We start from the raw sequence: 139,972 nt of genomic DNA on the forward strand, positions 1-139,972 counted from the left end.
TACCTAAAACGGCAGCCGGGAGACAAAGACAGACAAAGATGGAACGCAAAACGGAAGAGCGATAAGCAAGTATGATGGATGCGGAACGCGAACGGGAGGGGACGCCGCGCACGCTGGCGGATCGGACAGGCGTCAAGGTCGCGCGAGGGTGGAGACCGAAGACGCTCGGCAGATGGGAACAATGACAGGGAGATAATTTCAACATCTCATGAGTGCCTTGTCCCACTTTCTACTTTTGGATGCTTTATCAATACCAAGCATGTGTGTGCGTGTGCATGTGTGTGTGTGTGTGTGCATGTGTGTGTGTTCTGCGGGACTTTTCCTAACAGTTTTCCTTTCTTCTGTGTCACTTTTGGATAACAATAGTCTATTCTTTCCTCCAACACATGCACCACGCCCATGTCTGACCACATGCTACCCCCTCAAAAAACACAACTCTTTTGTTAGGTGTATTTAATAACATTGTAATGTATAAAAACAATAAGATCAAAGATGACAGACTCCTGAACAAATGACGACACAATCCGTAAGTAATCCTGCTCGCTTGAATGTTTACACTGCGCAACACCTCTGCAACCTGCAATACTTGAATAGTCAAATTTGTATAAGTGGAGGGAGACTAGCAAAGTAAGAATTTCATTGCTCAGTGCTAGGGTTGTTTTTTTTTTTTTTTAATGTACATATGACAAACATCTTCAATCTTAAACAGAATGCAAAGAACAAAACGGGTTTCATCAAGGTTCACACAGTACACTTTCCAGCCTTAAAGCAGATCATTCGGGCGGAGAAAAGACACTGCGCGTAATAACGCGTCAATCACTTATGTGTCTTTCATCGCTAAGCTGTTTTCATGTAAATCCCCACGACAAACTACACAATGAAGTCACTCTAATCTCAGCACATACACAGAAAAAAACAACAAAGTATTTGTCCACTTTACAGTAATCCCCACAAACTGATTTTTAGGACTTTGAATCTCCTTTAGTCCAAAGGACCCAGTGCCGATTTGGACTAAGAGTAAAAGAGCAAATCACACACACACAGACACACAGTCCCGAGTGTATCCTCACACGGACGTCTCAGGTCAAGCAGGAGACGACAGACTGCCGGCGGTCTGTGCCTCCTCCACATCTTCAGAACTGACCGTTATCGAGTGTGTGTGTGTGTGTTCTTGACATCTCAGCAAGAACCCTAATGGTTCTAGTTTATCCAACCAAAATAGACTACTCTGTCACACTGTTGGACTTGAATCCCAAAAAGGTTGTCATGAAGTCTGGTTGAGATGATGCTATTAGTGGTGATAATGGTCCGGATGCTGATGACATTCATGAGAATGTCATGGGGGGAGCCTAAGTCAACAGAGACAAAGCCCTATAGGGTTATGTATATTACATCAAATAATATTATATATGACCTATTATTTCAAAACACTACTTAGTGACTAGTTTAATGTGAAAATCAAAAGTTATTCAATATGGAATCTGGACAATCAAACTAATGAGCGCATTTGAAAAGTGGTTCAACAGCTCCCTCCTTTGTTCAGTATGCTAAAGTACAAAGCAAGCCTATAATGGGGATTTAGTCAGAAAAAATGTGCTTATTTAAAGTGGGTACTTGAGTTTTCTGACCCTGTGAGTCTATTCTTGCGTATTTTATTTATTTAATTTACTTAATTTTCAGAGTTTATTTTGAAAAAACATTTCCACATTTATCTTGTTTTTTTTTTTTTAAATAAAATCAGGCAAATTAAAATTGGACCGCTTTAAATAAAGAGGGTATAATTTAATGCTTTAAATCTACTAATTTATTTATTTTTTTTAATTTTACATTTTACAATTGTATTCATTTTAGGTTAAGTGTAATTTGCCTAAAAGTCTAATATGGCAACGTAATAATGGAAAAATGTGCATATTCAAAATGAGTACCGGTATTAGATTTTTGTGAGCTTATCAATATTCTTATTTTATTTGTTTATTTTTACAGTACGCTAAAGTATTTGTTGAATTTTTCAAATTCAAGCATGCAAGCCTAATTCTTATTTTTTTAAATAAGCATATTTAAAATTTGAGTTCTTTAAAAATGTTTCTGCTTCTATTTTTCTTGTTTGTTGTTTTTGCTTTTATTTTCTGTTTTCTAATTTTATTTAATATTTTATTTCGGATCATAAGGGGATCCGCCGAGTCCAAAACAGTATGCAAGGCCACCACTCACAAAATAATGGGCCCGAATAAGAAGAAGTTAGACTACTTGATCCAAAGTTAACCTAAAGTTAACAAAATACAATGCTCATGCTTTTAAATTGGGAATAATTTCCCGAATTTCCCGAAGTCAAATTTTGGGAAAAATATGCCTATTTAAAATAACTGTTTGATATCATTAAAATTAAGGTGGTATTTTTCCAGACTAGTGTGAATCAAATTGTAATTATTTCTTAAATGTCTTTACTAAAATGTGTGTATTTGTTTTTATTTTATATTTAATTTGAATTTCTTTTTCATTTTCAAAATAATCTTAACATAGGAATTTCTATTATAAAATATACTGTACATATTAAAAAGTATTATCAGACTTCATTGAAATGATTTCTGACACTATCGCTTTTTTTATGTTTTGATTTTGGATTTAATTTTGTATTTCATTGATTTTTAAAAAAATTATTATTCCATTTCAGTTTCTAATTTAGACAAAAAAAAAACGCACATCTTGCAAAAACCTAAAGTCCTAAAAATTAAATAAGCAATATTTCTTATAGGTTAATATTGACTTCACAGGGCTGCAAATGTTTATTGTGTTTCTTATGAAAAAGGGCTGAACGTTCTAGTCATAAACTGCATTTATATAATATATATATATATATAATATATTGGGATTGACCTTTCTCACAATGCCTCACAATCCCCTTCTGCTTCCAGAAGCAATTTTGAATGCGGTCGTAATGCAATTTGGAGAGAGAATGCAATCTGCAGTGGCGCCACTTAAAGGTGTGCTGTTAGCACACGTTTAGTCTGCTTCTCAGCGAGCGAGGGCGGAATTTTATTCGGCGAGCACTGCCAAAAGAGCCAGAGAAAAGTGGGAGGGAGAAGGCGGCGAGGTTAAAGGAGGGCCAGGGTGGAAAAGAAGAGGATGTGAAGACAGGAGAGATCCATCCAGGCACGTGTTGCGTTGATTTTATCCAGCTTCGTTGTTTAGGGGGGATTTAACACAACAGCGCCCCTGCTGGTGTCCTCAAAAACAACCCTTTACCGTAAGGTGAATTTCGCAAGTAATGGACACAATTCTAAAAATACTATTCATGCTTTTTTGAAAGGATTTTAAAGGATCCACACAAAACATTGGGGTTGGCTCAAAATTCAAAAAACAAAAAAAATTGACAATATGAAAAAAAAAAAAAGAAATCTGCGAATTGCTGGATTTACAGGTGCCGGACTGCGAGAATGTGCCGGTCCAATGTATTCCCAATTTTTTGCTATTTGTCACCAATGATGTTGTTCCAATGATACAGTAAATAGTGTAAATTGCGTAATATTTGTTGAAGACATCAATTTAAATATCAGGAATTAAGTAACTATTATTTTTTTTTTAATGGGTAAACCAATTCCACTGAATCTGAATCGCTTCAACCCCAAACCAGGAATGTAACATGTCAAAGGTTGTATAAAACATCCTAATTATGGTCCCACTAAGATACTTCTGCATTGGAGACACGTTTCACAGGTGCTTGAAGGTAAATAAGTAACTTGGGAGGTCACAAGTACGCATGACTTGAGCCCTTATGACATTCATTAGCAGCTTCATTACCTCGAAGGGCAAAGCTCATTGTCATTAAGGAGGAGTGATAACAGACAAGTGTGAAAGTGACATTGTGTCACTAATTTTAATGTACAGTTGACGCAGTTACCTCGGAAAATGACAACAACAAAAGAACGCCCCATTTTCGCCTCAATTTCCTTGCCAATAGTTAAGGCAAACAAGATCCACATTCATTTTTTGAAGGACAATGTACCAACGCGCTCCCACAGATAAGAATAAAGAATTTTGTCTTACTTTTCGATGACTTCAGTCTCCATGCCACTTTTTTTCCCCAAAGTTCGTTAGTTGTGTTTAAGTGTGTCCATGTATATGATATGTCATTGTGTTAATCGTGTATGTTCTCCGTGCACAGATTTGTCTATTCTATAGTTAATAATCTAAATAGACTGCTGTCATAAATCAAAAAAAAAAAACTAGCCTGCAGGCACGGTTGACAAAGTTTCCAGAACAAACTTTCCTCCTAACAAGCGCACCTGTTCCAATCAACTAGGCGTGTTCACAAGCCTGTGTGCACACTATAATGCCTACCGGTTTGAACACAATTTGGCCAGTCGGTGACACAATTACTCACCCTAATTGAGTTTAAAGCAAAATTATACTCAAACAAATATTGGTTCCAACATGACACATTTATCCCTTTATACACAAGAGTAGCTACGGTACTTTAGCCAAATATTACATTGCTAGCTTACCTAAAAACAATGTTTTATTTGTACAGTATAGTGCTTTTCAAAGTACTCAATTTTAAATTCAAACAAGCAGCAACAAACCATAAGCACCGCAAAGACAGATCTTTAAAACGCTATGGCTATTTAAAGGAAAGTTTGAAGGATTTTATCATATTTCAGTAAGGCACTTTGCCAGTGTGTAGCATGTTGCTGCGGTCATCGATTTGGAATTCAAATCCGGTGACAATTCCGACCATGTAGACGAATGAATGATGTTACGTGTGGGAGAATGTGAAAAGGGTGAAAAGGAGAAGACCGAGCGCCGAACCCTGGGGGATACCTTAGGGAAGAGGGTCAGAGAGGAGTCTAGTTGTACACCACTGCAAACTTGGAAGATAAAAAAAACAACTAAATTTAAGTGAATGGCTTTCAAAAATGTGCATTATTATCTTTGTCGAAGCTGAATTTTGATTAATGACAAACAGTACATAAGCAACAGGCCAACATTGTGTTCATGACTGGTTTCTGCCACTTCCCCCTCCGTGTATTTCAAGTGTGTGAACAGGCAGGGTCGTGCAAACTCCTTCTTCCTGTTGCCGCGTAGCTTGCCAATGTGTTCACGCTTCTTAAACGAGGACCCAATTTTCGCTCCTTTTCGCATTAATCGTAGCGACGGTAAACAGCGGCGCATCCACGTGTGCTGCACACACACATCGCTTCACCGTGGCCGCAAAGATGAAAACCATTAACACGCGACAAAGCATCCATTTACGCCTCCATACACCCAGGGACCTTGTTTTGGGACTTTTTTGACATAATAGCAAGAAGAATATCGGAATGCAACTAGACTGAATATGAAAGAACATTAAGGACATTTTCACAATTGATCATTTGGAAGAATAACAATTGGTCATTTTATTGGCAATTACATAATTTTTCAAAATCATTCAGCCCTAGTGGACAGCTTTTCAAAATGTGTTTCCTCTTGAGTCATGGATGTCAAAGTTGTGCGTCAGACATTACAATGGATGCTAGTGTGTCATGCACCTCACATCAGTGAACATTTATCCAAAACTTGTTTATGTGCAGAATTTTGGAACAATTTTAATGGTATGGACGAGTACTGATACCAGGTATCATATCAGGCCAATATCGGCCTTTTTTCAAGGAATCGAGTATTCATGAAGGTTGCCGATACCAGTCACATAAACTTATGGTGCCCTCTTGTGGCCGTTCTAATATCAGTAAGAAAATGGCACGTGTGGCTAACAGAACGTTTATCTGAACTACATCCATATCAATACTCTCATACGCCCATTAAGAAGCTATTTCTTTGAGTTTACGTGTTTGTAAGGTTTATATTAATGCTTAGAGTGCATTATTCGTGTGCTGCTCGTTTATTTGAAAACTCAATTTGGATTGTATGCCGACTTAATTATTAATTAATTATTAACTTTTGTTAATTCATTACAAATTAATCCTAAATCAGACTGAGTTGTTTGTGTTTTATTTTGAAACTAAATTATCTATTGAACAGTGACTGTTCTGCCTTTGGTCAGATACATATATGAAAGGTCTTTCTTTAAAATTATCAGTCGTTGGTTTAAGTGAAAAGTTACGTATCAAAAGTACTAGTGGTATCGGTTACTTGGTCTCGGTATCGGTGAATACTCAAGACTAGTATCGAACACCCCTAATTATGATTAGCATCAGCTATCACTGACGTGTAATGTTTTGCTACGTAGTTTGAGACTGTCACATCCTGCTTTGAGTCCGCTGATAGTGTAGTGGTACACACGCCTGAGTTGTGTGCGGGCAGCGTGGGATCGATTCCCGCTCAGTGACAGTGTCTATGTGTGCCCTGCGACTGGCTGGCGACCAGTTCGGGGTGTAGTCTGCCTTCGCCCATTGACGGCTGGGATAGGCTCCAGTAACTCCCCGCGACCCTATATAGGATAAGCGGTTTGGAAGATGACATGACATCCTGCTTTGCAGTAGCAACAGAGCATTTGTGGTGCAGGATAGCTGTGTTCACTGTAGTGCGGTTCATGACTAAAAAGCATCCACCGTAGTGACTAATACGCTATTGTGACGTCAATACTCATGCAAGCTTTTGAAAAGCTGTCCAGTGGTGTGACCACTATGTGTCAAAGTGTTACTCTAAATTACCTGCACTGTATGCACACCTCGGTCTACAAAATACTGCTGAGCAAAATTTAAACAGTCAAAAATATGAGTGAGTTTGGTTTACCATTTTAACTTAAGAATTGTTAAAAAAAAAAAAAAAAAAAAAAAAATGAGTCACCCCTCTACATGGTATACGGAGAGGTCAGAGGCCATGGTGATGAGCAGTTCCCATGGAAACTGATTGACAGGCCTCTGGACTGCCCCCTTTTCCTGACCTCGGCTCTCCTTGATCATCAGCAGCACGTCCTCGTCGTCCAGCACGCGGATGAGGTCGCCTTCGTAGTCGCGGTAGTTCAGTGCAATGTCATCCACCTTGAACACGTCCCTGATAAGACACACACACACGAGCGCAAGCACAGAGCACACATACTTCAATGTGGAGGTTGCCATGGAGATGAAAACAATGAACTGATCTCACATTGGATTAATGATGCTCTGTAACACATTACTTTCCTTGTTCTCTTTTTTTTTAGCCTGGAGATACATTTTTTATGAGGAGAAAAGGAAGTTTTTTTGGTAACATCCTTTTACTTTTGATACACTATTGCAAATATATCAGAAATATAATATATTTATCTGTTTACCACATTTGGGTGGTGATAAAAGTAATTATTTTTGTTTTGTAGCTTTGATTTGTTTACATTCGTTAACTCATAAATAAATCAGTATTTAAAATCTGTATTGTAAAAGAAAAAAATATAATACAATACAAAAAAATAAAATACAAAAAATTATTATTCAGGGAACTATGTTATGATTAAAGGGGAAGTCAACCCCCAAATTTTCTTGACAAGAAAATGTTCAATGCAGCCCCACTAGTTTAAACGCGGCATTCGGATTAATATTGCGTTTGTGGAATATGAAATCCACCTGTTTTGCCCATCTCAAGGAGCGGCCATTTTGCCACTTTCTGTCGACTGAAAATGAAAATTGCTCAGGGCTCAGTTAACGACCAATCATGCCTCATCTTCAGAAAACACGTGAGCTGTCTCATCTTCAGAAAACACGTGAGCTGTGACTTTCAGCTTGTCCCATCAGGCCCACCAGAATGTTAAGCCAAGTAGGCTACGATTATTAGCCTAGCATTATTTCTTGAAATTCGATGCTGTGCCATGCTGTAAATTACGCACGGTGAGCTTACCTATTTGTTCCATATGTTGATTCCATATCATCAACAAAGTCATGCCAGCTCATGCGTAGAGCGTTGGCTCCTCTTTTTTTTTTTTTTCATTTTTCCCCCAATTGTGTCACAGGTTGAAATACCGCTTTCTACCTTAATATTTTTATTTTTTACTATATTTACAATTTCTTGCAACCAGTCGGGAGTTGTAAACGAGATGATTTGTTTATTGCAGAATTGAACAGGTATGCAGTTGAACAGTTTCGATGTTGCTTCTGACGAATCTGCCGGGCAGGAAAAACAAAATTACTGGAATGGCATTGCCCGAATATCCACAGCTGGAATCGGAAGCCAGTTAATGTGGAAGCCAGTTGAACTGTAACACAAACTGGTCCAATTCCATCTCTCCTAACGACGTCACTCGCCGAAGATTTTAGCCGTCAAAAGATGGTTGGCCAAGTTTACTTCACACTTAGTCTTTAAATTCATATAATGTAACAAATTGCATGGTGTTAAAATCGTTGTCATGACTGCCGACTGTGTTATGCTATAAACAAACAAAATCAAGTGTTGTGTACACATATAAACACATTCGACATGTTTTTGTGAAGAAAACATTCAATTCTAATAACTGAAATATATTTTAAATTTATATAGTCTTCTGCTTATGATGGTACTATCGTGGCTAATTTCTGATGGGATTTGGGGCTGCTAAAATCGTAAATCGTAATAACGTGACTTTATACTGTATGTTCATTTGTATCAGCAAATAAAACAAACAATCACATGGTTTTACAGTACTTCAGGAACTAATTGTATTCACCTGTCTTCACTTACACTTTCTTACTTTATTTCCTAAATAGACCTCATCTGACAAGCACAAACTATGCATTTTAAACCGCAAAAACATTGCAGCATTAGTCAAAATTGTCCGACCGAGGGCACTCACACAATAGAGGACAGTAGAAATGAAGTGATTACGGAACAGCTCGGGCTAATCACGTTAGTGCGGTCGAGCAGCTAACGAGCAGATACGCTGCTGTAATAAGCACATTGCGCGCGGGCATGTTGCTATGTTGCTCCGTGATGAGGGCACCGAGGGGCTTGCGGGTGGAAGGTCCCCGGGGAGCTCATTTGATGGGCGCTGGTGATTGGCAGGCGCCAATTTAGAAGCTCAAGGTGAGCGTGTGTGTGGCACTATGGAGAATGAAGGAAGGGCCTTCTATACATATTTTTCTGTTGTTGTTTTCAAGCCTCTTACAGCTGTTGTAATATACATATTTACTCAAATCTAGTGAGGATAAGCGGTTCGGAAAATGGATGGATGGATGTACAGACTTTGAAAAATGATTTATTTGAGATGAGTTTTTTTCCTCAATATTGCGATTGAGATTTAATATGCGATTATTGTTTTCAAGGTCCTCTTCCAATGGGTTTTTTAACAATAAATGTATCTGTATTAAAATAACATGATCAGATTTATTATACATACGTTTTTTGGTCTTGTGATTAGTTTCAGCTAAAACAAAGGCAAATGAACCATGAACTAAGACCATCTTCCATTCCAATCGTTCGTTTCCACCAGATAGCTATGCTGCGGACCAAGGGGGTTGTTTTAAAAAATATAATAAATATAATGATATGTTCATCATCATTGTCATATTTATGAATGAAATACAATGCATATATCATCGGAGCGCAGAATCTCCCTGCCTGTACCTCGATCAAATTCACCAAAATTGTGTTACACCACCTGCGCCACAACTTAGACCTGCTCCGAGATGGTCTAAAGTTAAGTCTACTTGCAGTCACGAAATTGTCAGGTGTGCCGGGGGCGGGTAAAAGAAAATGCCCATGGTCCGCCGAACGCCCAGCATGGCGCAGCGCTCTCTGCCAAATTCCCAAACAAGGTAACTTAGACTTGCCCCAGCACGAAAATGAAGATGTGCCCATTTTTATGCCATACGCATGTGTGCTGTCTACGAAAATAGAGCCCATCTTCTTGGAATTTCAAGCAACCATCAAAGCTTTGAAAGTCAGCTGGAATAGTTCTCTATGAATGTTTACATGGTTTAAATGTCGATGGACTGCGATTATTGTCGGGATGTTAGCAGGACATCTGAACCCTCATCACAGGCATCCTCCATTATCTGTCATTTTGCTCTTCACAGTCCGCCCCAAAATGCAATCATCTCATTTCTGTTAATTTTCCCCATGATGACACCACTAATGGAACTCACACTTTATTTTTTAAATGTCCCTTTAAAAAAGGGACAAGTGCGGAGAATGACAATTACCTCATACGAGACATCAGCTCCTTATGTGTTGGCTGGATGTTGAGGTCCTCTTGAACGCAAATGTCTCTGCAAGCGCACGCACGCACGCACACACACATTACATTACATGCTGAGGACAATTAGGCCATTTAAAGTATGCAGAATAATGGGTACATTTCCACAGCATAAGCCTTAACACACGCACACACACACACACACCCCCACACACACCTACACGCACCCCCACCCACACACACATTTACACACACATATATATATATGTATATATACTGTGTATATACTGGCTTTTATATATATATATATATATATATATATATATATATATATATATATATATATATATATATATATATATATATATATATATAAAAAATCTGTGTATAATGTATACCTGGTTTGGACTCCAGAGGGGGTGAGCAGGTAGCATCGCAGGCAGCTGTAGGTGTGGCTTTCTCCTTCGCCCTCCAATTCACTCTCCGGAAGGGGCTTGATGATCTTCACAAACGATTGTGGAAAAATACCCGTCTGGTTGTTGACTGTGCCCTGTGGGAAATAATAACAATAAAAGAAAAGTGTGAGGGATTTGCACTCTGAGGCATGTTAGTCTGACTAATTAGCTTGCGCGCGATATATGATAATAAGCATGTAAGCCTTGTTACTACAGTGTGTGTGTGTGGGGGGGGGGGGGGGTGCGTGTGTGTGACCTGAATGGGAAACATAAAGTAGTAGTAAATAATTAAATAAAAGTAAATACACCAATTATCACTTTTAAAGACACTGCTTGCTCTCCAAATTGAACGGAAATGGAGACATTTTTCCCATCGGAAATAACATAAATAGGAAAAAAAAAAATACTGTTTCCAAATAAAGCCTTTGTTAACTGTATGGCCATTGTTTTAGTAACATTTAAACTTTATTGACAAGTGAAAAATTGAGTTAACCGTCATTAATATAAAAATGTAAAAACAATAAAGCGCACATTTCTCATTCTCTTTAAGTGTGGCTCATTCACATCTGACTTGGAGAAAAGGACGATCTGTCCGATTTTGCTTTTCGGCCAGTTTGGCAACAGGCAACATAAATATAGGATGAGCTGGTGATAACCGCTGGCGATTTGTATGGCTACAGACTTCATGTTTGTGTTAAGTTACTCACTACTTTATTAGCTTGTTCACTCAAAAAAATACAATGTAATTTGGAAGACTTTTTATTTTCCTTGAGTCAAGTTAAAGTAACACCACTCTTGAGTACAATTTTTGTCTACCTTTGCCATTTCCTATTCAACCCTGCTTAAAAACAGTTAAGCTCGTCTGCACACAACCGCTGCATTCTGTTTTTGAAATGTATTTTTACATGGCGCTTAAGCAGCGCTGCGTGACGATAAAAAGATTACTGCACGTTTCCATTAGCATTATTGGATCTGTGAGCAGAGAAGCCAGAAGGTAAAAATAAGACAGAGATAAGTGCATCCTCCACGTTCGCTTTGTCTCCCCCTCACTGCGGTCCCTCCATCGCACCCACCTCCTGTTACTTCATCTTTTTAGCACTGGTGTCTACACACTACACACTATTTCTTTGATTCATTTGTAACACGGGATAATGGCGGTTTATATTTTAATATTTTAGTATTACGTTAGTATTGCAGCATTTAAGACATTGCCTCCGTAAAGTATTCACCAAGGCTTCGTATGTTATCTATTTCTGGCTTGAACATGATTTAGTACTAGCTACTAAGGGTCCGATTTATTAAAGGTTTGCGCTGCAAAAATGGGTGCATACTGTACCTGATTGCTCACACAAATACATGTGGAAGCTGATCTACTAACTGATCGGTGAAATAAAAACAAAATGGGGCACATTGCATCTGTGGGACCAAAAGGTATACAACACTGTTTTATTTTTTCTTTGTTTGGCTATGTGTCAGGAGTGAGGCAACTGAGTGTAAAGTCCATTTTCGACACCGTTTGGCTGACTCGGACCGACCGCGGAGGTCTGAAATATAGACGGGAACACAGAGACGGACTAAAGCAGGGGTCACCAACTCGGTTCAATCTCTCCCTGCTGTGACACACCTGATTCAAATGATCAGCTCATCGGCAAGCTCTTGAGAAGCCTGATATAACTATCCTGATCATTTTAACAGGTGTGTTACAGCAGGGAGAGATTGAAAACCTGCAGGACAGGTGCCCTCGAGGACCGGGGTTGGTGACCCCTGGACTAAAGCACAGACGAATGCCCAGATCTCCTAGCAACCTACTGCATTAATAAATGTTCCAACTGCATAATATTTCAATGGTTTAAAAACATATTTTAAAGAAAAAAAAAAATGTTTGCAGTACATTTATTAACTACTGTTTGGTTATATTTAATTTTGAATTTACATTTAATGTTTTGGAACTGTGAAAATTTTTTTTTTATTTTGAGATAATTCAAATTTTATTTTATTAAATGTAATTATAATTGCTTAAATTATTCAATTCTATCAATTTTAATTTGCATTTTGTTTATCAATTTGTTTTAATTTAATTAAAAAATATGTATTTTAATTAAAAAATATGTATTTAATTAAAAAATATGTATTAAAGTTGTAAATTATTACATTTTTTTAATTTTATTTTTCAATTTTTTAAAATTAAAATTAAAAAATATTTTTTAATTTTAATTGACACATTGCACATCTTATATATCTTATTTTATACACATTTAATTATTTTTAAACATTTATTCAGGTATAATTTTATCTAACGTGTAAGCATTTAGTTGAGTTTGTTCCTTTTCCTTTATTTAAGCACAGTGTTAATATTCAAACTATGTTACTAAAGTGGCAACTGCTGCCTCATTTTTTTATCAACACCACAAGCCTACAATGCTACTGTACTTTAATATTTTTGGTAAAGGAGAGCTACATATTTTTTGAGGTGGTACTTGGTGCAAAAGGTTTGAGAACCTCTGATCTGAGGGCTTACTTCAGGCCAGTCACAAGAAGGAGTCATGCCACACCGGCAAGTACAAAACTCTCCAAGTCAGCATTTCCTTGCGACAGGGTCATTTCAGACCACGGTGAAAATTGGTGCAAACACATCCAATTGCAACACACAGTTCTTTTGGGATTTGACAGAAGTAAATCAGGCCTAAGAGCTTTAATTTAAACTGTAGTACAGTGGACAAATGTTTGATCCTTGGTGGATGTTTGTAGCCTATTTGTATTTATTTTGCTGTCATAAAAGAACACCTTCCTTTCCAGCAGACCTAATGGGTTGGAATGACCGTCGCTACCTCCCAAACAATCAGTCCCCTTAACTCACCAGCTCCTCTTCTCCTCCTAATCTATTTTAGTTTACCTCCAGCCAGTCTGTGTTGACTCGATGCAACAGGAAGATCAAGTCTCCTCTCTTCAGGTTCAACTCCGCCTTGCTACTGCCACAAAAGTCGAACATGGCCTGGCGCAAGAGAAGAAACAGTTTTAGTCCAATTTGGTCTTGTAACTAGTACCTTTTAGTGTTTTAGTGTGCTTGATCAGTCGAGTTCAAGAGTATCAGTGTGTGTGGGTCTGTGGGGGTGTGTGTGTGTGTGGGTGTGTGTGTATGTGTTTTATGGCCTTTTTGCAAAGCTTCACTTCAATTCACATCCTAATGACAGCCAGTCATATCAGTCAAATCAGTCAGTATTAGACAAAATAACACAAATATTAAACAAACAAACATAAGAATACAATGACAACAATCAAACATTGAAAACATGTTTAAAATAATACAAAATATTAGACAAATAATACAAAAACATTTGAATACAAATATATAAATATTATATACTATATATAAAATGCCAAATGAGTTAGAAAATAAACACAAAATATGACTTGATTTGGATGAACATTTTCCCATTTAAATACATAATGTTTGATTCTACTTTGTTTTATGTAACAGTTTTACGGTCAACTTCAACTGGGAGTGACAAATACACAGCTTGGAGCAAGCACGCTTGGCCTCTTATTTGGAGAATTGTTCTAGCGAGAGTCTTTTCATTTCCTCAAAGTGATGTTATACAGCAGTGTCCCATTTCTTGACAGAAGTGAGTTATACGTTCACATAAGATTCAATTTGTTTAAAGCACATTGGCAGGGTAAAAATATTTTTAAGAATGATGTGGTCGCTCTATATTGTGGATTTTCAATTCATTTTCTCTCCATTGCAATAAATGGATTTCACTACTATTTACACTAGCAAAAGTAGTTTACATCATCCTGGAGCATCAATGTCCCTGCTTTATAGCTTTTTAGCAACCCAACAGGCATGTTTCGACGGAAAATCATCCATGTGAGCATCTTCTCCCACACCCTTAAAACTGCTGGGTCAAAAGTAACCCAAATTAGGTGAAATTGCGAACTCAGGGCTGGATCCAAAAGGGACTGAGCCAATACTGGGTTATTATACCTAGCACATTGGGTTGAGAATTTGACCCAACATATGTTGGGTTAAGATTTTGATCCAACAGGGGGTAAAAGTAACCCAAATTAGGTGAAATTGCGAACTCAGGGCTGGATCCAAAAGGGACTGAGCCAATACTGGGTTATTATACCTAGCACATTGGGTTGAGAATTTGACCCAACATATGTTGGGTTAAGATTTTGATCCAACAGGGGGTAAAAACTACCCATACTGATGAGGTAAAGCTACCATGAAATGGGTTTCTAGGTGAGCAGTATAGCTGTGGTTAAAGAGACTACGTGTTTTATTACTGACATTTTCAAAGAATAAGAAGCAATTTTCCATGTTTGCCACCGTTTGCTACCAGTGGGCCATCCACCTTGACCAGGATTTCAAACCTCAATCCCAGTGCCCAAAGACTCCTAGCCACCACCAAAATATCTTGAGAATGTCACATTCAATTTATTTCAACTTCAATTAAATGTCAAAATTGCCAACCAGCGTCAGCTCTCCAGCCCTCCCAAATCCAGTCTTTAACCCAATCTGCTGGATCAAAATAATTCACCCAGCCTTGGGTAAAAGTGATTCAATTAGTTCAAAATCTACAGCTAGTCAGCAAGTGTGTTCGGAAAAAAAAGCCAGCATTTTTAAGTGTGCATTGTCGGGCCAAACATTAAAAGATGAACAGCAAGCGCAGAGGGAGCCGCGACGAGATGAGGCGCACATTGGGGCGCGTGAGACGACGCGCTGGGTGGCGAAGCAGCAGCAGCAGCAGCAGCAGCAGCAGAGCGCGGCTGGCCAAAAAAAGAACGCGGAGCGGCGAGAGCAGTAGGAGGGAGGTGAAGAAGAAGAAGAGGAGGAGGAGGAAGAGGAGGAGGTAGGAATAGTGAAATTTAAACAGAGGTGCAGGGCTGACAGATCACTGCTGCCTTTGCTGTCCGCTTGGCTCGCAGCGAGTGAGGAAGATCGGGATCAACTTCACGGGACGATGTGTGGTGAGCCACTTTGTCTTTTATTCATTTCAACTATCTAACTATTATGAAATGCTATTTTTTGTGTGTGCTGAGTGTGTGTGTGTGTGTGTGGCCGGATCTGATTTTGACAGACACTTATTATTTGATTTATGTTATTATTTGATTTATCTCTCTCATTCTCAATTAGTGATGAAAATTCTGATAACCACAAACGCAGCATGTTAGTCTGAAAAAGTGATGTGGCAAAAAAAAAAAAAAAAAAAAGAATTAGTACATTATTCAACAGGTGGGAACTCATGAATACTTCATGTATATCTGTACTCGCTGAGGAGAAAATGGGCAACATGTGACGCATATATCAGCAGCAACAAGTTGTAAAGTTGATGTAATATCAGAAATTTTGTTGCATAAGGGTGGCCGGGGAAAACACATGCAATTGTCTGCCTTAACAACAGCTTACAGTAATAAATTGTGTGGGATTTTCTAAAAAAAAAAATATTACCAAACAGCAACACATTAACTGATTATTCTTTGTGTATTTGAAAAGGTAAAAAAACACTCTGCACCATTTATTCTGTCTTTAAATTGTCATCTAATGTAGTGCTACAGTATGTGGCCTAATGGCCTATAGGACGGGTCAAAAAGACATGAGTGTGTGTGCGTGTGCTTTTATTCCCTGCGTGAACATAAAGAAACATTAGCGATCAGACACAGATTAATTCGACCGTGTTGACACCAACATTCTCACACACAAAATAAGTAAAAGGTATATTGAACTTTTTCGCTTAAGAATCTATGACTTGGCACACAACTTTTGTTGTGGTGCTGGAGTTGTTTTTGGCTAATTTGCAAATTTTGACAGCGATAAACTACCACTGTCAACACCAACTCATTTAATTGCCTTTTCTACTCTCTATCTATACTTTGACTAGCTTGGTTTAGAAGCATACAACGTCACAAGTTGGCATGTAAATGCTTCTCCACAAGCAGAGAAAAGAGTGTATTTTGTGGGAGGATAATTCATATTCACTTCTGTATTTTTTCACGTTACGGGTGCTACTTTAGCAAGTGAAAAGCGTGTATTATTCAAATTTTATTTAGATCTATTTTATTTTCGCATATTTTAGAAATACGTACTGCTAAACAAGCATATAAGTAGAATTTTGAAATAACTCATATTAATTTTGTTTTTTTATCTAATGATTTAGACAGTCACTTTTCTAAATTTGTTTTTAAAATGTTTAACTTTATTTTTGTTTGAAAATGCTGTTACACAAGTAAAAACATCGACTTTTTAAAATACATTTTTATAGGAATTTGTTTTTAAATAATAAAATCAAATTATTTTATTTACTACTACAAAAATGCAAACACACATTTTTGAGTGTATTTTAATTCAAATTATTTTAAACAATTAGTCGCATTGAATTCTCTTTTTACTTAGTACTGTCTGTCCAACATTTTTTCCGTGACTTATATTTATTTATTTATTTAAATCTGTGTTAATACCCGTAAATGTTCTACTTTTTTTTGTCAAAACGCTGACACACAAGCACAAAAGTACACATTTTTACATTCTTTTAAATTTTGTTTAATTATTTTTTTTAATTTGTCAAAATCATTTTTTTTCATTTGTTAACTTACTACTACAATAATCTTGGTAAAAAAAATAATTAAAAAAAAAAAGTTTGGGCTTTTTCTGTTATTATTAATTAATCAATTTATTTATATTATTATTATTATTATTATTTTTATTTGTTAATTTTCAATTTGTTTCTGTGTGATAATTCTGATACACGGGTAAAAAAAATATTACACGTATTTCATGTAAGTATTTTTATTCTTTGAAATATTATTTTTTCAAAGAAAAGATGAAGTAACAAAAGCCACTAGAGTCTAGAAAGAAGCATGGTATATATGGGATTGCTATGATCTGCTCGGAGTTTATTACAGGATGTGGTAGGAAAAACTAGGCATGGAACGTTAGCAAGATGTTTAAATAGAATGGAGCAGTTCAGTATTGTTGTGCAGGTGTCATTCGCTTGCACAGGGAACAACTGGAAATGACGCCTGGGTTGAGCCCGGCACAGGAGCAATCATCCTGCGCAATTAGACGTGCGCCCACCCGCCCTAACAAGCTTGTAAAAAGCTTTAGCTCCTTGATTAGTAGCAGTGAGGAGGGAGCTGGTGTTCCCTAGGTGAAAAGCCACAAGAGGAATACTTTATGAAGCCTGTACTGTAGGTCTCTACTGGAGGGAGATTTGACTCGCCGGATTGTCAGGCCTAACTACTCTACCTGCAGGCCAATTCGGAACTGCCAGCCATGTTTCCATGGTTACAGCTGCACCGTGTCAAGTGAAAAGAATCCTCACCATTTCTGGCACGCTGAAAGGGATGTGAGGAATGAGCAAGCTTAAAGTTTTGAGAGAAGCAAGGAGCTGCTGAAAATGAACAGCAATGAATGATCCAATCAAAGAAGCCAATCACAAATGAGGCAGGAGGAAGTAGTGATGCCGCTGAGACTCAAAACAACTTTCTGACTTCTGCTTCCTGTACAGTGAGTGTTTTTCCTGTTTGTCCCATTTAATAAATGAAAGTGAATCAGTGGCCGTGGTTCTCCTTGCCTATCTGCGAGGGCATTTCAGTACCTGGGGACGGATACACACATATGCAATCGGGCAGTTTTTGCCCTGATGTTGCCCCTTCCCGTGCCAGGTCGTCAAATGCCCGATAATCGTATGTTTTACAAGATTGTTTTAGAAGATTATCATTCTATCTGAAGTGTGTTAATAGTGGATTTGTCCCAGTAATAGAGTCCACAACAGGTCAGTCTGACAATCTTAAATATTAAATGTGTTCAATATTAACGGCCAAAAGTCTTCATGTGTGGGGAAAGCCGACTACTCTCTAGTCAGTTGACTCTGTGGACTGTGACGTGAACGGAATATAGCTAATCAAAGAAGCGCCCGGATTGACTAACAAGGAAGCGGTGGTAAATAAAACCAAATGTTGTTTTTTGGGGACCCTCCCCAGACAGGAGAAAGCAATTTCCAAAGCTTTTCTTGACAGCATCCTGTCTCGGCTCCTCTTTGGGACCATTCAGCAAACGTCGGCACATTTCCGGAAGTGTCTGTTCTCATTCGTTTTTGTGAGATTATGTATGGTTACGCGAGATTTCTGCCTTGGAGGATTCATTGCACTAGCCAAGAGAAGGCTCAACAAGACCTTGGGTTGTTATTGTGACTTTCTGCTTGTCCCGCCAAGGGCCAATAGAGCGAGTCACTGGTATGATGTTTGCCACAGTATTTACTACCTGGTACAACCTACCTGTTTTGATTTAGGTGTGGAATTTGGGGCACTGACCGGCAATCGAACATGCACCGTCGGCATGAACGGCAGCATTATGTTATACTATCAGAGCTGGGCATTTTACTACAAATTGAGCGTCCATTATTTGTCATCCGTCAGCAGCGTGGGTACCCTTCTGTCATCCACCATTCGTCTTTTTTTCCGGCGGGAAAAAAATAGTAACAACTATAGGCCGGATTGTTCCTAATTATAAACGGGCGTCCGTCTGCGATTCCGACTAAACTTTCACTAGCTGGACTCAATTCCAAACATCAATGAGGCAACCCAGGACCCTGAGCTGAACTATTGGGCCATATCAATGATAAAACAATGACAGTGCTTAGGACACAGCAATGAGATCATATCGGGAATTCCCTGCATAGGGTTCTTACAAGCTCTTGCTGTCTGGTGACTGGTAGAAGACCCCGAGAGAAACCTGACACAACTGTAAACCCCAATAAATACTGCAATGACACATCAGGTTTCTGGAATCTCCCTACTTGGGGCCAATCACAAATGATTGGCCCCAAGTAGGGAGATGTCAGGCCTGTTGTCAATACACTGACAACAAAATAACCCCCCCCCCAAAAAAAGAGAAAAACTGCGTTAGTGGTAGATACGTTATTCGATAACCATTTCATGCCAATTATTTGCATCCATTGTCCAGGTTTTTGCTTGTGCTCCATGGTCTTCCATGCCCCTCACCTGAGGTACGAGGGCCATGCACCAAGTCCAAACGCAACACCCCTTTAAGACTGTGAATCTATAAGCCCTTCCAGATCACCTAGCGTCTGAAATTTCTTAACAAAGTGCTATCACAAATTTAAATCACAAACTTGGTATATTTTGTTCCCCAGACTTTGACCTGAAATTTTGTTGGTTTCTACACACCAGAGTTATATTTCAAGAGATGCTTATGGTTGGCATTTGCAAATTATCATTCAGAATGGTACTCATTAACGACAATTGAGGGACCGGTTGCGGTATTGCCGTATTGGTACATCAGAGTAGGGTGGAACTTAACGGCCGGCTCGCCGACGAGAATTGTCACTTAGCGACTGTTATCAATAATTGAGAGAACACGACTCAGGACGAGCGCGAGCACCAAGAAGCACACCAAGGGGGCACTCGCTTCTCCGAGAGAGAACGAGCTAAAATAAAATGTTGAGTAGGATGGCGGCATTGTGGGTAGATTTTACCAGTCTTTCACTGCTGTGTGGGAGAGAGAGTGAGGGAGCGAGTGAGAGCAAGAGGCAAGTAAACTAGAGAGGCTGTGCTCGGTTTGCCAATAAAAGACCGCTGGAGTGTGCAGACAGTGTGTATTGCTCCTGTTCTGCGCAGTAGCAGTTTTCAGAGAAGTTAAGTGTTTCTGCAAGGGCACAAGGTGCGCGTAGAACAAAAGCGATACCAACACGTGAAGTCAGCTTGTGCACTGACATACTTTCATACACCCTGAAAAATTCACGGATCATAACATTAGGTACACCTGCACAAACTATTCATTCACTGCAAGACATTTTCAGACTCTCTTTTACCCTAACGTTTGAAAAATGTTTTAAAAAAATATAAGTAAATTGCTGGGATTGAATGGCTGGACTGTGAAAAGACAAGTAAATTTGGCAATGGCGGTGAGTAAGTTGAAGCGGTCCTGAAACTTCTTCCTTTGATTTTGAGCGACACTGATTTGTTAAAAAAGATGTTTATGATTGTGCTTGTAGTCTGCAGTGGTTGAGATCTTCACTGATTCATACTGAGAATGGCAGAAGGTCAAATTAACCTGTGCATCCACCTGTAGCCATCCATACAACAGAAGAGCTGCGTTTTTAATGAAACAGTCCTAGAAGTCAATTTGTGAATAAATGAGATCATCGTTGTTTCTGTACATACAGTATATTTTTTGAAACATTTTTGTTCAGTGGTTTGCTGTGATATTTTTCCGATGTGAAATATGTGCCTTGGCGCAGTCAAAGTCAGGAAACATTGCTCTAAGTTGTACAAAAATCTTCACTGGAATCAGTGGAAATAGGGTGCACTCAAGCTCAGTTGAGAGTAGCATTGAAAAGGTCGTGAAAAGTGTGCAATTTCCGTTTAATGTTTTTTTTTTCATTTTTAATACATTTGCACAATTTCCAAAACAACATTTCTCGTTGACATTATGGATTATCGTGTGTTGAATTTTGAGGGGAAAATAATTTAACCTACTTTTTAACATGGCTGAAATGTACCAAAATGTGGAATAAGTGAAGAGGTATGACTGATTTCAGGATTCTATGTAGCGAAATTAAGTAGCTAATAATCAACATTGCTCATGTAATACCTATATGTGTGGCGTAAACATTTTGATTATACGCTATGCCAGTACAAATATTTTCACCGCAAATGGCTGACCAACTAGATGTCGATGCATTCAATCCAATCATGGAGTCAATTGTGTTACATGCCTCTTCAACTTCACAAGCAAACTCAGTATTGACTTCCTCACATGTTTTCATGTATTGATTTTTAGTTGGAATGTGTTACTCTGCGGGTGGCTATGGAGATGGTAACCACAGCAACAATGATAAATAAATACAATTAAATAAGCGCGCATGTACCTCAGCCCTGGGTGATGAGAAGAGGTCCGTCTTGGGTTTGACTGTCTTCCTAAAAGATCAAAAAACAATGCAAAGTAACTTGCAATTAACTCAAGAACATTTTGTCTAATATGGAGTGTGATTTCAAAAAAATGGAACAAACACAATTTCTAGTGATATCGCCCCTAGAACAACCGTGTGGGGTTGGGGAAAAAGGGCATGCATGCAAAGGGGAAGTAATGAGAGTCAAATTTTGCATCATTTCCTCTTGACAGAGTCTTCCCTTACCACATTCTCGTTCTCCTGGTGAAACACGCCATGCGCTAACTATCCGATGGCTGGATGGTCATCACAAATAAGGAAGTAAGCTTAACTCCTAACGCCTCTGTGGCTTATACATGAACGACTTGTTGACCTGACTCATGTCTCTCACGATACGTTCATGATTTATTACTTTTCAGCGCTGAACCTTATGATAAGACACAAAATCAGCAAACAAACAAATTCACGAATGCTGAACAACAACTGACAGTGAGTTATAGTTTAAGACTAAGGGCTCTCATTTCGTTACTGGCGCAAGTCCGACGCAACGCGCGGTCTTTGTCTGTGTGGAGGCAGGTTAGACTGGGTGTTGGTAATTTTACAGAGGCATGCAAGTCAATGTATTCAAAACAGGGTGGTTTGCGCCTTTGTGGGCGTGAACAAGGGTGACTCCATTTGCCAAAAATCAAAGCGGATCAGAGGTTTTGATGCCCACTGATGTCATATTTATGAATGAAATATGATGACATACACACACGTCTGCGGAGCTCAGAATCTGAAAATTACGATATGACAGAATTTCCGTATGCTCATCTATGAAAATAGAACCCTGAGTGTTTCATTGTGTTTCAGGGAGACACTGTGTCCCTGTGTATATTCGGAAAGCCAAGCAAACTGCAGGTTATCGAGGTTCCGCTGCAAATTAGATTAATAAAGGTTTCAAACTTTTGCTATGCATTCGCACAGTGAAGACCCTTCAACTTATCCACTGCCAGACATTTTCAGACCCTCTTTTGCCCTAACGGTTGAAAAAAAATAGAAAAAAAATAGAAATAAGTTTCTGCGATTGAATGGCTGGACTGTGAAAAGACGAATAAATACGTCAGTGGCAGTGAATGAGTTAAAAGGCCTAAGGAGCGGAATGTAACTTTGCTGGTCATTTAGAGAATGGTTCTTGGACTCTTAACCAGTTCTACCAGTGGTGCTTAACGAGATACATGGACAAAGGGGCTTACACTTTGCGAGTAGGCGGCCGCAGACGCCTGAGAGCTCGAGGCTGGTGTTGGCTGTCCTGCTCCGTCTGATAGAAGAACATCCTGAGATCCTCGTCCAGCAGCAACCACGTTGGCAGACCCAACAGCCTCTGCAGGAGAGAGGAGAGGAAGAATCTGATGGGAACGGTGGTGGTAAAGAAGGGTTGTGGGAGTCTAACGAGGTGGAAGGTGTGAAGCAGGAAAAGATGGGAGAATAAAACCACGTAGGTTGTGGCCAAACAGGCAAAGCAAGTGAGTGGGAGAAGACGACGTGGTGTGTGCGTTTGTGTGTTGTTGTTTTTCGGGCTGCACGCAACGTGTCAAAAGTCCCACAACTGCTGTCAGTCAGGTGTGATGTGGGCACAGGGCACAAGGAGAGAGAAGAGAAAGAGAGAGAGAGAGACGCCTACGTGCGCAGCTTCATCTGCAAACTGATGCTCCAGTAAACGCTCAAGTCAGCACGGCATCCACCTACAGCATCACTCAGCCCACTTATAGGTGAAGGCGCACAAGTTGGAGTGAGCGCAACAAGACGGCGCGATTACCTTCATGTACGTGTTCAGCTCGGGGATTCGGCTTTCCGCGATCTCTCGCTTGTTGCCGATGAACACTTTACCTGGAGACACAGGAAATGCACTCTAGTATTGTATTTGAAAAAAATCAATAATTTACTGTACAGTAATAACATAATTAAAAATAGAATGCACAGAATTAAACAGTTAGTGCATCATGATTTCATGCTTTTAATTAATTGTGCAGGAAGTATATTTCTTTAAACAAAGTCAAAACTGGTCCGTAAGCTGCAGTAATATGAGCCATTTTTCGCAGAGCTTGTGAGTAATGTTATGTCTGTCTACATGTTTTGCTGCATTATTTGTGTTCCAATATCAACTGCGGCGGCACGGTGGCTGACTGGTTAGCACGTCCGCCTCACAGTTCAGAGGTCGTGGGTTTGATCCCGGCTCCGGCCTCCCTGTGTGGAGTTTGCATGTTCTCCCCGTGCCCACGTGGGTTTTCTTCCTCACACATTCCAAAAACATGCATCGTAAATTGATTGGACATTCTAAATTGCCCCTAGGTGTGAGTGTGAGTGCGGATGTTTGTTTGTCTCTGTGTGCCCTGCGATTGGCTGGCAATCAATTCAGGGTGTCCCCCGTCTTTATGTCAACACAGTCCTTACTGGGATGGTCAAAGTCGAAATAATGCGGAGATACTGAGATGCTAACTTTGCTAGCCTGTGTTAGCTCATTGATGTTCCATCAGTCTTTATGGAAGTGTTTCCATATTCTCTGCATGATGTACTTGGGCCTCGGAAGACAGTCGTGTTGGATTTATTTTGACCGCAAACTAGTTGAGAGTGAATCAACAGCACCTCTGCTGGTTGCAGACAAGTACTGAATGCAATTTGGACTCCCTTATCAGTGGTTCTCAAAGTTTTAAAAATACCTAGCTCTCCAAGTACCACCGTCATTAAAATATATACAGTATTTACTCAACAGTTTCTCAAATGAGACGCAGATTAAAATAAAGACGAAAATGTAAAGCTGATACAACCCTTCTAAGTCCAGAAAAAATGAGGCGGCGCCGCCTAAATCACTCCCAAGGCCATCCAGTGCTGTTATTAAATCCCATTTAGCCCACTCCTAATGACCCTCAGCTTTAATGTTCAGCTCACACTCAATCAATTCCTCCTCCTCCTCCTCCTCCTCCTCCTCCTCCTCCTCCTCCTCCTCCTCCTCTCATTCACACTAAAGCAGTAAATGACTCAGCCACTCTGTGACACGACTTCGTTTGAATCGAATCAAATTGTCTTTTCTAACCTCCATATTTGTAACGGCAGTGATTTGTTCCATAAAATCCACATGGCTGGAAAACCCTGGATTACATCAAAATGACAAGCCAAAAGAGAGTCATTCGGCTGTCTAATGACTTGTTTCAAAGTGCCCAAGTAGCTCATGTGTTTTTTTTTCCTGCCGTCTGACATCCTATCATCCCATGTCTCTCCTTCGCTTTCCCTTTCCATCTTGATGAGCTCCGCAATTAAATCCATCAGCTCTAATATTATCCTGCAGATTCCTCCCGTGGCAGATGCAAAAGTTTTTAGAAAAGTTCAACGCCCCCCCAGTCTTCCCATTCAGTATTCAGTGAGAGACTGATTGAAATCATAATATATTCCATTTCCGCAAAAGATAAATCATGATTGGGTAGCATATATTCAAAGCAGCACACGTTTAAAGGTTTTGCTACTTTTGAGTTCCCAAAAAGGTACAATCACATCCTGAATGTAAAAATCAATAATGCAATACTGGGATGAAATGAGGAATATGAGTCATGTTCCATTCAAACTCACGCTGCTGAATAAACCAGCAAGTTGAAACACGGCATTCTGATTAATTTTGAGTTTGTGGAATATAAATTAAGCAGCAAAATGCACTCGCTTTTAGCCATCTCTGGGGGCGGCCATTTTGTCTTCCGTCGACCGAAAATTACAACACAACTGCTCACAATGACCAGTCACGGCTCACAATGACCAGTCACGGCTGACCTGTTTTCTGAATCTGAGCCGTGATTGGTCGTTGTGAGCAGTTCTGATGTCATTTTCAGTCGACAGAGGACAAAATGGCCGCCCCCAAAGATGTCTAAAAATGAGTGCATTTTGCTTAATTTATATTCCACAAATGCAAAATTAATCTGAATGCCGTGTTTCAACTAGTGGGCCTACTGGGAACATATTCTTGAAAAAAATATGTTTGGGTTGACTTCCCTTTAATGAGCCGCTGGTCCCATCTTGTGAGTGTAACATTTTGGCAACAGATATTCCGCTTTAAGGACAGTAACATAGTACTTTATTACTTTCCACCACTGACTGCTCTTACTATACAATACCACAAGACTTCTATACAGTCATTTTATGGGCTAACCATAAGTCAGTTATTGCAAAAACACAAACACGATTGAATTGAGTCACCACAACTGCTGATGAAATACAAATGTATCACACACCATCACTCTCATGTTTGTCTCCACTCTAAGCGCTTTTATTGCTGTCTCTGTACTTTTTGTACAAAGCATTTAAAGGCCTCCTGTGGCGCAATCAACTGCCACACCGATTTTGCAAACAGGTGCAGCGCATCTCCAGCAGCCCGCAATCAAAGGCCAAATTGTTTTCGAAGCTACTTTCTGCACACAGCAGGCACAGAAACCTAAAACTTTCTGGATGCCAGAATGAATACATCGTCTATAGCTAGCTACAGCCATGACTGAGATGGGATTTTTAAACAGATACCTGGAAGTATGGGCAGCACGCAGGTGTTGGGACCAGGTCTGTCCGGGTCCTCTGGAGAGTATCTGGACTCCAGAATCTGGTGAAGGCTGAAAAACTCGCGGTAGCGCCTGTAGATCAGATATTTGCTCCATCCTTTGGTTTTCACCTCAACAACAAACATCTGCCATAGTGGATGAAAGACAAAGACGGTTTGTTGGTCGCTGTGAAATGTTAACAACCTGCTTGTTTTTTTTGTTTTTTTCCAAACTTACAAAATAGTCAATGAAGCCTTTTTTTTCCTCGATATCCGCAATGGTGGCACTGATGGGGACGTTATTAGGCAGCTGGTCAAAGTCACTAGGTAACAGGAAACACTTCAAGTTACAATCAGTTTATATTTAAATAAATTACTCAAGACATGATATTTGTTTACCCATATTTAGTATCTTCTCTATTTTAATAATAAATGTATATTTTGTTACAGAGAACTATACATTGCTATGGTTTCACCATTCAAAAATATAATTAAACTCAATTCATATATTATTTGTAGTAATATTTGTTTATAACTACCGAATGTACATTTTAATTTGGCGTGGTTTCTCCTTTCTATGTGGAGAAAAAAAAAACATACACGCATAGTAAATGTGGCCCCACACTGGACCTCAACTGGTGAAAAGGTCACATTTGTAAACTCACCTTTCGTAGCGTAGCTGCTGCAGTAGCGACATGGCTGAAGGTGTCAGATGGTGTAGAAAGAAAACAAAATGGTTTCAAACGTGTGAATGACTGTGCAGTGGAAAGACGTATCAGGAAGTGAGAGTTCCCTCTGATGATGTTCCGCACATACAACCAGGGGCAGACCAGTGAGAGGCTTGCAACCAGGAAGTGGTATGCGTTGCTAGTCTTTCCAGGCAAACCCCCAAAAAGGAAACTTTTAGTACACTAATTCAACAACTAATAGCACATTATTATGTTTAAAGTAACTTTTTATATGCTTAATTATTGATTAAAAATATATTACACTATGCAGCTCAACCCCCCCCCCCAAAAAAAAATAAAATAAATAAAAAACATTAAATATTTGGACTCATTTGATGGAGATCTGCATACTTTGAGTAGAAGAAGCCCATTTTAAATAGTGTGCCATTATGCGATGATTTTATCGTCCCAACACGGGCGTAGTTTTTTAAATTTAATGTTTTCTACACTTGTTAATATTATGAAGAGAAAATTTGGCTAATGAAATGACCCAAAAGGTCTTTAAATGGTACATGTGCAGGATACCATAGGTAAGTGGTCCCTAAAAATTTTAAACTTTTTACTGCCTCAACTGTACTTAGTTAAATTGTAGTGCAGTTAATTTGGGGGGGGGATGTACTTATATAAATGTGAGCAAAAATGCAGTTCTAAAAAATCAAATGCCAATTTATAACTGTACTGCGCACAACAAATGTGCTAAAGAAAAGTTGCACACATAAAAACATAACACAATGCACAGTTTGAACATTTAAGTGATTTTCACGTACCACTGGAGCACAAGTGTCAAACATTTTATGTGGCTTGCTAAAACAAATTGTGTATCCAATTCATGTTTTGTGTCGAAAATCTGCACCCAAATTGCAAATTCTTTTCACATTCATATCACTGAGATATTAGTTTTTTTGTTACCCAAACGTTTTTAAAAATAAATTAATCAATAGTTGAACATTCTATTTTCCTTGACTTCTGATTTCAAAACGAGTTATTCGTTAGTTAGGCGTGCACAGTGGCCGAGCCCTGCTGTGAACAATGAAAAACCGCAAAGACCTGACGCCATTAAATGGTTTGTAATCAAATCACATATAGATGACAAAAAATGGCGTCGAAGCACTTCAAACAGAGAGTATCATAAAGCATCAACACAATCATGAACTTAAATTACCTAAACAACTGTATTCATGACTTAAATTAATAACCACAAATGAACCACCTTCAATGAGGTTCATCAATAGTATGCTAGCATACAGCTAGCATAGGGGTGTGTGGTGTGGCCGGATTTACCCTGATAAAAAAAAAATCCTGATTATCGGGATGTTCGTACCAAGCTAAAATGCACCACAAAGGCTTTGTTGTCGTGACTGACAATCAAATTATTGGCGTTGAATCAGATGTGAAGTGTGAGGCATAGTGAAGGACAGATGATTGTTTGGCTGCGTTGTGTGACATTGCAGTGAAAATATATGCATAAATACACATAAGTACACAACACATACAACAAGTTGAGTTCCTTTGGGCTGACAGACGCCGCTCGCTGTGGATAGCGAAAATGAGTTTTCAAGTGTCTATTCAATGTCAAGGACGGGAGGGATCTCTGCAGCTTGTTTGTGCAAGTGAACACACTAAGAAATTCTGGGTTTTCAAGCCCACTCACTGGGTAGCTGTGGATTTTGAGCAGGTTGGGTTACTGTGGTTGGGTTAATTATTTTGACCCAGCAGACTGGGTTGAAGATTGGATTTGGGCTTCCATTTTGGACCCCAACAGTATTAGTTATTTCATCCAATTTGGGTTAAGTTTGAGTAAAAAAAAAAAAACTCTGGAAAAATAAATCTCCCCCCAAAATACTTTGTTTCTTAAAATATAATACTGTGCTTAAATATAAGGACATCTATACAATGTTTGCCCCCTTGATATCACATTTCATCATTCATGCTCCCGCTACATTATTGATTTTTTGTCGATCTATCGTCGATTTATAGAGTATACCTACTTACAGTAATGTCCTCACATGCGGCAATGGAAAGCCACGGTCGCTGATGCACCTTTCAGCCGTTAATTGAATGCCACATGTGGGACCTACATTAAGTACAGATTTTCTTTTTGAGTCTGAATACGTTTACATGTTTCAACTGTGTTTGAGAGGTAAAAAAAAATTTAAAAAAAAAATTTTTTATGGACAATTCCGAATATCCGGGCATTTCTGGTAATACCCACAATGCAACGCGCCTTAGTCGGTGAAAACAACCCACCGTATTGTATTGCTTTTGCCAGTGACAGCATATAAAGCTTGCAAAAAATCATGCCTCAAAATTGTTGTGTGGTTGGATACCCACATAGGCACTTCCTATTAGACTTTTCACAATAAAACGGGTTGTACTTAAAACCACAATTACTGTGTGGGTAAAAGGACTGAAGAGAGTGGGACTGGAAGCTAACCAAGACCGCAGTGCTTTGTGGTGAGAGCTTCTTACGCAGTAAGACTCGTTCTCAAGTGTGATAAAAAATTCTTTTAAAAATTGAAAAAAAACACTTTGGCCAATCAGGAGTCTTTCACATTACATACACGTGAGACACTTTTGTACGTTGTATTTCACATTACATACATGCGAAACACGTTTTTGTACGCTGTACTTGACATTACGCTTACGTAACTGTGGCATCGATCTAGCGCCATACGCAGGCAGATTGTTATACAGTAGTAATCAAATCACATTTCATCACATTTTAAAATCAAAATAATCCTCACAAATCAAATGACAACAACCCAAAGTTCAATGATTTTCAATGAGTGGAGAGTTGAGAGTTTGGTTTCACCAACTTGGCCGCCATCTTGACTTGTGATGTCAACTGAGTCAATTGAAATGCTCACAATTGTCCATATGGTCTTGCTAGATTCACTTATTGTGGGTGGGTCTGGAACTTATTCTTTGCGATGAACTGGACATGTGTATCTGCAGTAGTTGTTTGCAATAGTTTGTCACTTCTCACTGAATACGACAGTATAGATGTGAAATTTACTATTTACTGTGTCATTACATAATAAGAGGCTGGCTGCATAACAGGCCAAACAGCCAACAACTTGGTGGATTCCTTTTTAAAAACGCGCCCACGGCCGCCCTCACATGCAAAAGCCTTAGCGTGCATGCTAAATATACCGTTGTTAGCGCTTGTGCATATTTGGCAAACAGTGGGGGCCTTCCGTCTCCCACTCAAGCTGCTTACAGTAGTTAGCGTCAGCTGCTAATGAGTCAATTACAGCAAATGCTTCTTTTTGGTTTGTTGCTGCTGCAATAGCAGCATCTACGTCTGAAATCATGGATTTGCCTCCTCATGGTTTGCTCTGTGATACTGTATTTACAGTATTGTCTTATTTAAAAGAATACAATTAAATTAATTTTTTAAAGAATTATTACTTATATGTTTGTAATTATATTTTTGAAGCTTTAGTGGAGACGGTATCCTAAAGTCTGGAGACATGAGCAAAAATGCATGAGTTTAAGAAATGACATTTTCAACATATTCTGTTAAATTAGAATGTTAATAAATAACATCTTCAAAATGGTTACCGAACTTGATGCAATAAGATTGATTGATTGATTGATTGATTGATTGATTGATTGATTGATTGATTGATTGATTGATTGATTGATTGATTGATTGATTGATTGATTGATTAATCCCACATTAGCTTCAATGGAATGATATACTGATAAACTTTTTTTATTTCAAAACAATGCAACCAACAGCCCAATGAGTGAAAAGTGCCACAGTTCGGCCTGGAGATTTTTAGATTGGCACTTAGAATTTGAAAATTGAATGGGGCACAACTCTACAAAGTTTAATGCAGGGCTCTTCAATCCTGTTCCTCAAGCGCCGCTGTCCTGTTTTCCCTCTCTCCCTGCTGCAACACACATGATCCAAATGATCAGATAATCAGCAAGGTCTGCAGACACTGGATTACAATACCGATCATTTGAATCAGGTGTGTTGCAGCAGGGAGAGATGGAAAACAGGCAGGACAGCGGACCTTGAGAAACAGAATTGAATACCCCGTGTTTAATGCATATTGGTTAGGTACTGACATATTGAGCAACTAACAAATGGTGACCAAAACTTAAGATGAAATAAAGCTTGTGCTTTGCACTGTATGTTGCCATGGCAATGTGTCCTATCCTCACAACTTACTCTGTACCTTATGTTTCTTCTGCGTGTGCATTCATCTAGCTGACAGGATGGTGATGACGGACCTGTTGAAAGCGGAGGAGATCAAGAAAGCTCTTGATGCCTTTGCAGGTTGGATTGGTGTACAGTACTGTGAAAAAATATTTGGCCTCTTCTTTATTTTAGAAATTTTAGAGCTTATAGAAAGCGCTTGGAAAAAGTCAGCACTAAAGCCAGCTACACACACATACAGATTGCTAACACCACAGATATCTCAGCCAAGAATCGCAAATCTACCCGCAATACAGATTTCTGGTATAGTACCAAGACTAACCCGTGAGGCAGCAAGGTGCCACAATGAATGCATCCAGACTGCCGGAAAATACAAAACCGAAAATCTACAAGGAATTGACGCCGCCACAACCCCACCAAACCTTTATAACTGCCTATTCACACCACAAGATGGTGGCAAAGCACTACATCTGTCTAAATGAAGCATGTCAAATCACGTCAACATAGTTATTACTAGGTACCAGGTTGGCCCGGACTGTTTTTGTTTCATTTGGAAAGAAATATCATTCTGAACATGTGCAACATAATCAGCAGGTGAATCTTTTCGAGACGCCCAATAATCAGGCCTTTACTGAATTTGATCAGCAAAGATGAAACATGCTCAAATTCTGCCCAATTACCGGTATGTGTGTAGCTCGCTTAATGCTGAAAAGCCACTGGATGAATATTAATGGATTCTGTGGCCTACTGTGTTTGTTTTGCTGAGTAGCAGAGACGTTTGACCCCAAAAAGTTCTTCGACCTGGTGGGAATGACGGCAATGTCGGCCGAGAGCGTCAAGCAGGTTTTCCGGGTTCTGGATGTGGACGGAAGTGGCTTCATAGAAGAAGAAGAACTCAAGTGAGGCAAAAACGAGAACATTTCTGCCAAGTGTTCTTATATAAACTACAGAGAAACATTACATCTTCCTCAGGTTCGTGCTGAAGGGCTTCTCCAAGGACGGCAGAGACTTGACAGACGATGAGACAAGAGTGTTCCTCAAAGCCGCGGACAAAGACGGCGACGGCAAGATCGGCATTGATGGTGAGCGAAGAGGGGAAGCGTTGTATGTCAACCTTTACTGTCAGAATGAGAATGTACAGAGGGAGAAGCGCAAAGTTAATAACATGAAACATAACCTAGTCAGTCTTAAGAACAGAAACAATGCCATGTCAACTTGGCAAAATCGAATCCAGCTCAAACGATAAATCTACTAAGAAACTAAAATGTAATTAATGTAAAGCTGAAAAAAGATTATGAGTTGTAGTGGTTAGTATTTCCAGAGCAGGTTGGCCATTAGACTAAATGTAAAGCAATGTACAGGGAATATTTCTTCCTCCGACATTCCAAAAACATGTGTGCTAAGTTTAGGATAGGAGCGGTCAGTCCCTGGTGGGAGGGATGAAGGGAATGAAGTTAAAATGTGAAAAATTGTAGTGACACAGTAATTCATTCTTATTCTTAAAATTGTACAGTTATATTTATTTTTTAACTTTTTTTTACTATAGTTAATATGGTGGTGATAGTTTGAATTGTTTCACGCTGCATAATTTCCACTGGAGGGGCGGGGTTCAAATAAAACAACCTGGAAGTTCATCATAGAAGACTACAACGCAATAACTCCATTTTTGTCAGTTTGAAGTTAAGTGCAGGCAGGAAGGAAGGAAGAAAATGCTTATCTTTCCCCCCAAAAAAATGCTGGTCTAAATCAAGGTTTAGTTCAAATTTTGACATATTTGGGGCAGTCCATTTTTGCACTTAACACTTTCTTTTGAAATATTGATAGCTTTGATGGATGTTTGGACTTATTATTACTAAACATATAGTGGAAGTTAATGGGTGGCAGCCATGAACCTTTAAATCACTCTCCTGCAAAGTAACAAAATTGGAGCTAGCCCACTATCGTTCTCAGCGTCTCCATTGTGCTCCACTTTGGAGATTCGCCTGTATTTTCCCCACAGTGGTATATTGTACACATTCACGAATTTGTGTCATTCATTTTCTTCCTCACCAGAGTTCGAAGCGATGGTGCATGAGTAGGAGACAGCAGGACGTCCTCCTCCTCCTCCACCACCTCCCTGAATTCATAGTTTGTACCTGCCACCATCAAACTTCTCTCACCTCCCCGGGGGAACCCACGCATGGAGTGGGACCGGCCTGACCGCTCACCCGTGACAACAGGCAGCGTCCTACAGGAGGTGTTACCAGATCTGGGTTTAATGTTTTTGTTCGGTATCAAATGTATTTCTGTATCGGGTAACAATCATTCTTGATGAGCTCATAAAGATAGCTTGGTGCTAGTGCTGTTGTATTTCAAATGATTATTTTTCACATCTGTTAATTTTATGGTTTCTTCACATCCCAGTGCACCTCCATCCACCTCCTCCTCTTCACCACGCACCCTCACCCATCCACTTCTAAATGACACAATAAACACAACCAAGAAGTGAGAGAAGTCAGTAAGAAATGATAATAAAACAGTTATTGAGTAATTGGTATTTCTTTTACTTGTTGTTACATTCAGAACAAACCTGTTGAATATTAAAATATACAATCGACATTGAAATAACAAAGGAGTATCAACACTGTCCAAATCAGCATTGAATTACGGTAATCAAATTTAATGTCTTACAGAAAATGAAATAAAATGTGGACTTCTCATGTTTACAACATAGAAAAAAACAGTAAGAAATTAGTTAGAGAATTAAGAGTTTTAATCACAAAACAAAATGTGTTTCATGAGGGTGCTTTCACAAATGTCCAGTTTTGTCACTCTGATTTAAAAATTGGTGCCTTTGAACTGTGAAATAAGACTTTGTCTCTCCCACACGTTTTCTTACAATCAAACAACACATGATAATTTACCTTTTTTTTTTTTCCTTGGCTATCATTTTTATCCGTTCAAACACTCAATAAGCACTGGAACAAAACAATGCGTCAACCTCAAACATGGCGGCGTGTCCATCTATAGGCAATCATATATATTTACATAATTGATGAAAATGAAATGAAACAATACGCGTAAATATTCAACAAAATGTGTTATAGTTTCGTCCAAACACTGCCGCCTCACGTACAAACCCCAAGCCTGGCCTGGTGCAATCAATGGATGCGAGGGGCGGATCGGTCATCAGTCTTGGTGGGGCGAAGCTTCACGGTGGCGAACGGGTTTGTGCCTCTGAAGAGAGAGGATGATGGAAAATGTCAAACAATCCCTCGCAGCATTTGCCATTGTCTAATTACACGTGTACACACACGCGCACGCACGCACACACACACTTAGTTGCCAACTCCCGAGGTCTATTTTGTTTCAGAATGCACCTGGCATTGTGTGTGTGAACATGGTCTTAAATATTGCCATTCTAGAAACACCAAATAAAAATGTTTTTTTTTTTTAATAATCCTTATAGGAATGTGCACATCCTCTAATTCTGACATACTCATGCCAGGCCATTAAACCAACACGATGTGAAGATATATGACCTATTTCTGTGGACCAGAAAAAAACCTTCCCCAAACTGGTCCCATGAAGCATTCAATTATCCAAGATGACTTAATGACATGTTGGGAGGGAGACTGAAGATTCAGTGAGACCTAAGATGACTAGGAGCCCTGATCAATTATTTAATTGATTAAGAGGTGTGTCCCAAGACTTCTTTTTACATACAGTGTGTTGCTTAAGCGAGGTTCACACATAACGACAATAGGGGCTGATTTGACCCCAACTTTACTTGATCGATTATCCTGCGGTGTGGGATATGTCAAGTGGTTTTGTTCTCCGATCAGATCAGAAAAAAAGTCGGGCAGAAGATTGTAAATGTTAAACCTGTTCAATATTTAAAATCCCAAATCCTTATTTTGTGTGTTCAACACCAAGTACAGATTTTTTTTCTCGTCTTGTGGGGTCTCTCCAGAGGTGGGGGACTCAAGTCACATAACTAGAGCTTAACTTAATTCACCAATTTTAGGACTTGGAACTTGCTTAGCTAAAACTTACTGTTTGTGTGTAGTGCATGCAAACTTGGCTACCCACCAGGAGAGTGCAGAGACCATCTCATGAAGCAAGTATCATAAAGGGAGGTTTGAAGATTACATTTGGGATTCAATGAATATAGTTTGACCAACTCGGCGGAAGCAAGAATGGCAACAGGCTTGCGACTTAAAGTCAAGAGGCGCAGCAACTGGCACCCAACCATCAATTTTAAACCAGACCAGGTAAGCCACATTAACTTCACAGTCGATTTTACTACTCTGCATCAACATTAACTTTTGATTCGCCCGTTTGATGCCGTCGCCTGGCAGCAGTGAAATGCTAAGCCAACAAGGGAACACAGTCTGCATGGGTTCAAGGGTTTCGAAAATACCTTGTGGAAGTGAGTAGCAGTTAGCCCGGCTAACTTTGCTTACATTAGTAGTAGTTTTAATTATTTATACCAGTGAGACCACAGGATTGGCAGCGGTGTGAAGCGAAGCTCATGTCTGTCGCCAAAATGTTACACTCACAAGATGTCACAAGGGAAGTCAAACCAAACACATTTTTTTCCAGAATATGTTCAACGCAGGCCCACTAGTTGAAACACGGCGTTCTGATAAATATTGCGTTTGTGGAAAAAGAGTTAATCCACCCATTTTTAAACATTTCTGGGGGCGGCCATTTTGTCACTTCTGTCAACTGAAAATGACATCACAGATGCTCAGGGCTCAGGTAACGACCAATCACAGCTCACCTGTTTTCTGAAGCTGAGCCGTGATTGGTCGTTACCTGAGCCATGAGCAATTGTGATGTCATTATCAGTAGACAGAAATTACAAAATGGATGCACCCTGAGATGGTGAGATGGCTAAAAATGGGTGGATTTTGCTGCTTAACTCATATTCTACAAACACAATATTCATCATTATGTAGAATTTCAACTAGTGGGCCTGCATAAAACATATTCTTGAAAAAAATATGTTTGTGTTGACTTCCACTTTAAAGACAAACATGTGCAGGGCTCCCACATAATACAAGCTAAAGGTAAGGATGAACTGTATTTTTTAGCATTTGTTTTTATTTGTTTCTGTGCCCGTCTTTAAAAATACATGATTACGTGGGACCGGTATGGTATTTTGTTTTTACAGAAAAGCGAGTACAGATATTGTCATGATTTGACTTGCTTGAAAGTTAGTGGAAATTCAGTTTGATTTACATGGTTTATGCCACAGTAATCTGGGGCTTGCTTGAAACTTGAAGGTTAGTTAACATTGAGACCTACTTTTGACTTGCACATATGCGACTTCCTCCCACCTTAGCGCATTTCATATTTTAAAACTCTACTAAGATGTTAAAAATCTGTGTTTACAATGATAGCACACTAGTGGGAGTCAAATTGAAACAATGCATTGTCAATTGAATTACCTCGGAAATAGAGGGTTCTCAGGTGGGCCGTTGGGTGATAAAGCCTAGAAAAAGGATTAAATCAAATTTTCTTTTTTTTTTGGAAGATGATATTCAGCATTGATGATTTCAACGTCCTCTAGTACCTGTGTGTCAAGGGCGTGCGAAACCGGTCGTAAATCCACAGAGCCTCGTCGGGGATTCGGGCTCTTAGGGGGAGGAGGTGGAGGAGGTAGTACCTCAGCTACGATCTTTGTCTGAATAGGTATCATCTCCACCACCTGTTCCGCCTTCTTCTCAGGGAGCGGAGAGACGGGCCGGAAGTCTACAGACACTCTGCGGCTGGGCGTTGCCGGCGGAGGCACATCGCCATAACTCCTGCTCTCTGATTGGTCATTTTGGGTGTCGCCGGGGTCCAGCAGGTTGTTCATACTGCTACTCCGGAGAGAATCACCGCTGAGAAGTTAGAAGAATATCAGATGTGTGGACGGCAGAGAGTGAGGGAAAAATGTGAACAAAAGATGTCACCTGTCAAAATCATCTATAGGGCCCACATAAGCAGCAGGAAACCAGCCCTGTCTGGAGAAGGTCAAATGACTGAATGAGACAATTCCTTCAAAACTGACACATTCCCATCCAGGAAAACGCACCTCAAGCTGCTGTCGGTGCGACCGTACAACCAGCCGTTGCGCGGTTCCTGGACCAGCACGGTCACCGTCTCCCCCCGGTTGAAAGGCAGCAGCTTGGGGTTGGATGAGGCAGGGTGAGACACCAGGGCCTTCATGGGAAGCCCTCCACCCAGACCCAGAGATTCTCCCACCGAGCTGGAGCGAGAGCGGCTGGGGAGGGGTGATGGTGCTGAGTTTTAGGGAGAGGACAGAGAGATTATTACACAGGACCTGTAAATTGTTCCCATGGCAGTACCAGGTACGCCTGCTTGTAAATAACGAGATCTCTGCATGAAAAGCTTTGCACACACTTTTAACCAGAAGGGGGCAGCAATGCACTTACTGTGTCAGCAAAGATAGAAATAACAGGATTGTACTCTGAAAACTTTTTGCATGAATTATCACCGAAAAAAAGATTCGTTTTTTATAAGCATTGCCAAACGGAGCAAATTAAAAATACATTACAGTAGTAAGCCCCTAGTAGGAAGTGTTCATCAAATGCAAGGTAGAGGTTGTATTCCTAAAACCTTTATCTACTGTAGGCCACTGTGACATTGAGCAGAGTGGACATTAACAGTGTGGCTTATTACATGAAAATAAAATAGTGTACTGTACTTAAATAATGACTCAATTATTGGAGATACATTTAAGGAAAATTGTACCCAAATAAATGTTTGAAAATAGTTCTAAAATATTGAATGCAAACGTATGGTATTTAAAAGGTAAAGACAACTCACGCTACTTAACATGATTCTACAAGATTAAAAGAATAAACACTTGATGAAGTGACACTTTCGCGTACCACTAGAAGGAGTCTACATACCACTCGTGGTACTTGTACCACACTTTGACCATGACTGGACTATTTAATACCGGGAACAAACACACTGCTGAAAATGACTCAATGGGCAGGGTGGTAAAGCTGAGAGTTAGCAAGGTTGGCATATAGTATTGTAGTATCGTAAAAATGATAGATTCTGAAAGTAAATTCAAGGTTTTTGAGCCAATATTCTATCTATTCTTTCTGCACTCACTAAGCATTGTAAAACAATGGATTGTTGCTTTTCACCAGTCAATTAAGAATTTTTTGTCGATGCAAGGCCTCGGGCAAAACACATACACAATCCAAGTGTTCACTGGCTACAAAAAGGGCTGGATGCCCACCTCGTGAGGGCACCTTGCCCAGCGCCTGCTGTTCCCGCCTGGCCCAGGACATGTCATCGTCTCTGGCTACCGTCTGGAGCAGGGAGCTCACGGAGCCTCGCAGCTGCAGGGACGCAAAAGCAGATACCACAGGGTTGTACTTTTAAGACCTAACTTGACCATAATGTACCATAATTATAATGTACTTTACAGGACATTGAAAGGGAAATAATTATTTCAATGAATTGGTGTTAAAATTAATATTCATATTCATTTGCTATAAATAATGTTCATCTATCTATGCCAGCGACATATATAGTGACAGGCGGAGACGCTTTGCGCTACATGGCAGAAGGTACAATAACCTGTTATCCACCTTTTGCCATTCATACAACAGAATAAGACACAGACTATGTACATTTATACAGTAGGTAAACTGAAACAAGATCATTATTTCTGTTAGGATATGTTTTGTGACATTTTTGTTTGGTGGTGTCTAATAACAGGTTGGGCAACATTGGTCTAAAGAAATCAGTAGCTAAATAGGGACAGTAAGGTTTCTAGTTCAGTTTTTGTTATATACATCATAGTTGCTCATTTAGAGTACTGTATGTCCAACAAGATACAGCGTTATCCTAATCTGTCATCTCCAATCGTCGAAGAAAAGGCACCTGCAAGTGTCACTGTGACTGAACGGAGAATAACTAGTACCTGTGCCTCTTGGTCCAAATTCGTGGGAGTTTGAGATCCAGAACTTCTGGTCTCGTTGACTTTCTCCTTCCATCCCTCTGTTTTATGCTGGAGAGCCATGCCTGTCTGAATACAGATGAGAAAGGTGATCACCTCATTAAATTCAGGCCTGATCAAACAGCAATAAGCAGAAAAAGGCCTGCAGCTGTTTTCTTATTAATGCCATGCCCTTGCTTGTTTGTGACTTTGACAAATAGTTTCTTGAGACGCATTAGATTAGCTCTGCATCGCTTCTAAGAACATTACAACTTCTGCTTACTAGAAAGTTGCTTGTGTGTGTATGTGTGCTCATACCTTGTTAACCAGGAAGAGAAGGGACTGGGTCAAACCGCAGTGTTTCTCTGCCAAGAAACGATATCTCCTCTCCTCCTCCTTCAGGATCTCCTGCTGGCTCTGTTTCAAGTACTGCATGTAGTCGCTGCTCTCCTAGTAACACAAAGTACACACAAAATGTGTTTCAACATCTCTTCTTTTAATGCACAAAATGCAGCGCCACAAAAATTTGTGTCGAGATGTTACCAAAGAGTCCCTGAAGGCTCCCCGTCTTAGCTGTTTCTCCAAAGCCTCTGCCTGGTTCCTCACCTCCAGTTCATACACTCGCCGGCTTCCCTGCGGCAACACAAAACACAATGTGACCCTCAGCGAAATACATTTCCAGTGTTACACAAAGACATTTAACGAGCCTCACGTCGATGTACTCTTCATCCAACTTGACGTTCTTCTCCATGGCTTGTAAGACCTCCACCTGGAACCATCGGAACTACAGCAGGGAGAACGATGGAATCAGTAGTCTGTTGTTTCCATCATCAGGTTTAGTGGATTTTCATCCGTGTATGTGGCATTAGGACCCAAGTGTGGATTGAAGAATGTGAGCGTGTATTATGCGTACTGACCACTCCTTCCATCTCAGCAGTGAGTCTTCGTTGCGTCTCTGATATCTGGATCAGGACATCCCCTGAAACAGGACCAATTGTAACTGCAGTTACTATTATGACATCAGATTGGACCATTTTCCATTGGGCTTGCCTTCATTATGTTCACAGGTGAGCTGGAGCATATCACAGCTGATTTAGGGCAAGAAATCGCGTACGCTCTGCACTGGTCAACAGCCAATCACAGGGCATGAATAGACGAATAACCTTTCACTCTCACAGTCTTCAGTGAATCTAACTAGCGTGGAGGAAAGACCCAAACTCTTTTATGACTCTTAATTAGACACAGATGAAAAATATGGTTGTAAGGGAAATTATTGTTTTTTAAATAGTAATACTTACTTATTAAAGTCATTAAATCACAAAAAATAGCTGCGCTGCTGCGGACACAAGTAGATTGGGACTGACTGAGAGAGCATGTCTATTAAGAAAAAAAAAAAAAAAAAAAGGCTCCCCTCATCAATAATTGAGCATGCGTCACTCAATAGGATCACTCATCAAGCTGCGGTGCGCTGACCTTCTCAAATGATCTAAAGTAGCAGAAGTACGTGCGCTCTCATCAACGGAACCAACCACATGGGACTGAGTACGACAGGTCCCGGTGGTCATAGTGAAAGTGACACTAGTGGAAAATACTGGAAGGCACTCATGCGCTCACAGAAGTGTACAGTCACTACAGGATAAAGTGGGTCAAAAACGGTTACCATACTGACAAAAGCTTTTTTGTTGTTGTTGTCTACGATCAGGATAACTTACCAAGAGAGCGGGAAGATAGTGTGTGAATCGCCTGGTCGCCCATCTTGGCTACAGCACTAAAGTAGGCCTCACTACAAACAGCTAATGCTATAAAAAAGAAAAACACAGAAAACGTCTTGTTAACACCATGTTGGAAAGAGTTCATTACTACAAAGTCTGAGATCATTACTACAAAATACAAATGTATCACTTACGAAGAATACATGTGCAGGTGTGCTAACCGCTACTGCACCATTACACATATTACACTCTTGAAACTGCTGTGTTAAGTCACCCAAATTGGGTGAAATAGCTAACTCAGCGCTCGGTCCAAAAAGAACCGAGCTAATGCTGGGTTATCTATATTGAACGCATTGGGTTGAGAATTTGACCCATCACGTTGGGTCAAGATTTTGAAGAAGCAGCAACTTTGCCCTCGTGTGATGTTTGGCATTAGTTTTTAGAACTTTTTGACACAACTTTGCCAATTCTACCTAAGTATAGGACCAGCAGTGGCTGGAAATCTACACGTCATAAAGTTATAAGGTCCATGTAATATCTGTCCTACCATGAATATTGTGGGACCACTGGCATAAGGGGTTAGTTACCCTTTATGTTATCATTCACCCTGACCAGGATTTTAACCTCAATGGCAATGTTCAAAGTCAGTAGCGTTACCACCTGAGCCATCCAGCCAGCACTGTTTTCCGAGAATCTTGGATTAAAATTACTTCAAGTTCAGTTTTAAGTACAAAAATGATGCCCAAATCCAATCATCAAAACCAGTCTGCTGTGTCACAAAAATTTACCCTTAACAATGCTCAAACAATGCTTTATACTGTGTATAAAAACACAACCGAAGCGTTGTGAGATAAATGCATAGAATAATATGTATTGATTAGAATAGATTTTAAAATGTTATTCTCTGTTACACTCATTTGTTCATACTCACACACATACCCTGGAAAGCTTTGACATAGCTGTTACCCAATGCAACGAGCTTCTGAAGACCAGGGTTGAAACGCTCCATCAGGTTCTGCAGTAACAAAAACAAGCATGAACGTATGCGAGTTGTGCTCTTAAGTCGTAAGCCAAAATGTGTTGGAGACAGAATACAAAGTTGGTACTCACGGAATAGACAGATAAGGTTGATCTGTGCAGCTGGTCACTGCTGGTTCCTGACATGGTGCCCGACGGGAGAGCAAATATGAAATTCAAATACGTAACAGCTTCAAGAGTGGATGGCAGGGACAGAAAAAGTTTGATGAGTCTGTACGCCCACTCAAATTTGCACAATTCCTTGGGGTGTCAGCGTCCTCAAGCAGTAAAAGTCACCTTTTCTTCAATTCTACTCGCCACCGAATTGTCCAAAAAGTGAGAACACCTGTCCTGCACCGCACACACATAAAAATCTTTTTTATGCCCTTGACCAGATCCTCTTGCGATGAAAATTCAGCTCAGCCTGTGGATTAGAGCGGGCAAGCGGTCGAGGGCGAGAAAAAAGGGAGCAGCTGCCACCGATATGAGCTGCCAGGTGAATTATTGATTTGCATGCCTGAAAGGAAAGGAGGCAGAGGACAGCCAGCGGGCCAACGAGCTGTGACGCAGACTCATTAAGTTTTGTGATGAAAACAACTGGTTTTATTGTACCGATAAAATTGGTGGTAACCCTGTTTAAAGAGCAACTAAGAGCCTTCAAATCAACTTTTCAACCATTAAAAGACAAGGTAAAAGTATTAAACCCCAGAAAATGTTTGCTGTACATTACTCTTCATTTGCCCTGCAGTAGAGGCGGCAGGGGAGCATTTGTATGAGACAGGCCCCTCAAACAGGGTAATTACATCCAACCATCCATTTTCTATAGTGCGTGTCTGTGTGCGTGAAACCTTTGCTACTCTCAATTAGATGCAGATGCTAATATGTAAGGACGATTTTTTTAAAAAATGGGAAAAATGCACAACACTGTACATCTGCTTTAAGAAAAATCCATACACTATTAATCGATTTGTGTGCATCAAACATGTGAATATATCCTAACTGTTATCAGCCTAAATACAGAGCTATACCCTAATGACATCAAATCCAAAACGCAGTACACTATATTGACAAGATGCACACTTTTATTCAACTGACTGTGAAAACAACTGTGATTGACTGTGCCCCAGTGCACAAAGCAAGGCGACGAAGGAATGGTTTTGGAAGAACTGGAAATCCTCGAGCAAATACTTTTTGAGTGAAGTACAGTGACCCAATATTTTACTGTGTGTGACAATATAAAAAAACATATAAAAAAAATAGCAGGCTTTAAACTTTAAGCTCTGAATATCTACATGACAAGAAAATTATGTCCTGTTAAATGAATATAATTACAGTTTTCCGAACGCAAAGTAATGTGGTTGTTTTAAAGGCACGTTTGTTTAGTATGACAGTAATCTTGAATTGGGAGAAGCAGTAAACATCTTGAAGCCTCTTTGTTCGCAATCTGACAAATTTCTGCAAACTGCATAAACTTAGCAGAACATTAGTGTGTGACGGCCGGACACAACAGGAGTTTACATGTCCTTCAGTTGGCCGACGTCATCGTATATGACCTCGTCACCCCCACCCTCACTCTGCTTCTCCATGCAACGACTTACGGCATCCAGCACGGTTTTCAAACGCCGATCGAGGGCGGCAAGGTGTGGCTCTGTCAGCAGCGGGGCCACGCCGTGCAGGGGGTCGTGGGAAAGTGAGCCCCGCATGACGTCGCTGAGACGATATTGTGGCAGGGACAGGAGGCGCAGGCGTAGCCAGGTGGAACGACGGATCCTACAAGAAGAGCAAGGGGATGAGAGCGAAGTGGAAACTGGGGTCAGATTTGTGGTTAAACCATTTACTGGAACTTCTAAAAAAAAGATGGACAACTGCCAGGCCGCATGCAACCGCACTCTGAGTGACCCCTTGATTAATTAGAAATAATAATAATCATATTTTGTTTTTGAAAATAAAATGTTTTTTAACGTTTTATTTTATTTTATTTGTATTTTTTTTACAAACCCATAAAATTCTTCAAAAACGCTGATAAACATTTAATATACGTTTTCCGCAAAAAACGTGAAAAAAAACCACATACAATTTTGGAAAAAAAGAGTGAAAACAATCCACGAATATGCAAATTAACAAAATGCATATGTAGTTTGAAGTTGTAATATCATCAGTCACCACTAGATAACAGATGTGTCTTAGTTATACTTACACTGGGTCTTACAGTTTATTGCCATATACTGCAATATGATAAGGTATAATATTTTTTTTTTGCTGAATTGGGATGATGTGCAGGACGAACAGTACCGCAATAATATTACAATTTTGAGTGAGTGATGTTTGTGAAAATTCACAAAATGAGCCCTTAATAATGCTGTTCAACAGGTTTATGCCGTCCTATGAATGTTAATTTTCATGCAAGAGAGCCTATTACACTGAAAAAAATAATAATCACAGCACGTGGTTATTTTGTTGTTTCAAACTCCTTGTTGTTGGGTTAGGATAGTTGATACCTTATACATGCATTGAGAAATGTATTATGAAAAATGAAATATACAAAGAGCGCATATTTTGTATATACTGTTTGCACATATTTTGTCCATATCTAAAATGGAAATTTTGTCATACATCTGGTTAGGCCCCCGAGGAGCACTGACGAAAAAATGTGGCCCATCTATAGCATTCCCAAACATAAGAGATCATTGGGTTTGCTGTGGGCATAATATTTCTTTTCTCATGTCATTTTGAGCAACAATGATTTATTAGTTACTTCAAGTTACTTCACCTATACCAACAACGTATAGTGACAGGCAGAACAATTTACCTGTCTTACTCTGCAAAGTAATGCATACGCAAGCACGTTGCAACAAAGATTCAAACCCAGATCATCTGGACCAATTATTAGGAAACTTGAAAACATTAAGGTCTAACCAGCGTCTCTCAGCAGATGTTGATAAACATTTAGAGAGTCAACTGTAATTCAAAAAAGTCTGTTGCTAAGCAGAGGTGAAAAGGGACAATTACAGCAAAAAAATACATAAATAAATAAATCATAATATATTGCATATTTGTACCTGCAACACTGCTCTAATGGCACCAAGATGGAGGGCTCATCTCTGGAGTGGCGCCCGAATCTGCATCAACATAGTAACGGCTTAAAATCACTTGGACAAAGTACAATGTTAGAAATGTACTCACGCCCGGCCGTTGTCGAGGTGCAGCAGGAAAGTGTCATTGCCGAACTTCTCGAAGGTTTCGTAGTGGTGTCTGTCCATGTTGCCTAGCGGACGAGTCAGAAGAGCAAGACTTAACAAGGCCCACTAGCCATTGTTTAAAACAAATCATTCAACATACCGAACAAGTATCCCAGTTCCGCCACATTACTAACAAACAGTGGACTTTTGAAAAGACAGATTTATTAAGGTTAGTGAACTCATGGAGACAACTGAAATATGGAAGAGGAGGAATAGGTCCAGGTAGATGGCAAAAACACAGTTAACAGAAGGTTTCCAGTTTACCTGCAACTTGTAAAGTTGCAAAGGTCTGATACTCCAGTTTCAGATGATGAATGGTGCGACAAAGGGAGCTATATGTTATCAATCATTATTTGAATGAGTAATAGCATGACATTCAGATTTAAATATATGACAGTCTGGTAAGTAGTTTGGTGTTGTCCCTGCCGGTTCGTAATAAATCAAACAAAATGGTCATCAGTTATCATTGTGACAAGACAACCTTTTTAATGACAAAGCAACATGGATGAATGTATTGTAAAGAGCAACTACGCCATCACCACATAATACACTTAAAGTATGTCTGAATACGTGATATTGTAAAAATAATAAGGATTTCAGTTGGACAATTCAATGTTTTATTACTAACCACTGTAAAAGCCCGCAGTTTTCCGTTTTGTTCTGTATAAATGGCTCCAACGCGGAACGAGAGTTGAACTCTCGATTTGGTGGGATCATTGAAGCAGTAACACACTGCACACAGTTTACCACCTGAAACTCACTTCTCCTGTTCACTCGAAAAATAGTTGGTTCAAAAATAACCCAACTATGGGTCAAAAAGGGTCTGATCCCAATTGGGTCAATTTGACCTAACTTTTTGGGTTCTTTATTTAACCCAAATAGTTGGGTCAAATTCACTCAAGTGGTGGTTGGTCCCTTTTTGCCCCATAATTGGCTTATTTTTGACCCAATTGTTTTTAGAGTGTTGGGCTGAAATAGGTATTGGGATAAATGCTTCTGTCTACTGTTCCTGCTCAGACGCAGCGCTTTTACAGGATCTCTGTGTAAAAGGTTTGTAACAAACCTATGCATCACAAAGCCTACTCACGAGCCGAACCTTCCGTAAACTACACAAGGAAGGCTCTAACTCGCTCGGAAGTGGAACTGTTGTGACAATGCTAAAGTCATCTCGCCCCTCCTCTCCAGTGTCCAAGTCCTCCAGATGAATCGGACAATGAAAAACTTGATCGGCTTTTGGGGGACGTGGGAAGTGTGCATCTTTCACTTGAGCCCTGATGCAAATGAGAGGCATGAAGCAGGGCTGTGGAGAGAGTGAGTTTTGTAAGGCTGCCCTCTGCACATCCCATGATGCTCCTCTTAGTTCCAGGTCACACAAGTCCACTATATCTTTTGGACGTGGGGTGAATAATGGATCGTCACGAACCTGGAAGGATGAGAAGACTGTTATCCTCTCAGTTGTGAAAAGTAATAGTGATGATGTAGTTAGGCCATAAGAGGGATATAAGAGCTAAGATGGTCAAGGTAGCTGTGTTTGTTGTCATTTCTTATCTATCTTCAAATGTATTCCTTATTTTTCTCTTGAAATAAAATTATACAGGTTGTTAAGCATTACCTCAATTTGGAGAGCAATATCACTGATGTACTTATGATGCACTTGAGCGGCCTTTCTCCTCAGTGCCACCAGAAAGCCCTTGGCGTTGGCGAAAGCAGACAGTCGGTAGGCGGCGCGAGGTGCCAAATTGTTGTCCCGCCACAGATAAGCGCTGAGCAGCTCCGCCCGTCTCTGCAAACGCGACAATGCGGTGAGCGTGGGGAGGGACAGGAAGGTTGCCGTTATGTATCGGAGCGGCTGTCGGAGCCGAGAGAGCAGCGAGCACACCGAGCCGCTCAGCTCAAGCCACTCCTCCAGGAGGAAGTCATAAAGTGGACTTTGGAAAACAGCTCCGGCGTTTCTTGATCTGATTTCGTTTTGGTGTGTGAGGTAATCCTGCAGTGCGAGCAGACGCTCTCTAGCCTGGCTAAGTTCGGGCAGCATTGCCAACCCACTGCGAGAACTTGAGGCAAGCCCATGAGGAGTCTGTGAATCCTGGAGCATCTTGTTGAGATTCTGACTGTTGAGTTTTACTAGATCTGCTTCCACATCAGCACTGAAACCCAACAGAAGAGACTCGCTGATGTCTACGGCACGCAGCAGCTGTCGATCCAGCATTCGTTGGAGTTTATCAAAATCTGAGGGCATGAAAAAGAAAGACTTCTTTTGAATCATGTCTTTGTCATTTTCTTTTTCCATGGGAGAAAAGCAGAAACTGGATTATTGTGAAAATATTCAAATGCTTTATTTTCAGGCCATATTGCCAAGCCCTAGTTGACTGACAGACACACTGTGGATGCTTGCGCATAATGCTATCATGCAAAACATTCTTCGACTTGACTTAACAGAAAAATTGCAAACTGTGTCACGTTACCACGGTGCTCAGTGCTGACGATGATATTGGCGAGCATGTGTGGTCCGCTGGCCAGAGGTGGCGCTGTGCTGAAGCAGGTTTCTGCAGTGTTTTGCACCACCTCTAAATCCGCAGACTCCAGAACATGGCCGCCATGCACAAGGTTGACTAGAAATTGAAAAAATTAAAATAAACATCAGTGTGCAAATTTGAGCAAAGCTTGGAACGGGCGGTCGCGGGGGACATATTTCATAATTCATACACTCAACTGAAATGCTCTCACAGGCACACTCCAGATTTTTTTCACTTACATACACTACTGTAACGCTCAGACACACATTTCATTTTTTTTTTCTTTTTTTCATATACACTTCTGAAACTCCCTCACACAATAGTAAATGCTCTCACTCTTACTAATGAGATTTATTGCATCCACATTCACAACTGAAACACTATCACACACAACTAATGACTTCTCATGTTTAATTACCTGCAATGTATTGTAAAGCTTTAGTCTTGTTGTGGCACAGACTGGCAGAGGAAATAAGTGCATCCACCAAAGCCAGAAGATCTGATTGGCCCCTTCATGTAGAAACCAAGTGAGAAAAAAAAAATTCTCAAATGCAATGTAATGTTATTATCAGCTACTTAGTCACAGCGCGTTTTGAGTTCTCACCAGCTATAGATTTTGGCCAGGCCCAGGTATTTGTAGGTTTCTCTCTGTAGCAACACAGAGTGGAAGGTAGCACAGCGCAGAAGCAGCTCTGTGTTGTCAGCCACACTTTCCGAGTGACGCTGAGCGACGGATGACAAATATTGCAAGGAGCACCTCAACTCTTCCTTCATGTTCCAGGAAGAGTCACAAACCAGAGGCAGGCCATGCATTCGCACTGATGCTGGATTAAATTGACATCAGGAATTTAATCATTTTTGCAACATGGGCAAGTATCTTTTTAAATGTGCCTATACACCGAGGAGATACAATCCATCCACAATTTATGTTATGAGTGGCAGAGGCATTCGTTAATCAGCATCAAAGGCGTGGTGATCCGATGTCTTTGAAAATGTATCCTAGCAATTAATCTGTGATGTAGTGTGTTAAAAATGATTTTTTTCATCCCTTATCTAATGGGAAAACAGTCAGGCTGACAATCGTAAATGTTATACCTGTTCAATATTTATGATTGCAAATCTTCAAGGTCACAGCGAATTCCATTACATGTAATTGAACAAAAATTAGCACCTGAGTGTTTGTATAACAAGTCACTTATCACAATCGAAATGAGAAGAAGCGCTTACAACTTCAAACCTTTACCAGATAAAATAAGAGTCATCTTAGCTGTTATCTGTATTGAATTTCTTCTTCTACTATTATTTTGGGTGCTCTGTGGTACCATGCTGCCTCTCACAGGTCAGTCTTGGTACTATGACAGATATCTGGTTCAATGGAGATGTGTGATTGTTGACAATACCGTTATGCATGTGGCGTGCTGTGATAGTCATCTCGGTACATCACACTGGATAAGCAGCGAGCATACTGTACATTTGTTGGTTTAAGATCACCACAAGAGGAGAAGAGATAAATTGAAAAACCTACCAGGAAGGAAGCACTGAGTAGTTTCTTCAGTTAGAAACCACACTCGGAAGTCTGGGTGAGGACTATTTATGTGCTCTGTTGCTGTGGGGCAATTAAGAGGCACAGTTAAATTGGATGTAGAGGGGGTCCCAAAAGTCGTTTTGTTTAAGGTAGCATTCAGACAGACATGAGGCCATCAGCGTTTGGCAGCCAGATGGTTGCAATTTTTTTGGAAGCACATCATTTCCTTGGTCACGGCTTCCCTATTGACATGGCAGCGTTGCGAAATGACCATCTGGCAAGATGTTTTTCTGTCATTGACACTACTCCAACACGTTTCAATTTACATGACAAGTTTCTCAAAACAGGATCTGTTCTTTTGACAAACCACACAGCAGAAGGCCTGCTAATTCTACTACTGATGAAAATACCAAAACTCCTAGAGTAGGCGTCTGCACAAAACCAGGGAAAGTTTATCTGGAGGGCTGCACTGGAACTCACCATCAACATAAGGTTGACTCAGCAGATGCTTTGGAGATAAAACTGATAAAGCTTGATAAAGCTTTACTTGTAGTAACTCCCATGAGCAAGTCAATAATGTGTTTACAAAAAACGCAAATCCTATGCTGTCAAATGTTGATGACCTCACATTGATCCGAATTATACCTAAAAGGTATCGACAATTCATAGATTTTTTTTTTTTAAATCACCTCTTACTTGAAATTTTTGTTTGAACTTGTTCAAACAACTTATTTAAACTATTGTCACAAAAGACACTTTTACCTCTAAAAGGGGAAAACAGCTGATTGAAACGTGCCACTAGTTTAGCATCCCAATGCTCCAGCAGGTGACAGTTATTAAAAACCAACCAGTGACCGTCTCTGACTGCTTTTTCCAGCGTAAAGGTGGTGAAGTCACTGTCACAAAGTCTTCCAACAGAAATTACTTTCACCTGGACGATAAATATTCATTATTAAAAAAACAACAACAACATCAGCTGTATATATCAAAAAGAAGCCAGTTAGCCTTACCTCCTTTGTGTCTGCGGCCTTGGAGGCCAAAAGCTTCACTAAGTGGAGAGGCTGAATGCTTGTCCACTTATCTTTGGATGGACAAGGACATGTTAGGATGATCGGTCCCTTGTGCTCCACAAGAAATCTGTAAAGAGCCGCTGGGTTCCCGCAGTGAGGCACTGATGTGTGCCGAGGTGCGCGGAACTGGCAGGTTGCCATAGCCTCAGCTAGCTCTTCAGTGGCCTGCGGGTCCAAGGTCTTCAAAAGGAGAGTCCGCTGCATCAAGGACAGATGGGAGTGAGATCCGCATGGAACCGGTTTTGCTACGACGGAGGAAGGAAAGCGCAGGTACTCTTGCCACTCCTTGTGTGAAGAGGTCAGAGAGGCAGTCAGCCCTGTAAAGTCTGGAATCTTCTCTAAACAAAGGAGGTCAGGGTCAACCTGAGGGGATAACCAATTATCCTTTGAGGAATGTGGAACTGGAGGAACATGAATATCTTTGAATCCCATGAGGAAAGCTGTCCTCTCCGGTAGAGAGCAGAGCTGGTTGGTCTGCATCACAGCCAAAGTCACCAACAGCTTGAAAACCGCACTGTGGCTTCGAAAGAGACATGGCCTGTAGTAGAACATCAATTTTGCCACCATCTTGTTCCTTATGTCCGGTATTACTCCCCCTATCACCTTCCCGGTGCCGTATGACACAAGCCCACTAGCCTTCTCTGCGAAGGCCTCCTGCATCACTACAATGAAGGAGGATAATGGAAAGTAATAGGTTGGGGAAAGGCGGGACACCTCCTGCAAAGCCTGGTAGAATAGCCATGCCAGCTTTATCAACTGCTGGGGAGCAGCCAGCAGAGGCTCGTGGAACTCTTGCCTCTCATAAACCAGTTGCAACTCAGTCCGAGCATAAGACATTGATTCTTGAACCTCGGCCACTTGGGTGAGGAACTCGGGCGCTTGCATTCGTGTGGTGTCGGACTGCAGGACTAAGTCCATCACAGAGTCCTACAAAAAAGTGGAGTATCGTCAGATCAAATGTGTGAAAATCATTCCAAAGGATTTTTGTTTTCATATTGATGTTTTTGCACTGACTTGTGTGGAGGTTTATGTGTCTTTTATTTTAGGTCAGCTAAATCCTACTAGAAAAGTTGAAATTCATTTGGGGTTACTCCGAGGCACTTTAAATGCTGGCAAGTATGTGGTGAATCCCATTTAATGTTTGAATGTGATTTGTTAATTCTGAACACAGCCAAATCCCCAGTTGTAAAAGAGTGTGCACATTTGTGCAACCATTTTATCAACCATATTAAAAAATTTAATCAGTGTCAAAAATACGTCGAGGGACACATAGAGCCAACTCTGATTAAAATTTGCTGTTGACCAGTGTAATTAATTTAATTATAATTCTTTATCTAATGATTTAATTAAACAAATGTTCTTGAATGTGTGTATAACAATGTTTATTTTACTATTTTTAATCAATTATTTACAATAAAAAAGTAACACATTTAATGGCATATATGATGTTTTCTTAAATATAAAAAATAGGCAGGAAAACAGATCCTCAGTCAGTCACGATAGAATTATGTATGAAATACAATATTTTTACATAAACTGATTATTTATTCATGTATTATATATTATATTATGTATGATATTATATTATGTATTTTGTTAGTTTGCTTGTATTTGAGTACCCGCCAGTGTTAACCCAAAAATTGGGAATACTGTAAACTTGATGAGCCTAAGTCCGAGTGTACATAATTAATTAGCTCATTCTAGCAAGAATTGATTCCGCGAAACGCTGCCAAATGACAGTGACAGCTACAAAGGATACACATCTGTGTGATGCCAACATCTAATGAGGTTACCAATGATTCAAAGTTGTGAGAGAAATATTGTCGTACGGTGAACGCCTGCCTGACTCACCTCCTCCGTGACCAGCTTCCTCTGCAGCAGCTGCTTGTCATTCTGCATCCGCAGGTGTTGAATCAGCAGCACTTTGCACTCCGACTGCAGTAGCTGTGTCAGCATGAGTTCCTGGATCTGATCCGAGCTTGGCGAGAGGTCAACCACATCCACCTGAGCCAGCACAGATGGATGGATGGCTGAGCAGGAAGAGAGCACAATTAGTCATCGCTTGGGGGGGTTATTTGAAAATCCATGTTTTCCTGGAAGATGTGAAATTTCTGTTGTTGCTTCCTACCACTACTGAGGAGTCGGGCAGGATAGTGGGTGCTGAGCAAGAGGAAGAACTCAGGGTGGTTGAGGTGGGCTGTCTGTTTTGACCCTGGCGGACAACTCGCAGCGGGACGGGCCAAAGAAGCGAGAAACTGTGGACTGGCGGATACTCGCTCGATGTGAGTAACCAGGACTTTCAAGCCTGCAATAAAAACAGGATATACAAGTGTCTCTCAAAAAATTAAGAGTATCATACTAAAGTTCATGTGATTCATTAGTTTAATTCAAAAAGTGGAATGCACATTATACAAATTAATTAAACGTGGTTATAATGGTATATATAAAACAAAAAAATATAATGGTATATATGAAACAAGCATGAAAACATAATCTTCACATTTTAAATGTAAAAAAAATTAAAAAGTGACATATATTAGCATAAACTTTCCATGACATTCACATTTATCGAGATGCACCTGTACAGTAAATATGAACTCCAAATGTGCAACCTCTGAAATTGAACACATTACATTCCAGGTTACTGGTCAACCATTAATATGTTTGATTTAATGTATCTTTTTCCCATAGGAAAAAAAACCCTGAAATTTAATTGATCTATTACAGGGTCAAAGTGTTGCCGGTATAAAATGTTAGTTCACTGTACAGGAAATATTTTATTTCATATATTACCATTCTTAACTTTCATATGCCTATATGCAAATTAAGGTTAAGCAAATAAAATTGCCCTGCCTAATTTTGATTTATTTTATTGAGCAGCCAGGACAGAGACATGTGCAGCGCTTATATACTGTACATTGCAAGTGCTGTTCCTGATGTCATGCATGGTGGCAGCTCGATTTCTGGCGTTTGGACTTGCAGAATTTCAGTCAAATCCACAATTTTAAAAATTCATGGGCTTTCCAATTTAGAGGTTATACTATATGATGATTCCAGCAACCAGTTCCAGTTACCTTTCTCAGCAGCCAGGTCCAAGTGGCACATTAGCTTAGGGTCATCAGCACAAACCACTATGTCACACTCAAACTCTTTCCCAAGACTGACATCGTCTCCTGTTTCGCCTGTAGAACAGACAAAAATGTGTTGTTTCTTCATTTCAAATAGTGATGCCATCCCAACCTGTAATGGTCTCGAATGGGCATACACAACCAACACAAGCAAGGTACTAAATTGTCACCAACAAAACACAAACCTGTAATGACACCATTTTTAGAGTTGACCTCCAGATGATGCTGGGTGTCAGCCAACAGAGGCCAGTATTTAACCCAACTCCTCCTGCAGCCCCACATCAGCAGTTTCGCCACTAATCTGGTGGTTGCCGTCACATGTTGCGGCCACTCTTTCACACCCAACACCCGGCACAGAAGAGGTTGCAGTGCCTCAGAGAGAGCGACTGGAAAACCGGTTGGCAGAGGAGCTGCTGGGTCGGTGGAGGTGAAGAGGGAACTTCTGGCGTCTCTGGGATTTTTGTCGATACTTCCCGTCTGGCACAACACCCTCCACTTGCTCAGCAATTCAGTGCGTACATCAGCTGCGAAGGGGCCTAAATATGAGATGAATGCAGCCAAGACCATGGCATCTCCTGGTAAGCGTTGTCTCTGCAAAAGTGCTTCCTGAAGGAAGCAAAAATATTGTAGCACAACAATAAACACCATTTGGACCCAAGTATTGAGCTGCACTTTTTAATGTATTCATTATTGAGATAATGATTTGGTGTTGACATTTCCTTGTTTGACAGAGAACTATTCATTTTTCCCAAAACAAATCTCTACGCCATTTATCATAAAGGATAATACTCTAAGATATTGTATTTGTGTATGTTAAGTGTTACCTGAGCTTCAGCCCTCCACACTCGTGTGTGTTTTAGCAACAATTGCACAGCATTTGCAGCCTTTCTCTCCAGGGACTCAGCTTGGTGTAGTAGCAGCAGTTGCTCATCCAGCAATTTCTGCACAGGCTGCAGCTGAACACCGAGCTCTTCGAGGCAACGGTGTATTTCCTCCATGTAATCCTTGATCTGCTCAAGTTGATCTTGGGCCCTTATAAGCATTAAGTCCAGCTGCTTTCTGACCATCAGTTGGTATCTCTTAGAGCCGCAATTGTTGACAGCAAGGACCCAGCGGCATAGAGTCTCGCAGGCCTTGCTCACCTCACGAATGATCTCCGGCACAAACATGGGGTTTTGAATTAACTCACCAAGTTGTAGCATTTGTATGTCCGTAAGGCTGTAGAAGTCAAATACTTCCAGGCACTGGTTTAACAAATAGGAAAGAGTGGCAAGTGTTGAGCAAAAGAAAGAGCATTTGTAACTGGCGTACTGTACAGTGATATCTCTAAAGTCATATGCTTGTGGGTTTGTACTTTTGAGAATTTGACCACAATTTTAGGGCCTTAAAAAGCTTTTTCAAAGTCCGAAATGCGGTCATGAGTGACTGCATGCAAGATGTTAGCGTTTTTCACTAGAGGTCAGTTTAACTTTACAAGTGTTTAGCCCTTATTTTATATTTTTATTGATTTATGGTGATTAAGATAAAGTAAGACGAACAATATACACCAGAGGTTACGTGAAATAGGTATGTCAGTGTCACGCAAGCCAAAGTTGATGCTAAATACTAGCTGCTAGCCACCAGCTGGCATCCAACTAGCCGGCTAGCTGCTATGACATGTCAGGTGTTATCCAACATTAACCAGATTTTTTAATATATAAAATTCGAAGCTATTTTTATAATTATTTTGTATTAATGCCATTAAAGCTAAGAGGACAGGTTGGTTAACACGTCTGCCTTGGAGTTTTAAGTTAAATGTTTCGAATCTAGGCTCCGACCTTCCTGTGAATAGTTTTTACTTTTAGCTTCATCTCACATGCCAAAAACATGCATGAAAGGTTTACTGAAGACTTTAAATTGTCCAGGTGTGTGAATGTGTGTGTGAATGTTTGTTTCCTTAAGTGTGCTGTGTCATTGACTGGCAACCAGTCGAAGCTCGGAAATTGCCTAGTTTGAAATGATAGATTGGCAATAAAGTAAATTGTTTGGAGATCCCCACTTTTTCACTATCTTCATACCAATTTCATCACAGTCGGTAGATATTTTTCCTTTACAACCATTAACAATATCATTACTTATTTTTCCTCAGCGTGTTTAAGACACATTGAACTTGGATTTCTTTCAATTAAGTCAGTATAAGTATTGTTAGCTGTGTCAGGATTGGGAGTTTTTTTTGCCAGGTTTGGACCAACGCTGACAAAAAAATAAAAAATACATATTTCATAAATTCCCTACATAAAGTGTTTTTCTTTTTGCAAGCATTTATTAGCCCTTTTGTTATCCACTGATTGTGATTATGCTTTGGTTTTATAAATAGCGGTTAAAATAGTAGACAGACTGACCGATAGATGATTACAGTTTGGTCCGGCTTGAAAACTAGACGGATAGGTTGATGGCGGACGGGTACTCAGGCTCCAGACGGATGGTGACTGACAGACCGGCAAACTTTAGTTAAATGCCCACCTCTGTTAAAAAGTGACTGTTCATGGAATCTTTTTGACCCTGGAACTGATTCATTGAATTTTCATTATTTCCAATGGTAAATTGTCCATATCCGTGTGTTCAACCTTGGAGGTACCACTGTAGTATCTTTTTTAAATGTAATGAATTCATGATATGTCCGACCTGGCAAATTAGTAGAATCTATTAGGGTTGAATGCTTTTAAAATATACCTTATACAAGTTGCATTGTCCAAAGAGTCGTTTTGCATTGTCCCAGCCAGGTGGCCGGTCAAAGAGCAAAAGAATGGTATTCATGACGAGCACCACCCCATCAGGTGGATCTCTGTAGTGGCGCACCTCCTCGAGGTCTAACGGGTCCAGACTGTGGATCACAGCGAGTGCTGCCTGGAAAAATGGGCTCAGCTGAGAAAAATGAGTGAAAATTATCATTATTTCCAAATTCATTTACAAACTGGCATTGTGTCATCATTGAAGTCTTGGAAACAGATATTTCATGTGTTCACCTCATTCTCAGATTCGGCGATACGGTCCTCCAGGATTTGTATTTTTCGATTCTGTTTAGCACATTTCATTTCGGCTTTCTGAAGCAAACTCTTCTGGCCGTCTATGGCTCCAAGAAGCTCATCCACACGCTGAAACAACGTAAAGGCGAGGGGAGCAGAAGCTGAATAGCAATTCACTATTGAAAATGTGCCATGACATCAGTAACACAGACCAACTTTCAAGTAATGTTAAAAAAAACGATTGGAGATGATACAACATGCACCACGTTAAACATTTGCGCTGGAGTTGATATAATGTAACCAGTTATGGTTCGACTGTGTATACTCTACCTTCTGTATCTCGGCAACTATTCCCTGCATTCTAATTAACTCGTGTTTGTACTTCATGGCAGTGTTGTCCAGGGCATCCAAATGAGACAGACCAGTGTTAAGCCTACACAAATAAAATATTCATCATGGCGCAGCACTTACTTTACAGATCAGAACACATGTAAAAAAAATCTGAAGGACTAGCATCAAAGCTCACTCCTGAAGTCCTATAAAAATCAAGATTACATGATGCTGGCACAAAAACGGAATATTTGTAAGAGTAAAATGAGGAGACTCACTACCTGTTGGATCGGCTCTCCAATTCATTGAGCATAACTTTGCAGATGTAACCAAAGTGGGAAATGAAGGCCATATATGTGTAAGGGCTGAAAGGCTGTGCCATTAGAAGGACAGAAGCGTACTGATATGCAGACTGGTGGATTCCTGCCATCGCTATAGACAGGCCAACTTGTGAGCCTTGTATTTTCACTGAATTCAAAGGGGAAAATGAAGTTATCTTACCATCATTGCAATTTAACAGAAATAAAATGATGTTTGCATTCTAACTTACAATTTTGATGAATGTTTTTCAGGTAGTGAGCAGCTACTTCTGCCAAAGACTGATTGAACCAAGGCTGGCACATCTCCACATAGCAGAGGCCCAGAGCCTTGGTCAGTTGTGCCTAGGTGACCAAGAGTTGGACTGTAAATACCATTAGGCAGCTTTAAAAAGAACCCATAATATGTTAGCACTGCAAGCAAAACCCAATACAGCTTATTGCACATTTTTTTGACTACAAAATGTACAATATTTACATACAATACAATAACAAGCGTAAGCAATCCAAAAACCTTGGATTCATTGTTTCCACTGCTGGCTGATACAACGGCAGGCATCAACATGAATACATGCACATCTCTGAGGTTTTGGCACAAGTACCTAAGTTAAAAAGAACATTGTCACAGTCAATTCAATACAACCAGAGGCCACATTTTTAAGTTAGAATAGAAGAAATATAGACTAACAGTGTGGTGCAATACGTTTTCCTTACTTGTCAAAAATCCAGCTGTCCAAGAGGAATCTTTTTGTTTTATACACAGCAGTCACCCTGGAAACAAGTTTGGTCAGCTCCTGGTCTGTGTAGAGCCCCGGGTAGGACCTGAGGGCCACCAATAGCTCTTCTCTGACAGAGGAGCTTATATTCTCATGAACCAGTATGATGCTATTAATTTCAGAAACTCGAGTTCGATTCCCAGCTTGTTTTAAAATTCTATGCAATTCACTTTCGTTACCAGCGTGTACTTCCATCAGGTGGCAGCCTGAGACATAGGCTGCTAAACGTACGGTGGTTTTACGTCCTGTGCCCCTACCTGGGGCCATTAGCAATCCATGACCTCCAGGTATTTGCAGAGCCCTGAAAATATGCAACATCTGGCACATCCTTTGTCTGTGCACAGTGTATTTGAATGCAAAGTGTCTATCAATATCTTGTTTGTCATTGTCTTTCATGTCAATGTGCGCCAACAAGTTCTGTATCATCACATGGAGGTCTCGTGGCTGATAAGAGCTACATTTGAAGAGAGGAAAATCACTTGCAACAAGTTCTGGGCCATACGTAAGCTTAGTCACAGCTTCCAGCAAATGCTGAAGAAACTTTGCTTGTGGTCTGGGGATATTCGATTCTGTCGATGCAGCTGACTTTGGTTCTTGTACTGGACTTCTGGGTGTACGGGTGCCTGCGGTGTCTAATTGTGCAATGAGACTCGTGGAGCTTGGAGGAAAGAGGGCCTGAAGGTTGGATTTATCTTGCAATTGCACTTTAAAGTGTGCTGTTGCTGTCTTAGTAATGAGTGATTGCAGTTTAGCAATTTCGTCCTCTGAGCTTATCCGATCACCAAAGGTACGCATGCACTCATGTATCCAGAGATGCACAATGTTGAGCTCCATGGCTACAGGCTCTGGAGGGAGGGGTGAAGATTTCGATTTTAATTTCGGGTCTAGCGGCTCTGTTTTTGGAAGGACAGGCTGCCATAAGCACATCCCCTGAAACACCTTCTTCAGATCATGGTAAGAGAATAAAAAATGGGGGCTTTGTCTAGTTGGCTGGAAATTGTTGCACACATCTTCATACAAATTCTCTGTCGCATTGATGATAGAACGTACCATATCCACCACACTTGGAATAAATGGCACATCCCTGAGCCAGAGTTTAAGCTGAGGCGACTGAATAGAAAATATCAATTCTGTGTTTAAGCTTGGAAGTGCAAAGATGGAGAATAGGCGTGATAGCCTGGAAGATATTACACTAACGTGGGGGTTGTCCAGTTCAAAGACACAACAGGTAGCCAGGTAGGTGATGAATCCGGGACTGAGCACCTTGAAGTGGTCAGAATCAAATGCAAGAACCCCTCCTTTTGAAATACTTTGTCGTAGAGTTTCTAAGATTTTTGAAGTCTTCCCAGTCACATCTATTAAAATAAAAATTGGAAAATGCTGATTAAAATAAACATTGACCCACGATTTGTACTTTATTTTGTACTGTACTGTTTTACTCACCACGTGGTGTCTCATGCAAGTCATCCACATAAAGCATTAGGCCTGGCTGTTTGTGCATGACACCCTTGGTTTTTTGACAGCTCTTCTGGTAGCTAATTCCACACAGCAAATGGCGCAAGTCTGTGGGACCCTGTATAGAACTAGCTGGTACTTTAATGTGTGGCTTATCGAAACACAGCAGGGTGTTACATACAGTAGATTTTCCTGAACCCGGCTCTCCTGTGAGCAAAACAGGCTGGATCGCCTCCAACATGACGGAGAGCAGACAGGTATACTTCCAGTACTGTGTAGGGACATTGATATTTTTTGTTATATATTCAATTTGATAATATGTCTTTCCTCTTAAAATGAGAACAAACCTTGGGAGTGATGGACTTTGTCAATAAGGTGTTGTTAGAGTATATCTGGTTGTCAATATTAAAGAACAAATCAAACACAGTCCCTTCATGTGGAACCACAATTTTAGATCGACTATCAAACAGTACTTGGCGGGCTACAATGTCAAACTGAGGCCAGAGTCTGTTGAAACAAGAGGAACAAAATATGTAAAAGAAAATTGTCACGTGTAGTCATTGGCAAACGTTACGGTACAACATGCGTCAAGAAACTTTGCAAGTTCACAAATGTAAGGTAATAACTACAACAAAAAATCATTACCTACCGAGGATGAAGATGCCCACCAAAACCCCAAATATAAGACAACACAAAAAGATCTTGACTCATATTGGAATCTCTGCCTGGAGTCATATCTGCTGGAATAATCAGTGACAATAGTAGAAACATGCCCAACTAACATCTGTCCATATTTCCAAGTTTGCAAGTAATTATACCTTTTGTGTCTTTCCGTGCTGTGGCTTCATTGTTTTTGTGTTTCCTGGCAAAATGCTGGAGGAGGGCACGCAGGATTCGAATGAATGATGTGATCTCTGCCAGGCCGTACGTTGCGGGTTGACCTTTATTCGAAATATTGTTCTTCTTCAGCAAACTGAGAGTGCTGGAGAAAAGATCTTCTGACAGCTGAGTCCACATTTCCAGGGTTGCTTGATCCAGAGTGAACCCGCGATGGAAAGACTCCATTTCGCTCTTCCACACGGAGTTCCAAACATCAGTGCCAGTAAAGTAAATAAGGCTGCAACGGGTCACTGCAGAGGGGCATGCATCACTTAAGTCAGTGGTCTCTACAAGTAACTTGAAGAGTGATTGGGATGGCATGAGATTTTCACCAGATGGTATGCTTAAAAATGGGTTCTCAAGATCACTCAATGTGCTTAAGTGATCTAGCCAGCAGGGTTTTCCGGTTGGCTCTCCATCCATTATCAGCCATTTCACTGCTTTGGTCTCATGACTAGGCTCATTCATCTTGCACATTTCTAATTTTCCAGCCTTGTGTCTTTCTGAGTCTCTCAATGCCTTGGTCACAGCCCCATCTTGCCACCCAGTTTTATCACAGAATCCACCAAATAACTCCTCATGGGACATGGCGTTTGGAAATAAGACCACAGTGTTGATAAAGCTCCAATTTGAAGCAGAGGTCTGTAGTTTAGCCTCAGACGTATCCACTTTCAACTTTTTTTCATCAGGTATATTTTCATCTGTTTTGTTTGCAAGTCGACTGAGGCCTCCTGCCAGAGCATTGTAACAGGTTGTTTTTCCACTTCCGGTGGGTCCAAGAAGTATAACTGCATGAGAGAAACTCAAAGTCTGGTAGAGTGTAAGAGCCTGGCAAATAGTTTCTGTGTCAGAGTGTAACAGGAGCTGGTCTAATTCTTCTGACACTGCTTCTTGAAGTTCGCAGTTGTGTTCATCCTGAGTATATTGTTGAATAAAGGGAAGCTGACTTGCAATCGGAAACAATTCTTTGAAAATGGAGTTAAACTGTGAGACTTTATTTGGCACATATATAAATGGTGATAAGACTGAATGAATGGCTTTGACAACAGTTATTTCCTCCAATAATCCAGGGAAAATGACTTGTTCTTGATCCTCATGAATATCGTCTGCATTTTCATTTTCTGGAGATTTGAGAATAGCTCGTATTACAAAAGACTGTCTAGCCTTACCTGAAAATTTCTCGTGCCGAACAATTTGTTTTAATTGTTTTTTAGAGGCTGATGTGATGTTTTGCAAAATTACAAGGAGGCTACTCTGGTTTTGTGTAATGAAGACTGGCAGACAGAGTGAGTCCTTGCTGAGAATGATGAGGGATACCAGACGTTGACTTAAGCACTTTGCCTCTTTAAAACCAAAGGAAGTCAGCATTATCTCCACGATGATCCTGTAATCGGGACAGGTTAATGCCACAGGTCTGGTTGAAAATCCCAGACTTTGAGAAATCTCTGAGTAGCATTCCTTTGATGATATGAGAACACTTCCATAGTTGGGGTTAGCAGAAATGCTTAACCCTGAAAATACCATACAGAATTCTGGATTAAATGTGCTTTTACAACCTGAAGCGGTTTTTCCCTGGTCTTTGCTCTTTCTTGACGATTCAAAGAAAGATTGGTAAATATCCTCAAGCTGTTGTGCCAGTGATGCCTGGACATTTTGAGGCAGCAAGTCCACAGAATCCAGCACTAACCACGCTCCTGTCAAAAGAGTACCAAGTAGCATCTTTTGAAAGATATCAGATGGCATGTTTGGACAGCAGTGTAGCATCACGACATGTCTACCCAATGCTTTCCCTAAATGGACCACCGTATTTGTCTTTCCTGAAGAGTGAGGTCCATTCACAAATCCACATCTGTAGCTCGTCACAGCAAGGAGAATCCCCATTATCACTCGATCTGTGCAGGGAGTATGTACCATTCCCCAGTCTTCTGGACCAAAATACTCATAACCATATGGAAGTCTATGGCCCAAAATGTCCACGTAACATTTTGGACCATCAGTTTCATTTAGACTCTCACCTGCTGAGGTTACACAATACTTGAGAGAGCTCAGCCACTCAAAAGATAATGCTGGCTGACATTGCACCTGCATGAGTTGAGTTAGTTGCTGTGCATGTTTAATTCGAAGGAGCACTAATGCACGCAAGCATGTCACTGTATATTTTGACAGTTGCACATCGCCTTTAGACCTTGCAACTGCATCCCTTAGGGACTGGCAAAGATTTTTCAGCTGTGCATTATTGAATGCATTAATCCTGCTCATTTTATCCGTGCTTGATTCCTGGAAAGCTTGATAAAGGACACTGCACCAGATTGTCTCCTCTGCTACAAGTAGACACTGAAGAGGATATTTAGATGTCATATCAAGCACAGGTAATACATGTCCTAGAGTGTTATGTGAAGAGTCTTGATTCGATGGTTCAAGTTGCTTCCGTTCATCAGCACACTGCACCAGGAGATGTTCCATGGATAACTTGAGTTGATCCTGAAACATACTCAGCCAAATCAAAAGATTGTGATTTGGTTCCAATGGGGAAAGAAAGGAGATGTGCTCCTGGAGGTCGCCAAAAATCCCAAGTACCCTAGTCTGTGTGTCACATGTATCCTGTAGATCCACTGTTAAAGGTATTTCCTCCACTTCCATCCACTGTACCCCTTTAAAGAATTTCCGTACAAAGGGTAACAGAGAGGTAGGTGTTGGTTGTAAAGAGAGTAGTTCCACTACTTCCCTGTCACTTAAGAAGTAAAGTCTTGGAAACAATTTGCAGCGAGAATGGAGACGATTTGCCATCTGGTCGGCAATAGCGTTCAACGTCGATAGATTGTTTAGGAGAATTTGGCAAAGGTTTTCCCCGTGGGGATTTTCGATCCCTTCTTTGGGACGAACAAAATTCAGCACACTGGAGTGGGATGAGTTGTAGCGCATCATGCTCTTGAAATGCTCATCAATTGATTGGAATTGTGCCAGCTATGAAAAAAGAGAGATTTTTTTTCATTGAATTGAAGATATTTAGGTTCAGATAGAAACATGGATAAAGGTTAATATCATATTTTGGAACATACCAAATCCCATCTTTGAACACCCAAGGTTTTTTCTTGAAATATGTTGGTCAGGAGGATCCATTTTTGCTGATAGATATCAAACAAATGCAACAGCTTCTCTATATGGACATAACGTAAAGCATTTTTTTAAAGGTTACTCTTAAATTTTAATACAATATGTAGCTATAGTTAGAGCTACAGAGTAACATGTTTACCAAGCTCTTGTAGTAAGTGCATCCACTCCTCTACTTGTAACCTAAAGTCGACACTGTGCCTTGATCTATGCATGTTTGTCATAGTCATCAAATCCTTTTCTATCTCAGAAAAGAGAAATTCTAGGCCTGATTGTGGGAAAGTAATACAAACAATACAAACAATACAATCAAACCCATGAATGTTGTGATCTTGATTACTTGACATGCTACATCATTAAATTAATAGTCTTACCAATGATAATTTTGGCATCCCATGAGGCATCAGAAGTGGACTCCTTTGTCAATACTTGTGGCTCAGCAAAATGGCAACAAGGACCTGTACAGTCATGCAGCTGGAAAATACGGTTCATCCATGCCTGTTGAATTTTTTTAAATGTCTGTTCCATGGAATTCTCCTTTTGCGCATCGCTACATATCTGAAACAAAGAATTGACTTTATACAGCAAGGTTGGTGGGGGTTTTTGTGCTTTCAATTGCAATTGATTTATTTCTGCAACTTTAAAAACATCATTCCCACCTTGTTGATCAGATCCTGATGAAGGTCAAACGGCTGAAAAATAAGCTGCGCAAGAGTTGCATTCTTATCGGAGGCATGACATAACCCAATGCCTGTCACGTGGAATATATGTTTTTAGCATCTTATATACATTGTGCATCACAGAGCATATCAACACTGCAATTCAGGTACTGGCCTTTGAAAAAAGTGGTCCGGTGTTTCGGTTTTACTGTTGGACTCCGAAACTTGGCCAAGATTTTAAGCCGACAACTTAAATCATCAATGGTTTCTGAGGTCTCCTGAAGCACTGCGTCACCAGCAGGTATGATGTTTGATAGGTTTGCAACTTGCTGCTGCCAGTGGGTGATTTGCTCTTGAGCTTGTGACAATGCAAGCTACCAGAAGGACAATATTTCAAGTTGAGCTTTAGCAGCCAGGCTCAATTACAACTCCTTCAAAATGAGGGTGGGTTTACAAACTTACCTCAGTGAACAGGAACGTATTCCATTCATGTAAACAGCGTCTGTAAAGAGCTGTGAGCTCCCAAAGCTCCTTACGGGCAGTGAGCTTAGGAATGTCAGTCAGATCAGTCAAATCGAATGGATTTTCTAATGAGAAGTGACATCAAATTTAGCAGGTACTGTAATTAGTTCTATTTCACATATACAATTTTCAAAATAGTGATTTCTTTTTTCTGACCTACGAATATTTCACCAGTCCTGGACAACTGCACCAGATTGGAGGTGGCGGTTTCCACACGTAGACTCATATAATTCAATTCGGAGGCCAAATGTTCAGCATTTTGTCTTGGATCAAGAAATTGCCCAGAGGTAGCATTAGAGACTAAACTTCTCAAGTCGGAAGCCATCCATGGGAACATTGTGTAGAGTGCAGAAGCCACTGTGGGAAGGCGGGACCGTAAGGTGCTATCAGCTTGCTTCAAGTGGGAATAATAGCAATCCCACATGTCCAACATCTAAATGTAAGAGGACAAACATATTATTAACAAAGTATTGTGTGTGCACAAATTAGATGAAAAAAAATATGAAAAGATTATTGCGTTATATTTGTTTACCTTTTTCTCCAAAATCAGCTCCTGAGTGGTCATCTCTCTATAATAAATGCAAATACTGTCCTGGAGGGTGTGATTGTACTCCAAACGTTCCTGCAGTTCCACCAACATGTTCATACACTTCCACACCTGAGGACATGTTGACTATTAAACACCTTTCATTTTTCAATAAAATGTTATATATTAAACAGAAAAGTTTATCATTGCTATCCCCCCAGAAAAAAAAAAAAGAGAGCGATTAGGGTGTCCATACCACATCAACATATTTTGGCAAGTCATGCAAGTCTTTGGGTTCAGTCCTGAGAGCTGTAAGAGCTTTCTCCAAATCCTGCAAAAGGCTCTCTGAGCATAGTTTCATTTGCTTCACTAACTCTTCCTGTACTTCATTTTCAATCAAACTCAACTGCTGCCCTGGAAAACCAACAGTAAAGAATGGAATCAAAAGATAAGTTGTGACCTTTCCTCAAATCGTGACCATAGATGCTGTGTCTCAACTAATCGCCATATGCATACACGTATGGCGATTATCTGAGGCTTAATTGCACAAGTCATTTTTAACTCAATGCTACCAATCAATTTCAATTAAAAAAAAATAGACAACTATGCGATTAAGCTAACGATCATTATGTTTTGCAACATGTACTACATTTGAATCATATGTGTATACCAATGGTATGTGTCATTTTGCATACCCAGATACTCCTTCATGTGGGTGCAGTGGATAACGAATAGCTGGTTGGAGGTAGAGATGAATGAGGGGGCCGCGTGGATTTTTTCAATCCACTGGCGCAGCTTCGTAATTAGTTCCTGATACAGTAAAGCAGGTTGACCCTTCATGTTTTCTAAAGAGGCTGGACTCCATTGGCTGATGAAGACACGGACATCCAGTAACCATATGTAATGTTTCAACAGCTGTTGGATCTCAGACTCGGCTGCCTGTCCAAACAGTCGAGACAAAAACAAAAGAATATATTGTGTGCTGACATTGGCAACAGATGGTATTTTCTTGGAAGAGAATGCTTGCCTGCATTAGCTCAGATTGTTCTCTGTTGATATGTATTGCCACATCATTGATGGTAATATACCACACCAGTTGTTCTTTGGATAGAGGATAGTATGAGCCAGGCATTCTGTGGCCCTGCACGGTCATCATCAACTTCCAACGGGGGCGTTGTTCTCTGATCCATTGACAACAGCTATAATGTGTGAGACCAGGCATTCCATCATTGTCCTTTAACTCACCTGGGAAGGTCAGATATGATAGGAAAGTGAAGAAAGATGGTATTTCAAGCATTTGCGCATGATTTTATTGAAAGTGAAAATTTTGCCTAAGAATTAAATGTGGAAATTAAGTTAACGAAAAAAAAGCACTGGAGTATGGTGTGACTAACAACAACATCTATACAATTCAGGTTACCTTGGCGCAGGAGGAATGGAACGCCATCATAAACCAAGGACTTTACAAACGTGGAAAAAGCATCACTCCAAATGATGTGCTGATGCACATAGTGCGTTATGAGAGATGTGCAGTACATTTTTTACTTTTCATGTACACTACGTAATTAAATTTTCAAGTCCAATACATTTTTAAGTATAGTTCAGCTGTATTTAACTTTTAAATACAATACACAAGCCATTCCTCAGTACCTTAATTTGAATTTAAAAAGATACCTTGAGAGTCTATGAGACCACGATATGGATTACAGTCGAGGTCAGATGTTTCGTCCTGACAATCAGGGGTGCCGCTGACTTCCAGGAAAAATCCACAAGTGTCACACATCTACCAGAGAAAAGCCACAAATAAAATTAGGAACCTCAAGTTAATAAAGCTTTACATTTTTTGGAAGTCACCTGGCTCATGGAGTCGCCGGCAGTCAAAAGCGCTTGAGTGAGTGTTTCTTGGAAGAGATGTAAAGGTGGGTCGAGAGTTAGCGGACCGGCACCGAGACGCAGGTCAGTTTGGAAGAGGCACCCGCCGTGAGAATTCTCTCTCTGACAAAGACAAAAATATTCAGGCAACATATTGGATTAAGACTGTGATTCCCAACCACTGTAAGAAATCATCACGTGTGTTGCAAGAAACTACTCAATTTAATGAAGGTTAACGTATATTTGTTCATCTATTTATGCCAGTGACTGACAATTAAAGACTCTTCCACTACACTAGATGGCAGAGCTGATGAGGAAGGATCCATGCGTGTGTTCAACTCAACTGCCACCACATAAGAAAATGTGTGAATAAACAGAGATGAGGTCATCATTATTTAAGTAAGTATACTTTGTGTGACATTTTTGTTTGGTGCTCTGCTAAGATTTTTGCAATGTAAAATACCATATGTATGTTAACACTGACTTTAGGTCAGATTCATTTAGATTAGGTTTATGTTACTTTCAGAACGCTGCCGAGGAACAACGTGAGATTTTGCTGCACGACAGTGACGAGACTCTGCACGATGATGTGATTGATGAGGGCAGCAAAGTTGCCCAGCTTCTGCAGGACGCTCTCGGCATGTGCAACATCCTTCTGCAGCTGATTCAGGTGGGCCTGGTGCAGATGAATGGGTTTACAACAATGATGTGGCATCTCAGCATAGTAGAGGTGCTCTTGAAGCTCCTTGAGGACCTTGTAACTCTCCACTTTGGCCTGGAGGGGACATTTAGGTAGACTCAATTCATTTTTTCCAACAGTTTCCACAAGCTGAAAAGTAACTTTTGAAAAATATTGTTAAAATAAATAAAACATCTAAAAAAAAAAACACTACCTTATTAAGGATGCCAATGCGAAATTGTGATAGCTGCCTGAGATTGTTCTGAACATTTTCCATATAGGTCACCAGACTTTTCTGAAATTCCAACAATGTGTATGTTTTTGACTCATCCAGAGGTAGCAAGTGTGTCACTTTCAGCTCTTCTATCCTTCTGTAGAAAAGTACATTCTTAGTAGTAGTAATACAGGTAGTTCAGTTCATGTGATTTCAAGTGCAATAGAGAAGAACCACCAAAGGCAAACACACCTTTCAGTGCCACTGGTTGACTTATAAACTAGTCATTAGCCGTTGTTCTTTCAGCTAAAATGTTACTTCTCGTGCCTCTTTTCGTGTATGAGAATGCTATTTAATAATAATAATTATTATTAATACTATTATACTCATATAGTGCTGAGCAGACAGACTCTTTCCTGTGGTCTTCTTAAGTTGTATTTACGATTTTACGGTTATCTGCAGGCACTCGGCCTCTCTCACACATTGAGACTGACCTGGATAAAAGAAGGAGGCCATTTCTGTACTGGGGGATGTTTGTTAGCAGGAGGGCCTGCAATTCCTCAAACCTTCGCTTGTAAACAATTTCACGCACATTTCTATACCACCTAGTACAAAAGACAAACCAAGGTGAAGGAGGGGGGTGGGGGGTGGGGGGGTAATTAGTACATCTACACTGGCCACAATATTAGATATTCATGCATTACACACACTACAGTCAGGTGAACCTAATAAAGAATGCTGTTTTTGAGTACATCGGTGCACTTACAGATTGATAGCATTTCGCAGAATGAAATCCCTAAAAAAGGGGACCGCCTGCAAAGCTGTCCACAGCACTGACTCTCTATGCCACTCTTCCAAAGAGACCAGACCTCCGCAACCCATCTGTGTGACGTGTAGCACTGTACTGGGGGTGAAGACATAGTGCTCAGAACCGGCCTCACTGGCTTCGACCACATGCAGGTCATAGGGTCTTGAGTGGAAGAGACAACAAACACACATTTAATGGTTGGTCACTACCACTAAGTGTAACAAAGCCAAGCTCAACCTGTACAAGTCGCCCTCTTGTTCCTTCAAGTAAAACACCTTCAGTTCTCCCACTTCTTTTTCCTTAAGGAACAACTGAAGAACCTCCATACCAGTGATGGGAACCTTTTCAACAAGAGTCATCCTAAAACCAAAAAAATGTGTTTGTGAAAAAGAAAAAAATATCATTCTATAGCATTGTACTTAATAAAAATATAGTGTACCGTGCACTGTGATTTCATGCCACAATCCAATTCAATGTCCTATTCCTTCTGAACGTTGGCCACCGGGAGGCAGTACAAGATGCTTATACTATTTGTGTACTATAATATTTGTCATGTTACTGTATTGTGTATAGGGCTGGGCTGATAGTTCGATATCGATATGTATCGCGATTGACACCAATAGAAAATGCCTTCGATAAAACGTTCGATAGAAAATAAAGAAAAACAAACCCGATCGCAGCATGGTGCATGATGTAGGCAGCGCGCTTCCGCTTCCAAACATGAAGAAGAATCGTTTAAACCAAAGAATAAGCAGCTTTTAAACCAACGAGGAAGAAGCTGTTAACTCAACGGAGCATGCTCGCGGCCCGGCGGCCGTGCGCTACGCTCGCGGGGCCGGCGTCCGTGCGCCCCTGGTAATCATGGTAATGAAAAGTGGACTTTCCACTGAGCTGCATTGTGAATGGGGTAGGGTGCGTTGTGGCTCAATTGCATGAGACAGAGCTAATTACAATTCGAAATAATTGTTTTAATTGTGAAAAAATGCTAAATATGTCTCTTTTAAAAAATATCAAGGGACAAATTATAATCTAAATCATGTGTAAAGTACCTTTGTGCTGCCGCTTCATCAATCGGGGTGACAGGAATGTCAGCGCATGATAGCAAGGGCTTCTGTCTTGGTTTTTCCATCCATTTTATCTCTGTGATGGCCTTCCGTGATCCTGAATGACGGGGGCTTCCAGTTGAAACGCTTGGACTTATAATGGCAGGAAGATTGAACAAGTCTCTTCTTGTGACTCTCGATGTGTCTTTCTCTGTAAAACTGAAACAATAACAATGCAGTATTATGACATTATAGCACAAAAGCAATGTTTCCTAACTTTCATTGAGCCAAAGCACATTTGGGTGTCAGAAAAATCTCATAGAACAGTGCCAGACAAAAATGTCACAAAAAGTATATATCCTGAAATGATATCCTCTCAATTTACCTCAAATTAACTTAAACTGTGTGAAATCTGAGCCTGTTTAGAGAACACAAAATTACTATGTAGTTGTATGAATGGCAACACACTAGTTAATTCCACCTTCTGCTATGTAGTGGAAAAGCATTTAATTATTCTGCCTTTCACTGTACAACGCTGACATATATAGATGAACAAAGATACATTATTTGTAGTAAATAAATAATTTTTCGTTGCATACCTGATGTGCTCTCACAGTAATATTTGCACAGTGGTCGTGAATCACTGGTACAAAGGATAGCAATGGCATAGCATGTTATTTATCATCACACTCTTACCTCTCTGCCGCTTCATCAGCAGTCTTAACAGGGATGTCGGTGCATAATGCAGAGGCCTTTGTTGGAGGTTTTTCTGTCCGTTTTGACTGTGATAATTGCTCTCGAACCGTGGAAGAAGGACTTTCAGGGGACACGCCCGCAATAATGGCGGGAAGACTGAATAAGTCCCTAATGGTGACTCTGGGTTCATCTTTATCTGTTAAACTGAATGAATGATGAAAATTACGCATGGATGGATATTATTCAGAATACCCCATGTGCTACTATACCTCTTTGCTGCTTCATCAGGTAGGTCTGTGCATGATACCGATGCTCCTGATAGAAGTCTTTCCTTCCATTTTGACTCTGTCAGGACTTTTACTGATCCGGCTTGAGCCACAGGAACAGGGGTGATGGAGGAGTCTGTAACAGCAACTACGGTGGAGGGATCAAAAAGGCTCCTGCGTAGTGAGGACGCCGAGGGAGAATATGGCACGGGCCATAGTGGCGGCAAAGTGGCTTGACTGTTGCAAACCGCAGAGGGTTCCTTTTTCTTTGGCTTAGTGTTCGGCTTCCCGCCGTCTGTTGATCGCTTCAGAGGTTCCATGGTGGGACTCTTCCCTGTGAAGTGGCATCAAATATGCTGTGCCGATATCGTCAGCAAAGCTCACCAACTTTGTCTTTACACATTTTCCCTGATCTAGTCAAGGAAGGACATAGTGATTAATGAATAGCACAAGTATCATTCTGCAACATTGTAAACATTACCAGAGATTGTTCACAATAATTTAGCGAGTACCAACCACAAAATTGATTTTAGACAGCAAATTGTAATACTATCTCGTTCAACCACTTCAGCAGATAATTAACTCCTTACTTATTACTTTCTTTTCTTTTTTCTTTTTTTTACTTTTTAATACATATTAGTTAAGTACAACTTTTGTCGACTGTGCCCACTTTTGGGTGAATGTAGACCAGAATTCACTGAATTATTGTTGTAAAATCACAGACTTTTAATTTACAGTCCAGTTAGGCAGTTATGCCCCCAATGCTTTATGAGTACATTACTGTATTACTAAAAGTGGCAAGCGAAGTGATATACATTTTATAACACTAAATGTCGATTAAACGTTACCGTTAAAGAGACAAAAAGTAAAACTAGCTAAAGTTCATTCACTAGCTCTAAGAGCTAGCGAACACCCGTGACGTCATTATCCGATTAAAAAAAAAAAGTGATTGTATTAAGGAAAAGGCACAACTTACATTTTGGGGACCCCTTAAATATAGCAGCCGTTCTTTGACAATCACGTAGGCCGAATTGGACAAATTCGTCGTTTCTGTGTTTTATAACGTCATGAAAGTGGTCCGAAGTGCAAGGCGTTGAGACGCTTTCTTTTTACCTGCATACTGCATAGGGGTTACCACAGCAACACGTACAACTCAAAAACCCAGAGCTCTTCGCTTGACATTGAACGTCACCGCATTGTAACGATTTGAGCTTTGCCATTGAACATTTTAACTTGAATTTCCACTCGTTCCCACGAAAAGAGGACATAATACACTAGGAAGAACGTCAATGAGACAATAAATCAGAGTAAGTCATTCTGTTATTGTTCTTTAAGTTTCTTTAAGTGTTCTTAAAGTTAAGTGATTGCTCACCTTCATTGGACAATATATCATAAAGCTAATTTTACCAATATGCTCTTAACAATGTGGTTTTGTCTGTTGTTTTCCTGTTTTTATGGCAGATAGTTTTTCAAGTATTGGTACCACGTTAAAGGCAGTCCATTTTGACGATGATGTCATAAAAAACCCTTAGAAATGCATGGTCGTAAACAAAGTAAATGTATAACTACAGACATCAGATAGTTTTCTGCCATTTAAATTCACCCCTGTTTGACAAGTTGTGTCTCGTATTCCTTATTAGCATAGAAATATAAAAAGTCTACGCACCTCCATTTAAATGTCAGGTTTTTGTGATGTTAAAAAAATGTTTCAAAACTCTGAAATTATTCACAACTTTTTCCACACTTAACGTGACCTCCTAACCTGTGCCAGAGAAGGGAGTAAAATAAACAATTGAAATAATGCTGAATAAATGTGCACACCCTATATCTGGGATGTGGCTGTGTTCAGAAACCAATCACATACAAACATTGTTGAATGACTTTAGCATTTAAATGCCTCAGATTAATCACACATACATTTCAGATGTTCTAGTCGTCTTCCACTTCCATATTTTCTCCCTAATCTCCCAAACTCCCAAAAAACTGCGGAAAAAAGGTGTTCTGTTCCGATGAAACCAAGATTTTTTCATGAGCTGAACTCAAAGCGCCAATACTTTTTCAATGAACACAAAAGGCTTGTTTCTCTCAGATATTGTTCACAAATCTGCCTAAATCTTTTCAAGGGAGCAGTTCTCCGTTGCGAGATATTTATATATATTGAAATGCTAAATAGAGTTCATGCTAATTGAACAGGTGTGCCTTAGGCTGCCGACAAGAAAAGGCTACTCTAAATTGTGCAGTTGTATTGTGTTAGACAGATGTATGGACAATATTTGAGAGATTTCAGCTCGTTAAAAATTGGAGCAAAAACAAAAGGGCTTTAAGTTCAGTATACATTGCGATTGAAAACTCCTCTGCTAGGGATTTTATTGTCATTTTTTAACATTTTGATTTGTCCTCATGGTTTGATCTGTGTGGCCCCCACTACACATGATGAGAAAATTGGAATGTAAATATGAACCTACTCATGAGGAAATCCAGTATGACCATGTCAATGAAGTCCACCAGCCTTGTGCCTTTGTCATAGGGCGCCGTCTTCTTGATGGTTGCGCAGTAATCTGGTTCTGTCTCCCATCTGAAATACACTTCACTTGCGGTGACCTGACAGCCCATTTATCACAATCACCCCCCTGTGTAACAACTATCCGCTCACTTTGCCAGCTTGCTGCGGCTGTAAGAGCGTCTCCAGGGCGATCGCCAGCTCCTCCGGGTGGCCAAGGAGAGGTCGGGCAGCATGAGGGCCAAGGAGGCCTCCAGGTTCGTAGGTCTGCCGCACAACGCGTGTTCTGTGGAGCAGTAATAGGAGCACCGGCCGTAGAAGCACACATTGCCCACTAGGGGGAACCGCAAGAGCAGGGAGAGTGGAGGGGAGTGAGAAGTAATGGTTGGAGGAGCATGCAGAAAAACCCAATTACAAACATGTAGTGTTAAAATGAAAATTGAACACATGGACTACCGGGGGAGTTAAAAAATGTCCGGGCCAGTTTGCGGTCCGTCGTGATGTCTTTAATCTCTTTGACCACATCCACCTGCCTCCCAACCACTGGGGGTACCCTCCGATACCCCAAAATCCTGTAGCGTGAAGGAATACAAAGGATGAGAAGTGACAGAATGAGCACACCAGAGAAGGGCAGAGACATATGATGAAATTACAGTGGGGTTTTATGTAACGTAAGCTCCGCTGCGCACTTGTACGCTTGTAGTTTTTTATAGCGGGAAACAGATACCAATAATCGGGCCGAATTTGAGCATTTCTCCCCACATGCGATCAAAGTCAGCAAGGTCTGATTGTTGGATGTCTTTAAAAGACTACCCTGAGTGATTATCCTGTGGTGTGGGTGTGTCAAGAGTGAGTTTTCCCTCCTTGATCTGCTCGGGGCAGTCAACAGTTGTAAATGTTAAACCTATCCAATATATCAGGAATAACCTGAAGCTCACACTAGTGTCAGACACACAAATAGAGCGACATTCACTACAATAGAAACTGCAAGCAGAAGAGGTTGCAGCTGCAATAGGATTACCAGGTAAGCTAACAGTGATACTATCTTCTACTATTTCTTCTTATCCATCCATGTCTGCATGCCATGCTGCCTCTCACTACTCAGTCTTGGTACTAAGACATCTGGTTTTGGCGGAGGATAATTACGATTTTCAGTGGGAATATTGATATGTATTGATGTGTTGGTTATCTTGACTATTCAAAGCAGTAAACACACTTTTTGTGGAATGTTAAAAATTGGTATGTGTAGGCCTATCCCCCTCTTTACACGTGGGTGACTTCGTACCTGTCTAGGTGAAAGGCTCCAATTTCTGCATTGTGACGCTCAAAGTCTGAGAAATAGTAGAGGTTGTAGTTGGTTTCATCATCTCTCTCCTGCCTGCAAGCGCAGAATGGAGACACCATGCTTTCATCCACTTCCTACTGCTTGCTGCCAACCAATAGCGACTGTGAAGAGCAAACTAAGAGGGAATTGATCACAGATCCTTGCTTATTGTGTTCTATGTCGACCAGAGTTCCAGAATGGCTAATGTTCGACCTGACAGTTTCCACTCTAGCAGCACTTGATTGGAATACATTTTCCATAGCCAAGTTATTAAGGACGTGTGAAACGTGTTAGGTTTTCCTTGAGCAAGGCAGGAACTCAGGGATTCACACAAATTGTATGATTTTTTTTTTACATCGTATTTTTTTTTCGTAAGGTCTCTCAAATGCCACATTTTACCATTATCAACTCACTTCATGGGTTTGAACATGGCCTGCCCGTAGTTTGGAAATGATATCACCAGCTTCAGCTGTGTACCTCCAGTTTTCTGTACTGGAAAAACAAAGATGAGCATGTTATTAGTAACATGACAACAGTTCAACATAATCTGTCAAGATGTTGAGTACGGTTGGAACGGAAACTACAACCTGAGCATTGTTTCTATGTTACAATAAGTTGTGCATTTTATAAGACCAGTTTTTGTCCGACAAACCCATCAATTCAATTTTTTCTAGGGCAATGTAATTGTGCTAACAAGTAAAAGTGTGAACCTAATGAATGTAAAGCTCTGTAGCATCCTCATCTTATCCTCCAAGGTTCTTAAAAGCCCCTTCGAGGATCCTTGATGCTTACAGCATCAAACAAGAGTGGAATCTGCATTTGAAAGTGTCACTCCTAAACTGCGAGTGTCAGCTATTCTACACAACCCTTCCCTCCGATCTGTCCTTGTCCTCCAAGGACACCCACCCTTTGACCTCCAGTTCTGGCTCAGGCATCTCATTTCATGAACGTTTTTTGGGGGGGGTAAATCCTCTTCAGTTTTACTCCTCCCGCAGCCTCTTCACTTGAGACCACCTCACCTTTAGCAGTCGCAACATCAAGCGACGACAAGTGAGGCGTTGCATCATACCTGCGCTAACAATGCGGTGAGTGGCAAGCTGTTGGGTCACAGACTCCATGTTGGGGTCCGGGTGGGGGTAGAGCTGCCAGCGGGAGATGGCCAGGTGAAAGCGCAGCCAGGGGGGATGGCTGTCGCTGCTGCTGTTCCAGTTGACATTATCATAACCTTCCTGGCTCGCGCTCACCCTGCAGACACAGTCATGGTCATTTGGAGTGATGTCGCTCAGATGTTTGATTTTTACTTATTTATACGTTTTTAAGATCTTCTGGAACTTTGATGTTTGGTTCTCTTGTGGAAGCTGCAATGGTAGTATGCGAATCTAGGGAAATGCTGTCAGTGTGCACTGTCAGTGTCCACTCTGCCTGGATTTACACCGCATGGTTTCAATTACAAGATACCATTTTTTTTTGGTCTTAGGTGACACAGGATTACAGGGATAAGAGAAAATAACACATGGAATCGGATATCCTCAGATCGGAATCAGGCCTCTTTCAAATGTGGATAAAAATCTGATGTTCAGGTATGCGCCATCATACGATATCTCACATTTAATATTTGTGTTCCGCCTGGTATTTATATTTGTGTAGTAACATGCAGTGTGGGTGTCCGAATTTGTTTCATGAGTTGTATTGAATGCGTCACTTGAAATGTAGGCTACACGGAAATAGAAAAATCGGATACAAGCATGAAATCGTAAACGGTACACTTGAACCTGCAGTCAGTGTAAATCCAGCTTCCGACTACTAACCACATCTGGGAGCTCCTCTCAGACCTCATCTTTGGTATGACCTTCAACAACAAATCGTCTTCTTGAATTGCCGACATGGGCGCATTGTAAAGGGGATGGTTAAACAGCGCCCGTAGCTTCGCCAGACTGGACGCAAGTGGCTCGACAATGGGCGCTTTTACCGGTACAATCCTTCCTTCTTGAAATTTATCCGGAGGCACTCCATCATGACCATTGTCACCAGGAGAATCTCTTTGTGGTCTGTCCGTCGATTCAGCCAAAACTGCCATGCCTGCGAAGCCGTGGCTTTTGTTTACCAGGTGGTTCCGTAAGGGTGTCCTGGTGAGTGGCGGGAGGTCACAGGGTTGGCGGTACAAGGAAAGTGAGACAAACACCAGGAGGAGGTGCAGGAAAATGGAGACGAGTGCCAAGAACAGACAGATTGTCCTGGAGCGACGGCGCATTCGCCACATCATCCTCCTGGGAATAGGAAGGAAAAAGCCAAAGGGAGGACATGTAGAATAACGCGAATAGAGAACCTGTCACTCCTACCCAGCACTCCATTCACTTAAGACACTTAAGAATATTTAAACATCCGTTGAGAAAAAGGCAACTTACTTGTTCAATGAAGCTTTCTGCCACACTGCTACAGTTGAAAAGGAGTATTCAGTATCAGCTGCGGGTTAGTCTTTATCCATTTGTTTGGACTGTGCCCTACTGGACACATTGCCAGGTTAAAGTGATCCTAGTACCACTCAGTGCACTAGTTGGAACTGTCAGAATTGGCAGAGACTGACTAAGCACTACTCTTAGTCAGATTAAATCTTTCTTTTCCTGATGTGTCTTAGTTTTGGGGAAGGGCCAGGTTTGTAGTGAATCACATCACGTGTCTCTACTGTATTAGGCTTATAGACTGAATGGATTTCCATTAGGCACTGCAGTGCACACATGGTTTGGAATTTCTCTATTTTATATCTCATAAACAATACCATGCAAATACTGAATGCAAAGTGTACGCCAAACTTTGTCAAGAGGTGGTGCAAGATAGATCCCGCAAAATCATAGTTGTACTGCCCCGTGACCCTGATCTGTTGGTCATCTTCCATAAACCAGGAAATTGCCTGGTATGACCAGTGAGTAGATTTTTGTGAATCACTGTTGAAGAACTTTTTCAGCACAAGTTCGAAGCCAGGCACTAATATTTGAATCTCTACTTTGCGCTTCAAGTCGTTGAGACTTGCTGTTTATTTAAATACAGTAAAATCTTGGTAAACTGAGTGGACATTCATATCTGATAAGCCGCAAGGGTTTCAGGGTGGTCACCAATTAAAGCACAAATATGAAGATCCCCATGAGCCACTGTCAAAATCCAGTTCGTATATTCCTGTCTTTTATGCTTTGGGTGTCACATTTTTACACAAGGAGAGATGAGTTCTCGTTTCCTGGTCTTCTGAATCGTAGCAGGGAGCTGTCGTCTTCATGTGTCTCCCCTGTGTTAATGATTTGTTTTTCTCCTCGCATGCCCCCATGCTTCTTTTATTTTTGGGGTCTTTTTTTGGAACATCTTATGTCCCATGCTGGTGTTTCGTAAACAAGTCGGTTAAAGGCTTGATGCACACATCAACACCAGCAGAGTAGCTTTTATCCCTTTTCACTCACATCACACAAAATTCACTGCGTTCTTTTAATTTCACTGTGGAAGACGCGGCCTCTAATGGTCAAATTGGAAGCCGCACACAAAACATTTGCCCGCATACACACTTATATCAATATTAAATTATGTTTTCCATATCTCCACTACAAAAGAGAGCCAACCAGTGACGTCCAGATGAAAAATTAATATCAGTTCTGGCCTGATGCTCGTTTCTGGTGCAATTTCTTTCTATCCTGAGGTAACTTTTGAGACTATCGCTCATTTCTTTGTTCCACCTGTGTCTTTTCACCCGCCCCACGCACGCTCGTGCAAACACTCAGAAGCCGCTGCAACCTTCTTTTTCAGGTACTGAGGAGGTTGCTAAGAGACAGCGCTCAGCTTTCAAACTCGAGAGAAACATCGAATGAGGACACAGTGTGTGGCAACACTGAACAAAGCCTAAAATCCAGTACAAAATGGAGGTTTGGGTTTCAATTTTCGGCTGATACGTTTCCACCTCTATGCCTTTTTGTGACTCTTCCACTCCCGGTATGACAGTTGCAACCTGTTGATGCCACTCTGTGACACTAAAAGCTTGGTGGCCACTGCCCTCTGACAACATCCTGTTTGAATCACTGCAATGGCGAGGTACCGTTGATCAGTTGTTAGGCGTCGTCTTGGTCTCATGACGTCAAAATGTGAACAGCATGATGAAGAGGACTTTTAAATACCAATTCCAGTTGAACCAGGAAATGAATCGGTCCATCCATGTATCAAAAACCTGTTGTGAATGTTGCCTTTCTTGTGCAAAAAAAATACTGAAACAGCACAACATATCCATTCAAAAGTTTAGAGAAGGTCAAATCAAGATCACCTGTAAAGTTCAAAGTGCATTTCAGGTTAATCCTGAAATTTCTCCGAATAATCCCTAAATTTTGAGGAAAGTGTTTTTACTTCTCATTGATTGAGCAGATTCGCTTATTCTTTGTCATTTTATTTATTCTTTTAAATCAGTGTGCTCATGTTTGCTTGGCTTTTACTGTGTCTTAGCTATGAAAGCTGCAATACTACACTCTGCAGTTTCCGTTTAAGATGAACTGAACCGAGCCGGTAGTGTGCTCTGTAAAAAACAACTTTACCTACCCATAATCTAATAATGTGAAATTTTCTTTGTAATATTCACATAATGATTACAACATCCCTGATCACCTGAACCTGCAAAATTAACTTAAAACACTTGAGGATTTCAAAATCTTCCAAGCAGTCAATAGCCATTTTCATAATTTTCATGAAGGCCGTGTTGATACTACAAAGTTTGCATGCGAGGAATGTGTGCATGACATTTAACACCATCAACTCGTGCCAACATGTCCCCAGCTGTAAGCTTCTGTGCAAGATGAAGCCTTTCAGTGAGCCTGGAGTGTGACTCGGCGCATGAATTTTTAACAGCGAAGCGATAAAGTCGGTGGGAGGAGATATTTAAAGAGGGGGCTGGTATGAATAATGAATGAGATGCGCCAAATTGTCAGCAGGTTAGGAGGGGTGGGCTCTGTTTACAGGACCAGCTGGAGTCATCAGAGAGTTGATATTGTCCATGTAAGTGTGTGCTATAACTCCAGCGTATTGCTTGTGTGTATTTATTTAGACTAGTTCAATAATCACTTTTCAGGTGTTTTGGGGATGCGGACATTTAAGAGATGTTTAAAGGACTTTACCATTAGGATTATTTTTGCATGAATGCGAAAGGAGCGCATTTGCACAGCATCCGAGTATTAATTTTAGTCTTTAGCTTTTTTACTGCAAATTGTCTCTCCGTTTATATACAGATAATCTGTTTGGCCAGTCACATTAACATACACATGTAGACAAGATTGTCGCTACCCCTCTTAATTAAAGACAAACCCAGTGGTCAGTGGTCACACAAATAAAATGAATCCAATAAAAGTAATAATAATGTTAAAATGTATGAAAATTAACCAATGAAAATCAGAAATGCTATTTGAATTGTGTTTCAACAGGATTATTAAAAAAAAAAAAAATCATGAAACTGGCCTGTGCAAAAATGATGGCACACATAGAAAATAATTTGACCATAGGGACATGTTCAACCAAGGTGTTTCCTCTAATTGGCATCACAGGTGTCTTCAAACTTGTAATCAGTCAATCGGCCCATTTAAAGGGTGACTAGTCGTCACTGTGCTGCCCAGTGACATGGTTGACACACTAAACAAGGAGCAATTCACACACTTAAAGCGGAAGTCCACCCAAACATCTTTTTTTCAAGAATATGTTCCCAGCAGGCCCACTAGTTGAAACACGGCATTCTGATTAATATTGCGTTTGTGGGACATGAGTCAAGCAGCAAAATCCATCCCTTTTTAGCCATCTCAGCCATTTTGTCACTTCTGTCAACTGAAAATGACATCACAACTGCTCAGGTAACGGCCAATCACGGCTGACCTGTTTTCTGAAGCTGAGCCGTGATTGGTCGTTACCTAAGCCCTGAGACACTGTGATGTCATTTTCAGTCGTTAGAAGTGACAAAACCGCCGCCCCCAGAGATGGCTAAAAACGGGTGGATTAACTCTTATTCCACAAACGCAATATTTATCAGAATACCTTGTTTCAACTAGTGGTCTTGCATAGAACATATTCTTGAAAAAAATGTTTGGGTTGACTTCTCCTTTAAACCTCTGATATTTACACACAAACACACTCACATACTTTATCCAGTCAAACCTGAAATCCATATTGTAATAAATTCTCTGTGCATTCACGCATAATCTGTTCTTCACATACAATTTATCCACAAACATACAGACATCAAAACATGTCTGCAAACAATGTAAACATGTTTACAGAGATTTGTTCCCTATTGAGTGCACAATATTCTCCTGTGCGTGGCTAGAGTGCAAAGTGACCTGATTGTGTGTTTGGGTACATTATACTCATTCTGTCAACATCAGTGGGTCACAGTGCCCTTGTGCTGGCATAATACAAGCGGCAATGACGTCATTTTTTACAAGCATGGGGAAAACATTTCCTTTCAGCAAACACCTGCAGACCAAGGCTTGATAGATTATGTTCTAACAAGTCACAATCAATGATGTCATTTCAAGTGTAGGATGTACAACATCACTGCTTTTGACACCTCAACCTACCTTCAGTGATGTACTTTTTTTTTTTTTAGCCCTGGAAAAGGTTACATTGGCATCTAGTGATTTGTTGACTTTCAGCTCAAATATCTTATTCATCTATTTTTCTTTTAGGTGAAGAGTCATCCAATGTGTCCCTTAGAGAAGGTTAGTAGGACGATCGTCCTGTAAACCAATCAGTTGTTCATTCGCCTTTTCAAAACAGCTCGTTAGGGAAAACTCTTCTCATGGAATAAGGCAATCTTTGGAGGGAGAGATGTTGGGACATTGTAATCAGCAGGCAAAAGGTGATGCTTCAAAGCCATCCTGTTTAAGACAGCTGTTCTACTTTGACGAAGATGTCAAGAGAGAAGTCAGAATTGGAATGTCGTTGTCCTCGAAGGACTTTCCAGTGCATTCCTCACTGCGTATTTTGCTGAGTTTGCGTTTCAGGATTTTGTCTTTGGAGTGAACAGGATTTTGTCTGAGGGTGTTGGTGGATTTGAAATGCATGTGTGTGTTATGTTTGGAGACATTTCTTCTGAGTTTCTCTAACAAAATATTCAAACATATTTTGGTAACTACTACCTTGCTGCTAAATTTGAGGAAGCCCTACAAACCTTACTTGGGGTAATGGCCTGATACATTTGTTAAGCACTGTACATCGCAATAAAAAAAATATTTGTAAATGACTTGAAATTTCACGAACCGTTTGTTAAAAATTATATTATAGTAGGAGGTTGTCTTTAAAAGTACAAGTTGAGTTGAGAGTAAAGTTCTTAGTTATTTACTGCTGACATTGTTGCTGAATATTTTGCTACTGTCAGGCCCTTTGTTAGGATGCCACAAATTTCAACTTTGAGACTATACTAACAGTAACTTTCCGTTTGTATTCTCTTTGGCTGCTGATTAAAAGCGTACACGCTCATCTAGTTCCTCTTTGCTGAGTTACTTCGGGAGGGATCTTTTTGAGTTTCTCCCTCTTTTTATTTGAAGAGTCGTGTTAGCCGGCGGCTCGGTATTCCTCGGTGACAAGTACGCTTGCTTTTCAACTTTTTCAAATCCAGCCACAACACAAGACAACATGTGCTTGATGCAGTCGCTAATGACCGTTGTGTCTCGTGTTACTTCCCAGCTGCGCTAGAACAAAACTAATCAAAGGACTATTGTGTCCTGACAACAAATACTGAGAACACAGGATGCTGTTTCACATTTCAAACTTTATTATCCATCACTGTGTATTATATGACTTTTTTTCAGTTTCAGGCACATAGGCCTCTTGCACAAAATTCTTAAAAAAAAACGCCATTTCTTCACCTTTGACACAGACCCCATCTAAAGGCGGGATTATTGCCACTACTGTGCGCACTTAATTTGCCGACGTCAGCATCTAATGATACGTATAAAATGCTTGTCGGGCAGCGACGGCCGGTTGGGAGAAGTAAGGGTTTGGTGTTATACTTCACACTCCTGGCCTCTTGTTGTGAATACCCTTGGACACGGGCGATCGCTACTCTTGTTATGGCTCTGATACTATCTCAGGAAGGCAAAAATTCACAACTCTGCCCCAGCCATTACTTTTTCACACAGGCAGTTCCGCCTCAGTCATGGCTCAGATACTACCCCAAAAGGCGGAACACTCCAATTCATCCCCCTCATTCTGTGTCGGCACCGTTTAAACGGAACAAAGGCGGTAAAACATGCCGGGTTATTATAAAAAACCTTTAGAGCAAGAAAAAAAAAAAAGGTAGATCAGGTCGTTTGTAAGAAGACGCCACTTGTTCAAAGTCGCATCCAACTATGTACACGTTTAAAAAATATAAAAACATTGCATTGAAAGACAAGTGCGTCTAATTGTAAGAAAAGTTGAGAAATGACGTGGACATTTTAGGTGGTGATGTTTGGTGTAGGTTTAAAAAAAGAACAGTGCGTGTGCATGTGTGTCCAGCACACACACACACCTGCACACCAGACGTTCCCTGCAGAGGAAAGAGGACAAAGGTGTTTGGAGACCCTGGCCGGCTAGGTTATTTTGTCAAAGTGAGCGGTGACACCATGGAAACTCCTTGGGAAAAAAAGACAAATGTGAGATAAGGCAAGAAGCTGTTCAAGTGTCTGCAAGTCAAGACTTGATGTCACAGTTCTTCTCCCCAAGTCCAAGCAGCCGTCAACCTCGCTGACTTTTTGTAGCCAGAGTCCAACTGGCGGCTGATTTTCTCTCACCGAATCGGTGACCGGATAGTGGGACGAGCAAAAACAAGGAAGAGGTTGTGTGTCTTACTGTGTGTGCTAGGAGCACTTCCACACGCACACGGCCAAACTCCCGCCGAAAAACATGTAGAGCAGGTTCTTCACCTCGTGTGTGACCTCGAAGCCGAAGCCCTCGCCGATCACCACGTGCCACGAGCTGCCGAACTTCTTGTCCATGGACTCCTTGATCATCTTGGCGGCGCTCTGGAGACCAGCGGCGATAAAAAACATGGAAGAGAAAAAAAAAAAAAAAAAAAAAAAACATAAATCAGAACAATTCTGAGCAAATAAAAATACCAGTTTGGATTTGGACCAAACTATACAGTCATTTACGGGTTCCTTGATCTACTACACGTGGTCACGCGGCACACGTTCAGTTATTGGCACACTTACTGTTTTACCATTTTGGTTTGTAATTATAATAATAATTAAACCTGTCAACTCACAGTTTGCTATTCATGATTTCAACATTCATGTTTTTTTCTGTGGAACTTAATCTCAGCTAATTGCTGAGCAACTCAAAACTATCCACGTTTTTTTGTGATACATCTGTCATGCCCTAAAACGCCACAAGATAGCGCCAAAGGTAATAGGATAATAACTGGTCTCAAGGAAGTATCATCTCAGTGGTTGAGTTTTACTTCGTCTTTCAAAAAGTTTTTTTTTTCCCCCCCTCCCCAATTGAGTGGACCCCCACATTCAGTACTTGTGGTTTGGTAGCCGCAGATTCACCTGTTCACGGATTACTTTGTGATTGATGGATTACTATGCGGTTGTTAAAAAACCCCGGCTACGTGTCGCCAACAGAACTCATGTACCTCATTGTTGGTGGCAAACTTTTCACAGGCGGTCACGCACAGCTCCATCGTCTCCACCCTCATTTCCTCTGGCATATCCGTGTGCTGAGGACAAATCGATAACTGAATTATCATTTACATTTTTCTGTTTGTAGGATGGAAAACAGGATGGCACTCTCTCCCTAGCCACAAGACATTAAATAAGAAAAGGAATTTGCAGATTTTGTGCAAATTCCCTTGAGCAGCTAGCATTTAACATGCAACATATTACTTACACTGAGCAAAACTTACAAGCAACCTGTGTGATGCTTTTCATCACTAAAATGCGAGTATAAAAGCAGTTTGAGTGGTAAACTATATTAAGCTTTGATTAATGTTCGAATCAAATAGAGTGAGTGTTTCAATGATTTTTCACTCTTTTTAGTTGATGATAATCATTAATATTCTAAATATTTGGTTGTAAATATTAGTAGGCTAACTTAAGATGTCAGATAGTCGGCCTTTCAGCTAATGTAACTGATTTCAAAAGCATTACATAACTCGCCTTTCGTCAATATTGAACTTAAAATACAGGGGGCCTTCTCTACCTATCAATCAACCTATCCTCATCAAGTCAAGGTACCACTGTGCTTTTCAATTAATAAACTGTGCACACAGGTTATAGGCATTCACTCACTTTTGTACCCGACCTTGTAGTGAGTGTATTTATAATGTGCATTATACATTTTGTCATTCTTAAAGCATTTTTGTTTTTTACCATTGCACTCTCCTAACCTGTCTACAGATCCAGTTCACAGAACATCACGAAGGATGATATCACCACTCTCCTACCCTGATGAGAGGGAAGCTGTGTAGTCTCTTGTAGTCGGCCTCTTCTTTCTTCCCCTCGCCGGTTCCTGCCATTCCGACTCCTGTGAATACATACCACGAGAAAACAATTGGAGCTAAAAATGTACATTTCATTTGTTAGTACCTAGCAACACTTAGCTACAACACACAATGAGAAGAAACCTACCAACCTATCAAGCTAGCGACCTAACGAAGCATATATTTGCCAGAATTAAATGTCATTTTCCACACAAATAGCACGTTTATATGTTAAAAAAACAAAGGACACCTGTGGGGCACTGTGGCCAGTTTGTACACACCAAGAAAGTGGATACACTAGAACCAAAGAAGAAGCGTTTACGAGCTACCCAGTTAGCTTAGCTTGTAGCTCCGTGGCGAACAGGTAACATTTAACAAATTGTCTTTCACCTGACGCGTCAGGGTTTGTTAAGGGCGAGTAAAAAAATGTTGGGTGACTTACTCAGGAGGCGTTTGGACCGCTGAAAAAGTTCCACAGTTTGAATCCCAGGGTCGGTTGTTAGGGAGACATTTTAAACAAGAACTACACGGACTGTGAAAGCCCCGCCTACTAATGACACACAGCGTCTCCATTGGCTCTTGGTCTTGTCAATCAACTCTGAACTACATTCATTCCAATGTGTTTATTTATTTTTTTATATAAATGTATTTTATCATTCCTTTTATATAAAATATATATATATATTAAATGTAGTTATATTTAATACATCTTTTTAAATTATTTCCATTCGTATCCATATTTTATTACAGTAGAAGTACTCATTTTTATTACAGTCAAGCCACCTGTTTTACATTAGAAATCTCACTGCACACCACCAAACAAAAATGTCACAGAAAGTATAAATATTGGGAAAAAACTCAATTACAAATCATATGGACTAAGTGTGAAATCTGGGACTGCTGAGTTGAACACAATATTGATTTACTTGCAGGAATCCATGAATGGAAACAGGTGGGACATACAGTACAGGCCAGGTAACCTTCCACCTTAGGTTGCAGTTTCGTACAATCAGTGTGTGTTTTGTTTTTAATCCATCAAAATGTTCATTATTTTGCTTGTAATCAAAAACTGCATTTTTCAGTGTACTGGAAGATATATTTCAAGGGAACTGTTATTCAAACAACACTTTCAAATGATAAACTGCCTTTTATTTCTTGACACATGAATATAAAATATGTATAAGAAACTGAACCACAATTTCAACCACAGAAAATGGCTGCAAATCTTGTGCAGGTTATTTTCTTGTGCTTGTCTTTAGTGGCATAGGTGTGTTTAAAAACATTCCCAACGGAAACATTATAAGGATATGAACAGAAGAAAAACTTGGTCATATTGCTTGTGGTTTCTTTAAAGTATGGGCTATGTATCAAGTGACGCTTGGAGACACTAAAATGTATTTGTGTGTGTGTCTACCCTATTTAAGCGGCCCTTTTACTGAATGTGACCGATATTGAGCAGGAAACATCTGGATGGAGTCCCCCAGGTGGATTTTCCTGACCCAAAATTGCTGCTCAAAATTCCCAGTCTTGTTTGTGCTTGTGGATTTGTTTTAATCTAAAAGAAGTACTCCCTCCTCTGTGGATTAGAGTGGATTATGAATCCATGGACAGGCAGGCAAACATCGCATAATAATCATATTCTTCATCTCTTGTTTGGGCTCATCTACGCTCTCTGTCTGCAGTCGTCGCAAAGATGATGCAACCTGGTGTTGTGAACAGGTCAACTCTACTATAGATGACCCTCTCACAGTGTGGGGGCTATGAGCAAGAAAATAATCAGTGTGTTGTATGAACTAATTGTGCAATACCAGATTACGCAATCAATTACGCTGTTTAATGACATAAATCTAAATGACCCAGTTTGATGACAGCAGTCAACAAGCAAGGCAGACTATGCATAATCTCAATTATGTATTTTCAAGGAAAACTGATCATAATGTAAACTCTTTTTAATGATAATTATGGCTATAAATATGTGTTCTTATGACATAAATGAATGACAAAGTATTTTAGATAATATCAAAATGAATAAATTCAAACTGCATGCTAAATATGTGGTTGGATTTTTCTAATTATGTGCAGGCTTGACGCAGCCCTGCTGTAAAGAGAAATTGTATGAATAATGTGAATTGAATAACAAAGGAGGAGGGATGTATAGGCTTGTGATGAAAATGCCTGCAGGAGGATGTGAGCTTCTTTTAAACAGGTACACGACAAAAGAAGAAATATAACATTTCATTGATGACTTGTCAAACTGTCTTTATGTACAATATGTGTGTTTGTGAAAGCAGTGGGAAGATGGAAAGGTCAAACTACGGTTTATGTAAAGTGTCTGCCTGCAGGAAAGCCAATTAGTGAGCATCTATAATTCATCAGTAGCGGATGCAGATTGTTAGTGGAATGGGGGGGGGGCGTGGGGAGAGAACACCCCATGTGACAATTACCGACTGAATGACTCAAAGACTCAAGACGGAGCGATTGATGGCTCGATAATAGGGCTGGGAATCACAAAGTGACTCATGAGATGATGTTGTGCTAATGACAAAAATCATGAGGCAGAACAGTAAGATAGTGGTTAGCATGCCTCACATTCAAGAATTTTTCGGTTCGAATCTATAGAGTTTTTTCCGTGCCTGTGTTCACACTGCCATTGCGGCTTTGCGCATTCAGATAGATGTGAGATGACGTCAGCAAGGACAATGGCTGAAGCAGGGCTTGTTAAAATTTTATTGAAACCATCATGTCATCAACCCATTGTTGTGCTAGCTAGTCCGCTAATCTTATTTCCAGGTTTGGTCACATGACATTCCGCTAATAGCTGTTAATGTTAAACTGGCACCAGCAACGGAATAATCTCAGCACACAAAAACGGTGAATAGCTTCAGCTCCTCAGCCTGCTCAAATCTAATGTAAAAAGTAACCCAATCTGTTCAATATCCACTCCTACCGAGCAAGTGTGTTGCTAACTCTGCATTTTTTAGTGTGCTTAGAAGAACTTTCACTTGAACAGAAGTTCAATTGAAACTCAACGCAACATTCATGACTAACAATGAAACCCCAGAAATCGATTTCTGGGAAAAGCACAGAAAAATCACACAAAATCTGAAACCTGCCAGGAAGTCAATTAACTATTCAAAGGCCTTATTCTACTGGGAAAAAACTACCTCCTAACACTGATCCAATTTGTTTTTCCGCAAATGCAAATTTTTTTTGTGCGTGTGTCAATTAAGACCCACTCACAGTATTTTCCACTAGGCGCTTTAAGCAGTTTTATCCTAGAGAGACAAATCGAGCTGAATTTGTAATGCAGAGTACCTTTTGTACAACTTTAATTAATGCAATAAGCATTGGGTTACCGCTCTCCTCCAACACTTATGAATAAAGAATTTCCATCCGCCCTCGCGCATCTATGATGATAATTATCTCCAAAGTTTTGTTTGTGCTCGTGTCTGTTTGTCCATCTTCAGAACCTTTACGCAACAGCTGAAATGGGAATAAAATGGACAAAGTGTTTTTTTGGGGGGGGTGTCAGATCATTTCCAGAATATGACATCCACATGGATTGTTGTTATATGAGATGCATTTTAATGAGGCCAAGGAGAATGCAACAGTACTTATCAGATGACGCTGGAAATGTCACATGTGGGCAGATGAGTGAATCATAGCATCATCTATGCATCAGCGACCCCATCGCAGTGATACACCAACATAGAACGAACCTCAGACGATGCCATCAAAATGCAGTTTATTAAGTTTCATCCACCTAGTTCACAATATCAAATGCATAAGGTGCAAAAGAGGAAGGACACAGCCTCGAACGATGTAAAGCAAGAGAAGACAAAAGAGGAAAGTATTTGATGACCATTGTGGGCGTTTGAGGCCCAAATAGGCACTTACAAAAGAAATGTGGGTTCATGTTATGAAGGAGTGTGAGGGCCACACTAAAAAAAAAGAGAAAAAACAAATGTCAGAATACAGGAAATGAAAGTCAAACTCGGAATATTGCAAGAACAAATTTCGAATCGGATTTGAACTTGACCCGAGTGAATGTCATAACATGATAAAGCAGAAAGCCTATGCTATCTTATTCTTGTAAAGTCAGATTTTTTTTTTTTGTTTGGTCATACAACTTTATTCAATTAATGTTGCAACTGTAAACTATTCATGTGATAGTGGAATTTATTCTTGTAAAACTACATATAATTGTAAGGCTACAACTTCTCATATTACGACTTTATTCACATAAAAATACGACTTCATTCTCAAGATACTTGAATTCTCATAAAATTACGAGTTTTGGCAGTATCACAATTTTATTTGGTCAAATTATTAATTTATTTCTTGTAATATTATGACTTCTCACATTATTATCATTTTATTTTGGTGATGTAATGATATCATTTTGTGATTTTCTTCTGGTGATATTACGACTTTATTGTTATAAAATGTCTTTTGTAGTTTTATTTAAGATGTTTTTACTTTATCTTATTTAGTACAAAAAAATTTTCTTAGACTATTACGACTATTGAAATCGTTGGTTCGTTTATCCCAGAGAGATTTTTTTTAGGTTATCATTTATCTGAACATCAGCTGATAAAAACGAATCACACGCCATCATGTGACACTCTGAAGAATGCGAAAGACTTCAGCCGAAACACGTCAAAATGAAAAATGTTAACCTGAAAAAAAATAACCTGTCTGAGATAAAAGAACCAACGATTTCAATTACAAATAAGAGACGGAATGAACTTTATCCAATTATTACGACTCTTCATATAAATGTACAACTTTATTCTAATGACCTTTTAATTGTTGTCAATTAAGACTTGTGATTTTAGTTGGCACCTTTTTTTAATGTAAAATGCAGACTCGTAATAGTATGAGAACGTTCTCGTTTTACTTTTTTTCTTTTCAGTGTGGCCTTAATAGTCCTTTGTACTTGTGTACGGAGGTAACAAAGACTTTGAAGCAAAGTACACTTGACTGCACAGTGTTATGTTTTTGTATAGCAGGAATTAAATCCCCTCTAATAAAACGGTGAGTTCCTAGTGTCATCCTTTTGACAGTTGCCATTGACAACTGTGAGGGCAGTTGCCATTGACAACTGTCAAAATTGTCTTATTGCAAACAATAATGGCCCCTGATGCTAACACAAGAACATTTTAAATGAATTATGCCAGCTATAATCCCTCCAAAAGAAGGGACGCTATACATTAGCTGTTTTGGACCATTTATTACTGGATAATAATGTAACAGAGAAATGCACCATGCAACTGAATCATAGCCATTTAAAGCCATCATTACTTGTGGGAAATCGATTAAATCTGTATCTAAAGGTCACACTGGACTTAGCCACCGAGTGTGAAGAACAAAATATTTTTTATTAAATTACTTGATGTCTTTTGATATTTCTTTAAATGTTATTAAAAAGACATTTGAGAGGCTGAACTGCTGTTGATGCAGTGTTTGCTCAAAATGACATGCAAATGCCAAAAAACAGTCTATGCGGTTTAGCGAGGGTACAATTTATTCTTCTGGAGCTCACAATCTGACATCAAGTGTTTACTTCAGGTCCGATCGACACTGCTGGTTTTTCCTGGTTGGGACTGTCTGCAGATTGTGTCAGCCGGGCTACAGTGGGGTGTTGGTGGCGGGTGAGCAACATTAGCAAGGCTACATTAACACACAATAATTACACGTTTACGGTATAAGATCACTGTTGTAGCGAATGGTGGGAGGAACTTTACTGTATAAACTCTACAAATATGCAGGACCATGTACACTTGAACATGACGTCATTATGTTTCTCTTTGAGAATGTTAACACGCGTCTCAGTTGCAGCATTAAACACAAGCAACGACATGAGGTGACACAAAAGGTTTCATCATCAGTGACTATACCAGCATCAAAAACCAAAGAACCCGAAGAGTCCGATGTGGTTTTTCGCTTCACGGATACGATAGAGCCAAATTAGCACTGATAGTCCATCTACAAGCTTGTGTTTTGATTTCCCCACTAAGGTAATCCCGTGACTAACCTCACTCTCGCTTTCGAACTAAACACCGAACACACCGACGATGAAAAACTGACAAGCGCTAAACGTTCGATTAGCTCCGTTCCGTCAGCTCTTGAGTTCCAACCAAATGCTTTACATTCCGAAGTAATTTATTTTACCCCTCAACTACATTGACCTTATGTGAGCTCTCGCAGTCTCCCGCCCCTCACTGTTTGGGGCTGGAGGGGTTGGATCTCTCAGCAGCGTGGCAGGGGTCTAAGGACTCCTTGGTGGCTCCGCCATAGACGTCTACGTCCAGATCGGTCCAGGGCGCGATGTTGCCGAGTACGGAGGAGTTGCATTCCGCCAGGGCGGCGACTTCGGCGGGCTTCAACACCCGATCCCACAAGTTGAACTGGGACAGTTCACCAACCAGCGCCTGGGAGGCGTCAAAACGTCCACCAAGGGTGTCCTTTGGTTGGGGAAAGAGAGGTGTGGTTCAGGATAATTAGCACAAGTTAACGTAACAATGAGAAGGCTAGGGCTGGGTGAGTAATTAAGTTTGATTGATTATTTCAAATGTATTTGTCTGGGCAATTTTACCACTAAACCAGTAAAATACATTTTGTATCTTTTTTGGGGGGAAATTTCTTTTGCAAAAACCATGGCCATTGGAGCTTGTTGCCACCAAAATCCCCATTCCCTCATTGTGGGTGTGTTCGGAAGTACACTCTGAGCACACTGCTTCACCATTCGGAAACTCCGAACATTGTTCAAATGTGCCGTTCGGTGTTTCAGAGTGCCGCAAAATACGAAGTACTGGAGCCCAGTGCGTCAGGTAGTACAGTACAAGAAAAGTAAACAGTTGAAGCACAAGCAGCTTATTATAAGCTTGTTCAGAAATTTATGGGAGCAGAGCACGCTCTGAGAGTACAACAAAACAAACGCTTAATTACTACATTAAAGTTTTTCTTTTGAATTTAAAATGGCTTACCTTAATCAGAATCCCGCATCGCAATACTGTATACTCAAAGGTACAGTCCTGGTGGGTTAATGCGCCTTTTGGCGTAGTAAATCATTGTTTTGGAAACCGAAATATAATTCCCATGACTATCGTTCTTCTTCTTCATCGTCTTCTAACTGGAAGATGAAGAAGAAGAACTTCCGCCGGAATTATAAGGATTTACAGCACTGGTATTTATAAAAGTTAGTATTTAAGTGTTTAGAACTGTGGAAACCATGTGTGTGTTCGTAATGGTTTAGAGGCATAAATTGAAAAATAAAAAGTCAACCTCTACTTTGCAGAAATTCACATATCACGGGGCATCATGGTACATAGAACCCATGAAGTGAGTGAGGGAAGACTGTATAATAATGCAACGAGAAAGTGAGCTAACATTAGCGTGTCCTCAAATGTTACAATGGTGAGTCCCCTTGACCAATGAGTGCCCAGCTGTGGTTTACATCAGTGGTCACCATCAACCGCTCGCATATCATAATTTAATGCTGCAACCCAATACCTATTGCGCTGCTCTTACTGGTGTGCCCGCCTTTGCCACAAGGAGGTTCTACATTTTTAAGTGATCACGGTTTAGCCGTACAATCATTATGTCAACCAAAATAACTCTTAGAATCATGTCCCTTTCCCCTTGTTCAATTAAACTCCTCGAAAATGTAGGCGCGGGTTTCCATTGACAACATTAGGATGTCTTTGGTTATCATCTATTTCATTCACAGTTTCCCGCCCGCGAGATGCCCTTTATAACAACCATCCAGAAGAATGTGCGAGGTGCAAAACGGGCGGCCTGTTTTTACTCCTCATCTCTCCGGGAACGTATGCAGCTACAGAGCGTGTGAGTACAGATGGCTTGAATGAAACAAGTGAGGAAAGGACAAATTACAACTTAATACACACAAAGGCTGCTCGTTTGGAGTGTTTTTTTTCACAATGTGAAACAACTGATATGCTTTGATATGCTACACTCAGTACCAACAGTTACATATTTTGTATTCAAACTTAAATAGGCTTCAAAACCCATGAATCTCTACTGAACATTCAGAACAATCTGTCCCCCTTCATCTTATTACCTGTTCCTGGCCCAGGATAAGCACTCCACCAGGTTTGATGGGATGCCAGGCAGCCAGTCCTTCCCCACGCCCCTTCATCTTGCCACCTTGGTAGGCCTTCCACACACCGTCTCTAAGGGTCCAACTGACGCAGATGTGCTGCCATTCGTCCTGAGGGAGCGACAGCGGCAACTGTGCCACCTGAGAGCAAGGGTGAGAATGAGTTAGCTTTGTGGAATTTTCTATACACAGCGGTACAATGAAGACCTTTTTTAAAGCCCTAAATGTTGGGAGTGCCCCAAAATGTGGGTGAAAAATATGCCACAAATAGATGTTGCTGTTTTTATTCCCATTCCATTTGGCTTGGTAGGGTTCTAGTTTTGTCAACAAGTGATGTAATTTGAATGCTCTGTGACAGGTATTGTCCATATGTTGTGCTGTTTGACAAGAAGGCACAGAGTAAACATGAAGACTAAAGCTTAATTAGCGCCTCGCGCTAGCCAGCTGACAAGCTAACGTGTTTGTTCAAAAAGGGAGACTGAGCCAAAGCCTGTAATGGCCATTTGTTTTTGTTTTTTAACAAAGACTTTTCATTTGGATCATATTTGACTGGTGTCATATATTTGGCATGAACTGAGTGAAGCTGTAGATAAGCTAGTTTCTCTTGCTAGCTAACTGTCTAGCTAGCTACCATACGATTGTCACTTTTGATCAAACAGTAGACTGACCAAGTTTTTGTGAAGAAAGTACATTCATCTGAAACTTCTGTTACACAGAGTGAAAATGAAGACTGCGATAGTAACTTCTCATGCTAGCCAACTGTCTGTAGCTGCCACGTTTGTCGCTTGCAATCAAAAGGTAGCGCAATATACAGTGGTGCCTTAAAATATGAATTTAATTCCTTCAGAGATTACGCACATTCTTGTTTTATGGTGTCAGCTGTATATGTGTTAGTATCATTAATCTGTTTTAATTTTCTATTTTCAGTCTTTGTTGTTGTCTTATTGTTATTTTATGTTATATGTAAAGTGCTTTGTTATAGCTGCAGCTGTTGTGAAATGTGCTATATGAATGAAGTTGTATTGTATTGTATTTTTTTCCTAAATATATTTGTTTTATTTCTGTTTTTCCCCATTTCCCCTTATTGAATCTTCACCAAAGGTTTTTGAAGAATTTTTGGGGTTTGAATCAAACCCCCCTGTGCCCCCCCCCCCCACCCAATGAATTTCAATGGCCGTCAATTACACACAGATTTTACTATTCACAGGCTAGCCCAGTCCCTATCGCCTTGACTGCACTGGTTGGTTGTTTTTACAGTGTGTGGCTTTGGCTTACAACTTAAAGCAAAAAAATGTCCAAATTATGTCTTGTATCTTACCCATACGCTTGGCCACTTGTATTTCAAGGCACCAATGTAAGTCTACATTTACGCTTTTGTTTTAGGCATTTTACATTACCGTATTGCTGTATCTGGATCAGGATCTGGCTTAGTACCTTATCATTGATGAGTAGCTCCACAGGGTTGTGGACACCCTGCAGCAATACCAGCTCGTTGGGCTGTCCGGGCACCGAGTAAGAGAACGGCGTGCCGATGCCGCCTTCCTTAACCTTCAGCCACACACAGGCGGTGAAGGCGTACATCTCGGTTATCTCCTTCCGGACCAGGCCGTACATGTAGTTGGTGCGCATGGGGAAGGACAGCACGAAGCCGTCGGGGAAGGATGGCTCTGTTAGGGCTTTCAATAAAAAGAACATAGACAAAAGAGCAGCAGTCAAACAGTCAAAAAGTGGGAAATGGGGACACTTGTTAATGGTTACACAAGGACGTTGTTGTTTCTCCAGGCAAGAGCTCCACTATAATGATCAGCCTCAAAGCTACAGTTGTGCCTCTTAGAGAGCCGAGAGAATCTAAAAGCAGCATGAGACAGATGGAGGATGACATGCAACTACTTAACAGAGACGAAAAAGACTCCTCAGCAAGCCTTATTAAAAAAGTATGTTTTTGTATCATGAACGCTCTGTAAAAAGCCTCACTCAACTATCGATTTTTTTGGGGTTTTTTTTGTCTCTATACCAATGAATAAAATGACAAAAATGGCCCTTGACTGGTTTCGCTACAGGAAGCTGGCTTGACAAAGGGATGATTCAAGACTGAAAGTGAGAATCTAAAATGGTGCCATAAAGTGAGTCACCGTTTGTGATGTTCAGTGGACATAAAACCTTGGCATTTTGGGGGAGGTTTCAAAATCTATGTTCACATTTACGCTAAAGCCCGCTGCAACGATACAGCCAAACCTGACTGAACTCTTACGCAGTGTAACGGATTAAGTAACGTGTTTTTATAAATAGCCTGTTTTTTGCCAGGTTTTTACCAGTTGTTTTGGGGTTGTTTTTTTTTGGGTGGGTGCGAGCCGCCAACTGTCCTTTTTTATCTGAGGGTCCATTCTAGTCTGGTTTGGCCACGTCACACCTGAACATTATGTAATATGTTTGCCAAGCTAGTAGCTAAGCTGGCGATCACTTTTCTAATGAGATTTCACTGGGTGTTTTTACATTTTTAAACATAGAATTACAGGACAGTATATAATTTTTGGGGGTCTAAAATTTCCTTGGCTTGTACATTTTGCTTTTGTAGAGGTTGCAAGAACATGTGCTTCAGGCACAATTTGAGAGTATTGGACTGGTTAGCATGTCTGCCTCATAGTTCTGAGGTTCTGGATTTGAATCTCAGCTCAAAGTTCATGGAAGACTCAAAGCACTGTGTTAACCGCTAAGCCTCTGTGCGGCTTCTAAATCATTCAGGTGTGAATTAGAGTATGAATGCTTGTATACCCTGCCTCTTGTCCGAAATCAGCTGGGGAATCAAGTTAACAAATATAGTTTCTTGTCCTAATTAAGAACTTTTTTTCAGCGGTGCAATGCAAAGATTTAGAGTGTATAATTAATAACCTTTAGGCATTCAAATTGCGGCCTGGGGGCCATTTGTGGCCCACCGTCCCATTTTATCACGGCCCGTAACACTACCGGTAATATTAACATTTGACATGACCCAGGTTGTTTCCTGCATTTACTTTTTATCCAGGGTGGCAAGGCAGGAGAAGCGAAGAAGAAATGTATTCACATCTCTCCCTCATATGTCCACCAATCACGTCATTCAGTTAAAGTGCGCCTCAGAATCACTTTTTTTTTGTTTGCTGTATTTGCTGCTCTTCATTTTAGTACAGATTATTCATGTTGGTTAAGCATATGGAGATGTGATTCTGCAGGTGCTCAGTACAAGGGCAGTCTATTGTAGTGAAATAAAGGGCCACTGGCCACGGAGTAATCCTGAAATCCTTGATTTTTTGCTTCATCACCTAATTGGCCCATGCGTCCTTCGATTTTTTCTCAATGTGGCCCTCGGAAGAACAACCCTGCTTTAGGGTTTCTCATTAAATTCACTCAACAGCTACCCAGTTATATGCTCTGCTCTCCTCATATCTTAAGGCAAGTGAAATTCCATACTTTTTAATTCCATTTAAAATGAAGTTTAAGCCCAATTTCACAATATGCCCAATGTCCAATGTTGTCCAAAATTGCCACAGTACATGAATGGCATGTATCTGCTCTTAAGAGCCCAGACTAAAACCGCATCACCGTTTGTTAGTTCTATTGTGATTCTGTTACCTCGCGTCATTAATTATTTATTTATTTTTAAGAATGACATTTGAGAAAATTCACAATCATAAAAGCCTCCTTATCATGTGTAGATTTTTGAAAGACTGATTTAAGACACTTTAATGCCAATTAAGGCCTTGGTTTTAGATTTATTGATTGAATTCTAATTTACTTAAGATTGGCGGGAACCCCGCTTTCTACACTGACAAAAATATAAACACTATACAGTGACCTGCACACCTTTACAATAATCATTCTGCCTTATCAGCATCTTGATATGTCACATCTGTGAGCTGGATGGATTCTCTCGGCAAAGGAGAAGTGCTCACTCAATATGATCAGTGAGAATAATAGGCGTTTTGTGGACATAGAGAAAGTCTTAATTTTTTTTAGTTTATCTCAGTGTTCAAAAATGAGCACTAAAACTAATATAATATGCCATATTTATAATATATATGTACATATCAACAAATGTACATTTTTGTATCGCTGACTCACTGTGCTCCAGTTCGCTGACACGGTGGTTGGCGGTGTCCAAGCCCTGGTTGATCTTCTCATACTGGCCGTGTGTCTCCTTCCTCATGGCCTGCTGCTCCTTCTCCAGCATTTTTATTTTCCTCTCCAGCTCGCCCTCCAGGTCCTCCACCCTCCAGGGAGCCTTCCCACGACCGGGGGCACCCTTGGCCGAGGGCTTGGAGGCAGGGGAGCCTGGTCGACGGGCCCCGGGGCTTGCCGCCGCCGGGCCCGGGGGCGCGGGGTTGGTGTTGCCAGTGGATGCAGTGGGGAGCTTGGTGGTAACCGGGGTGCTGCTGCTTGTTGCTGTAGACGTGTCAGTGAGGTTCAAGGCAGCTGGGCCGATCTCTGCCTGGAGGAGGGCAAATAAATGGAGGTGCATAAATACAACACAATACAAAATCAAACTCAATTCATTCTGTGTCGCTGGTTGATTCTAAGTTGTTCTAATGTCAAAAGAAATGTTCTTGTCGTTCAGATAAAAATATAAAATGGTTCTGCTTATGTCTGTTTCTTAGCAGAATTATAGGGCTCAATTTACATAGACAGGTGCAGGTGCACTCGACGTAAAAACTGGCACATCTTGTGCCGGGGCAAGTCTAGTTTACTGTGTTTGGGAATTTGGCAGACAGCACTGCTCTCCGGCGGACCAAGTTCATTTTGTATTATGCCTCCAGCGCACCTGACAATTTGGTGACAGAAAGTAGACTAGACTTTAGACCAGGTAAAAGCAGGTCTAAGTTGTGGTGCAGATTTTGGTGGATTTGATCCAGGCATAGGCAGACAGATTCTGGGCTGTGCTGATAGGTGTGATGGATGTCATTATATTTCATTCATAAATATAGCAACAGTGTTCTTTGAACCCTCTGAATTCTTTGTTGAAATACATTTTTTTATTTAATGCATTATTATTATTATCACCATCTTTATATTTTTTCAAATGCACCCCTGGGCCGCGTCACTGCTGGGTCACAGATGGACACGAACGGTCAGGGTGGAAGGCGGCCTCAAGTGCCCACTTTGTGGCGTAGATCGGTCATCATCCCCCCATGGTCTGCTTGCAGTTACATATAAGCATACTTTGCACGCTTTGATCTTCTGCATGAACTCCAGCGAGTCAAATTTGTCTTCCACAATATCTAATACAAATGCGCCCCGACTGCGCTGAATATAAAGAGAATGAGAGGAGCCAGCTTCGATTGCCTGAGAATCAAATGGGCTGTGTTCACTCCCACAACAGCGCAAACACCACTTTCTAACTGTGCCCGTCTAGGGAAATACCAAAAGAAAGAAAACTCGAGGGAGTCCTATGAAAAGATTTTCGGTGCCTGAAGTCCAAAATTTTGACAACAATCATCAAGCTTTACTCTCACATGATGATGGCTTGAAGTTCAAGTTTTGTTTGACTTTTCAGGCATTTTTTCCAGAACATTTTGGTTCAACTCCAAATTGTACCACTCTTGGGGCCGTTCAACTTTGGGGGTTTCGTTGTATGTGGTCAAAAGCATCGGGACACTTACTCACACGGTATCACTTGATTTACAGTTGCATGCCCGCAGAATTTAAATAGAAAAGAAAACGATTTTACTTTCAGTACTTGATAATTATTTTGTCTGATACAGAAAGAAAGAACTACAGTGGAATGTATACAGAGCGAGAAGAATAAATATCAACAGATTTGCTGAGGCAAGGACTGTACGTCCGGGATGTAAATTGACAGTGAGAAGGATAACCTTGGAACTGTTTATTTATTTCTAAGCATGCCCCTGTCTCCATCTCAGCCCACACATACACACAAGCACACAGGCTGTTAAGAAGCTGACCTTTCTCCGCTCAACTTGGCCAGCTTCATCTTTTATTTATGTCTCTCTATCCTGCATGTGGAGTGAAGGGAGGGAGAAATGCTGCTGTCACAGTGTTGGGGCGTGTCGGGGTGAAGGATGTGGGTGGCGGACACTTCCTATCTAGGGCATTCGTCAGGATTTAATAGATCGGAGGGATATAAAAATATTTATATACATAGATATATGTGTACGTTACACACGCGCACACGCGTGTATGCACAATATACATATATGTATATATGTCATACATATGTACAGTATATGTCATGTACATATGTTTATAAAACGTTGTCATTAACATTATTTTGAATGTAACTCACTAAAAATTTGAGGCACTTTTATGTTGACAAATTATTAGATTTAAATTAAATTATTCAGGATCCAGACGCACAGCACTGTCTATAGATGACATTATTTTACAGCATGTAAAATCTTATTTGACGCAAGACAAAAATGTTGCCTTTACAAATTAAGTAATGCCTTTTTTATTGAGTTATTTAAACAAAATGTAAGAATGTTAATAATCCTGGTAGTAGCTTGCAGTGGTGTGGAACTACACTATGGTACATCATACTGTAGTGTTCTATATCAAGCTGTGATAACAAACTAAACTAAATTGAACATTTATTGGATTTCTTGATACAATTTTGTATTCAATTTAATTTAATGTTTGGTTAAATGCATTATACTCATTTATAATCCTTCTAGGGGAAATAGTTTGAATACACTGAAGTCCTCCTTGGGGCATGTTAAATTTATTGTATAGAGAGAAAAAAAATAACATGGCAATTCAACAAATTGTCTGCCCAATAGCATAATTGCCTAAGTCTTTTTAAAACGTTTTGGTAAAGCAAAACAAACAAAATAAACAAACAACAAATTCAACAACAGGGGCTGCCCTGATTCAACATTTTCAGATTATCATGATCTGAATAAGGATCTGTACAGTCAAAGAATATTATGACAGTAAGTTAAAATTGACTTGGGTAATTATGCTATTGCTGGGCAATTAATCTAAATTTAATCATGATTTCAATTTTGGCTTCTCAACGATCCTTAAAAACGTTATAATTGAAGAAAAACAAATGGTTGTGCTTTGAATTTAAAGTTGAAACTTGGTAAGTTTTTAATTGAACGAATAATTGTGTTTATTAATCCTGATTTCAAGCTGAATCGAAATCCTGAAATGATGACCCAGCCCCAAAGATAGCAAAGTGTTTAATACTTTGTATTTTAATCAAGTAAAAATAAATAATACTTTTGGGGGATTTCATTTTAGAATGATAGAATAACAATCTACCTCCAGCTTCTCTATTCGGTCCTTCAGATCCATGATGGCCCGGGCCAGCTCCTCCACGGCGCGGGCCGTCTGCAGCTGCGAGGCAGCCGAGGAGCTGACGTCGTCTCCGGCCATGACCCGCCGGTTGCCGCTCCAGACCCCGATGCTTCGCTCCGGTCCGGGCCTCCCGCCGTCTTCCTCCTCCAGGCCGCTCTCGCATTCACTTAGCTTGCCCGTCAGCTCCCGGATGGTCCTCTGGTCCATGAGGATCTGGTCGTTCTGCTGCATGACCATCTGCCGGAGCTCCTCGGCAGTGGTGCGGAGGAACGTCCACTCCTCGTCGGCGAGAGGGTCGTCCGCCAGCGGCTGCTGCCCCGCTTCTTTCCCCTTACAGTCCCCGAGCGGAACCGGCGTGCAGATGAGTCGGCTGTAGCTGAACACCTTGGCCGAGCCTCTTCCGGTCTCCTCCCCGAGGTCGAGCTCATTCAGCGTGGGGAGCCCTAAACCGAGTCCGTTCCCTCCGCCGTAGGAGTCGGCGCCGTGCAGAGCGCCGAGCGGGCCGGCGTGAGCCACCGCGCCGGGCCGCTCCAGAGGCTGGAGGAGCGTCTCTGACGTCAGGGTGCCGTTGTCGGCCAGAGCCGCGGCGCGTTTGCGGGGGTAAACACTGGCGAAGATGCAGATGACCGCACCGAGGAAGGCCAGCGTGCCGGCGCCCACTAGAACCACCATGAACTTCATTTTACTGTAAATCAGAAAATAATCCTCTTCTTAAACATCGAAGAAAAATGGAAACGTGACACTCGGAGAGGGTTCTCTTCGAGGATGTCTCCTGCTTGTAGTACCGACCTGTCTGGATGCTCGTCGTGTTGTTGCTAAGCTGCTCTCTCCTCTGCGCGTTGTCATGGAGACCGCACTGTGCAAGAGGAGGAGGAGCCAAGCCGCGTGCCTCTGCGTCAGTCGCAGCAGGCTGGCCGGGGTGATGGATTAATGTGTGTCTGTGTGTGCGCGTGCGCGTGTGCGCGTGAGTGTACGTGCATGCATGCGTGTGTGCGTGCGTGTAAGTGTTTGAAAGTGTGTGTAGCAGGATGTGGCGTGGAAAAATGCACAAAAAAGGTGACATGTCAGATTTTCTATTTGTAGACCCACTGCAAGGCAGTACTGTGAGCTAGTGGTTTGATCTTCTGCTTCGCAATCGGGAGGTCCCAGGTTTAGATGTAGTCCGGCTTTCTCCCAGTGCATTCCAAAAACATCTATGTTAGGTTCATTTAAAACTCAATTCGGGGTGGTAAACTTTTTTTTTGCCTCAAGTTACGTTTTCGCTCAGAAGCTAATAAAGACAAAATTAACCATGAGTTAGAACGAAAGACAGTTTATCCAGTTAGTGTTGATACCTTGGAAAACACATTGACATGCCGTCTTTTAGGTGTTCACTACAACAACTTCACAAAATTCTAAAACAGGTGATGCATAAACATAAGTCAGTAAATCAAAAATCAGATTATAATAATGCTAACAACTGGGGGCTTTATCACTTAAACTTTCCATGTTTCATAAAACATCAATATGTAAATGCGCACTGCACTTCTCAAGCAATGAACGTATCTACACAGGATATAAATATTTTATATAATATGCATTTATATAATATGCATATAAAAAAAAATACTTACTTAAAAGATGATGCCCCCGCCCCTCCAAATTAGCTCAGCTCTTCTCATGGCTAATATAGTCATTCTGTGCTGAGGATAAATAATGTATGCATATTAATTTTGTAATATGGTCTGTCTACATGTGTTTAGGCACTATTTGTGTTCAGATATATATGTTAATTAACAACACCTCCATATACTGTAGATGCTAATTGTTAGCTGGTGTTCCTATGGCATTTCGCATTGTATTGTCACATTCAGGTTGTAGAGGATATTAGGTTGCTTTAAATACATGTGTAATTCTCTTTGTTGATGAATATTTACTGTTTTTATTTGTCGAACAGCCGCTTTTGAATTGAGTCACGTGTCACCATTATGTACAACTGAAGTGCCTCTATATTGTCTTTGGAAAGGCAGAATGTTTGATACAGCTTTTGTATTGGAGTTCAATAGGTTGTGTATCCTAATGAATTGGATCAGTGAGTGCCGATACAGTATAGCCTTGGTCGACAACATCTACATTGTTTCTTTGACTGCACATATCTGTGACATTAGAGAAAACTGGAAGCGAGGCGTCATTAAACATTAATGGGCCACATTCACAGCTCTCCAACACAATGAAAGGGAATAAATCAATTGCTTTGTTTTGGTGAATGCCAGAGGGGGTGAAAAAAAACACAGCATATAGATGAGTAAATATAGGAGAAAAGTTGAACAAAGTGAGCTGGAACTGAAATGAAAGCAATGCTGCTGAAAAATGGACGCTAATGTGATAGCCACAATACGCTAACAAACATAAGGCCAAGCTTGGGTGTGTGATCAAAGTACTGGATGGCAATTGGACAGGCTTCAGTGATTATAAGAGACCACTGGGACGTCTTTGTGAGGTTGTTAACAGCAGATGAGCCACTTGGCCAGATTCTGTATTCTATTAGGCTTTCTTAAGAGGTCTCAAGACCGCTATATGGGGTACTACACATCACCTTTATTGTATTTTTGCACCACCCTACACAAAACGTATACAAAAGAAATGCACAATGGACCAAAACCGAGCTCTTATTACAACTTAATTGAAATAATTGAAATTCAGAAAAAAAATGCATACGAGAGAGCGCTGAGACTTTAGTAAAATTCAAGACTTTCAATTTTTAGTCTGAGTCTGTCTGTAGTTAAGCCCGGCAACTAATCGTGACATTGAACCAATCAACAGTAAGCAGTGTGCTGTGCTCCACCCCACACAAATGAATTTATAAAAAAGTAACTGTCAAAAACAGTGAATGGCACCAAACTAAAGAGTTCTGAAAAGTGTGATAGTATGGGTCATTGTCGGACACCTTATAGCTGAAATATTAAAGGCTGTGTACCACAATGAAACGGAACCCTAAATTATCCTACACAACTGCTTATCTTAATTCTAACAAAGAAAGCAAAACGCCATTGACATGCTAATGGTTAGCTTTGATGGTTGCGCTTTTATAATTGTCAGTTAGTTGAACACAAATGGAGCAACACATGTAAACGGATAGTATAACAACACTCAAAACCAAGGCATATACTCTGTATTCGTTATCCTTTCTGTAAAATTACACATTTTACCGAGTCGCTGAGTGGTAGAAGTACTAGTCTACATGACTGCAGTATTATACTGCCACCTGGTGGCCAAGGCGGGCATACCAGTGGGACCAGCACAATGGACTAGATTACTGTACAGCATTAAATCATAATGCACAAACTAATTAGTTTCATATTTAGTTATATTATTACTCTATTTTTACAGGGTGAGGCCAAAGTCGCCATGCACGGAAAAACTATCGTACTATTCCATCCTTCCCCCCCAGACACTCTTAATATGCCTTTGATAAAACAATAACACATTGAAATCATTCTGATTCTATATCTGGAAGTAGTCGGAAGGTTGTAACAGAATTAAACAGAAAAGATGGAATTCATACTGACTACACCCCCCCCCCCCCAAAAAAAAACCCAAAAAAGGGGGTTATTAAAACGGGGGCCTTTAAATTATTTGGGGGTAGAAACTAACGTTTAGTTTCCCATTTCAGAGTCGTTACTGCTCAAAACGAGGCTTCTTGGTACACCACTAGTGCGAGCCACGAGCGTTAATAAATGGGGTGACCTGCAGCCTAGATTGCAGTTTAATCTCCAGAGGTGACCGAAATGACATGCGCACACACGCACTCGCACAGAAGTGGGCCACTGATGACACCACAGGGACGACTTTAATTCCGTTTGGCCTCTCAATAGAGGACACGCGCTGCGGGCGCGGGAAGAGACAGAGTGCTTCTGGTGTCATTCTAAGTCATTTCAGAACAGTAGGACCGATAAAGATAAGATTAGCTTGACTTTGAACCAGCCTTCGTGGTGCAGCTGACGGTGCCGTGGCTCTCTTGTGCAGACCAACAACGCCACTCTGTGGAATATTGGAAAAGTACTGGAGTGCAATGCTCTTTTATGATTTAATAGTAGAGCAAATGGCATCCAAAATCAACAGGATTGGTTATTATAAGTTAACGAAGACGAATTAGAACGAGAGGTGAAAACAGGTCAATGAGGATCTGGTTGAGAGGTCTAAACGTGGCATTCTGAATAATATTGTTTTTGTGGAATATGAGTTAAGAAGCAAAATCCACCCGGTTTTAGCCATCTGAGGGGGCGGCCATTTTGCCAGTTTCTGTCGACTGAAAATGACATCACAGTTTCTCAGGGATCAGGTGACGACCAATCACGGCTCACCTGTTTTCTGAAGCTGAGCCATTATTTGTTGTTACCTGAGCAACTGTGATGTCCTTTTCAGTCGACAGCAGGTGGCAAAATGGCCACCCCCTGAGATGTACGAAAACGGGTGGATTTTACTGCTTAACTTAATCAGAACGCCATGTTTCGTCTAGTGGGGCTCCATAGAACATATTCAGGTAACATTTTGGGGTTGACCTCCACTTTAATAATGTCCGTTTATATAGTTTTTCTCACTTGAAAATATTCATGCTTATAAATACAACAAAACAAAAGCTGGAATCTTAAACTTTCTGATATTCATCTTTGGATCTGAAACCCAAATGTTTTCAAGATACAACAAAAACAAAAGAACTGACCTTGTTCCTTCCAATACCTTTGGAGGGGACTGTAGGCCCCTATATAAAACTAAAAATACTAAACAAAAAAAACTAAATATAATACTAAATTAATAAACACTCAAACAAAGCATTTTTGAAAATAAAAACTAACAAACACCCTCTAAAGTAAAAACAAAATAAGCAACATGTCTGTTGCTGGTTAAGATCAGACTATATTGAATAACTTTTTATTTTACATTTTACCATAGGTAGTAACTTCATATCACTTGACTACTTTGTAATACACGTGTCATTCATAACTTTAAAATACCCATTTGCCCGAGTTAAAAACGAGTTCATACTTTATGATGGCAGCAGTTTTATTTTCCATTAGTTGGTTGTTCAAGTGTATTTTAAAAAATGAGTCAAACTGCTTCTTGACAGCTTTTTAATTTAAAGCCTCAAAAAAGGAAAAACACAGAAAGCAACGAGAGTAAACAGGTAACTTGACAAGTGAATATATATAATTTGAACAATTGAAAACATGCTTCAGAAAGATACGTACATTACAATGTCACCCGTGTACAGAACCCAAACGAGCTAACAAAGACAGCCTTCTGGATCAAACCCACGTAGAATTGCATCACATTGAACGTAATTATGCATATTTCAAAAATGGCCTAATACAGTACAAAGAAAACAAGGCTTGAAAAGCACATTTTTCAATTCATCGAACATGGATCCTTCCTTTAAAAAATTGTGTTTAAATATAGCACTGGAAATTATATAAGCAAACCATTTAAAAAAAAAAGGGAAAGCACGGCTAAAAAATAAGAATATCATAAGCCCTATTTGGTAGAAAGATAGGCCACTAAGTTGAGTTGTGCTACCCCTTATGACAACAAAAAGGACGAGAATGCCTAGTAGCCTAACACCTTGGTACATTTCTACATGACTTCTACCCACAACTTAAACATAGCAGAGCTATACGGTCCTCGGTAGAGCCCATTCCAAAAATCATTCACTTCAAAAGACGTGTTTGTTTCTTCATGTAGTCCATTTTTGGAATGAGCCCCGTCGAGTGAGCCTATGAGTACTGACAACAAAGAGAACCATCCAGTATGCAGAAGGACAAGAGGAGACGTTTTATTGTTTTCTTTTTACAAGCTCGCGTCTTCATATTCATGCTTAAGTTGTGGCAGGCTAACGGAAGTGTTTGTTTCTTCGGAGCTGAGGCGAGGTAAAAACGGTCGTCGCCCGGAGTGCGGCTTGGGGTGAACGGAGCAGCTGTAAGGCAACATATTTGGGGAACTTTGCAATACTGTATGCAGTACAACACGGTGTCAAGGTCTGAGGGGGTCTGGAATCGGCATAACAATGGGGCAAGTCATCGTTAAAGAGAAGTCAAGTCAACAATTTTCTTCACAATAATATCTTCTATGCGGCCCCACTAGTCTAAACACGGCATTGTGATTAATATTGCATTTGTGGATCATGAAATAAGCAGCAAAATCCACCCGTTTTTATCCATCTCAATTGGCGGCCATTTTGCCACTTGCTGTCGCCTGAGAATGACATCACAGTTGCTAAAGTAACGACCAATCGCAGCGCATCAGTTTTCTGAACTTGGTCAGGGCACATTCGCAGGCTGAGCCATTGTAGCTCTTCCAGACCTTGACACATGGTGTAATTACTATAAAAGGAGTCACGGATATCGTAAAGGCAAGCGGGGGAGGGGGGAAAGGCGGCGAGGATGGCCATAACTTACAAAGTCTACCGATGCGGCTTACTATGCGTGCGCGTGCATATAAATACTCGCTTGTACTTTGTGTGTATACTGTATAAGCGTTCAAAGTGAAAGGCATTGACGAACTACATTAGTCTATAGACGCAGTCAAGTGCAATTCATTCATTATTCACTTACTGCGGTGTGTTCAGTGCAAAAACACGTCAAAATCGTAAGGACGTGCATTTGAAGAAAAGTCGGCAGGGGCGGTGGGGGGGGGAACGGTTAAAAGGCTCCTTCGCAGGCGACTTCTTTCACACTCCTCATAAATGAGCGCATGAACACATCGCGGCTGTGCAAGTGGACAGAGTGAAGTCAAGTAGGACCTAGTAGCTGCCATAGAAATCAACTTATACACTTTCAAATACATTTGACGATTCAATGATGGGCGGAATTTAAATGTATTCATAGGTAGAGGCTACTCCACGTTTTTAAAGAGACTGTTTTAAGCGACACTTTGATTGAGGTATTATTTAAGCAATATGTGTATTACTGCGGTTATCGTGTTGCATTTTTGAACGCTTTTAATTTCGAATAAAATTTGTGTCAAAAATATTAGGAACAGCTCTGCAGACAGACGCGCAACACCTCAAGTTACAAGCACAACTGAAGCAAGCGGCAATAAACGGGCCCTTGCACTCCCTTTTTATGGTGACAGCCACATTAGATGACTATGCCAATCAGCTTGGCAACTTAGTGTCAACCACAGATACTTGCTTCAAATTGCAGCTCATTTCAATAAATTCGCTCGCAGGAGAGTCAAAGTACTAGCAAACAATAGCTGCTTCAAATCAGAATGGCCGACTTTCTCTTTAAGCAGGAGTCCTTTTCGTGCATCGTATCATTACAGAAATGTACGCACACTAATTTTCCCCAGCTTTTAATGAGGGAACTACTGAGTGCTTTTCTTCTTTTTTTTTTGCATGTTTGCAACCCAGGGGCGGAGCCATGGGTGGCCCACTCAGATTGACAGACTGCCCACTCAGTGAGATTCATGAAAAAATATGTACTTTTACATTTTTAGTAAATTATTGTTGAATTGTTTTTGAATTTGTGTTTTGTTGTGTTTTATTTTATTGAATATTAAGAAGGGCATAATTGTTGTTGTATAAGGAAGGTCTGAACTTCATATTATTCAGTTTGTCATTTCATTTGAATATAAGATGTGTATGGATAAAAGGATTCTGCTCAGTGAGAGAAATATTCAGGCCCACCCATTAGCCACGTTCTGGCTCCGCCCCTGTTGCAACCCCTCTCATTTTTCCACCAGGAAATCTGAAAAAAAATCTATTTTTCGAGATTGTTGAGGCCTCAAAAAGGCGATTTGTCAAAATAATTCAAGCGATTCCAAGATAATTAAAAAAAATACAAATAAATCTACATTGAACCCATTCACAGTTCACTCTTCACACATTCACTTTTCTTGTGGAACCTCTACTTATCCATGTTTTTATGTGCTTTCTTAATTAAAACAGTGGCTCTCAACTGTTGTCACCCTGGGACTAAAACCTTATGGGTGCAAATCTGTGTCCCATTTTATAGAACTTAAGAACAATAACATTTTTTTTGTTAAAAATAGCCTCTGAAAATACATGCTCAATATGTTATATTTTTAAACGCGGTTTCATCTGAGTTTGACATACCACCAAATACATATTTGCTTTGGCATGGTGAGTACTGATACCAGCTGTTGGTATCGGGCTGATACCGGCCTTATTTTAAGGTACCGGGTACTCTCTGCCGATAATACTTAAGGCAAAAAATTATCTGACATTAAGTCCACCTCGGCAGTACTTGGCGCTATACTACGGCAGTTTGACACATTGGCGCCTCATCATCTGCATCAGAAGGAAAAGTCATTGTTCACAATTTTTTGTCATTGTGTTAAATTAAATTTTCTATATCAAAAATATTAGAGGTACCAGTACTTGGTATCGTTCTGGAAAAACACGGTATCGAACATCCCAATTGCTAGCTATGATGTCCAAAAGTACAGCTGCAACGTATTTGTTTCTGGATTTACGGGGTAGCTAGTGACTAGAGCACAACTAAGTAACATTTCCTGTTGCTTACTCAATATTGTATGTTCTATGTGGGGAACTTTGATCGGCTTGGTACTGTTCTGAAAAAAAATCGGCATACAAATACAATTTTTACTAGCTGTCTGCGACCCACTTTTGGATCCTGACCTGCCAGTTGAGAATCTCTGTCTTAAAAGATGCCACAAGATGACAACAAAGCACTGTCTTAACAAAAGTAGTACAGTACATTTGTCCAAAGGAACTGCATAGAAGTGGCACAAGTTGACGAAGGATAAGCTTTCCGTGAATGTAGGAGGAGCTCAAATTAGCCTGTGTTGTAACGGAGAGTCTTTAGCGCTTGTACAAATGCAATTTCAGTGCATTTCTTCCACACTACAATAGTCTATAAGCAATTTATTTTTAAAGGAAATATTTTAAGTTTGAAATTGGAATATAGCTGATGGTATATTTAAGATTTAAGTAATTAAAACACAAACATTTTTGTGTAGTGTGCGTCAATGACTCATGGTTTTGACCTATTCATCGCAGAGCTCTGTCCCTATTATTTTTACTGTACTATATTGTTAAATAAATTCCTCAAAAAGTGAGCATTCTTATCTTTTTCAATAAAACAGGGGCAACTGATATTCAATTGTGGTACCACATGACCTGTTATGGCTTCGGCGGAGTGGTCTCTGGTGTGTCAGGAGCGGCGCATGGCGGCGGGGACGCGGCGCCCTCCGCCGAGACGGGCGAGGCAGGGCCTGAAGCAGGGGAGGGGAACTCCTTGATGGTGACGGTGACCAGATTGGTGGTGACGTCGGTGACCACCACGTCCTTGCAGCTGGGTCCCATTTGCGGGTGCCAGTCAGGGTCGCCCTCGGCGGGTACCCTGGCTTGTTCTGGCGGGCCGCCGCCACCTTGGGGCAGGGAGGCGCCCGGGGTGTCGCCGGCGTCCTCCCCAGTCGGCAGGGTGGGCGACGTGGCGGGGTTGGCGGGAGCGGACGGGGGAATATTTGGTGATTCTGCGGGACTTTTGGATTGTGCCGGCTCACTGGAAGGTGGCACAGATTGAGAGGGTTTAGGGTTCTCACCGGAGCGGGAAGGAGGTGGGGAAACCGGCAAGTGGGACGGGGTGGGCCGGTTGTTCCTGGCGTTGCAGGACCCCGGTTGAGGGTGAAAGGCCAGTGGGCCCCCGCACTGCAGCCCGAAAGGCTTCCCGTACATGGGGAAGCCGAGCATCTTCAGCGGCGGCTGGAAAGGTCTGTAGGGAGCTTCTCCCTTCTTCCCGATGATGCGATTGCGGGAGGGGATGTTCTGGCGCCCCCCTGGGAGACTGCGAGAGCCGCCACCCGTCGAGCCGCCGCGCCCCGGCTTGTCGATTACCTTCAGGTTGAGGATAATGCGGCCGCGCTTGACCTCGCGGGGCTTCACTCGGCGGTTGAGGATGCGCACTGTCTCGGAGAAAGGCGAGGCGTGAGGGCGGGACGGGAAGCCGCCGGGCCCGGAGAAAGAGGACGCCATGGGGTCCGAGCGGGGCAGGGGGCGGCGTGACATGCGGTGGCAGCGGTGAATGTCTTTCTTCAGCTTGTGGGTTGCGGCCAGGGAACTGAGCTTCGGGGATGTGGGGGCCAAAGGGTGAGGCGAGGAAGAGGACGATGACGGAGTCGCTCGGCTGGAAGCGGAGCGCGATGTCGCTTGGCGGGACTTTGTGCATCGAGTGCTTGTTTCTCCTTTCTGAGGCTGGAAAAAAAAAGCATTGATTTGACCAAACAATTGTTATAGTTGGAGACATGACAATAAATGAACACATTTTTTTTATTTTGTGCAGGAGCACATTATTCATTGACTTGTGCTATTTATTACCATTAACACAGATAAGCAGCACAAAATTGTCAAAAGACTGTGCGGACAATCTTGATTTACTTAACTGCGGACTATACCAAATGTCATAGTACCAGGCCTTTATTTGTTATTTTTATATATACAGTATATTAAATAAAAACGCTTCTTCTCAGGCCAGTACTTACCTATTTCACAGTTTTTCTGCTCCAAAATTGTACTTTAATAGTAGTTTACTGTAGTTAGTTACCAACTAAAATTCAAGACGATAAATCATCAGTCTTTCATATTATTTCATAGTTTGGTTGCCTTTAATTCATCGTAAGATAAACATATGAAGGCAAAACATTTATGTATAATCCATCTGATATTGTTGATTGTAATACAGATTAATTCATTGCTTATGTTTGTTCAAAAAGAGGACCTTGAAAAAAATAATCGCATATTAAATCACAATCGCAATTTTGTGAGGAAAAAAAAAAAAAAAAAATCACAATTCAATTGTTTTTTTTTTTACTCAAAATCATTCAGCCCTACTATACATGTCCTACATTTGTCTGGCAACAAGTCCAGGGTGTACCAGCATTTGGCCCAAAGTTAGCTTTGACCCTAAACTGGACAAGCCGTATAGAAAATGGATGGATTCTTTTTCTGAGGAGGAAAAAACAAGGCATCCATTTGAGCATTGGTGTTTATTTATTCAAGTTGAGACAATTACCGGTAATTGAGGTTTCTATTAGAGCAGAGACCACTATTTGAAAAAATATGGTGCAACTTTGCTAGTGATACTAACCACAAGGCTAATAATATAACAACTGCTTCGTAACTTATCTAATACATATCACGTGTATGAAATTCTGCCTTCACATAGATGAAAATGCTACATTTTGATTCATTAACTTAAAGATATGTTTATTATTATGGTTGTTGTCTTTGGATTGCCTCATACTGAGAGTGGCTTCAATTTAAGGAGCATTTAGGTAAGGTAAATGAATACCGCTTTGAGAGTGACAAATTGAACATTATTATCTTTGTAAAAGCAGAATTTCTTGTACTGCATCTGATTGCGTTGTGCCGCGTGTGTTATTTTTGCCTTGAACTTTGATTTGTGGTTCAGAGCCTCGTTGTCATTCACCTTTACCACTAGGTTTTTGGGTTTCGGGCCTCGCCTTTTGGGCCCGTTACGTTCCCGCTCTCGTTCCCTGAAAGAAAGAAAGGAAAGAAAAAAAAAAACCAATAACATTGTTCAATATTAAAACCACAAACACTAAATATGTGCATATACTGTATTTCCTCAAATAATGGATGTTCCTATTTAAGACGCCTTGCCCAAATTAGTAGTCGGGATTGAAATGTACTTAAGATAAAAAATGCCTCAGTTTCCATCGACAGGGAATACAGTTGTACCTCAACTTTTTTTTCGTGGTTTTGGAACTCTAGTAATTCATAAAACACAACTCCCCTCCTTGCAGATATAAAGTAATTATGATAACTTATTTTAAATTGATGCCATCTACTCACTTTTGCTCAAAGCCGAGTATGAGCCTGTCATCCAGAATATTTTCCTCTGGCTCCCAGGTGCTGTCCCTGAATGAGAGCAAAGAACACATCAAAAGAGGACACATCTTAAAATACAGTTTAAAAAAAAATCTATATTTAGACTTGAAAAAAAAAAGGCTTCATGGCACATGAGATCAGTCGAAGCAGCACTTACTTCATTGCCCATCCCTTCCATTTCACCAAATATTCAAGTCTCCCCTGCAAGAAAAATACACGTCGGATGTGTGTACGTTATATACAAGGGCTCTGCGATTTATCGATTATTTCAAATTTATTCGGCCGGGTGTTTATTTGCAAAACATTCCCTCCTTTTCATGTTTTTTAATTAAAGCATAGTCATTAGTAGGGATACACTTTTTCAGACTGAGTATGAATACAAGTACTTCCATTTGAGTATTTGCCAATACAGAATAACTGTACTTAATAATGCCATTAAATCTTGCAATTTTAATGAAAATATGTTACATTTTAATCAAATACTGTTCAGAAACACAACTCTGTATTGAAAATGGAATCAAGTTTATCACAAATAAGACTTTTTAAATGCCTATTGAACATGGCATACATTTCACTCAAATACTGTACAACACTTATACACACACACAGAATAATCCTATTCCACTTTCGACCAAATTATGTCTGTCTTTATAAATTAATCGTACAGTTTTAAACTACAGGATCAACAAATTTTAAGATTTTGGATTGGAGAAACAATTGGTTTGTGTTATGAATAAATCCGACATTATGGACAATTCTCATTGCTCAATATATAAAACGGTTGTAATGCAGTTTTGTAAGTGTACCCCCAGACTTCTGAACGGTAATTTAAATATGGTTACAGTAGCTAACAGTGCAGAATGTGAAGTGATTTTTGGTTGGTGCATGTTTTGCTTTTGGACTGAAGTTTGGATTGCATATGTTGTATGAGGTTTCGAGCATATGTTGTTTTTCAAATAATGTAGCATAAATTATTCAAACTGTTTCATGGACCCCACTGAACAAAAATTGAGAACCAGCGATTTAGCCAACACATGTGGCAAGAAGCTCAGTGAAAGTTTTGAGTGAAGGCCATTCAGAAGTCACTGGAGGCCTTTTAAGGGGGGCTACTGGTTCACTGCATGGACCTGACACTTGACCTGAGCACACCCCTAGTATTGTTTACAGGCTTTTTACTGAATCTACTGACCTTATGGCATCTAACAAAGTTGAAGTAACTACTGGAAATCTTCAAATTAGTGAATAGTCAAATATAATAAAGGGGGGAAAGGCATGGTTAAAAAGCATCTTGCAGCAGGAAAGACAAAAGTCACGTTTAACAAGAGACATCTGTGGTATGCACGCCCACAGTGGCCGCGTAGCTTTAGCCATCGTTAGCTGGCGCATAAATCAGGGCCCCATTTTAAACACTCCTCCCGTCGGCCTCACTCTTTCACAAGCGAGCCTCTTTTGTGTCACTTTTACTGCCGGGCAAAGGCCTCAAAACAGCAACCGTGTCTTGAACACTTAGGCGGGTAAGTTTAGCATGTAGCTTAGCAAGCCGGAGGCCTCCGACGGCGGAGAGAGAGCCGAAGACGGATGACTTTCCCGCGGATAACATCTGTCAAAACACGCGAGAGGACCGTGGAGGTGGAGGCTCACCTTTCGGACGCGGCGCTTCAGTATGGCTTCCGCGGCGAAGACGCGTTCGCCCATCGCCGAGAGCTCCATCCTATCTATGCGCAGTCGGTTCCAGAAGACAGGGGGTTCGGCTCTGCTCGGTTCGACCGCGGCCGAACTGTCCGCAACACGCACGCACGGATACTGGGTTCTGGCTGCTGCTGTGTGTCACGTGGTCGAGGCCAGCCCCCATGGTCGTCATGGCAACGGGGAGATACTCACCGCAACGTAAAGAAGCGCGCGCTTCTTATCAGGCTGACGTCATCCGGGTCGAGAAATGACCAAAATTTGTGAGATTACTGAATTATGACATATACATAATTTTCCTCCTCATAAAGAAATTATTTGGAACAATGGTATTATTGAAAGTGATGGTAGTAATTATAGTTATGAAAAAAAATGAAAACAAAATCCTCTCCAGCTAAATTCAAAGAGTTTAAGTGTGTTGTAAATGCTTTCCCTAAAATGTCTTGAGTTGATAAAATGTCATCTGACTTACCACGAAGACTCAAACATTTTCTCTTACAAAAAAGTACAAATAAACATGGTGAGAATACACCCCATCCATCCATTATCTATACCGCTTCTCCTCACAAGGGTCACGGGGCGTGCTGGAGCCTATCCCAGCTGTCTTAGATATCTATTTGCTTTGTAACAGAGCCTACCTTGGTTCCGAACGTAACTTTTTATCAAACCAGACTATTGTGAATAATGCAGTAGGCGAGGGACACCCTGAATTGGTTGCCAGCCAATCGCAGGGCACACAGAGACAAACAACCACACTCACAATAACACCTAGGGGCAATTTAGAGAGTCCAATCAACTTACCATGCATGTTTTTGGAATGTGGGAGGCAACCGGAGTACCCGGAGAAAACCCACGCTGGCACGGGCAGAACATGCAAACTCCACACAGGGAGGCCAGGGCCGGGATCGAACCCAAACCTCTGAACTGTGAGGCGGACGTGCTAACCAGTCGTTCACCGTGCTGCCCGGTGAGAATACACTTTGTGGCTAATTCCTCCTCGAGGAAAATTCTACTGGAACGCAAAATGAGAAATAAACTGGCAGAGAACATGATTATGCCACTTTCAGTTCTGCATTTCAATTTAAAATGCTACACAACAATTATGCTCACTATAATTATATTTCAAAGTTCACTGACTTAGATGCATCTTCAGTAGGAGTCAGTCAGAGACAATTCCACATGTATTTTAGCCCTGTATCTTCAAAAATTGGGAGGATTTTGAAAAACGTGTCTGGAAAAAAATGACATTTTTGACATCAGATGCTCACTGATAATTTTGATGTCATATTCAACATAACATAAATTCAATGATTTTGATGTCATATTGATGTTGGGTTAACATTAGATGCCCACCGGGTACGAGCACCGAGAATATTTCTAAATTCATATTTATTTTTCCATACAGGTTATTGAATTTAAAACAAAAAAAAATACTGAGAGAACAAAGAGCGGCACAAAATATCGTGAATCGTGATTATATTGTTTTATTTTTGTTGTTGTTGTTGTGTTTTAAGAGCTTGATATTGTGAATGAAATCCTATTTTCACGATAGATTTCCAGTATTAGGTCCCGCCTACTTGAAAAGCCGAGCTGTGTCATTGGTACTTTCGATGTCACTCATCAGGCTTGGTTGCGGCGTGATGCTTGTTGGTGTCGCTGTCATAAGTCAGACACCACACTGGAGCGCTCGTTGTAAGTAGATGCTTTGCTGCTTCTGCGATACTTATTAAGACGATTATCTACGTTTAACGGGGTGGGATGGGGTAAATATGTAATTTATGAAGTTTTGGTTTTACCAGTGGTACTCTGTTTTTAAACAACGTTAAATGACAGAGCCTCTCAGCTCTGACGTTGTGTTGTCATGTGAAATGTAATTGGACCACCAGAAACTTTCGAGTAGAACGAATGAATGGACTCACTTGTTTATCATTCATAATGGAGTTTCACGTCCAATGTCATGCTTTCTATGGGGAAACGGACAACTGAGACAAACGACAGCCAAGCTAGCAGCGTTGATTGTGTCGTACTTATCCTTCAAGAGCCTCCCTTTCCAGAACAGCACTGGTAGACAGCAGAGCAGCACTTGTTTTAACACGTTATGGTTCTGACTTTAGTGTGAATAAATGATGTGTTCTTGCGGTCTCATAGGTAGGGTTACACAAACAAGGTTAAATAATTCAGCTAAGTGTTCTTTTTATATGAAAAAACACTGGGATAAGTTCCATGATGAAATTAAGCATAGTTGAAACCATGCTGTGTTCAAGATAACTGGGAATTTTGAAACTTCAAGACAAATGGATGAATAGCAACATCAGTTGGCCTATTATTAGTAGAGGTCTAAATCTATTTTGATTTGCTTCACAGCTACCAAAAATGACCATATCTGGATGTTTAGAAAAACAAAATCCTGTTCCATGTTTTTGTGCTCAGGCCAAAGCTCTGTCATCTTGTGGCAGTCTTGGTTCTAAGGAACTACTTTGATGTGAGTAAGGAGCTTCATTTGGTCAGGCCATAGACCAGTCCAAGAGAAAAGTAGTGCTTTGCTACCATCTTGTGGCATCCATAGGCAGTTATAAACCGTCAATTAGTCGCAAATTTGTGGTCACTATCACCCGCGAATGCACTGCCCTTGACTACACCGATTCAGTCTCAGCTTTTCGGCTACACGTGGCCAAAGAAGCTCGGTGAAGTCTTGAGTGAAGGCCATTCAGAGGTCACTGTGGGCCTATTTTGATGGGGGCTACTAGTTCACTGCATTGACATGACATTTGACCTGAGCACCCCCCACCATTGTTTACAGGCTTTGCCTGATGCAACTGACCTTAAGGGCACTAACAAAGCTTAAGGGACTATTGAAAAGACTCGAAATACAAGCAGAGAAAAAGGAAAAGTCATAGGTAAAGTGTATCTTGCACTAAGAAGCCAGAAGTCTTGTTAAACAAGAAACTTATTTTTGGTTCCTTTGTACGCACACTGTGGCCTTGTAGCTTTAGCTATGTAGCACGTAGCTGAGCAGTGCACGAAGCTATATGCTAACCGCCAAGCTTGTTGTATGTTAAAACCTTTCACTTTCTTTCTTTTGTTGCAAAAATATTTTTTTTGAAATACTATAAACTGTAGTTACTGGTAATTTTTAAAAAATCATCACAATTAGTATGAAACATTTAAATCAGCAAATGGAGCCATATTTGTGTGGTTATGTTAGATATCAATGATGTCACATCGCCATTTATTCAAGGGGGCCGTTGCTTTATGGCTCGAGGTCAACCAATGGTGCTGAATGAAGTGGTGCAATACGTTGCCATGCGGCGCAAGAAGGCACGCTTAGTTGCCAGCGTACTTACTTGTACTAGGAGTGGAACATGAGGAGTCAAGAAGCCCATGGAACACTCATGAACAACTCCAAATTGCAGTCAGTACTCATACAAATCCTTCAGGCTTCTTGCTCGAATGCTAAAAAATGTTAAGAAAAGCCTACTAAAACAGCTCAACTGTATTCAGTTTACTGAGCTACTTTAAGTGGTGGAATTTTTGTGTTGCTGACTTTGTAACATGAGTTCGACTTGTGCAACCACGTTATCTAAGTTATTTTTATTTCCCTGCTGTAAAATATTTCTTTTTTATTCCAATGAAATTGTACAGGTTATAGGACACATTAATGGTGGAAAAAGGTTTTCAATGCTTTATCTTGGTCTCTTTTTTTTTTTTCTTTGTTTTTACATCTCACAAACCTGGCATTTGAACACAGGTGTGTAGACTTTCTATATCCGCTCTATATTGCTGTGTCTGTATTAAATGTAAAACTATCACATTCCGAGCTTCCACCATTTCAGTCCACACACACACTTGCGCTCAAATTGTGATTCCTCCCAGGTCACGATGCAGTTCCTGGGCCGTCTTTTGGACACCGTGTCCTCCGTATCCACCCTTTTCATCAACCCTTACCGGGTGAGGGACGTGCAGCTGTCTGACTACGGCGGGGGCGGGAAAATCAAACTGAGGCAGGAAGGACGACTGGTTCTCTACAAGAACACCCAGTGCCAGTCGTGGGATTGTGTGCTACTGTGCCCCGACACACCTGCGGCGGCCCTGAGGTCAGCGGTGATGGCCGTGTTTGTGAAATGTACATTTTGTGTACCTAATTTGAAACGTCACCGATTGATTTCCTCTTTTAGCCCATGATGACATATTAACCGACAATGGCCGCTAACAAAGTGCCTAAACAGAATCATCAATGCATCTTTACTGAATCCCATTGATTGGTGCACTCACTGATTTATAGAAGAGTCTATCTTGTGGTTTCGGAATGAATCCCTTTGAGGATGAAGGCCCCAACAATTATTACTCCTCTGACAGTGTGCGTTACTTTTGGCATAAGGCTTTTCCAGGTGGCGTCAGAAGAGGACGCCCTGAACTGGTTCCCGCAGTACGCACTTAAACTTCCACCCTTCTACGACACACTCCCGCTGATGAAGGCAGAGACTGTCCAGATGATTGTCGACTGCCTGCGTAACCACCAGGACTGGAGCGCCGCTCACATCGCCGTGGACACGGGCCTCAGGGAGTGTCTGAAACACAACTACGTTCAGAGGTGAGGCAGGATTCCCTGGAATTTGTTGTCGGTCGGTATTTTGTTTTGTATAAATCAGTGCAAAGTTTATAATCTGAGGCTCTGGCGCTACAGTATTCCCAAAATACAGTACTGACGCAGAGAAGATAGTAAAACGCAATCACCATGTGCACCATGCGCAATCTCATACCTAGACACTTACAAGCGGGCCCCGCCTCTTAAAGGCTTTCAATTTTTGTGTGTGTTCAAATAAGTTTATAATGTGTTTAAATCATTTGAATCAAATATTTTTTTTATATAGTTTCTCTATATCTCAGATTTGTACCTATTGCAGGTGGGTATGGATCGTATCCCCCAACGTAAACGGGGATTTAACGGGGACCGATGTAATAGGTTTTATGTTTGCAGTCAGATCAATGCTCGGGACGCACTCGGTCAGACGCCGCTGCACCTGGCATGCGAGCGAAGTGACGCGGCGTGCGTGAAGGAGCTGCTGGAGGAGAGCCAGGCTCGCACTGATATCAAAGACCACCAGGGAGAGACGCCCATGCACATTGCCGCCAAGCACGACTCCCCCGCCATCATCCTGGTAAGCGGGAACTAAAGGTTGGGTTACGTATCACCGTTTTAAAGGTTGGTGATGCTCATGATCAAGAAGTTAAACAGTGGAACTTAAATTTAACTGGTTATAAATGAAAGGAGTGGACCAACGGAAATGAAAAGCAGAGGACCAAGGCAAGAGCATATATATGCAAATATAAGGCAAAGCACAGCAAAGCAAAGGCAGTTACATTCAATTGTAACTACTGCCTGTTAACTACTGTGGGGCTTGAGAAAAAAGCTTTTTTTTCTGCAGCAATCTATTGAGGCTGCCAACTAGTTGTGCCTCTATTAGATAGATGGAAACTTTATCCTTTCGCAAGGGAAATTGACCATTTATTCACAGAGTCATTAAGTCTTTAGCAGGATGCTGCCAATAATGAAAGCCATTATGACTCCATTGCCTTTCAGATTAACCTCAGTGATAGCACTCAAGCTAATTCTACAGTCCACATCCTCTCCAAAGTTGTAATTTTGCTCTTCATCAGGCCATCGGCATTGTTCTGTCATCACACAGGTGTTGTGTTCGCGCTTGTGCTCGGGCGTGAATGAGCTGAACAACAGCGGCGAGACGCCGCTCCACGTGTCCTGTCGCCTTGGCCGAGTAGAGGCCGTCAAAGCCCTCTTGGGAGGCGGGGCTAAGTGCAACGTCCCCGGTGGCGTCGGCTACCCGATCCACTCTGCCATGAAGTACAGTGAGAAGAGGTGAGCATTATAAGCAGTCTAAACAGTGTTGTGTCTTGAAAAACTCATAAGTCTGGTCACTCTTATCTCAAGGCAGCGCTGTACGTTGAACTGAGCAGCCAGGACGGAACACATACAGCCGTTTCCTACTTCACACTAAGCTCCATTACTGGTTTTCATCATAATTTCCCTCTTTGCCATTACTGTTACCCTTCTGTAGCACCATAAAAAACACACATAAATCCAAAGAAGAAGCTAAGTACATTTGCGGGTTTCAATACTGTACTCATTAATACTCAACAATATACTGTAAGTATACCATAACCAATTCTAGATATGTGGCAGACTCACTTTGACTTGGATGAAAGCAGTTTTCCCCCTAAATTGTGGGTCAAATTCTGTAAGTTATCACTATCTACGATGGAATGCACTTCATAAGAATTGTTTGTCAGCTGTTCAGAGGAGATCCTGAAAGCAGACCCTGACCAGCTGAACGCCGAAGACTCCTTGTATGGAGGAACACCCCTCCACTGGGCAAAAACGGCAGAGGTGAGGAACATCACATACATCGATCGCATTACACTTCTTAGCAATAGCTTGCAGAGGGGGTGAAAATGCTTAGACTCTGTACTTGGTGTTTACTTGTCAATTCCGTTCTTCAATGGGGATGGGTGGGGGAAGGTCTGATGCAGCAAGAATGTAGATTTCAAGCTTAGACCTAAATCAACAACTCAATAACTCAATTTCCTTTTAAGATATATCCCTCCAATAAAAGACGATTCGATACCTTTCTTAATTTTCTCCAATTTTATTATTTGGTAACTATTAGATTTGTTTCATGTGCAACTATGCCATATAAAGACCATGGTTGAGTTTGGTTTGGTGATCAAAGACATATCACAGTGGTACACTTGGCCATGTGCCTCATGTGGCTCACTAGTGGCCCAAACAATTGTGGAGCTGAGCATTATACATTTCACTAGCTTTGTTTAGTCACAAAAAAATGCTTTAAATCTTTGAATATTTACTACAGGACTGCCGTATTAGAAATAGTAACGCTTTAGATTACAAGTTACTCAAAATGGCCGCTATTACGCGTTTACCGGCATCACTGCGCTCTACTCAAGTCATGTATAGATGCCTGAAAATCTTGTCAAATACAGTAACAAAGTATTTGTTCTTCATTATTTCCCACCACTGACGGCTTGACTTTTTTTCAACATGCTCTGCATTCTAGATGTGTCGCATGCTGCTGGAGAGGGGCAGCGCAATCAACTACCTCAGTAAAACAGGCGAGAGTGCACTGCACATTTGCACCAAGAAGGGTCGTTTCGAAGCAGCCATGGTTTTACTCACGCACGGCGCCAACGCCAACCTGAAGGGGCAGGATGGCAACACGGCATTGCACCTCGCCATGAAGGTGTGTGGCTGCGGTTTGTGGCCCCGAATCCCGGCCTAATGAAATACGGTAATGCTTGTTCGTCTCGGAACAGATGGATCACATGGAGCTGATCAAAGCTCTGATCGTGTTCGGGGCTGACATGGAGATCCACAACGACTTGGGAGAGAAGCCGGGACTGATCGCTGCTCGCAACAGCAAAGGTACTGCTGAAAATTAAATCCATGTTTTATTTAAAGTATTAATTCACATTATGCACTAACAAACCTTTTCTTTGACCACATGGTCAGGTTTCGATAGAGGTGGGTAGAATAGCCAAATATTTTGCTCTTTAGAGTACTGTTAGAGTGCTTTTTTTTTCACAATTTCAGCTGCTGGTGTGCCGCGGGATTTTTTTCAATGAAATAAATGTGCCTTGACTCAAAAAAGTTTGAAAAACACTGCTGTAGATTGACTACTTTCATATCTTAAATTCATGTCATAACTCATACAGTACTCCATGAACGATTCCTTTTGCATCACTTGAGCACAGAATCAGCCACTTAACCTAATCGTTATATTAGACGCTTGTCTTTTAATACTGCATCGCCCTCAGCTGCATTATGTCGGTCCTTGCCCCCACTTGTCCATGAAAGGACAGAAATCAGAAAATAAAAATCCTCTTTTGTCACTCCTAAACTTCCCTATAGCTATTCTATATGAATGAAGGCAACTTGAACTTGCCAAATAAATTTTGTAACCCCTTTGTTTGTGTGTGCATGTCTAACTGAGGTTTGCCGTGCATGTTGTTTAAATAAAAAAATTAAAAAAGGTCCCAATAGAAAGATACTGCTGGACATGCTGTGTAGTGTGGGTGTGCAACGCTGCCTGCCCCCCTCCGCTGGCAGCCCTCCGCCCATCGGCAACAAAGTCGCTGCGCCGGGCATAGGTAATGTCTTGCACGCTATCTACCACTCCTCCTTTAAACTCTTTGATGCACCCTCTTAACGTTTTATTTTATTTAGGTTCTTCGTTTTAATGTAACTTAGTGATCGCATTTGTAAATGAAAGGAGACATAGTATTGAAATGTGAATGTTTAATTGTTTGTGTTTAATGTGTTAACAAAGCATAGTAAATCCGTTTTTGGTGATGTCTGCACCACATACACACACAGTGTAGCGTATGAAGTGCTTCCTCCGCGACTGAAAATGCTTTTGTTGTGTTTTTGGGCGTTCATATTTTCACAAACCGCTGCCATCTGATTGGCCCGCAGGGTTTGAGGAAATTATGCACATGGGAGCTACGATCGCCGCAATGAGCAGAGGCAAGTCACAGGTTGACGGTCCCAAGATGAACAAAAGGAGGTGTGTACATGTAGTTTTTCAGAACGGCGAAAGTACTGGGATTTATTACTATTACAGTGTGCGCTGTACTCCTCTGCAGGATGGACACTCTGCTGTGTCTGGATGGGGGAGGAATCAGGGGGCTGGTTCTGATCCAGATGCTGATCGCTTTAGAGAAAGAGGCCGGTCGGCCTACCAGGGAGCTCTTTGACTGGGTGGCCGGCACCAGCACTGGGGGCATTCTGGCCCTCGCTATCGTCCATGGTATGCACATTGTTTTTTGTGTGTCTTTTTTCCCGCACTTCACTTGACCCCTCATCCTAGCATGAATGTGATGATGATGATGCTGCTTCATTGTGCAGGGAAGTCCATGGAGTACCTCCGCTGTTTGTACTTTCGAATGAAGGAGCAGGTGTTCAGAGGCTCGCGACCTTACGAATCGGCCCCACTAGAGGACTTTCTCAAGAAAGAGTTTGGAGAGAACACCAAAATGTCAGACGTTCAGTACCCCAGGTACGGCTTTATCCAGCCCGATTACAGCAATTATAAACCATCTCAGGTCCCTCCTTTTCTTTGCCTGGGGAAAATAAACATGAATCTGAAGTTTGGCGACGATGTCAAATGGGAAGTGGATACACTGACTTTTTGTTCGTTTGTTGCCTTTTTTTTTTTTTAACGACTACTGGTAACACGTTTTATAAAAAACACATGTAGAAAAAGTAGCTGGCTGTAATTCAAGATGAAAAGACAAACTGCAGTCCTTTTATTTATTATAAAAATACAATTATAATACAAAGAATAAAATCATTAACAAAAGTTATATTAAATATAATCAGTGGATATTAGGGATGTCACAATATCAGCAATATTGTGATATCGCGATATTAAAATTGCCAAGACATTTCTGCGTTGTTGTCATGTCACGATATTAATAGCAGCAAATCTGTTTCAAAGCCCAAGTTTTATTCTATTTCTGCAGTTCCACCACCCTCTGGTGGTTAGTTTATTATCCATTCATCCATCCATTATCCATACCGCTTATCCTCACAAGGGCATGCTGGAGCCTATCCCAGCTGTCTTTGGGCAGTAGGTGGGGCACACCCTGAATTGGTTGCCAGCCATTCGCAGGGCACACAGAGACAAACAAACATCCACACTCACACCTAGGGGCAATTTAGAGTGTCCAATCAATTTACCATGCATGTTTTTGGAATGTGGGAGGAAACCGGAGTACCCAGAGACAACCCACGCAGGCACGGGGAGAACATGCAAATTCCACACAGGGAGGCCGGGGCCGAGATCGAACCCACGACCTCTGAACTGTGAGGCGGACGTGCTAACCAGTTGACCACCGTGCCGCCCGGTTAGTTTATTCGTGCAGTTTGATTTGCCACCTTCTATGTTTAAGACCCAAGCTAATCGCCAATAGGAGCGCATGACTGGCCAAGCCTATTTCTTTGTGAATGCTGTTATGTACAAAAACAGAATATTGCAATGTTGTTTCTTTTTGATGAGTTTTTTTTTTTTTTTGCAATATCATGAGCTTTTATACAGTATCGCCAACCTCCCTACAATAGCGTGATAATTATCGTATCGTGAGGTTCATATCGTGATATTATCGTATCGTGACATTTGGATGTCGTGACATCCCTAGTGGATATTAAAAAAAAAAAGTTTACACATCCCTGTTCAAATCATTGTGATATAACTTTTAAATATTTAAAACTCATTTGCAAAAAAAAACTTTTTTTTTTTTGAGAGTGTAAAAACTAAAAGAAAAAAAATTCTTTGGGCCAGAAGGCTTTGTGCCAGAACTTAACTTTCAAGAACTGCACCAATGCACCAAATGCACCAAAGTTTAAACTAAAGCAGTTTTCTTTGAATTATCCCAATGGTTCAGGCTCATGAACATAGCCATAGTGGTCATTTGTTTTCCACAAAAAGCTGGCATTTTACAGAGGGGTGTCAGTAGTTTTTATAGTAAATCTTCCTTTACTGCAATATCTCACACAGGGTGATGGTCACCAGTGTCCTAGCAGACCGACACCCGGGAGAGCTTCACATTTTCAGGAACTACGACCCTCCCTCCAGCCGCAGAGAGTCCCCGTACGCCACCACCGCCACCTTCAAGCCCCTAACAATCCCGCAAGGTAGGAAGTGGGCTAGCACGTGTGTGTCGCCGTGCCGTGTTGTCGCCATGTGCCAGCCGTGTCGCTGTTGCAGGATGGGAGGATGAGGATTTGTTGCTAGTAGGATACACAGTGGAGCCAGCCAGTAAGCGTAGGAAGGTAACAGACGAAGGTGTGTGTGCGCTTGAGTGAACAACACTCGGTCGCTTTGCCATCATGGAGGAATGTTCGGCCTCACTCACTTCACATGCGAGTCACATTTAAAGGCAAATCAATTGTGTTTTGTCTTTTCATAAGAGCAACTTGTGTGGCGAGCTGCCCGTTCCAGTGGCGCTGCCCCCACCTACTTCCGACCAATGGGACGTTTCCTGGACGGAGGCCTGTTGGCCAACAACCCCACGCTCGACGCCATGTCAGAGATCCATTGGCACTACAAAGCGCTAAAAGCAGAGGTAACGTAAAACAGTTGCATTTGTGTTTTCAGTAAATAAAAGACATCTAATTTCCAATCACGTTCTCTCCTGCTTTTCAGGGCCACGGGGTGGAGATCAAGAAGCTGGGTCTAGTTGTTTCTCTAGGGACTGGTAAGCACCTCACATCTGTGTGCACACACACACACACACATACATAAGATAGTCAAATACTGTACAGTGATGCCTCGACTCCCGAGTGTAATTCATTCTATGACCAGGCTGGTAACCCGGTTTCAGCCCATGTTGTGCTCATTCTGCTGTGTGCGTCTTGGCCACCAGGGGGCAGTATAATAAAGACATAAACAAATGAGTCTTACAATTAAGTGATTGACTGTAAACTGCAGTAATATTAGCCGTTTTTCACAGAGGAAAAAAGAAAATGCGCTTGTGAGTAGTGGTGAAACGACTCCCTGAGTGGTCACTTTACCATTCCATTTCTTCAGCAGGCCTCCTCCAACTACATGCCGTGTGATTAGTTATTCAAGTGACTGTCATCTGACCAGAGTGAGCAAAACTGTGGTTACCGCTAATGCTAGTTCTCGTCAACTTTGCGGAGCGGGGGATGGGAACCACTAATAACAATCAAATTGAGGTTAACGGGAAAAAAGGTGAACTGTGTATGAAAAATGTAAAATTTCAGTACTAAAATAATCATCATTGTCAGTTTAAATGTGATTATTGGTAATTCATTAACCAACTATTTAATCATATAAAACATTGAATGTATACATATGTTAATCTGCTCATTGTACTTGTGTACGGGATTTGAATCTCACTTCTGGCCTTCCTGTATGGAGTTTGCTTGTTCTTCCTGAGCTTGTGTGGGTTTTCTCCGAGCACTTCCAGCTCCCACATTTTAATAACAGGCATGTTGGGTTCACCAACATTCACCAGTGCGCCCAATGATGATGATTGTTATAGAACACGTTAATGCTGTGCCTGTGCATCGTTTCCCTTGTGTCCCTCAGGTAAGCCACCCCAGGTGGCAGTAAGTTCCGTGGATGTTTTCCGACCCTCCAATCCATTGGAACTGGCTAAGAGCATCGTTGGAGCCAAGGAGCTGGGCAAGATGCTGGTAGACTGCGTGAGTATCAGTTCACCCACCGAATTACTGTAAATGGAGTTAACGTTGTGGGTGACATCATCGCTTTGCTGCCGGACAGTGTACTGACTCTGATGGCTGCGCCGTGGACAGAGCCAGTTCCTGGTGTGAAATGATTGACACCATCTACCACAGGTATGCTACATTCTCACTCAAGACAACAGGATGTTGTGGAGGCATCCGAAGAGCATCACCCCATTTTTTTTTTTTTAATCCGGACTACTGAACTGTACTTGTAGCACTTTCCAACTAATATTCTTTCAATCTGTAGGGATTTTTGTTCACAGATTGCTGTACTTGGTAAGGCTGCTTTATTATGATAAAAATATTAATCACCATTATTCTGGTAATAATTGAAATTACGATTATTCAAACAATTACTTATTTATTTTGGTACAAAAGAAGAACATGTTTAAAACATATAAAGACAAATAGATGTTAGTAAATTCTTTTGGGACCAAACAAAATGTATAAAATTGGTTGTTTTGAAATTTTAAAAAATGGTGCAAATGTATAAAATTCAAGTATGATTTCCTTGTGTAAATAAACAGTGCATTGGATATAAATGCTTATTAATAATCTTTTTTTACGATTATGCCAATTTTGTAATTGTGGAGTGTAATAATCGTAATTGTAATTGAATTTAGATTAATTACACAGCCCTAGTACTTGGTGCAAGAATTTTGGAATTTCCAGGGATGTTGTGCCTTGACTTTGAATTTTAATTTGTAACAACCTTATGGCATCATGTTCAAAAAAATACTTCACGCTGTAATTACTGCCAAAGTATTGCAATTGGGATGTAAATACTTACTGAATATGCATGGAATTTCGTAGATTTAAAAATTAAGAAAAAAGTGAATGTGTTGAATTTTGGAATAGGGCCTGGAAGAGGTGAAGCGCTTGCGAATACTCTCTGGATGAGTTGTTGTTAAGTGTCCAAGAATTGTTCACGTTTCTTCATCGTTTGTTGTTTTTGACTGATATTCATCACTACCAAGATGACAGACAGATAATCGAGCACATTTTCATCCCTGTCATGATTATAACTGTGATTAGTATCACAATAATAACGATCTTTTGCTGTTTCACTGTTACTGTATTTGCCTTCCCTCCCCTGCAGACTGAGTCCACAGCTTTCCCAGGAGGTGATGCTGGACGAAGTGAGCGATGCCATTCTGGTGGACATGCTGTGGGAAACGCAGATGTACCTGTACGAAAAGAGGGAGGAGCTACAGTCTCTTGCCAAAGCGCTAGTGCACAACTAGAAGAGAACAGAAAACATTTCTCACGAGTGGATGCTCACAAATGAGGAGCGTCGAGCATGCACTGACCGTGACGATGGAGGAGGTGTGTGAGGTTATAAACTTATATTTAAAGTAGCATCTGCAAATGTATGACTGACGTGGAGGCGTCGCAGTGTGACCTCTCATTACAAGCCTCTAAAACCCAACAAGTTGCCCACTCCACTCTTGATAGTTTTGCGTGTTTTTGTCACATTTACCTCTAACATAAAAATACAAACGTGTGTATGCACACACACGCACACCTTATTGCTTATGATGACATGTTGACTGACTATTCTTTTCCTGTGTGTCATCTCACCCTTTGTTTCACTTTGGTCTCAATCACCACTGATAAAATCATCAACAGAATTTTACACTCATATGCTCCAAATTCACTGGACACGAGCTGTTGACTTTCAATTGAAGAATAATTAAAGCTCTGCTTTCAATTATAAGCATTATCTTTGTAAAGGCAGAGTTTTTTTTATTCAGTTCTTGTATTCAATGTAATTAGATAGTACCGATGTACCTAGTAAAGTGGCTGGACACAAAAGTTGCTTGAATCTACTTGAAAGACAAACTGAAAACTGGAACACTCAACTTGTACTGTTTAATTTTGTATACTTATGTACCAATTAATGTTGAATGTCAAATAAAAATATTCTACGTCATCTGGAAATCAAGGCTTTGTGGTCTGGAATCACATCGTACTTGGAGTGGAGTTTGTTATGTCTCCTGCAGATGGCGCCAGCGCTCATTATCAGCTGCAACTTTTCCATAAAGCTTTGCAGACGAAAGCGTTTGAGAGGTGTGCAGGTGTCTCCTAGGAAGCTCACATGTGAGAAAGAGCTTGGAGCACAACAGGTGCTGATGTTTTGCCGCTTTTGCATCACGCTGGAAAAATCTGGTGGGGAAAACAGCTTCAGAGACTTCTTTAATTGACTTCTCATGGTCTTAGGATTGCTGGTCAGTTTTGTTGTGGTAACTACATATATAAAAGTAATTATTAAGGGGGGGAACACAGATTTGAACTGTTGTTCTGTAGTCAGGATTTTCACATTTCCTGTGTAGGTATTTTAAAAAAAAGTCGAATGATTTATACATTTCAGCAAAACACTTGGGACTGGAGACACCAGTGAAGGGGGTGCTCAGATTCAAGATGAGGACTGCTTGATCTGCAGTTGAATACTCCGCCAAGGAGTTTCTGTTTAAGGATCAAGAAAACAAAATGTCCTAGCCTGAAAACAACAGTTAATACAAACAAATGATTCCTCTTAAAGGGTCTTCATTCTATGTTTAAAGTGTCAATACAAAAAAAAAAAAAATACTACTAGCCATAAAGTCATTATTGGTGTCCACTAGAATCATACATGGCATACAACAGCTCAAGGGGGTACCCAGATTTGAACTGGGGACCTCTTGATCTGCAGTCAAATGCTCTACCACTGAGCTACACCCCCTTTTAGTGTAGTGTCTTTCTGTTTAAGGTGTCAATACAAAAAAAATACTCCTTGCCATAAAATCATTAGCGGATTTGTCTACAAAATCCATAGACTGTCTACAACTGGTGAAGGGGGTACCCAGATTTGAACTGGGGACCTCTTGATCTGCAGTCAAATGCTCTACCACTGAGCTACACCCCCTTTCAATGCTGTACCTTTCTGTTTAAGGTGTCAATACATAAAAAATACTCCTTGCCATAAAATCATTAGCGGAATTGTCTACAAAATCCATAGACTGTCTACAACAGCTGAAGGGGGTACCCAGATTTGAACTGGGGACCTCTTGATCTGCAGTCAAATGCTCTACCACTGAGCTACACCCCCTTTTAGTGTTGTTGCTTTCTGTTTAAGGTGTCAATACAAAAAAAATACTCCTTGCCAAAATAAGCGGATTTGTCTACAAAATCCATAGACTGTCTAAAACAGCTGAAGGGGGTACCCTGATTTGAACTGGGGACCTCTTGATCTGCAGTCAAATGCTCTACCACTGAGCTACACCCCCTTTTAGTGATGTGGCTTTCTGTTTAAGGTGTCAATACCAAAAAAATACTCCTTGCCAAAATCATTAGCGGATTTGTCTACAAAATCCATAGACTGTCTACAACAGCTGAAGGGGGTACCCAGATTTGAACTGGGGACCTCTTGATCTGCAGTCAAATGCTCTACCACTGAGCTACACCCCCTTTTAATGTTGTATCTTTCTGTTTAAGGTGTCAATACAAAAAAATACTCCTTGCCATAAAATCATTAGCGGAATTGTCTACAAAATCCATAGACTGTCTACAACAGCTGAAGGGGGTACCCAGATTTGAACTGGGGACCTCTTGATCTGCAGTCAAATGCTCTACCACTGAGCTACACCCCCTTTTAGTATTATATCTTTCTGTTTAAGGTGTCAATACAAAAAATATACTCCTTGCCATAAAATCATTAGCGGATTTGTCTAAAAAATCCATAGACTGTCTACAACAGCTGAAGGGGGTACCCAGATTTGAACTGAGGACCTCTTGATCTGCAGTCAAATGCTCTACCACTGAGCTACACCCCCTTTTAGTATTATATCTTTCTGTTTAAGGTGTCAATACAAAAAATATACTCCTTGCCATAAAATCATTAGCGGATTTGTCTAAAAAATCCATAGACTGTCTACAACAGCTGAAGGGGGTACCCAGATTTGAACTGAGGACCTCTTGATCTGCAGTCAAATGCTCTACCACTGAGCTACACCCCCTCTTAGTGTTTTATCTTTCTGTTTAAGGTGTCAATACAAAAAAAATACTCCTTGCCATAAAATCAGCGGATTTGTCTACAAAATTCATAGACATAAAATCAGCGGATTTGTCTACAAAATTCATAGACTGTCTACAACAGTTGAAGGGGGAACCCAGATTTGAACTGGGGACCTCTTGATCTGCAGTCAAATGCTCTACCACTGAGCTACACCCCCTTTTAGTGATGTGGCTTTCTGTTTAAGGTGTCAATACAAAAAAAAATACTCCTTGCCAAAATCATTACCGGATTTGTCTACAAAATCCATAGACTGTCTACAACAGTTGAAGGGGGTACCCAGATTTGAACTGGGGACCTCTTGATCTGCAGTCAAATGCTCTACCACTGAGCTACACCCCCTTTTAGTGATGTGGCTTTCTGTTTAAGGTGTCAATACAAAAAAAAATACTCCTTGCCAAAATCATTACCGGATTTGTCTACAAAATCCATAGACTGTCTACAACAGCTGAAGGGGGTACCCAGATTTGAACTGAGGACCTCTTGATCTGCAGTCAAATGCTCTACCACTGAGCTACACCCCCTTTTAGTATTATCTCTTTCTGTTTAAGGTGTCAATACAAAAAATATACTCCTTGCCATAAAATCATTAGCGGATTTGTCTAAAAAATCCATAGACTGTCTACAACAGCTGAAGGGGGTACCCAGATTTGAACTGAGGACCTCTTGATCTGCAGTCAAATGCTCTACCACTGAGCTACACCCCCTCTTAGTGTTTTATCTTTCTGTTTAAGGTGTCAATACAAAAAAAATACTCCTTGCCATAAAATCAGCGGATTTGTCTACAAAATTCATAGACATAAAATCAGCGGATTTGTCTACAAAATTCATAGACTGTCTACAACAGTTGAAGGGGGAACCCAGATTTGAACTGGGGACCTCTTGATCTGCAGTCAAATGCTCTACCACTGAGCTACACCCCCTTTTAGTGATGTGGCTTTCTGTTTAAGGTGTCAATACAAAAAAAAATACTCCTTGCCAAAATCATTACCGGATTTGTCTACAAAATCCATAGACTGTCTACAACAGTTGAAGGGGGTACCCAGATTTGAACTGGGGACCTCTTGATCTGCAGTCAAATGCTCTACCACTGAGCTACACCCCCTTTTAGTGATGTGGCTTTCTGTTTAAGGTGTCAATACAAAAAAAAATACTCCTTGCCAAAATCATTACCGGATTTGTCTACAAAATCCATAGACTGTCTACAACAGCTGAAGGGGGTACCCAGATTTGAACTGAGGACCTCTTGATCTGCAGTCAAACGCTCTACCACTGAGCTACACCCCCTCTTAGTGTTTTATCTTTCTGTTTAAGGTGTCAATACAAAAAAAATACTCCTTGCCATAAAATCAGCGGATTTGTCTACAAAATTCATAGACTGTCTACAACAGTTGAAGGGGGTACCCAGATTTGAACTGGGGACCTCTTGATCTGCAGTCAAATGCTCTACCACTGAGCTACATCCCCTTTTAGTGTGGTATCCTTCTGTTGGTGTCAATACAAATGGTTTCTCCCAGAATTATAAGGTAAAGGGGCTACCCAGACTTGAAGTGGGGAGCACTTGATGTGCAGTGAAATGCTCTACCACTAGGCCACACCTTTACATAGTCTCCCTTTGCTGTTCATACAAATACAAAACAAGAATAATCCCTAACCCTTCCCTCCTCATAGAGTCTTTGTTTGTGTTTAAGGTGTCAATACAAAAAAAAAACAGTCCTGGCCAGAAACTCATTGCTATAGGTATCTCTGATAAATTCATAGGATGCCGACAACTGGTGAAGGGGGTACCCAGATCTGAACTGGGGACCTCTTGATCTGCAGTCAAATGCTCTACCACTGAGCTACACCCCCTTTTAGTGATGTGGCTTTCTGTTTAAGGTGTCAATACCAAAAAAATACTCCTTGCCAAAATCATTAGCGGATTTGTCTACAAAATCCATAGACTGTCTACAACAGCTGAAGGGGGCACCCAGATTTGAACTGGGGACCTCTTGATCTGCAGTCAAATGCTCTACCACTGAGCTACACCCCCTTTTAATGTTGTATCTTTCTGTTTAAGGTGTCAATACAAAGAAAATACTCCTTGCCATAAAATCATTAGCGGAATTGTCTACAAAATCCATAGACTGTCTACAACAGCTGAAGGGGGTACCCAGATTTGAACTGAGGACCTCTTGATCTGCAGTCAAATGCTCTACCACTGAGCTACACCCCCTCTTAGTGTTTTATCTTTCTGTTTAAGGTGTCAATACAAAAAAAATACTCCTTGCCATAAAATCAGCGGATTTGTCTACAAAATTCATAGACTGTCTACAACAGTTGAAGGGGGTACCCAGATTTGAACTGGGGACCTCTTGATCTGCAGTCAAATGCTCTACCACTGAGCTACATCCCCTTTTAGTGTGGTATCCTTCTGTTGGTGTCAATACAAATGGTTTCTCCCAGAATTATAAGGTAAAGGGGCTACCCAGACTTGAAGTGGGGAGCACTTGATGTGCAGTGAAATGCTCTACCACTAAGCCACACCTTTACATAGTCTCCCTTTTCTGTTCATACAAATACAAAATAAGAATAATCCCTAACCCTTCCCTCCTCATAGAGTCTTTGTTTGTGTTTAAGGTGTCAATACAAAAAAAAAAACAGTCCTGGCCAGAAACTCATTGCTATAGGTATCTCTGATAAATTCATAGGATGCCGACAACTGGTGAAGGGGGTACCCAGATCTGAACTGGGGACCTCTTGATCTGCAGTCAAATGCTCTACCACTGAGCTCCACCCCACTTAGACAGTCCACTTTTTCTCTTTAATGTATCAATTCAAAAGAAAAATAGCTCCTGCCACTGCAGATGTTTCCATTAAAGACATAAACTATACAAACAACAGATTAAGGGGGTACTCAGATATGAACCGGAGACCTCTTAATGAAAAGAACCTGGACGTCATTTGGGACTCTGAGCTCAGTTTTATTCCTCATATTAAACTAACATCGTTTTTTAGAGTGGGAGTGGGTCTAATGCTAATGCTTTACCAGTGATCCATACCCCCGTGCAAGTGGGGGAATTTATTCCTAAGTAGATGCATTTCAAATTGACAGCTGGCCAAACCCAATCTGGACCAAAGAGGACACTTTCTCCTTCATCTGAAAGCAAGTGGCTGTCCCAGAGATGCCATGATGTCACCTCATTGAAACGAGTGAGGGTGTGTGTGCGTGTGCGTGTGTGTGTGTGCAAACACCGCTTCCCTCCATTAGCCCGTAGCACAGCGTTGCATTGTTTCCGAGCCAAAAGCACCACATCAGTCCTCCCAAACGACGCCCCGCACATCCTCCGCTCCCAACGTGGCTACAATGAGGCAGAAATCCTCCCTTTGGATGAGGACAGAGAGGGATTTTTCCTCATCCTCCCGGTTCCCAGCACGCTAATAATTGGCGTGAGACCTTTACTAATTGGCCTCTTTGGAAGAAAGCACCGGAAATGCTAGAAAATGACAATGACAAATTTGCCTTATTGTAATTGTTACTTGACATTAGCCTGCCTCTGTAGCGCTGTAGCCTACTCATTGAACTGTTAGGATTTTTTTTTTTTCACATCTGCGTGAACGAACGATCACTATTTATTTCTAAAGATACCAGATCCAAGATGCTTTATAGCAGACATTGAACAACTTTTTTTTTGCTTATTCATGGAGGCAGTGCTTCATTACCAAGCCTTTGAATTACACTTGTCAGTTTAGCGTGTGGATCCGTGTATGTACCAAACATCATGTCGTCACAGTTTAGCCAAATTTAGAATGACTCACTTACAGATACATTTTCAGAAACAGGCAGTTGACAAGAGGCAATTCAACTTAAATTTAAATTAAATTCAAATTTGGTATAATCATAATAAAACTTGGTGTAAGTAAGTAAGTAAATAAACCACTAGCTGAATGGACTGATAACAAGGTTTTGATTCACGTGTGTAGGTTGCGTAAGAGCAATTAGTGTGTCTTTTGTGTGTGCGTGTGGTGACTCTTGTCAGCGGGAAGCACGATTAACTCCCTCGCTGACTCCCAATTATTTCCCCCCGAGGAGATTAAAGTCTCCCAAGTGAAACGACACACAATTGGCCACCTTGAATCAAAAGTTACAACCCTCCCACCGAGATACTGTTTTCACACTCGGCACTTATCCAAACAGCTGTCGACTAGATCATTTAGTTTGATTATTCAGCTGCGCTGTAATTTAGGGCAACATTTAATTTATAACGTCAATCTATTGTTGAGTGGAAGGTGATAGAATTGAAGGAAGTAGGAAAGAGGAAGAGGAGTAAACTTTTTGGATGGAAGTGGAAGGGGAGTGAAGAACTCCACCAATTTTGTAACAGAGCCTTGTGTTTTTGTTAGTTCGTCCGTCTGTCGCTATGGCAGGCTTCTTTCTGGTTCACTGAGACGATGAAAGCCATGAAGAAAAGTTTAATCTTATGTGGAATGGAAAATGAAAATATATTAGAAAATATGCACCGATTTTTTTTTTTTTATGTCATACTTATACCAATGGTCATTCGCTATATCTCTAGATTTTGTAGCCATTATTTTTTCAACCGGACTGAAATAAGCGCAAGCCAGGAGGAAAGTGACAGAGAAGGTTTAAAGTTTGGTAAAAAAAAAAGAAAAAAAGTAAGGCAAACACAATCATATTCTATGACAGCCCGACTTGTCTTTAGCTAAACTGATGATGCCGTCACTCTACACACACAAAACTAACACTAAAGCCAGTTAAAGGGAAACTCAAAACAAAAATGTTATTTGCATTACCCCATGACTCTAAATACAATATTCTGATTAACATTGCATTCGTGCAATACAAATTAACCCTTTCATGCATAGTGGTCACTACAGTGGACAGCTATGTAAAAGTTGCTTTCGCCTATATTAATTAATCTAAATTTAAAAAATATATATTTTTAACCCTTTCATGCATTAATTATGATTTAATGTTCTTATTTAAAATATAAACATATTCTTTAGTTTAATTGATTTAGGCGAAAGCAACTTTTAAATAGCCACTGTAGTGACCACTTTGCATGAAAGGGTTAAGCAGATTAATCCATCTGTCTTCACACACCCCAAGGTGACTGCCATTTTGGCATTGTGCCTGGTGTCGAACTCGTTATTTATCAATAATAATAAATAATACATTCATTAATAAGGTTATCACTTGACCTCCAGATTTGCTGCAGGATCTGAGCACTTTTGAGCTTTGACAGTATGTACTGTACGATGAATGTTTCTCTGTGTGCGGTGGTCACGCTTGGAGCCTTGTGACAGCAGGGAGGCGCGACGGTCCAGAGAAGCAACGAGTGAGGTGCATCGTACAGTGTGAGGACGCAGGAAGTGACAGCGCGCCACCATTCAAGGTCTGAATTGGTTGTGACCCACTTCCCCTCCACTACACCACAGCATGTGTGTGTACGTGTCTTTCTGTTGGGATAGTTCTTCACTTGTGATGGGGTAAATGGAATTTAATTGGACAAATGTTTATTCCAACATTGCCTGGAATCTCTCTCTCTCTCTCAAACACACACACACACACACAACTTCACCTTGCTGTGAAGAAACTTTCACTTACAGTATTCTTTTCTCATTCTTCCCTCTCTCTCACATCAAGTCAGATTAAGTGTGTGTGTGTGTGTGCGTGTGTGACAAATTGAAGGAGACAAAGGGAGACGGATGGCCCTATTTTCATGCCCAGCACAACACTAGCGCAAAGTGCAGTCTAACTGTGCGAATGGGTGGAGTTTTCTTTCTCTTGGTATTTTCTTAGATGGGCGCAGTTACAAAAATGTGCGTTTGCGCCGTTATGGGAGTGAACGCAGCCGACCTGATTCCCGCCCAATTGAAGCGGATCTCCTCATTCCCTTTAAATTCAGCGCAGGAGAGGTGCGCGGTCTACATGGCGGAAGCATAACGGACTCGCTGGAGATTCGTGCGCGCAAAGTATGTTTATAAGGAACTGCAAGATGATCTCCACTTGCGGATGATGTAAAGAAGTAGAAGTGGGTACCTAGAGAGCGCCGTCCACCCGCGATCGTGCATCTGCGTTTGACAAACATATCGAAAACAGGGCATTAAATGTGTGTGTGTTCATCTTCTAATACTCCAGGCTGGATTATCTCCAGATTCTAGCGACACCTTTTTTTTTTTACTTTGAGCCTTTTGTGAGTCTCCACCTTGATTCTGCTTCACTGTATTTCTTCAGAAAATCAATTTCCATTATTCATTTTTCCTCCATTGGAAATGTAGACGACCCTTTTTGCAGGACTGTGCATATGCTTTCCACATTAGGTGATTCCATTCAGTACAATTTGTTTGTTTTTAATCAACATTGTTTTATTTCTTCATTGTGGTTGCCCTATTTTTTTTAAATCAATGTTACTTGGGTATGCGACATTACTTCAATGACCACTTTTTTTGTCCTAAAAAGAAAATGTGAACGTTACACAAAAGCATACTTCATAAATGTTTTGAGTAAATTACATTAAACGGTGAAACCCAGTAAACAAAATTTGAAAAAAAGAAAAGATTTGCTTGAACAACAAAACGTTGCTTGAGTCCCGTCTACCGCTCCGCTCTAAGAAAAAAAAAAACAAGAACATGCTAAATATAATACTCAGGGGCATTTATTCATCCTCTGCGAAAAACAATCAATGTTACTGCAGACTACTGAACAGTTGTGACCGTCTTCTTCATGTTTATATACTGTATAGGCATATATTGTACTGCCTCCTGGTGGCCAATGTAAGCACACAAGAAGGAGTTGCACAATTAAGGTATGAATGATGCACAAACTGTTTAATTATATACATTATATTTGATTATGTTATTATTGAACATTTTCACTCAGTACTGCACTGTGTAGGAATTCTTTTTCTTATTAAAAGAAATGTTTTTTTCGGGGGGGGGCTTCTTGAGAGCTTGAACAAATTAATTTCATTTCCGTTCATGTCAATAGAGCAGCCAGCTCATTGTGACAGGCTCAAGCGTGCCTCTGCTGACTGATCGACTATCTGTTATTCCACACAATCAACTGGAGCTCACTCACCTGCAGTCTAGACACTGATTAACCAGTTTCACGACTGAATTAAACACGAGCATAAAGCGTTCGACATGAACCAACCTCAACTTTATAACCTTCATTTCTCCTGATTGCCTCATTTGTCCTCGTTAATCTTCATGGCGATTGTGCATTCAGAAGACCCAAGTATTTTCATACGTATAAAAAGTCAGTTTTCCACAATGTATCTCCATTTAAAGTTATCTGCTTGGCTTGTGTTCACGATTGTTTTGCATGTATAGCAAGGAGCGCACTCCCGTTTCGTTTTTGACCACGGGGACGCGCACAGTCACATCAAGGGACCGAGACGTCTGGAGTTCAGTTAGCCTGTAGAGAGCAGGCAGGGCCAGCTAACACGTCCACTTGGATGTTTGATTTTAGTGGATTATAATGAAAAAGTGAAGGAGCTGAAGGATTTCACGCCTATGTCTGTCATGACTGTTTTTCTCTTTATTTTTTCCTTAAAAGCAAGAAACAAGAAGAATTATTAAGTAACATCATTCTTCTGGGAGTAAATTGTTCTCCTGAGGCATGGTTCTGAGCTCCGGCCGAGAGCAGGGAGCAACACCCGGGCTCCGTCAGTGTACCCTCGCCCCTTCACGGAGCCTCCGCAGCGGACCTGAGAGGAGATGAGACCCGCGCTCTACCAGCTCCTCGCCGGCTGCCTCTGCCTCTTACGAGCCGCTGCGGAGGTAACTGCACCCGGAAGTGGCAGCTTGATACTCAGAAATTAATTTGAAATATTTAATCGAGCTTGAACAATTTCAAATAAGGACAAATAAAAAATGCCCATACTTTTTTTAAACATAAAAAATGTAATCAAGTTGACTTGACTGACGAATATGTATATGTAATCATATAATTTGTGAGAAACTCATATCTGCGTAACTAGTCGACTACCTATCAATAAAACACCGACCTTCTCTCTTACTCTCCTCCCAGCAGGAGTCTCCTGTTCCCCGGGAGCTTGTGGAGCGGCTCTCCCGCAACGACATCCGGAGCATCAGCGACCTCCAGCGGCTGCTCGAGATAGACACCGTAGGTAAAAATGCCTCTTGTTTTCGTCTTTCCTGTTCTTTATTAATAATAATAATAATTGTAGTAAAACAAAACCCCAAACAATTAAAAGCCTATTGCAAATTACAAAATACTGTAAAATACTTTACAGTATTAAAAATTGTACATATCAAAGTACCGTATAAATGGCACAAAATAAAAATGTAAAACTGCTAGTGTAAAATAACACTCAAATAAAACAAAAATAAAAAAATAGCTTATAAATAAGGTATTTAGTATAAATGACAAAATTAAAGTAATAAAATATAATTAAGATAAAAAATGATGACAATGTTAAAAAAAAAAGAAGCTAAATAGTAAGACATAAAATTCCAGTGGGATAACAAAAAAAACAACATTTAAATATACAATAATTATGTATATATATATATATATATATATATATATATATATATATATATATAATAAATGATTTAAATATGTTGCATAGATACCAAACAGAAAAAATATTAATGTTATATACAAATAATACTTTTTAAACGCATTTTAGTATTAATAACTAAATAATAAGAGTAAAATCCAACAAAATAATAAAAATATAAAATAAAAAATGACAAATTGTGCATGAATAACTGTAAAATAAGACACAAATAAAAATTGCAGTATACATTTAAAAACAATGTAGAATAACAGTAAAAATATTAAAACTTTTTTTTTTTACAAATGCTATTATTGATAATGAAGTAAAACTGTATAATTTAAATCAAAAATAATGTATCCAAAATCTAAAATATCTAAGATTTTAAAAATGATAATCATAGTATGAATACCACTAAATTTACACCACTTACCCTCACTATATTTGATTTAGTGTAGTATTTATACTTGCAAGTGTTGCTTCTGCTTCCTCTCCATTTCCTTTTTCTGGTACCCTAAATCCCCATGCACACAGTATCGTTACAGTGATTCGCATATGACATTTTTTTTCTTTCTACAAGTAATGGTGCTCCAAATATTCTGCCTAGAACAAGCAGTTGATTATAGCAACTGTAGTCATCTACGCGCACTTTATAAATGTCTAAAATAGGGAGTTAGCGGTTACTTTAAACTATCAACTTTATGTGTGCAAACACGAGGCTCTCAAGTTGAACATCTTAAGGCCACCTCTCCCTCCCAATCAGTCTGTCAGTGGCATGAAAGAACAAATTGGACGCATTAATGCGGGTGTTCAGGTCGAGTTCTCAGGGAAAGGATGCTGTCCTCTCATCTCATCTCATTACCACGACGTTGCTAAGAGACCGACTTGCCCCGACTTGCTCTTTACACTCTCCGTGAACCCTGAAGATGTGCGAGCCGCTTGCCAAAACCTGGACGGACAATTTGGAAAGAAAAGCAGTACTTTAGCAATTCCACGCAGAAGTTGGAAGACTTTCGCTTGTGGGAGTTGAGTCTAAAACGTTTGCTTAAGATGTCATGGTGATCTCACCCTGACACTAAGGCTATCACCAATGTCCACATGTCCACATGTGCCCATGTGGTTTAACAAATACTTGAGCTTTTGCGCACATAGTCTTGCATTATAGATGTATGAAAGCAACTCAATAATGATTCACTTAAAATATATTGTATTAGTGACCTAAATAAAAGTTTCAAAACAAAACGATTGAATGCACTGAACTGCACTTAGGCAATGATTTTTTTTTTTCACGTAACACCTTAGAGAGCCCTTGTACCACAAGAGGTACTAGCACCATACTTTGAGAATCACTGAAGGGTTGATACTGAGGTCCTGGAAGTACTACAGTATTTGTGGCAGTTTTTCTAAAACTTCATTGAGCCATGTTCTACATGAGAAAAATCTCATGGAACACCATCAAAAATAACACAGCATGACAAAAATGATAATAAAAAATTGTATGAATGACATTATGTGGATACAGACTGTAGGTTAATTGAACTCTCTGTCATCGAATGGAATAGCATGTAATTGCTCTGTTTGACACAATGCAATACTGTCATCGATAGATGAGCAATG

General features: G+C 40.7%; 10 protein-coding genes, 2 long non-coding RNA genes and 20 other non-coding genes across 41 annotated transcripts in view; 5 read left to right on the forward strand and 27 right to left on the reverse strand.

Moving 5' to 3' along the window:
* Positions 1-5,365: 5,365 nt before the first annotated feature.
* ncf4 (neutrophil cytosolic factor 4) lies at positions 5,366-26,808 on the reverse strand. Its single transcript, XM_086033742.1, has 10 exons — positions 26,664-26,808; positions 26,237-26,321; positions 25,986-26,145; positions 23,245-23,315; positions 22,682-22,809; positions 21,426-21,474; positions 13,424-13,522; positions 10,474-10,625; positions 10,083-10,148; positions 5,366-6,990 (listed from the first exon to the last, which is right to left on the reverse strand). Exons 1-10 carry the CDS (start codon positions 26,693-26,695, stop codon positions 6,780-6,782), a joined length of 1,053 nt encoding a protein of 350 aa, XP_085889868.1. The 5' UTR covers positions 26,696-26,808; the 3' UTR covers positions 5,366-6,779.
* pvalb7 (parvalbumin 7) lies at positions 15,338-33,427 on the forward strand. Its single transcript, XM_086033743.1, has 5 exons — positions 15,338-15,504; positions 30,949-31,017; positions 31,667-31,796; positions 31,870-31,979; positions 32,950-33,427. Exons 1-5 carry the CDS (start codon positions 15,498-15,500, stop codon positions 32,973-32,975), a joined length of 342 nt encoding a protein of 113 aa, XP_085889869.1. The 5' UTR covers positions 15,338-15,497; the 3' UTR covers positions 32,976-33,427.
* Positions 33,428-33,510: 83 nt separating this feature from the next.
* On the reverse strand, positions 33,511-41,724 carry baiap2l2b (BAR/IMD domain containing adaptor protein 2 like 2b). The gene is given in 14 exon segments (XM_086033741.1): positions 33,511-34,113; positions 36,333-36,376; positions 36,458-36,767; positions 36,840-36,890; positions 36,962-37,169; positions 38,144-38,246; positions 38,834-38,938; positions 39,167-39,298; positions 39,392-39,481; positions 39,561-39,632; positions 39,766-39,827; positions 40,561-40,647; positions 41,500-41,643; positions 41,646-41,724. Coding segments are annotated over 14 exon segments (1,563 nt in total). The 3' UTR covers positions 33,511-34,037.
* A 996-nt stretch (positions 41,725-42,720) lies between these two features.
* Positions 42,721-45,734, reverse strand: LOC147146113 (extracellular serine/threonine protein kinase FAM20C-like). Its single transcript, XM_086033458.1, has 3 exons — positions 44,761-45,734; positions 44,637-44,696; positions 42,721-43,347 (listed from the first exon to the last, which is right to left on the reverse strand). Exons 1-3 carry the CDS (start codon positions 44,835-44,837, stop codon positions 43,092-43,094), a joined length of 393 nt encoding a protein of 130 aa, XP_085889584.1. The 5' UTR covers positions 44,838-45,734; the 3' UTR covers positions 42,721-43,091.
* On the reverse strand, positions 45,726-71,320 carry dnhd1 (dynein heavy chain domain 1). The gene is given in 46 exon segments (XM_086033457.1): positions 45,726-46,239; positions 46,429-47,045; positions 47,282-47,428; positions 47,751-47,842; positions 47,937-48,156; positions 48,858-48,938; positions 49,620-49,788; positions 49,868-50,854; positions 51,779-51,957; positions 52,056-52,232; positions 53,002-53,109; positions 53,241-53,661; positions 53,880-54,299; positions 55,768-55,959; positions 56,061-56,189; positions 56,391-56,493; positions 56,672-56,858; positions 56,941-57,052; positions 57,222-57,309; positions 57,422-58,838; positions 58,927-59,209; positions 59,286-59,445; positions 59,588-59,675; positions 59,757-62,781; positions 62,877-62,974; positions 63,071-63,196; positions 63,303-63,486; positions 63,588-63,679; positions 63,763-63,961; positions 64,050-64,174; positions 64,266-64,542; positions 64,642-64,767; positions 64,892-65,049; positions 65,331-65,635; positions 65,637-65,880; positions 66,310-66,418; positions 66,490-66,630; positions 67,028-67,282; positions 67,401-67,557; positions 67,895-68,005; positions 68,167-68,370; positions 68,446-68,568; positions 69,258-69,470; positions 69,948-70,151; positions 70,217-70,626; positions 71,190-71,320. Coding segments are annotated over 45 exon segments (13,530 nt in total). The 5' UTR covers positions 70,534-70,626; positions 71,190-71,320; the 3' UTR covers positions 45,726-45,879.
* A 101-nt stretch (positions 71,321-71,421) lies between these two features.
* LOC147146115 (uncharacterized) lies at positions 71,422-78,057 on the forward strand. Its single transcript, XR_015087124.1, has 3 exons — positions 71,422-71,520; positions 72,875-72,970; positions 77,824-78,057. It is a non-coding gene; the product is annotated as an uncharacterized LOC147146115 (long non-coding RNA).
* Positions 78,058-78,977: 920 nt separating this feature from the next.
* LOC147146116 (uncharacterized) lies at positions 78,978-80,868 on the forward strand. Its single transcript, XR_015087125.1, has 3 exons — positions 78,978-79,053; positions 80,727-80,759; positions 80,818-80,868. It is a non-coding gene; the product is annotated as an uncharacterized LOC147146116 (long non-coding RNA).
* A 923-nt stretch (positions 80,869-81,791) lies between these two features.
* LOC147146117 (dynein axonemal light chain 4) lies at positions 81,792-85,076 on the reverse strand. 3 transcript variants are annotated; one of them, XM_086033459.1, is made up of 4 exons: positions 84,948-85,076; positions 84,470-84,549; positions 83,660-83,743; positions 81,792-83,045 (listed from the first exon to the last, which is right to left on the reverse strand). In XM_086033459.1, the coding sequence occupies exons 2-4, from the start codon at positions 84,539-84,541 to the stop codon at positions 82,881-82,883; spliced, it is 321 nt and encodes a 106-aa protein (XP_085889585.1). In that variant the 5' UTR covers positions 84,542-84,549; positions 84,948-85,076; the 3' UTR covers positions 81,792-82,880. The 3 variants fall into 3 exon arrangements, with proteins under 3 accessions (XP_085889585.1, XP_085889587.1, XP_085889586.1); XM_086033461.1 differs by lacking the exon at positions 84,948-85,076 and adding an exon at positions 84,787-84,906; XM_086033460.1 differs by lacking the exon at positions 84,948-85,076 and adding an exon at positions 84,658-84,804.
* A 3,157-nt stretch (positions 85,077-88,233) lies between these two features.
* nptxrb (neuronal pentraxin receptor b) lies at positions 88,234-100,761 on the reverse strand. Of its 2 annotated transcripts, XM_086032756.1 has the most exons (6): positions 99,882-100,761; positions 96,723-97,089; positions 94,062-94,303; positions 92,589-92,768; positions 90,697-90,972; positions 88,234-88,446 (listed from the first exon to the last, which is right to left on the reverse strand). In XM_086032756.1, exons 1-5 carry the CDS (start codon positions 100,596-100,598, stop codon positions 90,727-90,729), a joined length of 1,752 nt encoding a protein of 583 aa, XP_085888882.1. In that variant the 5' UTR covers positions 100,599-100,761; the 3' UTR covers positions 88,234-88,446; positions 90,697-90,726. The 2 variants fall into 2 exon arrangements, with proteins under 2 accessions (XP_085888882.1, XP_085888881.1); XM_086032755.1 differs by having other exon boundaries at positions 88,234-90,972.
* Positions 100,762-104,341: 3,580 nt separating this feature from the next.
* pla2g6 (phospholipase A2, group VI (cytosolic, calcium-independent)) lies at positions 104,342-127,709 on the forward strand. Of its 4 annotated transcripts, none has more exons than XM_086032752.1 (19): positions 104,342-104,439; positions 117,346-117,566; positions 117,851-118,063; positions 118,451-118,631; positions 119,160-119,347; positions 119,779-119,875; positions 120,564-120,746; positions 120,820-120,928; positions 121,537-121,653; positions 121,979-122,069; positions 122,149-122,312; positions 122,411-122,561; positions 124,062-124,198; positions 124,272-124,349; positions 124,475-124,629; positions 124,710-124,761; positions 125,619-125,734; positions 125,814-125,887; positions 126,876-127,709. In XM_086032752.1, exons 2-19 carry the CDS (start codon positions 117,352-117,354, stop codon positions 127,018-127,020), a joined length of 2,466 nt encoding a protein of 821 aa, XP_085888878.1. In that variant the 5' UTR covers positions 104,342-104,439; positions 117,346-117,351; the 3' UTR covers positions 127,021-127,709. The 4 variants fall into 4 exon arrangements, with proteins under 4 accessions (XP_085888878.1, XP_085888877.1, XP_085888880.1 ...); XM_086032751.1 differs by lacking the exon at positions 104,342-104,439 and adding an exon at positions 115,057-115,164; XM_086032753.1 differs by lacking the exon at positions 104,342-104,439 and adding an exon at positions 115,194-115,954.
* cbx6a (chromobox homolog 6a) lies at positions 105,015-113,628 on the reverse strand. Of its 2 annotated transcripts, none has more exons than XM_086032758.1 (5): positions 113,428-113,628; positions 111,944-111,987; positions 111,751-111,816; positions 111,365-111,431; positions 105,015-110,130 (listed from the first exon to the last, which is right to left on the reverse strand). In XM_086032758.1, exons 1-5 carry the CDS (start codon positions 113,494-113,496, stop codon positions 109,060-109,062), a joined length of 1,317 nt encoding a protein of 438 aa, XP_085888884.1. In that variant the 5' UTR covers positions 113,497-113,628; the 3' UTR covers positions 105,015-109,059. The 2 variants fall into 2 exon arrangements, with proteins under 2 accessions (XP_085888884.1, XP_085888883.1); XM_086032757.1 differs by having other exon boundaries at positions 111,323-111,431.
* A 717-nt stretch (positions 127,710-128,426) lies between the features above and the next one.
* Positions 128,427-128,498, reverse strand: trnac-gca (transfer RNA cysteine (anticodon GCA)). The gene has a single exon. It is a non-coding gene; the product is annotated as a tRNA-Cys (tRNA).
* A 111-nt stretch (positions 128,499-128,609) lies between these two features.
* On the reverse strand, positions 128,610-128,681 carry trnac-gca (transfer RNA cysteine (anticodon GCA)). Its single transcript has one exon. It is a non-coding gene; the product is annotated as a tRNA-Cys (tRNA).
* Positions 128,682-128,792: 111 nt separating this feature from the next.
* Positions 128,793-128,864, reverse strand: trnac-gca (transfer RNA cysteine (anticodon GCA)). The gene has a single exon. It is a non-coding gene; the product is annotated as a tRNA-Cys (tRNA).
* Positions 128,865-128,970: 106 nt separating this feature from the next.
* On the reverse strand, positions 128,971-129,042 carry trnac-gca (transfer RNA cysteine (anticodon GCA)). Its single transcript has one exon. It is a non-coding gene; the product is annotated as a tRNA-Cys (tRNA).
* Positions 129,043-129,151: 109 nt separating this feature from the next.
* On the reverse strand, positions 129,152-129,223 carry trnac-gca (transfer RNA cysteine (anticodon GCA)). The gene has a single exon. It is a non-coding gene; the product is annotated as a tRNA-Cys (tRNA).
* Positions 129,224-129,333: 110 nt separating this feature from the next.
* trnac-gca (transfer RNA cysteine (anticodon GCA)) lies at positions 129,334-129,405 on the reverse strand. The gene has a single exon. It is a non-coding gene; the product is annotated as a tRNA-Cys (tRNA).
* Positions 129,406-129,516: 111 nt separating this feature from the next.
* trnac-gca (transfer RNA cysteine (anticodon GCA)) lies at positions 129,517-129,588 on the reverse strand. Its single transcript has one exon. It is a non-coding gene; the product is annotated as a tRNA-Cys (tRNA).
* A 111-nt stretch (positions 129,589-129,699) lies between these two features.
* On the reverse strand, positions 129,700-129,771 carry trnac-gca (transfer RNA cysteine (anticodon GCA)). Its single transcript has one exon. It is a non-coding gene; the product is annotated as a tRNA-Cys (tRNA).
* A 144-nt stretch (positions 129,772-129,915) lies between these two features.
* On the reverse strand, positions 129,916-129,987 carry trnac-gca (transfer RNA cysteine (anticodon GCA)). Its single transcript has one exon. It is a non-coding gene; the product is annotated as a tRNA-Cys (tRNA).
* Positions 129,988-130,097: 110 nt separating this feature from the next.
* On the reverse strand, positions 130,098-130,169 carry trnac-gca (transfer RNA cysteine (anticodon GCA)). The gene has a single exon. It is a non-coding gene; the product is annotated as a tRNA-Cys (tRNA).
* Positions 130,170-130,279: 110 nt separating this feature from the next.
* trnac-gca (transfer RNA cysteine (anticodon GCA)) lies at positions 130,280-130,351 on the reverse strand. The gene has a single exon. It is a non-coding gene; the product is annotated as a tRNA-Cys (tRNA).
* Positions 130,352-130,462: 111 nt separating this feature from the next.
* On the reverse strand, positions 130,463-130,534 carry trnac-gca (transfer RNA cysteine (anticodon GCA)). Its single transcript has one exon. It is a non-coding gene; the product is annotated as a tRNA-Cys (tRNA).
* A 144-nt stretch (positions 130,535-130,678) lies between these two features.
* Positions 130,679-130,750, reverse strand: trnac-gca (transfer RNA cysteine (anticodon GCA)). The gene has a single exon. It is a non-coding gene; the product is annotated as a tRNA-Cys (tRNA).
* Positions 130,751-130,860: 110 nt separating this feature from the next.
* Positions 130,861-130,932, reverse strand: trnac-gca (transfer RNA cysteine (anticodon GCA)). Its single transcript has one exon. It is a non-coding gene; the product is annotated as a tRNA-Cys (tRNA).
* Positions 130,933-131,042: 110 nt separating this feature from the next.
* On the reverse strand, positions 131,043-131,114 carry trnac-gca (transfer RNA cysteine (anticodon GCA)). Its single transcript has one exon. It is a non-coding gene; the product is annotated as a tRNA-Cys (tRNA).
* Positions 131,115-131,222: 108 nt separating this feature from the next.
* Positions 131,223-131,294, reverse strand: trnac-gca (transfer RNA cysteine (anticodon GCA)). The gene has a single exon. It is a non-coding gene; the product is annotated as a tRNA-Cys (tRNA).
* Positions 131,295-131,606: 312 nt separating this feature from the next.
* trnac-gca (transfer RNA cysteine (anticodon GCA)) lies at positions 131,607-131,678 on the reverse strand. Its single transcript has one exon. It is a non-coding gene; the product is annotated as a tRNA-Cys (tRNA).
* A 109-nt stretch (positions 131,679-131,787) lies between these two features.
* Positions 131,788-131,859, reverse strand: trnac-gca (transfer RNA cysteine (anticodon GCA)). Its single transcript has one exon. It is a non-coding gene; the product is annotated as a tRNA-Cys (tRNA).
* Positions 131,860-131,970: 111 nt separating this feature from the next.
* Positions 131,971-132,042, reverse strand: trnac-gca (transfer RNA cysteine (anticodon GCA)). The gene has a single exon. It is a non-coding gene; the product is annotated as a tRNA-Cys (tRNA).
* A 108-nt stretch (positions 132,043-132,150) lies between these two features.
* Positions 132,151-132,222, reverse strand: trnac-gca (transfer RNA cysteine (anticodon GCA)). The gene has a single exon. It is a non-coding gene; the product is annotated as a tRNA-Cys (tRNA).
* A 4,724-nt stretch (positions 132,223-136,946) lies between these two features.
* Positions 136,947-139,972, forward strand: part of pdgfaa (platelet-derived growth factor alpha polypeptide a) — an 8,487-nt gene continuing 5,461 nt past the window's right edge. The window contains exons 1-3 of one of the 3 annotated variants that reach the window (XM_086033670.1): positions 136,947-137,088; positions 137,389-137,612; positions 137,863-137,962. In XM_086033670.1, the coding sequence (XP_085889796.1) occupies positions 137,550-137,612; positions 137,863-137,962 (163 nt within the window). In that variant the 5' untranslated portion in view covers positions 136,947-137,088; positions 137,389-137,549. Of the gene's footprint in view, positions 137,089-137,153; positions 137,613-137,862; positions 137,963-139,972 lie in introns of those variants that run through there. The other 2 variants (XM_086033671.1, XM_086033669.1) reach the window with 2 other exon arrangements.

The sequence above is a fragment of the Filicampus tigris genome, chromosome 6 (genome assembly GCF_054856515.1).
Source record: "Filicampus tigris isolate MCC_2025a chromosome 6, RoL_Ftig_1.0, whole genome shotgun sequence".
Taxonomy (NCBI): Eukaryota; Metazoa; Chordata; class Actinopteri; order Syngnathiformes; family Syngnathidae; genus Filicampus; species Filicampus tigris.

Coding starts and splice junctions, on each gene's coding strand:
- pvalb7 (XM_086033743.1), top strand. Junction 31,797..31,869: donor ATAGAAGAAGAAGAACTCAA/GTGAGGCAAAAA, acceptor CATCTTCCTCAG/GTTCGTGCTGAAGGGCTTCT. Junction 31,980..32,949: donor CGGCAAGATCGGCATTGATG/GTGAGCGAAGAG, acceptor CTTCCTCACCAG/AGTTCGAAGCGATGGTGCAT.
- ncf4 (XM_086033742.1), bottom strand. CDS start 26,695: ATGTCGCTACTGCAGCAGCTACGCTACGAAAG. Junction 26,322..26,663: donor CAGCAGCTACGCTACGAAAG/GTGAGTTTACAA, acceptor CCTGTTACCTAG/TGACTTTGACCAGCTGCCTA. Junction 22,810..23,244: donor AGCTGAACACGTACATGAAG/GTAATCGCGCCG, acceptor TCTCTCCTGCAG/AGGCTGTTGGGTCTGCCAAC.
- LOC147146113 (XM_086033458.1), bottom strand. CDS start 44,837: ATGGACAGACACCACTACGAAACCTTCGAGAAGTTCGGCAATGACACT. Junction 44,697..44,760: donor CACCTCGACAACGGCCGGGC/GTGAGTACATTT, acceptor ATGTTGATGCAG/ATTCGGGCGCCACTCCAGAG. Junction 43,348..44,636: donor CCATTAGAGCAGTGTTGCAG/GTACAAATATGC, acceptor CTCTTCTTGTAG/GATCCGTCGTTCCACCTGGC.
- LOC147146117 (XM_086033459.1), bottom strand. CDS start 84,541: ATGGCAGGAACCGGCGAGGGGAAGAAAGAAGAGGCCGACTACAAGAGA. Junction 83,744..84,469: donor ACAGCTTCCCTCTCATCAGG/GTAGGAGAGTGG, acceptor ATTTGTCCTCAG/CACACGGATATGCCAGAGGA. Junction 83,046..83,659: donor AGTTTGCCACCAACAATGAG/GTACATGAGTTC, acceptor GCTGGTCTCCAG/AGCGCCGCCAAGATGATCAA.
- nptxrb (XM_086032756.1), bottom strand. CDS start 100,598: ATGAAGTTCATGGTGGTTCTAGTGGGCGCCGGCACGCTGGCCTTCCTC. Junction 92,769..94,061: donor AGCTACTCATCAATGATAAG/GTACTAAGCCAG, acceptor CCTTGCTCTCAG/GTGGCACAGTTGCCGCTGTC. Junction 90,973..92,588: donor TTATCCTGGGCCAGGAACAG/GTAATAAGATGA, acceptor CCCCAACCAAAG/GACACCCTTGGTGGACGTTT.
- cbx6a (XM_086032757.1), bottom strand. CDS start 113,496: ATGGAGCTCTCGGCGATGGGCGAACGCGTCTTCGCCGCGGAAGCCATA. Junction 111,817..111,943: donor TGGAAGGGATGGGCAATGAA/GTAAGTGCTGCT, acceptor GCTCTCATTCAG/GGACAGCACCTGGGAGCCAG. Junction 111,432..111,750: donor ATACTCGGCTTTGAGCAAAA/GTGAGTAGATGG, acceptor TCTTTCTTTCAG/GGAACGAGAGCGGGAACGTA.
- pla2g6 (XM_086032752.1), top strand. CDS start 117,352: ATGCAGTTCCTGGGCCGTCTTTTGGACACCGTGTCCTCCGTATCCACC. Junction 118,064..118,450: donor AAACACAACTACGTTCAGAG/GTGAGGCAGGAT, acceptor TTATGTTTGCAG/TCAGATCAATGCTCGGGACG. Junction 119,348..119,778: donor ATGAAGTACAGTGAGAAGAG/GTGAGCATTATA, acceptor ATTGTTTGTCAG/CTGTTCAGAGGAGATCCTGA.